The sequence below is a fragment of the Oreochromis aureus genome, linkage group 3 (assembly GCF_013358895.1).
Source record: "Oreochromis aureus strain Israel breed Guangdong linkage group 3, ZZ_aureus, whole genome shotgun sequence".
In the NCBI taxonomy this organism is placed as follows: Eukaryota; Metazoa; Chordata; class Actinopteri; order Cichliformes; family Cichlidae; genus Oreochromis; species Oreochromis aureus.
Window position 1 is genome coordinate 91,939,233 of NC_052944.1, and position 106,051 is coordinate 92,045,283.

Below are 106,051 nucleotides of genomic sequence, written 5' to 3' on the forward strand. Positions count from 1 at the left end.
TCTTCTGCTTACCAGGAGCTAGGGGTGGCGAAACAATCGCACCAATGCTGCTGATTGGCTGAAGAAGAGTAAACCTATCACATGACCAATTTAAGATGACATAGCACCAACATGTTATGCCAACCCAAGTTAACACCCAAGTGTAAAAAGTGTGGACTTCAACCTGTATACCAAATTTGTAATTGTGTTGATAGGCCACGTAAAACCAGAACTACAAATATATGTGATGATTTTTCCTGAATACTATCGTCACATTTACCGAAGGAAGAAAAGGTAGAAACAGTTTTCTAAGGAAAGCACTCGAAAGAATGCTCCGCTTGCGAAAACAAAAAAAAAGACCCGTTTCCTATTGGTGGAAAAATGTACCATGTCGGCCAATCAAAAATGATATGGCAACATTGCATTTGGTTTTTTAGGAGGAGTGTCATGGTCCTGGGTCATTTTGATGCAGCGTTGTTAGTTTTTTTGTGTTTTTGTATTCTGTTATTTATTTATTCTATGTTTCCTAGGTTGTTTAGTTTATGGGATTTCCCCGTGTGCCTCCTTATGTGTCTGCGTTGATATTGTTTGAGTTCTTGCGTCATCTTGTTTCCCAGCCTGTCATGTCTGCCTCTCTCCTTCGTGCTCCTCATGTTCTCTCTCTCCCTCTCCAGTCTGTCTCCGTGTACTACCTGTTTTTTTTTTGATAGTGTCAGTCTGTGTCCGTCATGTTGTGTTTGCTTTTCTCCCATCTCATTATTATCATTATTCTTGTCAGCTGTGTTCCCTGTGTGCTCCTACGTTCCTCGTTAGTTTTCTGTGTATTTATGTCAGAGTCTCCCTCAGTTTCGTGCCACGTTGTCCCTCATACTCGTCTGCGTGTTTCGTTTCATGGTTTCCTGCTTTTTGATTTCTGTTTACCTTTTGCCAGCAGTGAAGCTGAGGGTTTTTGAGTTTAAGTTACCGCCTCCGTAAGTCTGCTTTCTGGGTTAGTTTCCTGCCTCCCTTCACACACTCATGACAAAGACGGGGACGTTTTTCGAGTAACAGCGGCGAGAGAGAGAGAGGGAGAGAGTGGCTTTTGAGATGTAGTTAGTGTGTAGTTAGTGCGTAGTTAGTGTGTAGTTAGTGTGCAGTGTAGTCGATAGTTGTGTTTTGTGTCAGAACAATGAGGGGACTGCTGAATGTCCCAGCTGCAGCCAAAAAGTCACCAAAGGCAGACTGCAGTGTAAACGCTGTGATACACCTCCTGCTGTCAGGTCTGCAGGTATCAGGCTCTCTTTTATCTTAAAGTGGACAAAAACTATTTTTTGGAGTGTAACAAATAAGTTGTGTGACTTCTTACACCTGATTTGTCTTGATCCTGGCTCTCCTGACCCTGTGTTTTGAGTTGTCATACTTTTTTGATAATTTTGTGTTATTTTTGAGTTCTTGTATCCTATGTTATTCTGAACAGTACGGTTTATTAGAGTTCCCCTCGCGCCCCTGTGTCTCCCTCGGTATGTCTGAGTTCCTGTGCCTTGTTTCCCCTTCTTGTGTTTTATTCCATGTTTCCCCAGCCCGTTATGTCTGTGCTCTCCCTGTGCTCTTGTGGTTGCAAATTTTGAAGCCATCCTGATAACCTTCTCCTACCAACAATGTGGAGATCCAACCTTTTTAGATCCAATTAAAATCAAGGCACTCAAAAAGATGCTCTTGGAACAGAGTTTAATACACTGAATCATATGAACAGCAGGAAAAATACATACAGACATTTAGCAAGAAAATTACATAGCAAAAAGCAAGCAAAGAGGGGAAGAAAAGTGCTGGGGTGTCCTCTGGTCCCCTAATATATAGGGACCAGTATCCCCGCCCCCTGCTGCTGGGTAACTTTCAGACCCGTCCTTCAGCCAAACACAGCTGCAGGGGTCAGGCAGCGGCCAAGGTCTTGGTCAAAGGCCATTCAGGACTCTGACTGCCCTTTGCTTTGGCTTATCACAATAGGTCACAACATCACACATTAATCCTAATTATTAAATCTTACATCACAAGTGACACAATCTTATAACTACATCGGTTACATGCTTAACATGCTGATTCTCATATATAAAAACACTTCAGTGTAGGTTCAAAGTCTGTGTGTGTGTGTGTGTGTGTGTGTGTGTGTGTGTGTGTGTGTGTGTGTGTGTGTGTGTGTGATTATATTGTATGATATTTTAATCGTGATGTGTTCAGGATCTCTGTTACAATGTTACTGTTTTTGGTTGTGCTGCATGAAAGACGTTGAGTGTGTATTGGAGGAGGTGAGTTACCAGAGCTGGAGAGTGAGTTATTCAGGAGACTCTCAGCAGCATTAACTGCCCTGTTACTGCAGCACCTTCATAAAACAAGGTGAAGCAAGCGTCTTGTGCTTAAGACTCTACATGAAAGTTACAGTATATATGTTCAGTGCAGATAGATATATAGTGTATATGGTTACAGGTATACGTATCATACAAAAATCCACCACACTCTCTCTCCCCTCCTGTCTGCCTCTCTGTGTCCTTCCTGTGTTACGTTTAAGGTCTGCGTCTCGGGTCAGTATTTTCAGTTCCGTGTCCTCCCTGTCTTCTGTGTAATTGTCCTCAGCTGTGCTCCTCATGTGTTCCCACGTCCCTCATCAACTTCTGTGTGTTTATGTCAGAATCTCCCTCTGTTCCAGGTCACGTTGTTAATGTTGTTTTTCTCCCCTGTGTGCCTCACTGTGGAGTTTTAGGTTATATTTTCCCAGTCTAGTTTAGTTCATCACTAGTTGTATCATTTCCCTGAGTCTACAAATAAAGCTGCTTTTTGATTTCATTCCCGTGTTGCGAGTCCTGCATTTTGGGTCCAGTCTCCTGCCTGCACACAGCCGAATCGTGACATGATTATTCTGTAAATAGTTTGATATGGTTATAAAAAATGTCTTGGCTACATTTTTAGGTAAATACTTGTATATGACTTTGTTGTTTGTAAAACTAGTGCATAGGTTTTTACAATTCACAATTTATATTTGCATTTCAAGTTATGAAAATGATTCGTTAAACATGTTTGTGTTGCAGTAAAAACATAACTTTATGTTTTCAGTCGGCTTTTAGATCAATTGTGTTAATACATTATGTCAAATGTATGTTGTGCTGAAAATAATGATCCCAAACAAAACAAGATAAAAAGCTTTTAAAAGTGCAATATAGAGATTAAAAGTAGCCAAACAGCCATTTCTACCCTGAAGACCTGAGGGTTAAACTTTTTTTTAAGTAACGCAATAGTTACATTTCCTAGTATTTAGTTACTTTATAATATTGTAACTCAGTTACAAAGAAGTAAATTGTGCTTTACAAATAAAGTGTGGAAATAACGTTCCAGCTGACAGTTGCTTCTCTAAAATCACTGCTGATGTTTTTCTATTTTGGCATCGTGTTCTGTGGAAGCAGATTTCTTTTCCGTTGTATTAATCATATATTTATATCACTTTAGTAATATATCACTTTCACATTAATTGCACGCATGTTCATCACAAATGGGCCTTATGCTCTACCACACTTACACACTGGCACAGTGAGGCCATTGGAAGTTCATGGGGGAGACGTTAAACAGATAGTGAGACTCCTGCTTATCAGGGATGTAAATCGTTAGCGTGGCCAAGCAGGAAAACAAGGTCATAATTCTCTGTGAGGGGGAAGGTTTCGAGGATGAGCTGGAGCTGAGGGTGTTGGGTACTGGATTCACGTTCACTAAAACTGCCAATCAGGATGAGTGGTCACAATGTAAGTTTCTGACCAATCACAAACACGGTTAAGTGTATGAAGATGTTAAACACACAGACTGAAAGCAACAGCAAACCAGCAGTGTGTAAGAGCACCGTTAGTTCAATATTAAATGTACTAGCTGGTCCACGTCCTCATTTAGGTTTGACAGCATTGTTAGTAGATAAAGACAGACAGCTTAAACATGGATTGAGCTGTGGTTTGGGGAAGGCCTCAGAGGGGACTGGCAGCAGCTCCCATGTGACAGCCTTCAGGCCTCCAGCTCCCCCAGGAGGTCCTGAGGTGTACTGCAGCCAGACATCAAATAACGTAATCTAGTATTTCCATATTTCACAGGTTCTCAGATAACACTCCTACATTTCATGTAATTTCATTTACCAAGAAAAAGCCTTTTTAGAAAAACATTAAACAGACTTAATTGTTAAAGGTAATGTTTAAAGTCTCACTGATTTACAGTCAATGTGTGCACAAGTTTTTCTTCGTGCTTGAATCTAAATAGAGTCGTTCAATTCACAACAACAGACGCTTCAAGGTAGTTTAAACTGTAAGACCTGTAAAGACAACATGACAGAAACCCCAAATAATCAGATGATCCCACACAAGCGAGCATTTGGTCACAATGGAAAGAAAACATCCACTTTAATAGTATTAAATTAGAATTACAGTATTAAAGTAGTATTATAGTCGCTTCGCTCAGCTGGGTAAACAAAGCAGTGAGGTCAGAGCTCGTCAAGAGAACTGAACAACCATCTGTGCTTTTTATTATCTGTGCTCGAATGTGACGTATTGGGGGAGGTTACCATATTTGCCACCACATGACTCCCATCTGGATACGCCCCTGCCTCCAAAGCTGTAAAAAGCTGCATTTATTAACAGTTACACACTGACAGTGAAACTATTGGAAACACAGACCATGCTAAGCTAATAGCTATGCTAAGCTAGTGAACCTGAGAAGGCTGAATAAATGAATCCTGTTGTTTGCTGATGAGTTAACAGAATGTGTGCTTCCATAAAGCATGTTACTGTGTAAAAGACTGTAAACAAGCTACAAGCAGAGATGTGGAGCAGAACAGCACTGTGTCCTGTGAGAGTGTCTGTTACTCACTGTCTGTTACAAAGGAGGATCATTATGTATTTATTTCATTAGTGGGCTTCTGTCTGTGGTCTCAGTGGTTCCACATGAGGTTTCCATGCTGCACATTTTGAAAACTATGGTTCAGGCTTGTCTGTCAGTCCCAGATTCCCTGTATCTGTAATGTGAACTTTCATCAAAGGCAAACACATTGATCAAAAATCAATACGTGAATAAACCCACAGCTTAAAGATGGCACAGTCAGTATTCAGGACAAGATACCCAGCACCATTAAAGGTGATGAGAGGAAACCTGATATGTCAGCAGCTGTAAATAACATGCAGTGTTAGTCTGTGTGGGCTGGGATGGATTCAAATCCCCGACCAAAGGATCTGCACCTGTTAAAGGTGAGCCATGTTAAAAGGAACTCATGTTTGTGTTGTATGAACACACACATGCTGTGGCACTGAGTGTGCGTTCAATGAGGATCACAGCAGCTTCCTTACCGAAGACCAGGATCAGGAGTGACAGGATCAGGTTCATCCTGCGGCTAAAAAGAAAGAAATAATCTCTTTAAATCTGCTCCTCCAACCAGCCGACAGCCCACAAACAGCAATCACTGCACTGCAGCTGGCTCAGGTTTACTTTCACTTTCACACAGGTCCTGGCTTAACCTTTAGTATAAAAGCTCTTCACTGCAAATGATTCTCAAAGTTAAAGTCAGAAGAGAAACACAAGAGCATGTACTGCCTTCATACTCACATGGTACTACTTTTAGTAACATGTGGTTGAGGCTGGGATTAATGTCCTGCCACAGTTAGAAAAGCCTGGCTGGACTGCATGCCTTTCACTGGGTGTCATATTCCTCTGTCCCATCATCAGTAAAAATAGACACAGTGAAAGATTCAGATCTGAGCTGAGCTCAGATTGTTGCATTCATGCTTCAAGTAAAAGTTTTACACTTGTGCCAAACAGCCCAGCACAGTGTTTGTGTAGCACACGCTGAAAACGCCATATTTACCAAGAATATAGTTACAAACAGTGTTGGGCAAGTTACGTTGAAAAAGTAATTAATTGTAGTTACTAATTACTTCCTCAAAAAAGTAACTGAGTTAGTAACTAAGTTACAATATTCTGAAAGTAACAAATTACTTGTAGAAGTAACTATTGTGTTACTTTAAAACATCTTTAACCCTCTGGGGTCCAGGGTTTAATCGGCTGTTGTTGACTACTTTTGATTTTTTTTACCGCTGCATTTCACCTTTAGAAACTGTTTACCTTGTTTGGTATCATTCTTTTCAGCACAACCTCTTTAGATTTTGTTTCTGTGTCTCTCTTCTGTCCCTTGTGTTACGTCTCGCTCTGTCTTTGATGTTTGTGTATTTCCTGTTTTACTTTGACAATCCCGTGTCCTGTGTTAGTGCATCCTGTTTTGCTTCCTCTCTGTCTTGTCATGTGTGAGTCCCAGCTGTGTGCTGTGCAACTCAACATCACACTAATCTAACAAAACTGTGAGCACTTTAAGCGTTCCAGCTGAACAGCAAACATAAAATCACAGTCTGCTGTTTGAAGGGCGGCAACAGTTGAGAGCGTTGCTGCCTGAATGACAAACACTGAGGTGAAAGAAGATGGCAGTCAGAAAGTAATGGCTGTTGTTTGCAGCCAACGATTTTCTGAGTGTTTTATTAGTAATACTTGGTGTTGTGAACGGTTTCCAGCTCTCTAATAGTTTTTCTTAGAATATTGTTCGATGTCAGTGGAGCTAAAAGCAGAAACATTGTTTGCTACTATTCAACATTCAGGGAACGAGTGAACATTTCCTCAAGGACTCCAACTCTTCTCCCACCTCCTCTCCATTGAAAAAAACATGGTAAACTTGTGATATGCTAACTTTAAGTTGCAGAATTTTACCTTTTTTAAAAAATACTTTTGACTGACAGTTTTATGAGTAATACATGCTTTGAATAATTCTTATATTTGTACAGTAGTACCTAATCACACTGGACAACTCATGTTTGCATGGCAGTGTACGTTGTCCCATAAACCTTGAGACCAACACACTTAAGACCCCCTGGCATGTCTGCTTGCTGGTATAGGACCAGTACAGTAACAGGACCCTGACCAGTTCTTTTATTTAGTTTTTAACTCTGGTTAGCAAACAGCTCGTAGGGGGCTTATTGCAACCTTCTGGCAATAGCAACACAACAACAAGTCTGAAGCCCAGGGTTTAGACATGACCCACACAGAGTAGAGACCAGTCAGGAATCATATTATAATATCCACTCTAGAGCGAACAAAGGCAGGTGTCTACTAACCAAAGAAATCTACAGACGGAGGTTAAGTGTGCATCATTTCTATACAGTCAAAGTCAATAGAAAATGATGTTAAAATGATGATGAAGTGAGTGAACCAGGCCACACAGAAATCTGATCCCAAACACTGATTCAGGTAGATTATAATAAACTGATAATACAGATATATTTCTCCTTCTAATCCACAAATAGAAAGTACTTCATGTGTTGGTCTGTGGGGCATCTCTGATCTCTAGTGTCAAACAAAACCCTCCATTTGAATTTCATTTTGAAGAAGAACACAAAGCTGTAGAGACACAAATCTGCTGAGTCGGCGGGTAATAAGGGAAGATTTTCTCCGTGTGAGCCGACGGGTTTGAACCCACCGTCGGGCCTTTCTGTGAGAAGTCTGCATGTTCTCCCCACGTCTGCGTGGATTATTTGCTGAGTCTAAATGTGCCAATGCTCGTCTGTCTCCATGTGTTAGGCCACCTGTGGATCACTTCCTAGTTAAAGGAAGACTCTTCTTAAATCTCTTGTTGTGAGAAGCAGCCCAGACCCACTGATGCACATGGGCACTCAGTCATGTATCAGAGTGGGTAATAAGGTGGAATAAGACACCAGCAGTAAAACCCTGCATGAACAGACATCTGCTCCAAGGACAGAGACACGTTTTCAACAATGTATTAGCTGTTATTGGTTCATGCATGCAGCTGCAACAGATGTTGTACAATGGTCATGATGGAACTGGAGCTGGACTTGACCCACTCAAGGTAACTGCAGAGAATCACTGGAGGAACTTCTTTCACAAGCTTCTGCATTCAAGCAGATCCATCAAATATACAGGCTCCTTTTTACCAGCATGTTAGAGAATAACTGTGGTCGGCCTGAAAAATAACTCTGAACTCATTATTGATTTAAATGCAGACTCCCATTCTGCTTTTACAACATCTAATTATTGTCCACATGAACTGGACTGAATGTGATTGGTGTGAGTAGTTGGAACTGTGACATCAATGGTGTCTCTGCCTCCTCTCTTAAACACAATTAGTCTCTTTAATTCTGACTGAAACTGAAGTCAAGTAAACACAACTACACATCTTTGTATAGAAAGCTCACACAGTCACTTTCACTTTAGAATGAAAGAGTAAACTGAATGAATGTGTCGGCTTTATAATGTGCATGTTTCTCACAGAGGGACAAAAGCCACACAGGTCAGGTTTCACAGAGATACAGGATGGAGCTGAATCCCAAACTAGTTCAAAGCTCTGACATCAAGTTATGAAGAGCAACATGTTTCCTTGCTCCTCTGTCCCGGAGTGCAGTCTGTACCTCTATCCTGGAGGATCCTTGTGGCCTTTGGGACACACTCAGAATCCAGAATGACTCCACCTGAAATGAAGCTCAAAGGAAAAAAGGCTTTGACTGAGCAGTTCAACTTCCAGTTATGCTGCTCTTTACAATACATTAGAAAAGTTCCCCTTTTTCACTCTTCACACAAACATTTGAAATATGATTTGATAAAACAGCCGTTGGTTTTTCAGACGATGAATTTGTAATTAAAACTATTTAACAGTTTGAAAAGATTTTCATATTTCTAAATGACACAGCTGCTCTTAAAAACTGCATTTCTTCTATTAAAGATTCAGTTTTATTTACACAGCACCAAATCACAACAACGGTCGCCTCAAGCTGCTTTATATTGTAAGGTAGACCTACAATAATACATACATGAGCAGCACTTTGGCAACAGTGGGAAGGAAAACTCCCTTTAACAGGAGTTTGCAAAACTGCAAATCCTTTCATGAGTCTGCAGTTGTTCAGTTTGGATTTAATTCATGATTTGTTTTATAAAATCAAATGTAAAGATGATGCCTGCTAATGGGCGAGGACGTGCTGTCTAGTGCAGCATTACTGTAGCTGCCTACATGCCTGGAAGCTCAGTTTACTGTCTGCCTTTAATCCACAGGAATCAAACGATTCCAGGGAGATGCTGATTTACAGATGAACACAAAGCTGCGTCCAATCTGCTGATGCTGATGTAAAACCACGTCAGGTGGAGTTTCATGTGTGAGTTCAGTGTGTGGGCTGATTATGGTCTGTGGGCTGGCACGGCTTGGATGAGGAGGGAGGACATAGAAGACAATTAGAGAAGAACATGGGGGCGTCACGTTTAGTTCAAATAAACGGTTGAACATTGAGCAGCTGAACAATGAATCATTGATGTCACACATTTGTTACTGTGGTTGGAGCTGTTTGTTGCAGGCTAACAAATATTGCTGTAAATGCACTCGTGTCTTCAGCACTCGCAGAAAGAAGGTGTGCAGATTTAGCCGCAGGCAGCCATGACGTGATGTGCATCAGACAAACTGCAATGACAGCAAATCTTGAACTTCCACTAGAAAAGGTCTCTATAAGCTGCTGGGAGGAGTTTTACCAAATGAACTCAGCAGAATGTCTCATGACTGGAATCTGCTCCAAGGTTAATAAAGATCAACTCTTTGTTTTTGCTGTTTGTGTTTCTGTAAGTGGACGAGCTGTTTGGTTTGACACAGCAGGGCTGAGCAGAAGGATCATCTGTGTGGAAAGAACATCAACACAAATATCTGCAGTTCTAAGGGCTGAAAGAAGAAAAACAATCTTTACAATCACTGACATGAAATGAGTCCATTCAACAACTTTTTGAACTCGCTGTATCAAAGGACCAAGTTGTGATGAAAGGCCAGCAGTGCTGTGCACTACCAAGTAAATCCATGAGCAGTGTTGCTCATATCAATACTAACACTGCTCTGTGTCACTTCTAATGGCAGTATATGTATGTATATGTAGGGGAGAGCAGTGTGTCAGCATTTATGAGATGAACCATCATCAATGTTCTGAACACATTTTAATGACACTAAATCACTGTGATGTTCACATTCTGCAATAATTAGTTAACACAATAAAAACACAGCTTTGAGCTTTTTGGACACCTTGAATATAAATGTGCGTCTCAGTAAAACACAATGTGCTGCAGGCTACAAATAAAATAGGTGTGATAGTCACACCAAAAGCTTCAGACAGTTTTCATTGAGCATCTTTGACCTACTTTGTTTTTCCCCCAAAATATTGATGTAACACAGTCCAGTGTCTGTATAATGAACTTAGAGCATAGAAACAAAGTCTCAGTCCCATCACACTAGTATTGATCCGACACCAATACCAGCGTTGGTATCGATTGGCCACCTTTAAGGTCCAATTCATGCCTTTATTGAACAACTAATTCCTGCCTGTTCAAATGAAGTTCCTGCAGAAAGCTTTGAAAGGAGCAACATTTCAGTCTGTCACACTAACACATGCTGGAGCAGCTGTTCATATTTAACATGCACATATTGTTCACAAGCAAACAAAGCGCTGCAGTTCTCCCTCTCTGTGAAGCAGCACAGTTACATGGAAAAGATAAAGCCTACAGTGGACAAGCTGCTGATCTCAGATCTGTAGGTGATGACAGAGAGCACATGTGGCTGTGCATTTATTAACACTGGGAACTGTGGGAACCAGTAGTATCAGAACAAACTGGAGCAAAGTTCAACATGTTAGAAGTTAGTTTGTGCCCAGTGTGCATGTTTCATGAGTGCTGTGATAACTCTGTGTGTGCGTTTATTGAAATGGCTTTAAGATGCTTTGTTTCACTTTATTGGCAGCAGTGTTGTGACTGCACGAGCTGTGACTGAAAGGATCAGGCTGAAGGTACGAACGCCATCCGTGAGCTTCCTCTGAAGGGCGTCTGGGTGAGGCGTCCGACTGGGAGGAGACCCCGGGGCGGACCCAGGACACGTTGGAGAGATTCTGTCGACTCATCGGGGAACGCCTCAGCGTCCCAGAAGAGCTGGAGGACGTGGAAAGAGGTGTGAGCGTGTGCGCTGAGACCACCGCCCCCAGAGACCGGGACGAGCAGGTGTATGAAGAGGGGCGGGGCTTAGTGAGGCTCTCTGAGTGGATATGATTGGCGTTTTACAGCCACAGCATCCTGAGCAGCCCCGATCTGACATCATCTCTGAAAATCAATCAATAATCAATCAGCGAGTTTGTTTGATTTTCACTGTGAACTTTGTTTCAAAGATGGAGGCCACGCTGCTCTCAGAGGACTGTGTGTGGTTGTGGTAAACGTGTGAGCTGCTGCTGGTTCTTCCTCACATGTTTGACATGTTTCCACCTTTTTCACAGATGTAAACGGCTCCAAAAGGCTCGAGTGGTTCTGGATTTGACAGCACGAGGACTTTATGTCTGCTTCCAAACAGAAATGAATGGTGGCAGCAGGATTTCTGTCTCTACTTGGAGTTTGATTTTGGCTGTTTGCTTTGTGTTATGGTTTCTTTCAGTCCATGTCACAGATCCAGACACTGCACATCCCGCTGACTTCACTGAGCTACATGAGTTTGCTTATTTTACTTTTGTTATAGAACATTTTGCTCAGCTATCATATCTGGCCTCCTCCCTTTGGTCCTTCCATGAGCTGTCAGATATCAGGATTTTTCTATAAAACCAGTTCCTGTAGAAATGACATCATTACTGTGGGAATATTGTCAAATATTCCAGCACGACTGGATTCACAGAGGAACACGAGGAGGAACTTTGTTTGCTGTGAACTCACCAGAACAGGAAACTGATGACATCCATGAGCTGCTGTAATCCTGAGAGCTGATTTCAAAAAGCGTGAAATGTCCCCGACGCTCAGACCTGACGGGTCTGTGGACTGTTTGAAGGAAGCGTGGACTGTGATGTTCTCCTCACTGAAGCAGATTCAAACTCATATGGACACAGAACACAACCATGATGTCAGCGTGACCCAGGTCTCATTGCTGAGTGACATTTCCTACTGTTTAATGGTCAGTGAACACGCCACGGTGATGTTGATGTGGGCGTGGCAGCCACACACTGCAGCTGTGGATTTTCCTCTGTGTGCTGGAACTTTGTTTCAAAGTAGTTATGATGAGTTTATAAAAATGTGTGTGAGTGAAACTGATGAGTGTAATGTGCTGTCAGAGTGAGGAGTCACTTTGAAGCTGTGTCCAGGAGTTATTGTGATCACACAAACTCCTCTGGTGAGTTGGTCTGATGCACATTCATGGTTAGTGCTGCCCTGTTATACCTCAGTAACACAACTGCTGTGATGTTCACTGTCAGCCATCCTGTAACGTATGAGTGAGATTATTAGTAGATTATTAGCTCTCTGCCAGCAGATTAGAGGCTAAGCAGGCCTGAGCACTACAGCTGGCTGTGAGTACAGATGTGTAACAGCTGCATGAACACTAAACATCATCAGATATTTGAAACCAACCGTTTCTGCCACAACAGAAAAATACATTTTCTTTGCTGGATTTGATTTGTTTCTAAATCTCTGTCAGCTCCAGATATCAGTGATCGGTCTCATTGATTACTGATAATCGTCCCACATCAGTCCGTCTTTATTTTTAAGGCTGCTGATATTATGATAAAGAAGCTCAAAGACTTCCTGACACACAGAGGCAGCTGTCACAGCTGTTTGAAAACCTGAGTTTGTGGAAGAACTTTGCAGAAACAAAAACACAGCTCAGTCTTGGATTCAGATTTTGACTTCAAAGCGACACTTTCATCGGGAAGTTGAAATGAGACGTGTTTAATAAACTGGCACATTTCTTTCTCCTGTTTTTACAAAGCTCTCATTTTGGTGACGTCATCAAAGAAAACACACCTTTCACTTCCACCCAGTTCTTTTGGGCTCTGACTATTTCCTGGATCCTTTTCATGGACTTAAAGTGGCCACGTTGTGTAACACGGATCCTTTCAACTCCTTCTGGAGATGATTCCAGGAAAAGATGGAGCTCATTGAAAAGACTCTGAGCACAAACATTAAAATCCTGTGAGAGCGAAGCCTGAACTGATTCTGCTTTTTCCTCATGAATGTTCACAGATAAGAGGAGAGATTCAGAGAGGAACCAACCAATGTGAAAGTGAGAGACAGACGGAGACAGCAAGGAAGGAAAGTGAAAGGTTTCCAGGATCAGACGAGTTCAGGTGGATTCATAAAGAGAGATCAGCAATAAAAGGAATGAAGTGTTTCCTCAGCTGGAGGCAGAACCAGCAGCTGGACTGTTTCCCCGCAGCTGGACTCACAGGTGAGACACCTGCAGCTTTACTGACACCCAGTGGACGCAGCAGGAAACTGCAGCAGCTCAGACAGTAATTCAAGTGTTTATTCAGGGCTGCTGTGGCTCATTAAAAACTCTGAAATTCAAATAAATGAAGGTCTTCAAATGTCTCATATTTCTCTAAAATAATTAAATTGAAGTTTTTTCAGACTGGAAGGAAAAATGAAGCCAAGACGAATTTTTTCAGTCAGTTTTTAAAGTTTGACTCGCTCAGCGTCTCTCCTCTTATCACCGCTGATCAGACACATTTATTTATTTGAAGATGCAGTTAGCGGCTGACACGCTGATGATGCTCAGTAGATCTGATCTTTGTATCTGGATTTATTTGACAGGGACAGTGTTCATGTTCATGGACATCAGGATAAAAACAGAAGATGGAAACCTGCCAGATTTGAGCTAAACTGCTCATTTCCATGTGTAGTCCCTGGGCAGGTCACATGACTCTATCCAACATACAAAGACACACAGACACACAAGAAAAGCCAGAGAAACAAAGACAAATCCAAACAATCCATCATACTGAGTTAAAGTGATCACAGGTCTGCTTTGTTGGAGATGAGCCTTCAAAGTGGAACATGTGGACTGTTCCTTTATTGCTACCACTGAAGGCCACGCCCCTCTGGTCATGTGATCATGTGGTTTGTAGGAGGATCCACCTGTGCTTCCTCTCCTCTCTCCTCCACCTGTTACAGTGAGGGAACGTCCTCCATGATGGAGGAGCTGCTGGAAAGTGCTGAGAGTTTCCTCCAGAGTGAGACCTCTGTCACAGTTCAGAGGATCTACGGCAGCAGAGACCTTCATGGACACTAAAAGTTTCAAACACACAACAACAACATCACACTGACTCCACTCTGACATCACTGATCAATAATCAAAGAACACACAGATCAAACTGATTGATCAGCCATCAGAGGAGTCGGATCAATGGAGCTGCTTCTGTTCCTGATGTCCCCTGTTTGATCCTGGACCTGAACTCTCCCTGCAGAGGAGACACAAGACAGTCAGACACACACACACACACAGATACACACACACACACACACACACACACACAGACAGACAAGCAAACCTTTGACTTTGAGCTGCACTGTTTTCTTCCTTAGCACATTCCGCACGATGCGATAGGGGAAGATCTCTTCGCTGTAGATTTCACAGCTGTATCCTCCGCTGTCTCTCTCTTTGGGGTGTTTCAGGGTCAGACTGAGGTCTCCAGTTTTCAGCAGGTCTTCATTCATCTTCGTTCGGTCTCTGTAAACCTGGTGCTGTTTGTGAGAGCCGTTCTTATACTGGTGGGCAATCATTGATGGTTCAGGCTCAACGCGTACCCACTCCACTCCAGCATCTTCAGGCAGGTTTTGTGTGGTTTTGAAGGGCAGCTGGACAGACTCCGCCCCCTCCTCCACCTCCACCTGACAGACTGAGAGGACAACAAACACAACATGAGCTGTACAAAGTGTGATTGGTGTTGACAGAGCAGCATCATGTGACTCTTGTTCTGCACTAAATGAAGCGATGGAGTGGCGCCTCCTTCAGGCAGAGAAACAGCTCATGGAGAGAAATAATTATTACAGCAAAAACAAGAGTGGAGCTGCAAATAAGGCCGAGAGGAACGCTGCAGAAAACTGTTCATGTGTGAATTCATCACTTCATAGATTTATTTGAGCACTAAAATCAGAGCTGCTTCTATTTCTAATATGACAGCTGTACATTAGAGCTGGAACACTTTTCCACCTCTCAATTTTAAATACATGTAGACATTGAGGGCTAGCAGGAGGGGCTATATGCTTACCTGCTGCTCTGGCAGGTGGCTCCATGCCCTCCTGGGTTTTAAATACACCTTAGAACACACATACATCAACAGTACATATGAGCGGGTGGAGGGAGGTTTGAGTCTTCCTACACCCCGTTCTCTCTGCGGCCTGCTGGAGCAGGGGGCTAGGAGGAGGAGTTGGCCGTCCGACTGGGGTCTGGTGTATGGGGCCTCCTGCTGCTGCGGAGTCGGGCGGTCTGCTTCTCCCCACCGCAGGGAAAAGGGTTACACCACCTGAGTCTGGGTGCAGTTTCCCCCTCCAGGGGCAAGGGTACCTAGACTCGGGGCTTAGAGCACGCTTGGGGAGTGTGATTGTGTGTACAGCGTCTCTATGTCTGTCTCCACGTTGGGTGAGTGTTGAGTAATTGTATATGAGAGCATGAGGGTGGGAATAGATGTTTGTATCTGTGTGTGCCTGTTTGTCTGTGTCTATATGTCAGGTTGGGTATCAGACGCCACCTCTCTGGGGACATCTCAGGCCCTCCAAGGTTTGAGGCCCATCTCCCCACCACTTCCCCTGCCGGTGGCGGACGCCCCTCAGACATCGGTGCGTTGGTGGTTCTCTGTCTCCGGGTGGGCGCCCAGGTACCCACCGGCTCACTCCTTGGCGGCTGCTTATTGGGGCCTGGAGCCTGGGGCTCGCTCGGGCCACTTTGGGGATGGGGTGCCCTCGGCCTCACGGCCCGGGGCTCGGCCACTCAGGCACAGCTGGCTGCCGGCGGAGCTCACGGGCACGCCACTGCAACCCCCTGGCTTCTGCTCCGCGGCTGCTGAGTGACCCCTCATCTGGGACTCTCCTCAGCTCTTTCTGGGATAGTGGCGCAGCTGCCCCTCTGTTGGTCTTCCTTGGTCTCTTGTGTTCTGAGGGCCTCTGGATGTCTGGAGTCTTGATCTCCTCCATACCTGCTTCATGCCCTGGAGGTCGGGGCAGTGGCCCCCCACACCCTCTAGCAGATCATTACATGAAGGAACCTTTTAAAACAAGCGCGTTCATGCTCACAGGTGTACACACGGGTGATCACACACACAAATTACACCCTTTTTGGCTCCTACCTCAAAGCACACTGTGCGCTGTCGATCTCACGTGCTGCACAATAATGTTTAATATTTAGTATTTACTGTAAAAAAAAATAAATAAATAAAAAAAATAAATAAAAAAAATAAAATAATGTTTAACATTTAATATTTACTGCCATATTCCCATATATCATTGTGATGTTGTTTATTCTATTACCCTTGTTTTCTTCTGCTTGTTTTCTTTTTTCTTTCTCAACAGGTGATCCAGGTGATCGATATATGTATTTTTTTTTGTCTGCTTACTCTGTTGGTTTTTGTTTTTTGCCCTTTTTCCCCGTCCCTCTTCTCAGCTGTTTTCCTTTCCCTCTTTCTTTCTCCCCTTTCTTTCCCCCAGTAAAGTCTGTCCCGCATTCAGCAAATGAAAAAAAAAAAAAAAAAAAAAAAAAAAAAAAAAAAGAGCTGGAACACTTTAAATGTGAGCCATAAAAACATGATACTCTACAAGTGCATTCAGCTCTGACACTGTCACATCATGAAGGAGACGTGGAAATCACTTTGTTACACAAATCAAAGTCAAATCAATTCTATTGATAGAATATTGTGTGATCAATAGACTGATCAGTTTCTAATCTGTCATCTATCAGCTGGAAATCCAGCAGTGTCAAACAGACTTGGCAGCAGATTAGGACCAAACACAAACACATTGAGACTTTTTCTTCATCAGCAGTTGCAGGTAAATTGCAGCAACAATGCGACTCAGACAGTTTCTCTATAACTGCAGGGCTTCCTGCGCTGCTGTTAGTCAGATACGGATCAACAGGTTGTGGATAGAAAGCAGATTCCTTCAGCAGAGGATCCATATCACACTTGAAGCATGTCGTCGGGAAACAATCAGTGAAAATGGGACACTTTGAGCCAATTTGAGCCTCAAACTCTGAACATAACCTGCTGCAGACCAGCTGATGTGTTCAGTTACCATGGTGAGGAATTTCACAATAAAGTAGGGGGGTACGCTCTGTCTTTTCCCGGCCCGACGCTCTGGGACATTTTAGACAAGTTTCCTGGCAGAATACGATCCCGTCCGGAGGCCGACACCATCCTTACCCACATGGGCACAAACCGGATTCCAAACAGCGCTCCCACTTCCTCAAACTGGACTTTGTGTGTCTTTGTGAGGCTGTGAAACAAGCCCACAGTAGTGTTTGTATCTCCGGCCCCACTCCCACCTGTGGCCGTGGGGCGTTTGGGCGGCTGCTCGGCCTCCACACCTGGCTCTCCTCTGTGTGTGACTCCCACAGCCTGGGCTTTATTTTGAAGTTAGCATCATTTTAATGGTCTTCTTAGTCTGTTCATTTAAACACACAGTTGCTCCGCCTGACATTTTTGGTTTTAAGATCAAAATATCAAAGAATTTATTTTATTTGAATGAACTGAAAATAGATTCAAACTAAAAGCTTTTACAGAATAAACTCCTACATGACCTCTGACCTTTGACCTGTATCTACAGCACTGACCTCTGACTTTCAGCTCCACTTGTTTCTTCAGCAGGATGTTTCCCTCCCTGCTGTAGACGGTGCAGGTGTAAGTGTAGTTGTCATCATCTGTGGGGTATTTCAGGGTCAGACTGAGGTCTCCAGTTTTCAGCAGGTCTTCATTCATCTTCATTCGGTCTCTGTAAACTTGGTCCTGTTCTTCAGGCTGGTCAGAGCCGTTCTCATACACGTGGACCTTTGTGTCGTATTTGTCGTTCCACTCCACTTTGGCGTCTTCAGGCAGGTGAAGTGTGGTGTTGAAGGGCAGCTGGACAGACTCCACCCCTGAATCCACCTCCACCTGGGGGACTGAGAGGACAACAAAGCACAACATGAGCTTGGATGGAGACATTTGTGTTGACTCTAACAGGCTGAATGCTGCTGCTTCACTGGGAGCTCACTGTTAGATAGAAAGTGGTCAGTGTGAAGAGGAGACGCAGCAGAAAGATGAAGACTGACAGGAAGAAAGCAGTGAACAGACTGTTGGAGCTGCTGTTAGTGGGACAGGACTTTATTCAGTCTCTGAGGACCAGATTTGACTTGATGAAGCAGAGAAACACAGTCTGAGTGTTTCTGTCACACTCACTTCATCACACAGCTCAGTTTGACAACATTTGGAAGAATTTGATAGAAGCCTTCCTTTAGTAAAAGCACCAATAAAACACCATGAAAACACCTCACTACACACAAAACTGCAGTACTGGCAAATTGGACATAAAGTCTGAAAAGTCAAAGTACTTATTGTGCAGAAAAATGTTCCCATCAGTGTCTATGGATCAATATTACTGCTGCACATGTTTAAGGCTGAGCTCATTTCAAATCCTTTCTATTGTGTTGAATCTGCAGTAATGCATCATATTCTATAAAATCATATGTTTGTAGTGGCTGTCCTGTGAGGACCACGTATCTCTAAATAAACAGCTGTTAATGAGCTCACAAACACAGGCCTACAGCTGGATTTGAAAAAGTCCATTCAATAGAAAATCAACAATCACAGCTGGATTCAAAGGCTTGAGCTCTGTGTGACATGGTTACCTGTCAGTATCTACAGGGGATTCAAATATGAAGGAAACATGAAGGTGGTGCATTAGAAAAACTGCTGCTTTCAAGTGCAGAGCAACAAACTATTTGAACTGATCCAACTTTATTAAGACAGACAAAGATTTGTGGAACAGCTGCTGTTTGCTGCTATAGATATAATCCAGCTGATGTGGGAGAACTACATGTGACACTTTGATGCAGCCATGAATCTGACTGATTTCTTTCCATTTTCAAAGGTTGATGCATCAGTTAAAGTCCTTAAAAAGCTCAGAAATAAAGAGAAAGGTTGGTTAAAGCAAAGAGAGGCACTGGCAGCATTTAAGACACTAAACAAGAGAAACAGATCAGAGAACATCAGACTGAATAAGTGGAATAAAGTGAAACAGAGAACTAACGCTCCCTAAGAATGGAGCTGTCAGAGGAAGAGAGCAGCAAACTGAAAGTCTCTGTTAGCTGCAGAGCTCTGAAACTTCACACAGCTTTGGATGATAACATGGAGAAAGGATCTCCAAAAGTTGATTCTGTTCATTTGGACGTAGCGTTTTGTGGGAGAAACGTTTCGTCACTCGTCCAAGTGACTTCTTCAGTGTTAGCTGACTGCAGGTTTCCCCAAATCTTATAAACATGGCCAATGGTCATGAGAATTTGCATAATTAAGACTGACCTCCCAGCCCATTGTTCCTTCAGTGGGCTGGTTTCGGTCATTATGCAAATGTACTGTTTATAAGATTTGGGGAAACCTGCAGTCAGCTGAGACTGAAGAAGTCACTTGGATGAGTGACGAACCGTTTCTCCCACAAAACGCTACGTCCAGATGAACAGATTCAACTTTTGGAGATTTACTTTCCTGGATGATTGAGAATGCATCAAGACGTTTTAACCCACTTTGGCAAGGACTGCCTAAAGCTTGTACGTCAGTATGAGCAAACAGCACGTAAGATGGCGGAAAACAGGAACCACCTGAGATTCAGCCTCAGATGCCAACAAAACAGGATTACTCCTAAAAGTCTGCAAATGAGCTCTTCAGTTAAAGGCTTCCGGGCAACAAAAATCCTCCAGAAGGCACAGCATCAGTTGCTTAATGAACGGGTGAGGCAAACTAATTTTACCATCGACATGCTAAAATCTCAAGAGGAGCGGATCCGATGGAGACTGACTATGCTTTTAGATGAGAATACTCTTAAAAAGGTGTTTGACTTCACTGAGAAGGCTCGTCTAGCACAGCACAAGAAGTCTAAGACCAGGCAACAAAGGAAGTTTGACTTACTTGTTGTACGTCGGAAACCACCGCAAAATACGGAGAGTGTCCTCAGTGACCAGAAGAGACAAGGATGCGACATGGAGGATGTGGACAAGTGGGTGAAGAATTTGTCTGACAGACAGCTCACCCAAACAGAGAAAAACATCCTTGTTAATGGTTGAATTTTGCTGTCACACCGAGACAAATCCCGCTAGTGGAGCTGATCACAGCCACAGAAACAGCAATTTGTAACAACAATATTGCAGAAGTGGAAGCAGAGCAACTACGGACGAAAGTTTCCGCCTGTCTCAGCAATGCAAAGCCCCCAGCATCCAACATCACCATGGAGGAGAGGAAGGCACTCACATCACTTAGTGATGACAACAACATTATCATCCTTCCGGCAGACAAGGGTAGCTGCACAGTATTGCTAAACCAGAAAGACTATCATGAGAAGATTTTGTCACTGCTCAGTGATGAAAATACTTACGAGCCCCTGAAACGAGACCCAGGAAGTGGCTACAGGGAGAGGGTCATAGACTGTCTGAAGCAGTTAGAACAAGACAAGGCTATCGACCGGACCTCATACCACAGGCTGTACCCAGGGGAGTCTACAGCAAGTCTGTATGGTTTACTGAAAATACATAAACAGGGGGCATCTTTAACACCGATTTTCTGCATTATCAACTCGGTCACCTATAACATCTCCAAGTTTCTGGCTTCGATCCTCAACCCGCTGGTGGGCAGCTCTGAACACCACATCCAGAACACCCTGGATTTTGTTGAGAAGGTGAGAGATGTCATTATGGAGGCAGATGAAACCATGATACGACGTTACATCTCTCTTCACTTGCATCCCAGTCACGGAAGCGTTGGAGGTAGTCCGTAAGAGATTACAGGATGACACCAACCTCAGCAACAGGACCACTCTCAGCATCGACCAAGTGTGTTTGCTTTTGGAACTGTGTCTTCATTCCACCTACTTCACATACAAGGGTCAGTTCTACAGGCAGAAACATGGGTGTGCCATGGGCTCCCCAGTTTCACCCATTGTGGCCAATTTGTACATGGAAGAAGTGGAAAAGAGGGCTTTGCTATCCTACCCTGGAACACCACCAAGCCATTGGTTCAGATATGTGGATGACACCTGGGTGAAAATCAAATCTCAGGACGTACTACATTTCACGGATCACATTAACTCGGTGGACCAACACATCAAATTCACCATATGAAAAGTGGCAGGTTAGCCTTCTTAGACTGTGAGATTTCCATCAGTAATGGGGAACATCTAAAAGCTGACGTGTACCGTAAACCTACACATACGGATCAGTATCTAAGGTTTGACTCTCATCATCCACTGGAGCACAAACTGGGTTTCATCAGGACGCTACAACACAGAGCGAACACCATCCCCACTGACACAGCGGCCAGGGAGGCAGAAGAACATCAAGAAGGCCCTGAGTAAATGTGGTTATCCCAGCTGGACTTTTGTCAAAGCGGGAAAGGCACCTAAAGAAAGCTCCAGCCGATCCAGGAGAGAAGGACAACCGCTGCCCAGGCGAAAACCTGTAGTGATCCCATATGTGTCAGGAGTATCGGAGCAATTGAGACGCATTTTTTCTAAACACCGCGTCTCTGTGGCTTTTAAACCCCAAAACACGCTGCGCCAAAAACTGGTCCACCCAAAGGATCGGGTCCCCTGACACAAACAGAGTAACATAGTGTATCCTGTTAAGTGCCAGGAGGATTGCCGAGGATTTATACATCGAGGAAACCAAACAACCTCTGGCGAAGCGGATGGCACAACACAGAAGAGCAACCTCATCAGGCCAGGACTCTGCAGTCTATTTACACCTACAGGCCAGTGGACACTCTTTCAATGATGAGGATGTTCACATCCTGGACAGGGAGGAACGCTGGTTTGAGCGTGGAGTCAAGGAGGCCATTTACGTGAAAAGGGAAAGACCATCTCTGAATCGAGGAGGGGGCCTAAGGGTACATCTTTCGCCATCTTACAATGCTGTGATTGCAGCCATTCCCCAACTCTCTGTGAATGATACTCATGGCCATTGATCAGTGTTCTTTGATCAGTGGGTTTTGGTCAGTGGTTGTTGATCAATGGTCATGGGAATTTGCATAATTACGATTAAGGAACTGACCTCACAGCCCATTGTTCCTTCAGTGGGCTGGTTTCAGTCATTATGCAAATGTACTGTTTATAAGGTTTGGGGAAACCTGCAGTCAGCTGAGACTGAAGAAGTCACTTGGATGAGTGACGAAATGTTTCTCCCACAAAACGCTACGTCCAGATGAACAGATTCAACTTTTGGAGATTTACTTTCCTGGATGATTGAGAATGCATCAAGATGGAGAAAGGATGTGGAGATTTTCACAGTTCTGCTAGAAATCATCTTCTAGTTATTGTGACTCAGATATGACTGATTATAGATGAGGACCAAAGAAGGTTTTTACTGATATTTGAACTGACTTAGCTTAGCCTGTGTTTTAGCCACATGCTAAACAAACACATGTTCAGAAACTAGAAGATGTTACCTTTCAGATGAAGTCTCACACATGAACTTTGCTCCTACAGTTCATCTGCTGAAGCTTTTGCATTTGGCTGGAAATCAAATAAAAACCAAAACAGCCACAAACATCAGACATGCTAACACTGTAACATTATTGGATGGAGCCCACTGAGACTGAACCACCATCATGAGTCTGACCTCTGACCTTTGACCTGTATCTACAGCACTGACCTATGACAGTGAGCAGCACTTCTTTCTTCATCAGGATGTTTCCCTCCCTGCTGTAGGCGGTGCAGGTGTAGGTGGAGTTGTCTCCATCTGTGGGGTGTTTCAGGGTCAGACTGAGGTCTCCAGGTTCCAGTAAGTTTCTCTTCATCTTTGTTCGGTTCTTGTATTTATCGTCCTGTTCTTCAGGCTGGTCAGAGCCGTTCTCATACATGTGGACCTTCCTGTCGTTTGGTATGTTGGCAATCATGTAATTTTCCTTCCACTCCACTTTAGCATCTTTAGGAAGGCAAATTGTGGTTTTGCAGGGCAGCTGGACAGACTCCACCCCTGAATCCACCCCCACCTTATAAACTGAGAGAACAACAAAGCACAACATGATGACATCATTAGCAGCTGTATGGTCACATGACCTCTCTGTCCCCTCCTTGTCTTCTAGTCTCAGTCAGATTGTGTCTCAGTTTGTTCCTGATGTGTTCCTGACTCGTTCTTTGGTAACTAGTCTGCAGCGTCCTGTAAAGTGCTGCAGACATGTTGGATGAAGAGCAGAAGAACAGACAGACTGAGCCTCCACAGTCGGCCATGTCTCACACACATCAGCACAGAAACCATGAAGATCTCATGTGTCTGCTCTGAACATCTGAAGCTCTCCACCACATGACTGAGCACAACTCAAGGAGGAACATTTACTGAAGCTGCTGCAACATTTACTGTCAGCACATGTTTCCATGTCAGCCTGCTGTTTACCACCACAGAAGAAGAACAGCTTGTCCACATGCAGCCTCTGTGTCAGATCAATGCAGTGAAGCACACACACTGTTTAGTAAAGTCATGTTGTGGAGCTGTTTCACTGATCAATGACTGAGTCTGAAGGAGGTTTTCTGACTTCTGGAACAAACCTGGAAGTTTCTCTTCAGCTCTCTGTATCAGCTGTTTGTAACTCTCAACTCTTTCAGCTTCTGGAACAAGTTTGTGTGAGCCGCAGTCAAGGAGACACCAGAGGACACCTGCTAACCATCGGCATTATGGGTAGTGTAGTAGGAGACACTCACCTGACATGAAATAGTGCCGGAAATGAAATAAAAGTCCTCCAGAAACCACAAGAAGAACCAGGAGAACCAGGAGAGCTGCGGCCCAGGATGGAAACCGTTCTGTGGAGAAACACAAAGAACAACATGACCTTTGACCTCTGAATGAATGACTGTAATTAATTTAATGAATAGGCCTTTACTTCAATCATAAAGCTAACACAGTTATTCTGATAGTGTTAAAATAATACTGTTTTATCTGAGTGATGTCAGATATATCCACAGCAGGTGTTTGTGACACGGTTTTTTAAACGGACTCAGGCGCAGACCAGGAGACTTTTGCAAAAACTGATAGCGCGTTTATTTACAGTGGTTTCACCGGCTGAATATATATACAGTGGCTTGCAAAAGTATTCGGCCCCCTTGAACTTTCCCACATTTTGTCACATTACAGCCACAAACATGAATCAATTTTATTGGAATTCCAGGTGAAAGACCAATACAAAGTGGTGTACACGTGAGAAGTGGGACCAAAATCATAAATGATTCCAAACATTTTTTACAAATAAATAACTGAAAAGTGGGGTGTGCGTAATTATTCAGCCCCCTGAGTCAATACTTTGTAGAACCACCTTTTGCTGCAATTACAGCTGCCAGTCTTTTAGGGTATGTCTCTACCAGCTTTGCACATCTACAGACTGAAATCTTTGCCCATTCTTCTTTGCAAAACAGCTCCAGCTCAGTCAGATTAGATGGACAGCGTTTGTGAACAGCAGTTTTCAGATATTGCCACAGATTCTCGATTGGATTCAGATCTGGACTTTGACTGGGCCATTCTAACACATGGATATGTTTTGTTTTAAACCATTCCATTGTTGCCCTGGCTTTATGTTTAGGGTCGTTGTCCTGCTGGAAGGTGAACCTCTGCCCCAGTCTCAAGTCTTTTGCAGACTCCAAGAGGTTTTCTTCCAAGATTGCCCTGTATTTGGCTCCATCCATCTTCCCATCAACTCTGACCAGCTTCCCTGTCCCTGCTGAAGAGAAGCACCCCCAGAGCATGATGCTGCCACCACCATATTTGACAGTGGGGATGGTGTGTTCAGAATGATGTGCAGTGTTAGTTTTCCGCCACACATAGCGTTTTGCATTTTGGCCACAAAGTTCCATTTTGGTCTCATCTGACCAGAGCACCTTCTTCCACATGCTTGCTGTGTCCCCCACATGGCTTGTGGCAAACTGCAAACGGGACTTCGTATGGTTTTCTGTTAACAATGGCTTTCTTCTTGCCACTCTTCCATAAAGGCCAACTTTGTGGAGTGCACGACTAATAGTTGTCCTATGGACAGATTCCCCCACCTGAGCTGTAGATCTCTGCAGCTCGTCCAGAGTCACCATGGGCCTCTTGGCTGCATTTCTGATCAGCACTCTCCTTGTTCGGCCTGTGAGTTTAGGTGGATGGCCTTGTCTTGGTAGGTTTACAGTTGTGCCATACTCCTTCCATTTCTGAATGATGGCTTGAACAGTGCTCCGTGGGATGTTCAAGGCTTGGGAAATCTTTTTGTAGCCTAAGCCTGCTTTAAATTTCTCAATAACTTTATCCCTGACCTGTCTGGTGTCTAAATCCAATCGAGAATCTGTGGCAAGATCTGAAAACTGCTGTTCACAAACGCTGTCCATCTAATCTGACTGAGCTGGAGCTGTTTTGCAAAGAAGAATGGGCAAGAATTTTAGTCTCTAGATGTGCAAAGCTGGTAGAGACATACCCTAAAAGACTGGCAGCTGTAACTGCAGCAAAAGGTGGTTCTACAAAGTATTGACTCAGGGGGCTGAATAATTACGCACACCCAACTTTTCAGTTATTTATTTGTAAAAAATGTTTGGAATCATGTATGATTTTTGTTCCACTTCTCACGTGTACACCACTTTGTATTGGTCTTTCACATGGAATTCCAATAAAATTGATTCATGTTTGTGGCTGTAATGTGACAAAATGTAGAAATGTTCAAGGGGGCCGAATACTTTTGCAAGCCACTGTATATAAAGTGCTCGGGGGAAGGGTCCGGGGCTCCAGGGTACGAGGGAAAGGGGAAGGGTCCGAAAACACACTCTGCTCTCTCAGCAAACAATCCCACTCCTTTTCCTCCAGTCGCTCCTCTCGCTCGCATGTTCGCTCAGGAATACAGGGACGGGTCCAGGGAGTATCTACACATGCACACACAGAAAAATCCGATTAGTTCCAGATCACAACGAAACTCACAGACTTAGACAGATTGTAGATGCACTAACGCGGGTGGCTCAAAGTTCCAGCGACGAGTAGCGTAGGTCTGCCATTTTAAGAAGCCCTTCTGATTGCAGTAAACAGCAACAGGTGTGATGATGAGCACAGGTGCGTGGGCCAGGGACGGAGCCCGCAGTGAGCCCTGCCGCGGCAGGGGAAAGAGGGAGAGGGAGAGAGAACAAAAACAAACACATGTTGCCTAACCCGGAGTCAGCCGGTGAGGCACGGGGACCGTGACAGTTTGTTGCTGACCTTTGACCTGCAGCTGTACATCACTCAGACTCAGTTCACGTCCAAATTCTCTGATGGAGCAGGTGTAGGTGGCGCTGTCAGACAGTTGGAGGTTGGTCAGGGTCAGGCTGAGGTCTCCAGTCTGCAGAGCATCAGTCTTCATGGATGTTCGGCCGCTGTAACGCTGGTTTTGATCTTTCAGTTCGTCTCCTTGAAGCTGACGCTGGTGGACGGTTGGAGGACTGAGGTCGGAGCGACTCCACACCACTGTGGGCTCAAACAGTCTTTCTGTGGGGAACTGACAGGGCAGGATGAACGAGTCCCCCTCATATGACCCCACAGCTGAGGCATGCTGGGAAACTGAGGACACAGACAGAGACTCCATGAGTCACTTTAAGGTAAAGATCAAGTTTAGACACATTTACAGAAACCAGGAGACATAACGACAGAAACATTTTAACAACTCACAGATAAAAAAGGAAGAGGCAGGAAGTCCAGAGTCTAATAATAATAATAATGATCCAACAGCAACAATAAAGCATTGATCACTGTGATCAGAGCTGTTTCTGTGCTGTTTGAAATAAACCTGAGAGATATTTCTAGAAATATTCCTTCTGTTCTTCTGTAGGATTAACTGAGAAGCAGCAGACTTTTCAAAGTTTGTGATAAAAACATGAAGTTTGAACTTGGTCTAAGATGAGCTCAGACAGGATCCAGGAGGATCAAGAAGGTCTTATCACCTGTAATAAAACCTTGGGGTTGTTCTTCTTTCTCCCAGTTCCTCTCAGCTCTTCTGCTTTGTGTTTTCATATCTCTGCTGTGATCACTGAGCCATGGAGGGCATTATATTTCTGTTATATCAGACAGTCAGTGTAATCATATTTAATGATTCCTTTTGTTTTCCTTCTTATTGAAGTGACCTGCTCAGAGCTCACTCTGTTCCCTGTGTGAACGATGTCAGTCTGACTCATCACATGTTGGACTGTTCAGCAAACTCTCGGCTGATGTTTGGTCTTCTGTGAATTCTCATATTTCCATAAAATATGGAATATCCAAAGAAACGAGGAGAAAATTCAGTCTGATCGGACCTTTCAATAAAATCTGTTGCAGAATTGAACCTGAGCCCCTGCAGCAGCCTTTCAGCTGCTCGACCCACTGAGCTAAACTGGGACACAAGCTTCGCATCCTGAGCTGTGTGCATGTTGTCTCTACTTAAAAGCATGAGAAGGTCTGTGATTGGACAACGTTTTTTAAAAACCTGATGCACACATGTTACATGCACTTCTCTCCACGACCACTAGATGTCTCCACACTCTGTGCTGACTCCAATGAATGATCAGAGCTGCTGAGCCTGTTTGCAGACAGAGGAGGAGCTCCTGGTGATCCGTGTGAGACTAAAAAGCTCTGATAACGTCCATCCAGCAGCTGATAACAGGGACATTTGGTGCCATGTGTTACGAAATCAGTTTCGCCCCGGTTCTTTGATTCGTCGAGGGATCCAGAAATGGCACCGGAACTTCAGTAGTTATTTTTACAAAATCTTTATTCATCTTTATTCATCTTCATTTAAGCATGCACTTCTAGAAGGGAAGACGAGGCCGGTGTCCCTCTGAAACAATCTTCACCCCTTTGTTAGTCACAGCCAGCTTTATAGAGGCAACCCCATCATAAATCCCCCCATGGTGTGCTGGAAACTCCGTATGTCTGTGTGTGTATGCACGAGCACGTGAGTGCCTGTGTGTGCACGTACCCGCGTGTCTATGTGAGTGCACGTGAGTGAATGTGCATGTGGATGTGTGAGTGTAACAGTTAAAACACTGTGGGTGTGTGTCTCTTCCTAGGGGCCATAAAAACCATCTCCCTTCCAGACCACTGTTATCAAGTTACATGTTGAGACTCCCACACAGGTATCCTCTGGGGAATTTCCACTCAGCATTAACTCCTCTTTGTCTGACTTTCACAGTTCAACTGGGGAGGGTCTCCTAAGATCTACTCCTAAGTTCATGACACAGTCAGGCCTTTATTTATATCCAGGGCAGTGTCAGTGTCTCTACCATAATTCTACATTCTATCTTAACACATTTCTAAACTCTAAAACAAACTAAACATTCCTACATGTCTAAACTCTAAAATAAGCTAAACATTTCTACACATGTCAGAGCTGCACAGTCAATCATCAGTTTGGCTCTTTAGTTTGAAGAGTTCAAAGCAGCAGCAGAGAATCTAAAGTGTGTCACACAGCACCAAGTTTCCTTTGGTCAAGGGCGTAGATTTGGCATGGACGGAAGGGACATGTCCCCACCAATATCCAGTGATTATTGAATCGCTGGATATTGAATTGTAATTTTAAATGGTTTAAAAGCATGTAGAATAGCATATGTAGGCAAGTATATTTGTCCCCTTTTATCAAGAAGCAAAGACAAAAAGGAAAAAGAAAAGAAACAGGGCAGGGTTCGGTGGTTGAATCATCCGTCCCCACCAATGCCAAAACCATATCTACGCCCTTGCCTTTGGTCACATATGAAATGTGAGTCAGAGCTTCAGCTACACAACAACACACACACAGCAGCTGATTGTAACATGAGCTCATCTGAAAGCCACCAAGAAGAATCCAGTGATTTGAAAGTTGCTGCTTTGGATTGTTAGTTTGATCTGAATCAGAATCCAGTGTTTGATGGAAATCTCCTCCTGCTGCACTTCAACACATTAAAGAGAGAGAGATGATGATGAGAGCAGAGAGAGGAAGGTGTACTTACCGTGCAGGAGGATCACAAACACCACAAACATCTTCATGTTCCTGTCAAACTCAGAGACTCTTTAAAAGCCCTTCAGGACATCAGCTCACAGCAGCTCTCACTTTCCTCTGCTGATCATCTACTGACACTCTCACACTGCTCACACTGTCACAGAGTTCAGCTTCACACTTTGTTAAACCAGATCTGTGGAATGAAGTCCGGCCGGCCACAGATCACTTCTGAGGAAAGAGGAGGACGTTCAGTCTCCTCGTAGTGTAACTGCTCCAGGTTCACAGCGACACACAGAAAGCTCAAAGTCCTGTCACATGACCGTCATTTACAACCAGCCTTTATGAATCAAACACAATAAAACTGAAACACAAACCTTTGGTGCTTCAGTGAGTTTATGTTAGCATGGATGCTACACACTGCACACACACACCAACATAAAGCTTCACTCTGTGTTGTACATGAGTGTTTATGGAATTAATGTGGTGATTTCAGCCTGAGCAAGAACCTTTTTATGACACGTCACAGACTCCTGTGATTTCAGAGTCTTTTTGGAGACACTGAACACACCTTTGACCTCCACAAACAGCTGAACTAGAAACCAAACAGCATCTGACATATATGGATGTGATTAATCTGAGGAGACCATTATTGTTTCAAAGACCAACAGAACTCCACAAAGGCTGAAATGTACACGTGTGTTATTATTTCAGATTCATGCACTGAGCTCTAAATCTGTCATTAAAGTGTTCACATGTAAACCAGGCTGTTTCTATCACTGCACACTTTACTCAGAAACACATGCAGACACGTTCTTCTACAAATAAAAGAAGGAAACAGAAGTGGTGCTTTATGTTTACCTCAGCTCTACAATCAGGAACAACAGAGAAATAAAGATAAATAAAGAGAAAGAGAAATAAAGGACAAAGGATGCCAGCAGGAAGAAGAAATGATTAACTACACATGAAATCAAACACTGAACTCTGGACTTCAGATTAAAAAGATGAAGGTTTTATGACAGTCAGAGAAATCAGACTAAAGTAAAACATTAAACAACTCAAACAGCAACGAATGAACAAGACGAGAAATAACTGAACACGATCCAGACGCACACTGAGGAGGCAGCACCACAATAAACTCACAACACAAACTGAAACGAGTCACAGGAGATAAACCCGAGACAGGAACACAATGAAAAAGTCCAAACAGTGAGGCAGCGATGAAACAGAAACACCATTCAGTAACAATTAACCTCAGAAACACAACAATCAATCTCAGCGACCAGCACAGACACACAACTGTCTCATTCTAGCTTAAAATCAAAGCTGAGTTTGTAAAAGTTTCTGTCTTTGTTCACCAAGAACCAACTTTTATTCATAAAAGTTGCAGAAATGAACAAAACTCATTAAAATACAGAGTTTAACAAATCAGCTGTTCGATGATTCAACTCCAAAGAGGCCACACAGCTGGACACCACCCCTGGAGACACAGGTGGAGTCACAGCAGGTGGAGACTTGTGAGTGAGCAGGCTGAGGTGGTGTTCAGTCTCTAACATGTTGTCATGTTTCCCTTCCTGCTCCTCAGTGATCTGCACTCAGGGCCCCGTGATGACAAACTCAGCTCTGAGTTTTAGGAGCTTTTCTACATTTATGAGAAAGAAAAAAGTGAAATCTCACATTTACAAAAGGATTCAGAGCTTTTGCACTAACACCTGAAACTGAGCTCAGATGCCTCCCGTTTCTCTCGATGCTCGCTGACCTGTTTCTGCGCCCTGATTGGATAAAAGCTGTCATGAGTCATCCTCTGCTGACCTGTCAGAGATCAAAACACACAGCAGTAACTGTAACTAAACGATGGACAAACACCACAGTTCAAGTGTCTGAGCACCACAGCCGCGCTGACCACACTCCTCTGTGCTCGCCTCTAAGGTGGGAGGGACCAAGGAGGAGAGGGAAGGAGGCGAGGATTTACGTAGTGAGGAATAAGGAGGTGGCAGCACACACAACACCTGTGCTAAAGTGTGTTTAATGGAGACCAGGGGGTCTATTACCCTTACCTGTATTTGTATTAATTTGAGTGATTGTTATTTAAAAAACACATTTGAGGTTAGTGATTCTCATCAGGGTCCTTAGGTAGTATTTAAGTGAACTGCTTGTGAAAGGTGCAGAGACAGGAGGACTGGCCATCATACCTGTGTCAGGAAAAAGAACCTGAGTTAGACCTGTTCACATTTTATCTTTGTTCTGTAACCTAAATTATTTGTATATGTATTAAGAGAAGTATGTTAACAGTACTCATCTTTCCTGGTTGCTTCTTTTGCAGGATGTTGGGTTCTTTGCTGTGTTGGTGTGTAAATGTGCGTTCTCTTTAATAAAGTCTCCCAGTTTATGGATACATTTTATTCCAGTCTCATGCCATTTTGTTTGAATCGACACATGACCGCCGGCCAACACTGACAGTGTGGCTCAGCTGGGACCTGCTGTGAGCTCCTCCATCACCTCCATGCTTTCTACTGACTGAATGTGTGGCAGCAGCAGGAAACAGGCCTCCGTCACCTGCAACAACACAGGAAGTGGACACTTCATACTTCACTAGCTGGGCCCACGTCCTCATGTTAGGTTTGACAGTGTTTTAGTAGGTAAAGGTGAATGCTTGGACATGAATTGAGCTGCGGTTTGGGGAAGGCCTCTGAGGGGACTGGCGACAGCTCCTGTGCCTGGCAGATCCCCGTGCACTAAATAGAAGTGAAGAAGTATTGAAAACAAGAAGGGAGGGTGGGGCACGTAAACGAGAATGAACAGCTTGCAGAACTGGGGGAACCTATATAGATGACCACTGGAAGGAGCGTGTTTGGAGGCGTGGTCCAGCTCCTGAAATTACGATACATAATCTCCAAATGTGAGTGAAGCGCAGCAGCTGATGGAGATGAACGTTTCTTCACAGATGTGAAAATGGGAATGAAAACAAAGACAAAGTGCAGTTTAGTGGTGTCGTGGAAATTTTAAATAAACTACAAACACCCGGTGAGCGTCTTTTTGAAGTGGGTTTAATTACATATTACAATGTGGAAAGAAACGCTCTGATAAAACGCCAAAGCGGTCTCTAGAGATGGCCGCCGCCCTGACCTCTTATATACACACACAAAAACATTCCACAACACATCACGTGAGTCTAAACCTTCAGTTCAGCTCATCCTTGAAACTTTCCCTTCAAACAATTACAAGCATGAGACAAACCCCCCACACACACGACGCCTGGATGTCTCAGGCATACTCACAATGGCCTCACTGTGTGTGTGGAAACATAAGACGCAGATGTGAAGCTATCCTAAGTGACAAAGTGATATTGTTAAAATATGTGATCAACACATAGAATAAAGAAATTTGCCACCACAATTCCACCCTTTGTGAATCACCCCAAATCACATTAATTACAGAAATTTCTTCTCCAATTCCTGCACATTATATCAACACCATTGCGCGATTAAAGGGATGTCACAATGTGCATCCTTCTACAGTGTCAGGAAAAAAGAATTCAAACTTTAATTTTCATCCTCACTCTACTATCCTCTCCTCTTCCTCTTCCTCTCTGCCTTTTTGTTAAAAAAATAACAGTAAAAATACAAAAGAAAAACACACAAAAATATTAAACAGCATTAGTTATTCATCTGCTAAAAGAAAGCTTAGTTACCTCAAATTGTTCATTCATGAGAACCTGTTGCTAAGATAAGGAAGCCCTTCAGTGTGAGACATATTTCTCCACTTTATCATAAAATCCATCAAACCATGTTTCCCAGTTCAGTAACTGTTTCTGTAAAAGAACCTTCATCCCTGTATTGTTAGGGAATAAGTCAAACATGCCTCACCAAACATCACACACACTCCTTTGTGCCGTTCTATTTGCCCCATCCAGATGTTTACCATCAAGGACAGTGGATACGACTGAACCTGTGGATAAATTAATAAAACAAACATAAGCTAACTTTGATGTTAGTGCTTCTTAAAGTCTGGGGTAAAACCCAGAAGTAGCCATGTGTTTCCACACCGCCACCATACATCAAACACTTCTGAGCTAAAATTACAACAGAGTGATAGTCCTTGTTTTCTATCACATTTACCTCTGAAAGAACAACTTCATTCTCTCCCAACATGTTGAAAGCCTAGTAAAATCCCTCAGTGAATTAAAATGACCCCCAAATCCTACTTTTAGGGTGTCAAACAATGTATCAAAGTTCAGTACATATGTCAAAGCAACTTACAACTGTTGTCGCTATGTTGACCAGGATAATCAGGATCTAATGCACTTACGCATCAGGCACTGACATGCTAGAAAAGCAGTCTGGCTGCCATACAAAATGTACACTAGTAACCGTTAGTCAGGTAGCTGTGAAACTTGCATACTGTAATTACTTCAGTCACTTTTAATCAGGATCAGGACTCTAAAAGAATTTGTGATGTTCAGAGAGTCATGTAAATGTATCATTACCAATCACCACCTTAAGGTAAAAACACACTAAACCTCTTGGGCAAAACCGGCCTGACTGTTTAGTCGAGTGTTGTCTGTGTTCCATTGCTGATCCCTCTTTGCTGACACAGAGTCTGCTCTGCGGTCACTGAGTTGGAGTTTGGCACGCTCTTGTTGGAGGAGGCCGCTCTTCCACCCCTCACTCTCTCGTTCCAACGCAGCTGTATGATGAGAGGGCAGAGCACGTCGTACACCCTGGTTGTCTTCCTCAGTGTCAAACGCAGTAATCTTTCTAACCCTCTGAGTTATTGCTGTGGCTCTGAAATCTTCTTGTGATGACTAGCAGGACCTCAAATGGCATCAACCTTGACCTTAACCCCTGTCTGGGTTGTCAGCTGTGCCTGGAATGGTTCCTGCTTCCCGCTAGTTCTCTGAAAAAAACTTCTCATCCAGTCTCAGTTGGGAGTTCAGGATACCTCCTTTAATAGAAGGAAAAACTTCTAACCATTTGGAAAGCACATCAACCATCATCAAACCACATTTTACTTCCAGTTCAGCGAACTTTACTTATCAAAAGCCTTATCTGAGCATGGATGAAAATGTTTGATCCCTTTCAGATTTCCTATTTTATGCATGTTTGTCACACTTCAATGTTTCAGATCATCAAACAAATGTAAATATTAGACAAAGAAAACACAAATAAACACAAAATGCTGTTTCTAAATGAAGGTGTTTATTATTAAGGGAGAAATAATCCAAACCTACATGTGTGAAAAAGTGATCGCCCCCTAAACTTAATACCTGGTTGGGCGACTCTTACCAACAACAGCTGCAATCAAGTGTTTGTGATAACTGAGTCTTTTACAGAGGAGGAATTTTGGCCCACTCATCTTTGCAGAATTGGAGGCTTTTCAGGGATAAACCACCTTTTTAAGGTCACCCCACAGCATTTCAGTTGTATTCAGGTCAGGACTCAACGTTCAACTTTTGTCTCATCAGTCAAGATGTTTTGGCAAATGTGAGACGAGCCTTTTTGTTCTTTTTGATCAGCAGTGGTTTTCTTCTTGAATGTTGAATCATGAACTCTGACCTTAACTGAAACATGTGAACTGAACCTGCTGTTCTTTAATGTTGTTCTGGGTCCTTCTGTGACCTCCCGGATGAGTCGTCGCTGCACTCGTGGAGTAATTTTGGTTGGCCGGTCACTCCTGAGAAGCTTCATCACTGTTCCCAGTTTTCTCCATTTGTGGCTAATAGGTCTCACTGTCGGGCGGCACAGTGGTTATCACTGTTGCCTTGCAGCAAGAAGGTCCTGAGTTCAATTCCTCCATCAGGCCAGGGTCTTTCTGTGTGGAGTTGCCTGTTCTTTTTGGGTACTCCAGCTTCCTCCAAACACATCTAGTTAGTGGTTAAAGGTTAATTGGAGTCTTTAAATTGTGTGAATGTGAGTGTGAAAAGAATCCCAACTCCCAAAAGGCAAAGAGTATGGATGGATGGTTCGCTGGTCCCAAAGCCTTAGATATGACTTTGTAACCCTTCCCAAACTGATAGATGTCAGTGACTTTGTTTTTCAGGTGTTTCTTTAGGTCGTGGCTTTCATGTAAAGGTGCTGTGGCAGGCAGGAGTAGGACCCAAATACAGGACTCATGAGACACAGATGGATGACCTATGACAGACAGGAAAGGGAACATTAAGCAAGGAGACAAGAGGGAGTAAAACAAGAAACATGAACACAGGAAGGGCACAGAGAGCAAAACCTAAAGACTAGGAAATACAAATATAACACAGGGAGAAATCAAAGAGAACCAAAACCATGAACAACAACAAATCAAAGAATATAAGTTAAATCAGAATTACACAGACTGGCCCACAGACCCAGGACTGTGACAGCAGCATGATGTGTTGCTTTCTGAGATCTGTTACCTGCTTCAGTTTGTCAGTCAGCTTCTACTGAAGTGAATTGTTGATTCAGCAGGTCTGTCAGTAATCAGGCCGGAGTGTGTTTAGTGAAACTGAACTCAGCTTTCTAAAGAATGTGTTAATCAGTTAATTCATCATTTAACAAGATGGACAGTTACTTTTTTACACAGCACCAGGCTTGGATGACTTTTCTCTCTTAATCAATGAAACCATCTTTTATAAAAATTTGTTTGGTGATGTGAAACATGTAAGAGTGGCAAATGTGCAAAACTCAGGAAATCAGGCAAAGACTTTTACACCACTGTATCATCCATGGACACACTCACCACCTTCTTTATCTTCTGCATCTCTAACCTCCAGTACAACAAACAGACAACACAGCATGGTCATCATCTTCCTGCTGGTCATGAAGCTACAGTGTCAGACTTTGTGGGTTAATGTCTGTGTTGATGGAAACAAAGGAGACACAAAGATGTGCAGCAAGGTAGGAAACACTGGGGATGCTCTGAGCATCACCGTCAGCAGTGGAGGTGGAGACCCTTAGGAGGCTCAGGAGGAGGTCAGTGAGAGCAAAACAGTATTCCAGGAACACTGCAGTATAAGGGACCAGCAGAGGGTGGCTGAGCTGGAGGTTGAGTCAGTGGAGGCAGCACCACCCACTGGACTGTGCTGAACTGTAAAGTGGTGCCTCCATCAGGCTGGGCAGCATCATCTCCATCACACATGATAAGAGCAAAAAGGCTAGAAGGCTGGTTGGATGCAGTGAGGAAGAACCTGGGGAGGTGTGGTGATAATCAGGAGATAGTGGGTCAGATGAAGCTGGAGAGTGTGAACTTCCCAAGTCCCTGAGCCACAGCAGCAAAACATCTACAAGCCATCATTGTTCCAGAGTCTCCTCTCCTCAGTCTCAAGTGTGTATATATTTATTCTTATTATTCTTATTCTTCCTATTTTTATTGTTGTTCTTTTGCTCTGAATGGAACTGGAGCCTCATCGTCTCGTCTCTCTACATACTGAACTGTTGTTACGGCCCTGGGCCGGCTGTGTACTTTTGTTGTGCTCTGTCTTTAAGACTCCACAGGTCCTTCCCGATTGGAGAGCTGGCGGCGGCTGATTGGTTCCTGATCATGTGGCTCTTTTCAAAATCCCTCACCAGCAGTTGTGCCGGGGCAGCCACTGACAGCAGCAGCAGACCTGACCCTGGCTTTCAAAACCTGTAGCATTCGTGTTTGAGATTCTCGTGACTCACCGAGCTTTGTATATAGTGTGTACATTAGTTTTCACTTGTAAACAGCACTGAAACAGAAGGGGTGAGCTGCCTTATTATTTTTTCCTTGTACTGTTTTCTCCTGTTTATTTCAGTTAGGTGTAGCGTTTGTCTGTTGTTTGGTTTTTGTTTCACATAGGGTTTTAGACAACACCTCCTCTCCTGACTTAGCTTGTTTTGTTTGTTATTTTGGCCTTTGTTCACCCAGGAGTTTCATTTTTCAGTGTAGACAAATAAACCACCGTTCACTAAGAAATTAGTTTTTCTGTGTATGGTTTTGGGGACCAGGGCGGGGTCACTTCCTTTTTTTTTTAACTCATATGCTACGTTCCTGTACCCCTAGACAGGGGCGCAACACTGTATATAGCAGAGATGACAATAAAGTTTACGTTCTGTGTGTGAACACGAGAGCTCGAATAGTTGTGAATGAACTCTGATCAAACTTTGTAGGGGTGTAGAGCGGGCTCATGTTAACAATCTATTCAAATCTGGCTCACATCCACCCAAGTCTTCAAGGTCGACTTCATGATTTATTGATGGAAACTGAGAAAAAGCCTCAAACTTAGAAACTAGGATTGGAACAAGTGTGCTGTGGATCATCAACATGTAGAAAGGAGCACATGAAGATTTCACATATCAGCTCACATCTGACCTCTGACCTCACTTTCAAGGTCAACAGATGGATCTGAAGGTCAAAGTGATAATAATGCTCTTTAGAGCCATTTTGGAGCTCTGAGCTCTTTTTCAAGGTCAAATAAGGTCAAACTTCCATCAAATGTCTCATGTTTCAAACTCTGTTTATAATTCTACTGTCTTTGTTTCTAATGGAACATTTACTTTATTAAACAATGAAATAGTGACATGTTCTACATCCACATCAATCACAATCATAGGAAATGTCAAATAAATGTGCTTGTGTTGTGTCCATGATGATGTTAACAAACAAACTGTGACAGAGCCTCAGACGTGATGAAGAAGCTGAATCAGCAGAAAGAGCAGAGCAGGAAGCAGCATCATCCACACAGGTGTGTCTCAGGTGAGTCCTGCTCCCACACTAAACACATCCACATCATATTAGCATGTGCTAACATGTGCTTCTGCTTTATTTCAGTCTGATATGTTTCCAGTCAATATGTCTGCTGTGTGTCTCTCAGCACTTGCACTAAATCTTGCCGTGTGTCTGTGATACTGCGTGATGCTAACAGACTGTAACGTCAGTGAGTCTGTGAGTATCTCTGTCACCTACAGCTTCCCTGTGGAGCTCATTTCAAATGCTCAGCTTTACACTCAGGAACAGGAAATGCTGCGTCTGCAGTTTGTCTCCTTCAAACTAAAGTGTCTCAGACACGTGCAGCACGTGAGCACAAAGATGTTTTTGGTCACGTGGTGGGCACGAGGAGCTCTCAGTGAGTTTGGAGCTGAAACATCTTTGACTCCCAGAGTTCAACTGTGAAAGTGAAACAAGCAAACATGGATATTTAGGAGCCTCAGACGGTGTGATGATGATCATGAACCCAGGAAAGAAACAAAGAGAGAAAAGAACAGATTGGAGATCAGAGCTGAACACACACTTTTTAAAAAGCATGCAGGAGCCGTGAGGACGAGCACGGATTCATTCATTCATATCTGCACTGTAATCTGAACTCTCTCTCCTCTCTTTCTAATCTCATGTCTGAAGGTGAGAAGGACACCGTCTCCCTAACAGAAAAGCTTCTCCACCCACACAGCTGAAGAAGAAGAAGATATTTACAGTGTGTACAATGGCATCACTCTTCCACACACAGACAATCACTTGTTGATGCAGCGTGGTCCAGCTGGGAGTAAGGAGGTAGGAAAGCTGAGCCAGTGTTCCCGCTTTAAAGAAGGCACCTTCAGCCAATCACTGACTCCACCCACAACTCAGCATAGTGACAAATACTCAGTACAGGCTAAACAGCACCACCCTCAGGCCAACATGGAGAAAAACATTCACACTGAAACAAGACAAATGATGATCTGGGCTCCAAACATTCATATCCAACACATGTAAAGCCTTCAAACGTCATCTGCTAATGTTTCTGTTTATTCTATGATTATTTTAAAATGAGCTCACAGCCACCTGTCGTCCTGCTGAGCTCCACCAAGGGGCCACTTTAAGGACCTGTCAGATAATCTTATTAGTCAATCATTATCTTATCATTTTACAATTCTCTTTAAACTTTCAGCAACAGCCGTTTAACTTCAGTGATCCTCAGAATGTCTTTGATATCCAGGAGTTTTACCCACGTCCAGTGAAAAATGACAATCAAATGAAAAAATCCACACTTTTTCTTCTTTGAGTCAGTTCCTGAAGAGGGTCTTATATCTGCCAGACTCCCAGAAACTCAGTGTGTTCAAGAGTGAGCTGACAGTCAGAGTTCCTTCAGTCTCAGCGTGATCCAACCATATTTGTGTGAACAGCATCACAGAGGATTCAGCTGCTTTAAATGGGACAGTGTGAGTAAATAACAGGGACTAGAAAGAGAGAGCAGAGTTCTCCTCAGTAACACCAGGATACCTGACCCCTCTGAGTCTCGCTTCCCGTCTCCATCATTTAGTGACGGCCTTCTCTACCATGTCTGTGCCGAGCGCTTTGGTCAGGGCCAAACCTTGTGTAACCATGGCAACTACAACATGACAGCATCCAGAGAGAAACTTGTGAGCCCACGACTACATTAGATGTTTGCTCTGCTGAATCCAGCCAGCCCCTACCTGGCTTTAGTCATATGGGATAAAACGGTAGGGCCAGAGGTGGAAGTAACAAAGTACAAATACTCTGTTACTGTACTTAAGTAGGATTTACAGGTATCTGTACTTTCTACTCCTTACATGTTCAAACAGGCTGGTTACTTTAGGTTTAACACATTTGAGGGGAGTTATTATTTCATCAGTGCGAGCCTTCAAACATCAAAGTGATTTGAGCCTAAACAGAAACACATGAAAGGAAATCCTGTTCATTTATTAATCACATAAAAAGAGACCAAAGAGTCAAACTGTGAGTCACAGTCAGGGCTTAAAGTGGGCCATGTTTTTATTTGATATGTTTTTGGGACAACACCTGAACGACTGCAGGTAAGTTGTGTTAGCGCTACTTTAGCATCTAGCTAGCCCTGCTGAAGAGGAGCGAGCATAAAGGGAGGAACGTTTTTGAAGTGTCAGCTAAAACTCTGAAAATTATCGCTGATCCTTTTACTCGCTGGCTTTCAAATAAAAGCTGAAATGAAATTTGTGGCGTTTGCAGGATCTAATCAATCACACAGGATCAGGGGATTAGATAGCAGAGCAGCTGATTTTACACCTGAAGATAAAAGATGTGCTCAGATTTAGTGTCAGGAACAGAAAATATTGGAGAAAATCAGTGAGTGAAACGACACGACTGACATGACAGCAGGAAGAAGTGAGGCCTTAAAGACGGAGCTTTCTATCCTTGATGATTGCTGCATCCAACCGTGCAGCAGAATATCAACATTGTGAGGGGAAAAAGTAGTGAGATTTAAAGTACATGTGAGTGACTGGGTGTGATCTTTACAGCTTATCAAGTCCAATATGAGGGACCGCTCTTTAGTGATGTGCGCATGATGTCACATGCAACACCTCTATAGGCACGTGCTCTGTTTATATTAAAACAGTTTAGTCGTAATAAAACCAGTCTATCTCAGGATTTAGTATTGTCTAAAGAAAATACCATTTTTAAATATATTCGGAGTTGAAGTATATCCTTAAATATTTGGTTAGATGTGATGGATAATATGTTATAATGTCCTTTTTAGAGGAAGAGAAGTTATTGAGCTCTTGTGAAGAACAAAAGATAGAATGGAAATTCTTTGTTCTGCACTGTTTGTGTAGATTGGTTTTTTCTTTAACTACTAGAAAGGAGAACAACTGATGGCGAGCCCAGCCGTTCAATTGGATTTTGGAAAATCTCTGAAGAACCGACTTAAACCATTCCTTGTATTTCATTATATTTGGATCCTCAACCTGTCTGCCACAGCACTAACCTTGACAGTATGTTGTTTATGAGTTCTGAGACAATAAAGGTCTCAGTTGTTCAGTTCTAAGACAGCTCCTTTTGTGAGTCCATAAATCAAAAACTCCATCCAAACATACCAACACAAAAAGGAAACACAATTACTTATTATTAATAAGCGAGGCCCCGTTTCTCTGGAATAACGTGACTGCATCTTATAGTTTATATAGTTTAAATATTATGAATATAAATTAACATCTACATCATCATAACGTCGTGTTTTCAGCAGCACAGAAACTCTGCATCAATCAACAGGGCAATCTGCAAAATACTTCATTACAGCCACCACGTTCTCCTTTAAAGGAGAAGTTGCCTCAAAGCGCCTAACACTGCAAGATAAAGACCTTATATGTTTGAAAAACACAAACAGTAAATCCTGAAATCTATGCTCCACCAATCGATCTGAATTTAAAGTATCTCCATCAATCATGTTTCCATCTCTTACACCCAGTTTATGAGTATTGGAGTGCAACATAAAAGGCTAAAACGGTCCTCAAAGCCAGACAGCCAGCTGACATTCCCAGTTAAGTGGACAGCTATAACTGTCATGGACCCTCAGTCCTCCTGAGCAGCCTGCTCCAGGCTTTGTTTTCTCTCTCTGTCTCCGTCCCCTTTCTCTATGTGTTCATGGGCGTGACTCATCATGGGTTCCCACCTCTGGCTGAACACACTTACAATAATCAACCACCTGTTCATGATGATCTCATCAGAAGGCCACTTCTTAAGGTGGTAGCTGAGATTGCCGGATAGTTGAACTACGCTGTTAGTAAAGCTCCAGCTCCTTAGTCATCGGTCTTCCTCTGTGTACAGACCAGACGATTCACTGCGCCCTGCAGTGCTTGGAGAGACTGAGTGAATGAGGAGAGTTTGGATTGTTTGGACGCCCATTGAACACCCAAAGGAAGATCACACAAAGCCCCTGTTTAACAGCTCATTTGGAAATACTGACATCTGCTGGTCATTCAGTGTACAGCAGCCCAGCTGTGATAACACATCTGGGTACATAAGAGTCAATATAAAATCGTATTGATATATCAATAGCAGAATACCCATATGAGGTCCTATATAATATGAATATATACCCACACCTAACTACTCATCTTTTCTGTTGGGATTATGAAAATTGTCCAAAGTGTCTTGGCATTCTGACACATTAAGAGTTCCTGTCACTGGAACTAAGAGACCAAGCCCAATTTCTGATAAACCAAGCCCAGACCTTCTTCTTTTTCCCAAATGCTTATCAGTTCTCCTGCTCACCTTTCCTTAACGAAACGAAAAGAAGTTTTGTAGAAGGTAATTATGGGACTTAGTATTCCATAAGAACTCAAGCAGCTATGGAAGAACAAAGAGAACATGGTGATTGCACAGCAGCAGAAGCAAAGTAATTGTGTCCAAGTCTGTACCTGAACTCTATATCTGTTCACTCAGACATCTTTCAAAGTTTAGAGCTGAGTAGAGTAGATAAAGTTCAAAAAGACATCTATGTATGATGCATGTTGCTAATATCCAAAAAGAAATGTCTTAAACTTGAATTACTACAAACTAAAGAGATAGCAATGAACTCCTAGAGACAAGCATGATCTAAAATAAGACATTATCAACAGCTGATACACGGTCAGCGAACTGTGGAGCTCCTAACTTCTCAGGCCATCTCCCTGAACTCACTGGCCCTTGTAGCCAGATGTGTTACTCTCCCTGCTCCACCGCTCTCTCTGTCTCTCTCCCTGCTGCTGTTTAGGCTTTGCTGAGTGGAAACACACCTGCTCTCAAATTACTGGGTGGTGTCTTCCTCTATATAAAGCTATGCAGGTTTCATTTCAAATTTATTTTTCCTTTGCCTTTCCCCTGACTGTGATATCAGATGCCAGTTAATTTTGAGATAACCGAGGCGGTGTTGATCAGGTTCTGTAACAGTCACAGGTAGGCTGGGTAACCTCTATTTAGCGTCTAGTGTTTGACACCTTTTGGTTCTCTGTGCAGAAATGTCAGTAAACATGAAACACAGCCAACAAACATAGTCCTAAAACCGTGGTTAGCTCCTAGTGTCCGTGCCCCACACACACCTGTGGTGCAGCAGTGGTGTATGAATGCCTGAGGACTGAAGAACAATCAAAGAAATGATTAAAAGCCCCCAATTACTGTGACATTCATGCCCATGATGAGTGGACACACCTGTGACCACAGCTGTATAACACAGTCTGAGGGAAGTTCTCTGTGGAGCTCTTTAAGATATGATGAGGCCTGAAGGCTTTAAACTGTGTCGAGTTTAAAGTTAGAGCTCCGCCATGTTGTAGTGATCACTTCTCCTCCATACCTATATTTGACCTTGTGACCTTTGTCATCAAAGTCAAAGAAACGTAGTTAGAAAAAGACAAGTTTAATGTGTGTGTGTTGTTACAGTGTGTGCCCAGTAATACAGGGTTAGAGGCGCAGGTCTGTTTCACTGAATGTCCACAACTGTTCTAAGCAGTTTAGTCTGCATGGTGACTTTTATTTATTTATTTTAAAAATAAACTGTTTCTGACTTCTCCTGTCCTCGTCTGTGCAGATGAATTGTCAGGGTGCCTCAGTAGTTGATCCAGTGTTTGGAGTTTTTGGTTCTTAGATTTTTGTTATTTCATTGTGTTCTTGGGGTGTCTCATATTTCTCAGTTGAACCTGCTTGTACTTGTAGTTTATTTAGAGAGTCTATTATTTAGTTTTGTATTTTGAGCTCCCCCAGTTATGTTTTGTATTTGTATTGTGTAGTTCTTAGTTTTGTGCCTTCCTGTGTTCTTGTGTCTCGTTGCCTCAGTTATGTTTCATGTCTGTTCTTTCCCGGTCTAGTCTGTGTCGTATCTGTCTGGGTCTGGTCTCTGTGTGCGTTTTCCCATTACTTCCTGTTTTATTTTGATAGTCTCCCGTCGGTGTGCGTCATGTTCTGTTTTGTGTCTCCGTGGTCTCGTCTGTTTAATTATTGTCAGCTGTGTTTCCCTCCTGGTCCCCGTTCCCTCGTTTTCCTCTTGTACTTATAGTCTGTGGTTTCCTCTGCTCGGTGTTGTGATCTCCATCATACCTCGCTGTGTGTTCTGCATGTTTAAACCCCGTCACTATTTCCAGTTTAGTTTGTTTTCTGTTTTTTCTGCTGTCCAGCAATAAATCTAAGTTTAAGTTTACTTTCTTCTCTGTGAGTCTGCATGTTGGGTCCTCCAGTCCTACCTGCCGCTCACAGCACATGACATCAACAGTCCTTCCTTAAAAAAGGATTGTTAATGGCTGTTTAATGACACATGGCCACTTTGTGATCGGCGGTTAGAAATTGGCTGAAGCTGACGTGTCACACAGCACAGACATGTCAGGGTGACACTAAGCTACTTTAGCAGGGCTACGCAGCTCCAGTCTTTCACTATAAAGTCCACATTTTGTTGGTCCTGGTTCCTGGTTAGATTAACGTCTACATTCAAACATCGTTCAGAGAGTTTCTTACCGTTCATGAGGAGCAGGAACAGAAGCAGCATCTTCACCCACCTGTAAAAACTCTGAACACAAAGTCCTTTAAATCTGCTGCTGACCGAACAAAGAAACAAACACTTGTCTCCTTCTCTAAACTGAAAAAGAAAGTTCATGTTTGTTTTTAACATGAAGTCAGCCATGTGACATGAACGTGACCAGTGTGAGAAACACTGTGTAGAGCCCACAGCTTCCTCTCAGTGGAGTTTGTTTTCATGCCACATTAAATGTTTCTCAAAGGCAGAAGAAAGTGTTTGCATGCTGACAGCAAACAGCCCGTCTCACCCAGTGAAACTGGGATTTTAAAGAAGGAACTTTTGGATTTTCACTTGATAACATCAACTTTCAAGTAATTATTAATGTATTTACTGTATTTGATTATAAAATGAATCCAAATTGTTAAACATTATGTGCTGCCCACAAGCTAAAGATATTGATGATGATACTGGAATAAAGCATCAGTACAGTTTGAGTTCTTCTTGTTTGCTTAAACAGTGAAAATGCTGGTTAGGTTTTCATGTGTAAGGCAGTAAAAGTGCTGCTGCTCCATTATTCAATGAAGCTGCAGATCAGTCAGCGTCTTATTTCACATTCTCATCTATAGATGCACAAACATAACATTTTCTGATATTTTGGTTTACAATGTTGCAAAACTCACTTCACAACCACGCATTCTGATTACAAGTACAAAATATTTATGAACACAGTTTGAGCCGATAGATCGAGACTGATTATTTAAGACCTTGTAAGTGAGGAGCAGGATTTTTAATTCAATTCTGGATTTAACAGGAAGCCAATGAAGGGAAGCCAAAACAGGAGAAATATGCTCTCTCTTTCTAGTCCCTGTCAGTACTCTTGCTGCAGCATTTTGAATTAGCTGAAGACTTTTCAGCAAGTTTTTAGGACACCCTGATAATAATGAATTACAGTAGTCCAGCCTGGAAGTAATAAATGCATGAACTAGTTTTTCAGCATCACTCTGAGACAGGATATTTCTAATTTTAGAGATGTTGCACAAATACAAGAAAGCAGTCTTACATATTTGTTTAATATGTGCGTTGAAGGACATGTCTTTGTCAAAAATGACTCCAAGCTTCCTCTGACACACATGAAGATGCAGGAGCTTCATCAGCAGCAGCAGCACTGAGTGGCTCCTCCAACACTTTAATGATCTCTCTCCTCTGTAGAGCGTTTCTCTCTGATTGCTCTCATGGTTTTTCGGAGCTCCTCCACTGAATTGCAGTGTCAAAACTGAGGAAAGTGAAAGGTTTCCAGGATCAGACGAGTTCAGGTGGATTCATAAAGAGAGATCAGCAATAAAAGGATTGAAGTGTTTCCTCAGCTGGAGGCAGAACCAGCAGCTGGACTGTTTCCCCACAGCTGGACTCTCAGGTGAGACACCTGCAGCTTTACTGGCACCCAGTGGACGCAGCAGGAAACTGCAGCAGCTCAGACAGTAATTCAAGTGTTTATTCAGGGCTGCTGTGGATCATTAAAAACGCTGAAATTCAAATAAATTGATGACTCCAAATGTCTCACATCTCACCAAAATCATTAAATGGAAGTTTTTTCAGACTGGAAGGAAAAATGAAGCCAAGAAGAATTTTTTCAGTCAGTTTTTAAAGTTTCACTCGCTCAGCGTCTCTCCTCTTATCACCGCTGATCAGACACATTTATTTATTTGAAGATGCAGTTAGCGGCAGACACGCTGATGATGCTCAGTAGATCTGATCTTTGTATCTGGATTTATTTGACAGGGACAGTGTTCATGTCCATGTACATCAGGATAAAAACAGAAGATGGAAACCTGCCAGATTTGAGCTAAACTGCTCATTTCCATGTGTAGTCCCTGGGCAGGTCACATGACTCTATCCAACACACAAAGACACACAGACACACAAGAAAAGCCAGAGAAACAAAGACAAATCCAAACAATCCATCATACTGAGTTAAAGTGATCACAGGTCTGCTTTGTTGGAGATGAGCCTTCAAAGTGGAACATGTGGACTGTTCCTTTATTACTACCACTGAAGGCCACGCCCCTCTGGTCATGTGATCATATGGTTTGTAGGAACGCTCCTCTTCCTCAGAGGATCCACCTGTGCTTCCTCTCCTCTCTCCTCCACCTGTTACAGTGAGGGAACGTCCTCCATGATGGAGGAGCTGCTGGAAAGTGCTGACAGTTTCCTCCAGAGTGAGACCTCTGTCACAGTTCAGAGGATCTACGGCAGCAGAGACCTTCATGGACACTAAAAGTCTCAAACACACAACAACAACATCACACTGACTCCACTCTGACATCACTGACCAATAATCAAAGAACACACAGATCAAACTGATTGATCAGCCATCAGAGGAGTCGGATCAATGGAGCTGCTTCTGTTCCTGATGTCCCCTGTTTGATCCTGGACCTGAACTCTCCCTGCAGAGGAGACACAAGACAGTCAGACCAGAGACACACAAACACACACACAGAGACACAGAGTCATGCTCAGACAGGTTTGCTGTAGTTTGCTGTACTGTGATGGATTTAAAGTAAAGAACAGTGTGTGACTGCTGCACAGTGGCTGTGGTCTCATGGTCACAGCTTACATCAAATGTAGCAGGAATTCATATGAACTTTAGCTGCTGATGCTGAAATTCATTAATTGAATTCCACCTTCATACCAACTTGATACCATCTAGTAAACAGACACTGTCAGTGTAGAGGATGAAATCAGCCACAACGACTCATGGAACATCTGCTCCCATCTGGTTGAATTCAGTTGTGTAAGTAAGTAAGTAAGTAAACTGGAGTAAGTCTACTGGAGCTCTCAATTTGCATTTTACCAATGTGCTCTTGTCCCTTTGTGTAATAAAAATCAAAGTAATGTCCATATCCATACTTTAGACTCTCCCCTTCTCTGGGACACAAACTGAAATCAGCTGATTGTAATGCAAGTGCAAGAACTGATAAGCAGGATCGACAGGCAAACCAATAATTACAAGGAATTGGACTAATGGGAATGTTCCCTGTAGCTCCCTAGAGCTTCGATCACCTCTGGAGTTTGTAGTCTGAATGAGTTTTCAGTAATTTACAGCAGTAAACAGAAGAGTGTGTCTAAAATAAGCACTGTGGTACAGTTTTTAAAAAGAAAGAGGAGTAGTTTAGCCCACAGGGAGCAGTGTAGAGACAATATAATCTGGAGTCCTGGATCTTGCTAGAGATAGCATTTTTAAGATTGCCACCAGTGGGATTAGTGGGCTAAAAATAGACAGTGGGTCCCAAGAGCCATTGTATATTGTGATGTTCAGCCAGTTTTAATGTAGAATATTTCTTTGAAATGTGTCACAGGGTTTTTGTGATTAGAAGTGCATTTTCAATTCAAAGCTAAGTGATTTTTGTTGAATTTCTTTCTATGTGTGTGCATGCGTGTGTGTGTGTGTGTGTGTGTGTGTGTGTGTGTGTGTGTATGTGACTTCCTAATCACAAAGGGTCATCTCCCCTCACCCTGTTTATGGCTCAACTCCTCTAACGGTCTCACCATACACAAGCATAGGTGAGCCCCTAAAGGGCAAGGAGTGCACATTCCTTACCAGATAAGAAACCAGAATCTTTACCTGGAATGTGCCTGCAGTTTAAGACAAGGTTTACAATTTTAAGTACAACAATGACAACTATTATCAAAATCAACCTAACAGAAACAGTGCAATATACTCTTCTGGCAGATGTAAATAAATGTTAAGCATGTTAAGAAATAAATAAATATATGTTCTTAGTGCTTATTTTCTGATTATATTGTTTTATGTATTTTAATAATAAAGGCTTGTAAAGCAAGGCCATTTTTGACTCACAAACTAAGTGCTCAGCCAGACTGAAAAACAGGAAGTTTTGACCACTCCTGAGTCGGGTTTTCTCTGTTCTATCATGGGGATCAAAGAATAGAGTTTAATAAGCAATATCACAGCGACTTTTTGGGATTTAAACTCAAAGACATTGAAAGGATGGCTGAAGGGCGAAGGACTACAACACTGTTTTGGTCCTCCAGATGGGCGTGTACCAGTAGCTCCGACATCGGGAGGGAGAGTGTTGGAGTCAAATAGTTAAATGTTGTCATTGTGTTTCTTAAATTTGTAAAGTTCAAGCAGTATGATCAAACACAATCCTTTGTCTCTGACCATCTCTCCAGCCACTCTGGTGCTGGGGGAGGCTTTATAGGCACATCCTATCAGATCTGTTTCTTGTGTTGTAAGCTTCCTGCTTTTATGATCCTTTTGGTGAGCAGGAGAACACACACACTCTTGCACAAGCACACGTGCTTACAGGTGCACACGCATACACACACATAGTGCCTTATCTTTTAGAACCATTGGTGGGTTTTACGGTGGGAGGTGCTTGTGTAAACTGTAAGCGTCATGGGAATAATAGGCTGCGAGGAAGGCTGCTCTTTGAAGGAGTTGGTTGGAGACAGGTGAGGAGCGTTCAGCTCCAAGAGCCTGGTTCCGACCAGCCTTCCCTCGCTAGCAAGTAAAAGACCGGTTGAAGATGTTCTGTCTTGTCTTTGTCCTTCAAGAGAATAAGTCTCTAAACTAGCGGGGCCTGTGGAAGCGCAGACTCAACAGAGAGAGACACAGACAGTGGAAACAGGCGGTAACGGTACGAAATTTAGCAGGAGCAGGATTTCTTTTTTTTTTTTTTAAGTCCCATGCAGGTCTCTAATGAAGTCGTTTTCCTGACCTCTCAAAGAACATCAGCATTGTCCAAAATTAAAAATCCAAACAGACAAATTCTGTACAAAATCTGCGGATATCTTTCATTTCATCCTGTTTGATTTTTCGTATACCTGCTACAGTGTAATTTTTCTGATTTTAGAGAAGACAGTCAGTCACACACACACACACAAACCAACCTTTGACTTTGAGAAGCACTGTTTTGTATCTTATTAAATCGTAGTTATCATTCCAGACATAACATCTGTATTCTCCACTGTCTCTCTCTGTGGGGTGTTTCAGGGTCAGACTGAGGTCTCCAGTTTTCAGCAGGTCTTCATTCATCTTCGTTCGGTTTCTGTAAACCTGGTGCTGTTCTTCAGGCTGGTCAGAGCCGTTCTCATACACATGGACCTTGTTGTTTGAACTGTCTCTCCACCTCACTCCAGCATCTTCAGGCAGGTTTTGTGTGGTTTTGAAGGGCAGCTGGACAGACTCCGCCCCCTCCTCCACCTCCACCTGACAGACTGAGAGGACAACAAACACAACATGAGCTGTACAAAGTGTGATTGGTGTTGACAGAGCAGCATCATGTGACTCTTGTTCTGCACTAAATGAAGCGATGGAGTGGCGCCTCCTTCAGGCAGAGAAACAGCTCATGGAGAGAAATAATTATTAGAGCAAAAACAAGAGTGGAGCTGCAAATAAGGCCGAGAGGAACGCTGCAGAAAACTGTTCATGTGTGAATTCATAACTTCATAGATTTATTTGAGCACTAAAATCAGAGCTGCTTCTATTTCTAATATGACAGCTGTACATTAGAGCTGGAACACTTTAAATGTGAGCCATAAAAACATGATACTCTACAAGTGCATTCAGCTCTGACACTGTCACATCATGAAGGAGACGTGGAAATCACTTTGTTACACAAATCAAAGTCAAATCAATTCTATTGATGGAATATTGTGTGATCAATAGACTGATCAGTTTCTAATCTGTCATCTATCAGCTGGAAATCCAGCAGTGTCAAACAGACTTGGCAGCAGATTAGGACCAAACACAAACACATTGAGACTTTTTCTTCATCAGCAGTTGCAGGTAAATTGCAGCAACAATGCGACTCAGACAGTTTCTCTATAACTGCAGGGCTTCCTGCGCTGCTGTTAGTCAGATACCGATCAACAGGTTGTGGATAGAAAGCAGATTCCTTCAGCAGAGGATCCATATCACACTTGAAGCATGTCGTCGGGAAACAATCAGTGAAAATGGGACACTTTGAGCCAATTTGAGCCTCAAACTCTGAACATAACCTGCTGCAGACCAGCTGATGTGTTCAGTTACCATGGTGAGGAATTTCACAATAAAGGAGGCGTACGCTCTGTCTTTTCCCGGCCCGACGCTCTGGGACATTTTAGACAAGTTTCCTGGCAGAATACGATCCCGTCCGGAGGCCGACACCATCCTTATCCACATGGGCACAAACCGGATTCCAACCAGCGCTCCCACTTCCTCAAACTGGACTTTGTGTGTCTTTGTGAGGCTGTGAAACAAGCCCACCCTAGTGTTTGTATCATTTAGGCTTTTATTCTGAAGGATTTTACAACTTCCCCTCAGCTTGATTTGATGTTTTGAACAGAAACATGATGAAATCTGGAGAGGACTGTCTAGTCTGTGAACTCTGACCCCACATATGATTGTTTCAGTCAGCCCAGAGAAAGTGGCTGGGTGGGTGGAGGTTTGGCTTCAAATGCTCCCCTATTAAGGTGGATGAAGGGTGTAGTTTGGAGGTGCTGCTTGTTAAAGTGTGAAACAGCTCCTATCTGTGCAGGTATCTCCGCCCTCCTAAGACTCCATCAGAGTTGGAGCTCTCAGATGTTTCCTGCTCCATGGTTCTTATGTGTGATCACATGATCTGAGCTGCTGATTTTAAGATCCATGTTGATGATCTTACTGACTCATTTGCCACAGAGTTCCTCAGTACAGTAAATTCATTGGTTTCAAACAGCGTGTTGTTGGCCTACATATAACTGTGGGCTTCAGTATGAACTCCAGGCTTTGAGCTGATGTGTTTCTATCTGATCATTGATGGATTCTGTTTGAGATCATTTTCCAAGTGATCAGGCAAAAGAAGCTGTGTCAGTGCGCTGACGCTCTTTTCATGAGGAAACAGGAGAAACATGTTCATCAGTGTTTCCTACCACCACTGGTATTCCTCCTCCCTCACACACACAAACACTCTGAATGATCTGAACCTCCTTTGTACATCCACTTTAGATTCAACTGCACCTTTTAAGATCAGGACTAAATGTGGTGCTCGCTCGCTGCCCTGGATTCACAAAGACATTCACAGTCTGAAAAGACAATGCCGGAGGGCAGAAAGGAGACGGAAGAAGGTGAATCTTCAGCTCCGTCATCAAGAAATGAAAGCATGAACGACTGCTTTCAATGAACAGGTGAACGAGGCGAGGGCCGGCTATTTCTCTCCTTTAATTCATTCTAATAAGCACAGCCCAGAGCTCTTTGGAGCTCAGTGGAGCGTCTTTGACATCCTGCAAGTTTTCATCAGATTACGGCATCGAGTGAGGAACGTCTTCACTTTCTAAACTTTCTGAAGGATCAAATGAATGAGAGGAAATCCAAACCAGCAGCTCCTGATTCTTTTCTTGATGTCCCCGACCCCAGCCACAATATCTGATCTTCTTTTCTGCCAGTCTCTGTGGAGGAGCTTTGAAGGACTGTGGCACAACTGAAAACGCTCATCAAGCTGTGTAGATATGATTCCTCCAAAGTTCCTGAGTGAAGTTTGGGATGTCCCTGCCCTCGGCTGCTTCCAATAATGAACACTTGTCTGTCCTCTGGCTGTGTCCCAGAATACTTAAAGACAGCCTGTGTGCAAGCACTCATCAAAGATCCAGCCTCCATCCTTCTGACTACAACAATTACAGAGCCAGCTCAAAGTTTCCTTTTAGAGCAGAACTTTTGGAGAACACTGTCTGTCTGAAGCTTCTTGAAGCGTTACGTCCATGCTAGAACTCCACTTTGACTCTGACTGTGGATCCTGCTGAAGCTTCTCCAAATAGTGGAGAAATGAAGACCTCCACAAGATCAGCAGACCCAGCTCAACAATGTCTGCAGGTGCTAACAGGTCAATCTTTGAGACGCTGAATGTTCCCAGTTTCCTGCTGTGAAACTAGAAGTGAGACTATTATTGTAACAGCACTACAGCTGGAACTGCTGACAGGGCTGGAGATGAACTGGATTCTGATTTCAGTCACAGTTTTGGCTTTCAGTCGTCATCAAAACACTTTGTTTCATTCATGTTGCTCTGAAGCTTTCCTTTCTTCTCATTGACGTGTTATGAACCAATCACAGCCCTTTCCTTTACAGCGCTCTGCTTTCACCCCTCCCTAAAAGCCCAAATTCACTCTCAGTTTAGTTCAGCTGGAGCCAAGATGACACAGAGAGCCTTTGGTCCATGAGATCTATCTAGGAGACATCAGTAACATCAGGTTTGTGTGAGCCGTCCTGTAGAACGCTTACATACAGCTGCTTCTGTCTCTGATCTCTGAGTATCTCTCAGCTTCAGCTGGGACTCCACCCAGGTGTTGGTTGGTTGTTGGCACAGGTGTAGAGCTGCTGCAGTGACTCACAGCTGCTTTCATCCAGTTTAAATTCAATGGTGACTTTAAGCGTGTTTCATGTATGAAAGCCAATAAAGACAGAATGAGTGGTCAGAGGTGTCATAATGAGATTCATGGTCAGATTTACTAACAGTTCAAAAGCTGCTGTCTGAATTTACTAAAGAGCTGCAGGTCAGTCTGGGACTGAAACACGAGGAGCAAACTGGTGCCATGCTGCAGTCACAAACATGAGCTGATGGCTGATCTACCAGCAACGTGCTGCTTTATATACAAACATGCAGCCAATCATGACTCTGTCAGAGCAGCCAATCAGAGGAAAGCAGCAGATGAGGGAGTGTGAGGCAGAGAGTGATGGAGCAACCAGAATAATCCACAGTAAGCTCAGGTTTCACTGATGAGTTTCTCTGTGGAAACAGTTCAGATCAATGAGAGGAGGCTGAAGGAGGATCAATATGTTTGTGATATCAGGGAGAACTCTGCTGATAGAAGCTGCTGGGACTGTGTGAGGTCCTGAGGACTGAGACTCAGGTGGAGCTCAGGATTGATCAGAGGAGAGCTGCATGATTACAAAGTGAACTGTGAGGATCAGCTGACTGTACATGAACATGATTTAGCATCAGATCTGATCAGTTACACACTCTGATAACATCTCCCCTCTCTGTGCAAATACATGAACACTGCTAGAAGCAACAATCACAACCACATCAGGATCAATCACATTTTGATTGCTTTTTGTGTTCCATTGAGAACAATCTGCAGTAAAGTGTGCGTCACAGACCTGATTTATTTCAACACTTTACTCCAAACTTTGAAAGTGAAACTCCTACAAACACATCTGAAATAATCCAGCCACAGAAACTGTCCACAGCTTTCAGTCTCCACATTTACTGTGAACCTCTGCAGGAAACCCTGACAGCAGCTTTTTAGCTCCAAAGCAGGTTTAGCTCTGGTGCAGAGTGTTAGTGACTCTGCCCGTGGACACAGTTATTTCTGCAGGTGACCTTGTTACAGGTGGATTTGGAGGAGATTCCCTTTCAGAGCACTCAAAGCTTTGTGGCAGGGAGTTTACTGCAGACTGCAGCATGTTTCATACCAAGCATGATGTGAGCCTGATGTGGCTGATAGCTGCTTCTAGCAGTCTTCATGTATGTGGAATGAGAGGGAGATGTTATCAGGACCAGTTGCTGATTGGACGTCTCAAAGCTGTGAGCGCAGTGCTGAAACTTTGGCTCTGTCCTGTAGCTCTTCACTCAGTCCTCACCCTGAGTGTTTAGAGCCCAGCCCCACATATTCCTGCTCCTCAGGAATTCTGGGATTTGGAGGAAACACAGCTAAACTGACCTGAAGCTAACACGGAGGTCAAGGGGAGGAGCCACAATACAAGCTGCATCCAGCCAATGGGTGCACTGTTGAGCCTGAGCCCATGGATGTGCAGAGGGTCACATGTTTAGTCCCATTTGTAGAAATGTGTCCATAATGAAGACAAATGCAGTCACACAGCTCTGCAACAGCACAAATGACTTTGATGGAGTTTGTTTGTGCTGCTCTCAGATCTGTACAACACTGACATGTGTGTCAACATGCTGCAGACTCACAAAGATGTGCCGTGTTAGCTTCATGTGTCCATCTGACACTATATTATAGTGACTTGAAGAAATCCCTGCAGCATCACATGCAGAACAAACAGAGGCCACGTGTGGCACAGTTCCTGTAACGGGATGAATCCGTGGATGTGTCGGGATCTGACGCTGAATCATGTTGCTGTTCTTTTCCACATGGTACAGGTCAGCTGTTCCACACAGATTTCAGCTTTCTAGAAGAGTTAGTCTGGAATAAAGCAGCTCTCCTCTGGACCAATCCTGCCTCCAGCTGAGCCGTCACACACACATTCACACACAGTCCCAGCAGTTTGTAGCACAGCAGTGATCCTTCTATCAGAAACATGCTGCTTCTCCTTCATCCTCCTCTCATTGATCTGAATCAGCTGTTTTCACAGAGAAACGCTGCACAAATCCTTCACTCCACTATTTCTGTCAGCAGATGACTCGCTCTATCATGGCTGCTGCTCCTTTTTCACTCATTTGTGCTTTGAATCAAATCTGTTTCTCATCATCACCATGAACAGGCTGCTCATCAATCAGCACATTAGCTGTAGATCAGCTGCACACTGATGAAGATGCTCAGACAGACGGGCACACAGAGGACTTTATGATCTGTTCTTAAATTCAGTCCAACATGGATCATTTCAGAGTCCAATCATCTCTGGAAACTTGTGCTTACATGGCACACGGTGCGCTGGGCTACTTCAACAAATAGCACTACACCTCTGGTTGTCAGCTTCATCTCTCCATCGCTCTCCCGTGGCTACAGTACAAGTGAGCTGACACATCCATCAGTGGAGACTGTGGGCCAGTAAGGAGCAGCAGCTGCCTGCAACATGGGCTTTACATTGAAAACAGCCACAAGTCTGGGCCTAACCACGCCTTTGGACTTCTTCTTCATTTCCATGAGATTTACATTTCAGGGAGTTCCCCTGGAAAAGAGCCATTTTGAAAGCTGTTTGCTGACTTCATCAATAATCTGCTTCAATCATCCAGATGAGAATCCTGAGAATGGAGCAGCCCTGATAGCAGCTCATAGGATCACAGTGTTTTTCATTCAGCTGATTGATTTCACAGGTTAGGAGGTGAACAATCTAACTGTGCTCCTCCTTCCACCTTTGGACCACTCATTTAGTGACAGCCAGGATTTGACAATCAGCTGTGACACAGGAAAACATGAGGTGGGAAACTCTGGAGAAGATTTGCTTTTCTCTACAGGGAGGCTCACACATCTAATCTGCTCACAATCACTCAACTCACTTCAACAACATGCTGACTCAGTCATTTCTGCACGTTTCCTCATGTTACAGCCCTGACTTCAGTTCAGCTGAGGAGGAGATGAGGAGAGAGAGAGCAGTGGTGGAGGAGGCAGATAAGGAAGAAGAGGAGGAGAAGATCCAAAGAGGAGGCAGGGGAGAGGCTCAGGAACAGTTAGGATCAGAGACTTTGAGCCATCATGGACTCCCACTCCTTCCATCCAGCCCTGTGTGGATCAGCAGCTCCAAAATGTCTGCTCACTCATGTTCTTACTGTCTGTGCTCTTCTTTCATTTCACTCATTATATATGAACGGCTCCTAAATCACACTGGATATGGATTTTCTGTCCATCCACACTAATTCTCTTCATTCTCACCTGATTGTTTGGATGCTCTTTGATAGCACATTGAAAATCCTCACAGTGACTTCTATTGCCACACTGACTGGACAAATACAAAGTTGAAGGCTTCATGTGTTTGGCACCAATAATACTTTGGTAGGTCTGAATTGTGTTTTGAACCATCTCTCAGGACCAAAGTCTTTTGCTTCATTCACAAAGAGCTGAAGGCTTTTTACCTCACAGTTTGTCCTGTGATATTATTGGATGATGGACTATGGAAAACACAAATGTGCACTTCTTAATGGCTCATATGTGCTGTGAAAGAGCTCTTTGTCATCTTGAAGCCTTTTCAATAGTTTTTCTTTGGCTGTTTGTAAAGTTTTCTGTGTGAACTCTCAGGAATCTGGAGCAGTCTAATAGAAGTCTACTGGGGTATAGAGGGAGGAGCTTCTGTCAGACTCTTTCTGATGAGGAACTGAAGCCGCTCTCATGGTCTCATCAAATCCATCAGACTCTGCTGAGAAAAACAGTCATGTGACCTCTCAGAACAAACAGCCTGTTAGTTTCCTGCTGCCTCCATCACTCACTTTCATTCACTCTCAATCACACTAACATGTTAAAGCAGCGCTATAGCTCACCTGGCTGAGCAGGTGGACTGAAGGCGGGGCTTACTACAGGTGCCTGTGTGTCCCTCACTCTCTCCCACTTTCCTGTCTACTCTCTGCACCTATATAATAAAGGCAAAAATGCCTCCAATAGAAATCTTTGCAAACACAAAGTCCCACAGCAGCCCCGTGTTCTCCGGCTAAAATGAGAGTTTTTGTCAGTGGAGTCTGGTGGCTTTAACCACACAAACATTACAGCTGCGCTCAAATATCACAAAGAGCTGTGACAGCAGAGAAACACATGAAAATCCTCCAAATATCAATCTAGAAATAGAAATCTGTCCACTGTGGGACATGTGAGGCTGACATTAATATGTCTTAAAGTGGGAGATGAAGAAATGATTCCAGGGCCCAAATCATTGAGACAAACATCAATCCACACTTCACTTTGTTTCATGTCTCTAAAGTGGGAATATTTCAGTGTGATGAACAAACGGCCTCCAACAAATAAAGCTGATTTTCTTTTCCTGTCTTTTCTCCAGCGGCCTCAGCTTCTTCCTCTTTCCCCTGTCTTCTTCTGCAGACGCTCCTCTGTAGCTTCAAGCTGTTTCTCTTTACAAGGAGAGCTACAAACCTTTGCATCCAGCCACAAACACCCCATGGGCTCCTCTGGATCATCACACTCAGCATTTTCACAATAAAAGCCTCATATTTACGGCTGCTCCACCCTGACATGTGACAACATCCAAGTGACTGGATCAAAGTGTTTGAATGATCTCACCAGCTTTAAAACTATTGATATTTATACATTTACACTGATTTGGACTAAACTAACAAAACTATTGATTTGATCCAAACTCAAATCATGCCAGAGGCTTTATTTTGAAGTTAGGATCATTTTAATGGTCTTCTTAGTCTGTTCATTTAAACACACAGTTGCTCCGCCTGACATTTTTGGCTTTTAGATCAAAACATCAAAGAATTTATTTTATTTGAATGAACTGAAAATAGATTCAAACTAAAAGCTTTTAGAGAATAAACTCCTACATGACCTCTGACCTTTGACCTGTATCTACAGCACTGACCTCTGACTTTCAGCTCCACCTTTCTCTTCAGCAGGATGTTCCCCTCCTTGCTGTAGACGGTGCAGGTGTAGGTGTAGTTGTCTCCATCTGTGGGGTATTTCAGGGTCAGACTGAGGTCTCCAGTTTTCAGCAGGTCTTCATTCATCTTCGTTCGGTCTCTGTAAACCTGGTGCTGTTCTTCAGGCTGGTCAGAGCCGTTCTTATACACGTGGACCTTCCTGTTGTTGTAGTAACTGTCCATCCACTCCACTTTAGCGTCTTGAGGCAGGTCAAGTGTGGTGTTGAAGGGCAGCTGGACAGACTCCACCCCTGAATCCACCTCCACCTGGGGGACTGAGAGGACAACAAAGCACAACATGAGCTTGGATGGAGACATTTGTGTTGACTCTAACAGGCTGAATGCTGCAGCTTCACTGGGAGCTACACATGCTTAGATCTGTTAGATTCTCCACATGAACAAACTTAGTAACTTATAGAGCTACAACATTGCTCATGTGCTAACCCTGATTAGCATCTCCATTTAATTCACTGAGTCTCACTAAAACACTGATGCTCTTTGGGCTTAGCTAGTAAACTACATGCTGCTTTCAAGTGCAGAGCAACAAACTATTTGAACTGATCCAACTTTATTAACACAGACAAAGATTTGTGGATCAGCTGCTGTTTGCTGCTATAGATATAATCCAGCTGATGTGGGAGAACTACATGTGACACTTTGATGCAGCCATGAATCTGACTGATTTCTTTCCATTTTCAAAGGTTGATGCATCAGTTAAAGTCCTTAAAAAGCTCAGAAATAAAGAGAAAGGTTGGTTAAAGCAAAGAGAGGCACTGGCAGCATTTAAGACACTAAACAAGAGAAACAGATCAGAGAACATCAGACTGAATAAGTGGAATAAAGTGAAACAGAGAACTAACGCTCCCTAAGAATGGAGCTGTCAGAGGAAGAGAGCAGCAAACTGAAAGTCTCTGTTAGCTGCAGAGCTCTGAAACTTCACACAGCTTTGGATGATAACATGGAGAAAGGATGTGGAGATTTTCACAGCTCTGCTAGAAATCATCTTCTAGTTATTGTGACTCAGATATGACTGATTATAGATGAGCACCAAAGAAGGTTTTTACTGAGATTTGAACTGACTTAGCTTAGCCTGTGTTTTAGCCACATGCTAAACAAACACATGTTCAGAAACTAGAAGATGTTACCTTTCAGATGAAGTCTCACACATGAACTTTGCTCCTACAGTTCATCTGCTGAAGCTTTTACATTTGGCTGGAAATCAAATAAAAACCAAAACAGCCACAAACATCAGACATGCTAACACTGTAACATTATTGGATGGAGCCCACTGAGACTGAACCACCATCATGAGTCTGACCTCTGACCTTTGACCTGTATCTACAGCACTGACCTCTGACTTTCAGCTCCACCTTTCTCTCCATCAGGACGTTTCCCTCCCTGCTGTAGACGGTGCAGGTGTAGGTGGAGTTGTCTCCATCTGTGGGGTATTTCAGGGTCAGACTGAGGTCTCCAGGTTCCAGGACCTTCCTCTTCATCTTCGTTCGGTCTCTGTAATCCTCATGTTGTTCTTCAGGCTGGTCAGAGCCGTTCTCATACACGTGGACCTTCCTGTTGTTTTTGTCCTTCCACTCCACTTTAGCATCTTTAGGCAGACAAACTGTGGTTTTGCAGATCAGCTGGACAGACTCCACCCCTGAATCCACCCCCACCCAGGGGACTGAGAGGACAACAAAGCACAACATGAGCTGTAGTAACATTTATAATAATCATCTGATGGCCTCCTTACAGTAAACTTATCTCTGTACTGCACCTTAGAGCTGCATTTGAAACACCAGAAAACATGGACAATAATGTAATTATGCTGCTGCTGTGGTTTCTATCATATCCATCTCATAGATTCATGAGGATTCTTCCTCAATTACAAAAGTTAGTCGTGGAGTTCCAAAAGGTTCTGTACTGAGACCAGCTCTATTCACATTATAAATCTTTCTCTTATAAAATATAAGAAAACACTGTAAACATTTTCACTTCTATGCAGATGAAACCCAGCTTTAGTAATCTATGATAAAAGATGACTATTATGAGCATGTCGTAAAGTCAACAACCTTGATAATCTTCAGTTTTTTTAATTCATACACAAGTACACACAGAAACATGGTGACTAATCAATGACTGACACAAAAGGAGGAACATTTACTGAAGCTGCTGCAACATTTACTGTCAGCACCTGTTTCCATGTCAGCCTGCTGTTTACCACCGCATGATCTGATATCCTCGTGTTGGTGTTGTTCCCTCGTCATCATAAATAATGTTGTTCCAGGCTCAACATTGCAAGTGACCAAGCGCCTTCTCCTGACGTCATCCGCGACCTCGAAAAAAACAAATGCCTTCAAAGAATCTACTTCACTTGCGAGAAGAGAAACCGCCTCTGTAAGGACAATATGTATAATGCTTACCATTTATTAAAGAAAAGTATCCTGAAATGCAAAGAATTCAAGTTCCTGGATCGGCGGACAGAAGCGGTTTCTCTTCTCGCAAGTGAAGTAGACTTTTTTAAGGCGGTATTTTTCAAAGACACAAAAGGGGGACGTCACAACAATGTGATTGGTCACTTGCAATGTTGAGCCTGGAACAACATTATTTATGATGACGAGCGAACAACACCAACACGAGGATATCAGATCGTCCGTTTACCACCACAGAAGAACAGCTTGTCCACATGCAGCCTCTGTGTCAGATCAATGCAGTGAAGCACACACACTGTTTAGTAAAGTCATGTTGTGGAGCTGTTTCACTGATCAATGACTGAGTCTGAAGGAGGTTTTCTGACTTCTGGAACAAACCTGGAAGTTTCTCTTCAGCTCTCTGTATCAGCTGTTTGTAACTCTCAACTCTTTCAGCTTCTGGAACAAGTTTGTGTGAGCCGCAGTCAAGGAGCCACCAGAGGACACCTGCTAACCATCGGCATTATGGGTAGTGTAGTAGGAGACACTCACCTGACATGAAATAGTGCCGGAAATGAAATAAAAGACCTCCAGAAACCACAAGAACCACCAGGAGAACCAGGAGAGCTTTGGCCCAGGATGGAAATCGTTCTGTGGAGAAACACAAAGAACAACATGACCTTTGACCTCTGAATGAATGAATTTTTTTTGCTGAATATAGCTCAAGCCATGATACTTTTAGTCAACATATGTTTTCAGCAGTAAAATAATAAAGTTTTATCTGAGTGATAAAACCGAGTGATCCGAGTGTTTGTTGCTGACCTTTGACCTGCAACTGTACGTCTCCCAGTCTCATGTAGCCATATCTAAGGTCTGTGACGGAGCAGGTGTAGGTGGCGCTGTCAGACAGTTGGAGGTTGGTCAGGTTCAGGCTGAGGTCTCCAGTTTCCAGAGCGTCAGTCTTCATGGATGTTCGGCCGCTGTAACGCTGGTTTTGATCTTTCAGTTCGTCTCCTTGAAGCTGACGCTGGTGGACGGTTGGAGGACTGAGGTCGGAGCGACTCCACACCGCTGTGGGGTTTCTCAGACTGAAAGTAACTAACTGACAGGGCAGGATGAACGAGTCCCCCTCATAAAGCTCCACTGCTGAGGCATGCTGGGAAACTGAGGACACACAGACAGACACTCCATGAGTCACTTCGAGGTAAAGATACACCAGGTAGATATTTGTGTTTTTCTTTCCTTTACTTTCTGTACAGTCTCTCACTTCTTAGTTTTATTTTTAGATTCTTTACTTTTCTGTGAATCTGCATGCTCCATGCATGTGTAACAGGTGTATTAAAAAGATCATTTATATTTCACCAAAGATCCATCCTGTGGTGTTATTTTCATTTGTCAGTGTTGTTTATGGACATGCACTTGTATATCTATATTTTCTATATTTACATTTTGGGAGCTTTTATTTTCTTTGTGTGACCTTTGACTTCCCACAGAGTCACTTCCTGTTCCGGTTACAGAGCGATTAAACACAGTTAAAGTAATCAAAGTCATTCAAACATTATTTGTTCCACTTATGCATTTTGTCTCACACTGTTACTATATGCTCACGATGCAGTGCATTTTAATTTGTTATATATGTTTATATGTATATTTCAGTATTTTAGCAGCTTGATTTATAATGAGGTTTGTCGTGATGTCACACCTCAGTCGGGTAGAGCCCCTGCTGGGGAGAGGTGTGCATGCACACATCCGGTCATATGAAGTTGCTGCACTGAATTTGTTTTTATTTGAACAGTTTTGGGAGAATAAACCTGCCTCAGCTGGCAAAGCGAGAGTTGACTCGTCTCATCATTCGCATAACAAAACACAGAGAACACAGCAATCAGAGTGTCAGGACAGACCGCTACACCTGTCACTTTGCTGCTGGAACACTCACCCAGTGAGGGACAATAAAGGACATTTCTATTCTTCTCTTTTTTAAAGTTTTTTTTAACTGCAAAGGTTTAAGAAATATTCAAGTGTTGATTTTAGAAATTACATTTGTTCAAAAAAGCCAAAAAAACAATCATACATATTCAAACTGATTGTTTTTTAAAGCTTCTTAAAGATGTCCTGTTGTGTCATGTAAACAACATGTATTCAGGTTTGTACCTGAGCTCCGTGTGTGGGAAAACCCTGAATCACTGAGCTCATCATGAGTACATGAGTATTATAATATCAGTGCAGCCACGGGTGACATAACCAGGTCCTGCTGTTATAAGTTATTTCCTCACTGTGAGAATATAACTGAGTGAATTGATAGAAAGTTATTTAATTACAGCAGGAAAACAAAAACATTTGTAAGTTTTCAATCACTCATGTCCTTCACAGTGGTTTGGTCCTCCATCATTGAGCATTAAAATTGTTAAACCGTTTTTCTTTGTTTTTTTATTGATCAAAATGATTTTTTGATTTCCCATCAGCCCCTTCCACCTGACAGGTGCACAGCTAAAACCAGCTAACAGTACTCAGGCTCCGCCCCCTGAACCACAACAGCCTCTACGCAGCACACAGTGATCCTGTTGCAGCCCAGAGACACAATCTGCCCACCTATGATTCAGTTACAGCTCTGACAGGTGTTCAGTGCTCACACTGAGTCCAAACTGAACTATGACCACCAGGGTTTTAATAGTTTTGCAATTTTCATTAGTTTTTATTTTTATTTCGTTTTGACTTCAGATTTTCAATTTTATATTAGTTTTAATTAGTTTTTACCAATTGTTTGCTAGTTTAGTTTAGTTTTTATTTTTTTGAAAATCCTTAGTTTCAGTTTAGTTTTGATTAGTTTCAGTTATAGTTTTAGTTGTGTTTGCAATAAAGTGTAACAAAATCCCAGTTTCATCATATCAGTCATTCTCTTCTGCTTATCCTTGGTATGTTGCTATTCCAGCTACCATACCCTGCACCCTGGACAGGTCGCCTGTCTGTCGCAGGGCTAACACGCAGAGACAGACAACTCACATTGCCACCTATGGGTTCTTTAAATAAATAAATAAAGGCAGATGAACAACCATTGATACCAGGCAACTATAAAATGTATATCTTGGCCCCAGTGAGACTATTTACTCTTGCAGCACCGGGTGTTAAGGCAATTGACTCACACAGTTATGTAGATATCCCAGTCCTGTTGTCTCGGGATGCATCACGCTGCCTTGCCTGGGGTTAGCTTCTGTTTCTGGGGATGAGGGTTGGGCGTGCTCAGCTTACCTTCTCCAGGTAAGCTAGGTTAGCCTTCTTGTGGGAGCTTTTCAAGTGCACTTTAAGGTTTGTGGGATTTTTTTCCCTTTAGAAATGTCCCTCATAATTTGTCTCTTTCCACTACAAGACACTTGCTTTATCCAAAACACAGTCATACTCAAAGTAATCCCAAATTGGACTCTAGCGCTTTCTCCAGACTTTTCCTGACATGATTCTGCGCGTGGACGGAGCAGCGACACAGACGACTCGACTAACGTACTGCCACCTGCTGGCATAATGAGACACAGCAAGAAAAAAACCTGGAAACTAAACTTCTTTTTCACCCTTGACTATTGTATGATACGCACATATCAACGAAAACTAAACACATTTTTGCTATAAATTCAGTTAATTTTAGTTAGTTTTGTGAACACTCAATACAGTTTTAGTTAGTTTTCCTTTTTTTGTTTTTATTTTTATTTCCGTTAACGAAAATGTTTTTTTCACTTCTAGTTTTCGTTATTTCGTTAGTTTTTCGTTAACGATAATAACCTTGATGACCACAGTTTCCTGAAGTCTGTGATCCAGTCCAAAGAGGCACAGACCTACTGCTGGAGTCCTACAGCTCATCTGAAAGCCACCAAGAAGAATCCAGTGATTTGAAAGTTGCTGCTTTGGATTGTTAGTTTGATCGAATCAGAATCCAGTGTTTGATGGAAATCTCCTCCTGCTGCACTTCAACACATTAAAGAGAGAGAGATGATGATGAGAGCAGAGAGAGGAAGGTGTACTTACCGTGCAGGAGGATCACAAACACCACAAACATCTTCATGTTCCTGTCAAACTCAGAGACTCTATAAAAGCCCTTCAGGACATCAGCTCACAGCAGCTCTCACTTTCCTCTGCTGATCATCTACTGACACTCTCACACTGCTCACACTGTCACAGAGTTCAGCTTCACACTTTGTTAAAGCACATCTGTGGAATGAAGTCCGGCCGGCCACAGATCACTTCTGAGGAAAGAGGAGGACGTCGGCTTTCCTCCTAGTTTCACGCCCGAGCGCTCCGGTTGGAGGCGGCTGCTGCGGCCTCACCCTGACACGCACAAAGCTCCACCTTCAGTCCTGACACTGAAACATCCACTGTAGCTACAATGATGCAGATGTGACCCTCAGCAGCTGGATTTCCTCTCCATAGATGTGTTTCCATGCAGATCATGGACATAAAGCAGCTCCAGGATGAAGAGTGTGAAAGAACTTCTTCCACTACAGTATTCATTACAGCACTGTGGCACTCCACACACCCTCACACTGTCTCAATCCCTGTTTCCAGTTTGACTGAGAGAAGGCCTGAAGCTCAGCCAATCACAGGACAGCAAGTGATCAGCTGACACAGTGATTTGAAGCTGTCAGGGTGAGGCTGCTTCATGCCGGTGTGAAACTATGAGGAAGCTGAACGCCTCCTCTTTCCTCAGAAGTGATCTGTGGCAGTCTGCCATCATGTTTGGCTGCACATACTAAGGCTACGTCCACACGTACTTTGGAAAACTGAGATTTTCTGTTTTTGTTTTTAAAGAAAATCTCGCCAAAAACGCAGTCAAACACTGTCAAGAACATGTCAAATCCACGCTGTGTAGAAATGTTGGCCAATCAGAAGCCTAGAAGCCTGGGAGGGAAAGAGTAAGCAGGTTTTATACAAACCTGAAGTACTGCTGAAAAGTTTTTGTGTTTTTGAGTGGCTTCATCATTTCAAATGTTAATAACCAAAAACAGTATTCTGGCTGCAGTAGACTACAGATAGTCAGATTAACAGAAACAGTATTTTGTGTATATCCACCATCATAGAAATTAATCTCATGTAAACAATAATGTGGCGCACAGCGTCACGTCAAAAAAGGCGCACTCCTTTGACGTTGCGTGACTAAATCTCTGTTTTTCTCGTCAACACGTAAAAGCAAATACTGAGTTTTAAAAATCTCAATTCTCAGTGATCGAAAACGCCGTTTACGTGTGGACGAAAGGTTCAAACGCATCGAAAAATCTGCGTTTTCAAAAATACCCGTGTACGTGTGGACGCAGCCTAAATGTGAGCTCACTGAAAGCTGACAGAGTCTCAAAACTACACGTGCACAGGTGTGTATCAGGTGACTCATGGAGGTGTATTTAATGTTAAGTTTGGATGAACATGTTTGTAAATCTTAGTTTGTGTCTGTTAAACACATCATACACAGCTGTAACCCTCAGGAGGCAAAACTCATTCAGGTCAATACTGTAATGTTACATTATTAGTGTTTATTGATTACATAGATTCATAGTAACTGATGACAATTCTAACAGCTAATTAATCATAATGTGAGGAATAAAAACTTCTCCTCCTCTCCAGAGTTGGGCAGTAAGTACTTAAGTACAATTTTAAGGTATCTGTACTTTACCTGAGTAGTTTTTTTTCTAACTACTTTTTACTCCCTACAATTTTAAACACATATCTGAACTTTCTACTTCTTACATGTGTTGTGATTTTCCCAAGTGCATCATTACTGCTTTTGCTATAATGGTCATATTTTATTAGAAATTTATTAGGATTTTTTATTTTGAGATATTACAATCAGAACAGAAAAGAAAAAGAATAAAGAAAAAAACACAGGATCTGCTCCAAACCTGCTTAAAAAACAAACAAACAAACAAAAAACAATCAAACACACACATATAACAAAACCAGACAACAAAGAAACCGCAGCCATGGTGCTGAAGTCACAGGGGGCCGGCTGTGGCAGACCAGACCGCGCCACAGGCCCAGAGATCCGAGACCCAAGGGCCCCCTCACCCCCAAGCAGGGGCCTGATGGAGCCAGGGGACCAGGCCCCGCCAAGCAGCCATTAGCTAGAACACCCAAGCACCAAGAACCACCAACTCACCAGAGGATGGGGGTACCAGCCACAGACAGAGAGTGGTGGGGGGAAAATAGTGTCTATTTTGATCGTTTATTAGAGAGGACGGTAAGTGACGGGAGGACGGTAAGTGACGGACAAGGTAAGGGACTCATGTTGTAACTGACGTCAGACGCCGGAGATTTTGGCGGAAAATTAAAGCGAATGGTAGTTTAGATTTGAACAAATTCCTTTAAGCTTCAATCTTACCAAATACATTTATCAATTGTCTTACAACTAACGTTATTTGTCTAAATAATCTCCAACACCCTGGAGAACAACGGGGAGAGTTTAGAGGCTCTCCAAGATTATATTGATCAGTGCTTTCAGGATCTAGTGATGAAGAAGGCCCAGTGTGCAGCTTCCCCGGCTAAATCTGAGACGCCGTCGTCGAAAAGACTTCGCCCGCAGATTCCCCCGGCACAACATCGCCAGCCGGCAAAGATATTGCCGACATATTGGAGTCAATCGACAAGCGATTGTCCACTTTCGACGCAAGGCTGTCCTTGGTGGAGCTTCTTCACCGGGAATTTAAATGCTTACGAGAATCACTGGAGTTCAGGCAGCAGCAGGTGGAAACGCTCGCTGCTGAAAATGCCACGCTAAGGGAGTCGGTGAAATGTCTCACAGACAATGTTACTGAGCTAAATAGAGAAAATAAAAAAATAAAAGAAACAGTTATTGATCTACAAGCTCGTAGCATGCGTGATAATCTGGTATTTTCTGGTATTCCAGAAGCCGCTGGAGAGGACGCGGAGACCACGGTAAAAAGCTTTATCAAAACCCACCTAAAGCTGCCGGAGGACACGGTGAAGAACATCGTCTTTGATAGGGTGCATCGCCTCGGCCCTATTCGGGCTGCAGCCGGGAGACCACGTCCTATCGTGGCCAAATTCGGCCACTTCAAACAAAAGGAACATGTGAAAAGCCGCGGCAGGGAATTAAAAGGAACGGACTTCAGCGTGAACGACCAGTTCCCCAAAGAGATCCTGGAACGACGCAGGGTCCTCTTCCCAATCCGACGCGGCTTCATCCAGAAGGGCTCCCGCGCTGTCATCGCTGTGGACCGGCTGTACGTGGACGGACAGCTCCACCGCGACCCCGCCACCACTCCGTGGCTGTATTAACTTCACACCAGATAAGAATCCGCTACACCCTTTCCCCATCCACTCACACTAACTTGCATTAACATCTGTCTAACTTAGTAGTATTAAATCGCATCTTAAGTGTGATATCATAGCAGAATTAACACCGTCACTCTCCGTCAGTGGTTTAATTGGAATGTTTCCGTTTTTTTTCTTTTTTTCTTTTTTTTTCCCTCTCGTTTTTTCCTCTCTCTTTTCCCCCTCTTGTTTTTATGCTGCTCACCCTTGTCCTTGGTTTCTTTCTTTCTTTATTTATTTCACTGCTTCGATCACCTGCTTCCACACTCATCCACAAACAACATCCTTTATTTCGACACATACACAGCACGATCACGCACAGTCATGCGCGCAACGGCAGCACATTTACATCAGTCAGACAGCGCACACAGTCGTATAGGATACACACACTTAAGCCAAGCGTACTCATATCAGTAAATATGCAAACACATAGTCAGACTCAGGGAGCATCTCGCCACATATCTCTTCTCTCTCTCCGTCTCTTTATTTATGAACAAGTGATGCACTCTCTCCACCTGTCTAAGCGACACACACAGCATACACCCCTAGTTATACAAACACATCTATGGGTGCACTAAGATTCGTCTCATGGAATGTAAATGGAGCTGGCTCCAGAGAAAAGAGGTTAAAAATATTTAACCAACTCAAAAAACTACAGGCAGATGTTGTCCTTTTACAAGAGACCCACAGACCTCTTAGAGGTTCGAATGAACTTAAAACACCTGAATTTCCTAATGTGTTCTCAGCTTGTTATAACTCTAGACAAAGGGGAGTAGCGATTTTAATCCATAAAAAAATTAATTTCACAGTACTCGATACAGTTATAGATCCAGAGGGCAGATTCTTAATCATTAAACTATCTATACTGGATAAAAAGCTATGTATTGTAAGTGTATATGGTCCAAATGTTGATGATCCCTCATTCTTTCACGGTTTTTTCAGTGCACTCTCTGAGCACTTAGATGGCACACTTGTTCTTGGAGGCGACCTCAACCTTGGACTAAATGAAGAAATGGATAGGCTCAATACAGCAGGAAATCAGCGTAATTGGCAGTCCACAAATATAATCAAACAGTATATGAGCGACTTTGGTCTTTGCGATGCATGGCGCCCCTTCACCCCACCAGTAAGGAATATACTTTCTTCTCACATGTTCATCGCCTCCTACTCTCGTCTGGATTATTTTTTGGTCAGCAGCTCACTGCTGAGTGACATTTCAGACACTGAGATTCACCCTATAACTGTCAGCGATCATGCTCCTGTATCTTTAACACTAATGCAGAAGAATAATACCACACTAAGTAAAAACTGGAGATTTAATACATCACTGCTTAAAGATGAAGACTTTATTAAATATTTTAAAAAAGAGTGGACTTCATATTTAGACTTTAATGACACTCCCGGAACATCAGCTTCTGTTTTATGGGAAGCAGGAAAGCTGTGATGAGAGGTAAAATAATTTCTTTCTCATCACATAAAAGAAAAAGAAAACAAAAATATTCAGGAATTAGAAAAACCATCAAATCACTAGAAGAAGCCTACGCGTCCCACCAAGATCAGGAAACATTGAACAAAATACGCAAAACAAAACTAGAATTAAATGAGATAATTGATAAAAAAACCAAATTCTTAGTACAAAGACTACGCTTACAAAATTATGAACATGGTAATAAATCCGGTCAATTTCTATCAAACCAGCTAAAAATAAATAAAGAAAAAACAACTGTATGTGCTGTTCAAGATTCATCTGGGAACACAGTATATGACCGAAACAAATAAACAACATCTTCAGGGATTTCTATAAATCGTTGTATTCACCACAAATAAACCCATCTAAAAAGGAAATTGATCAGTTTTAGACAACATAACTCTCCCAAAATTATCAGACTCTCAAGCAATTGCACTGGATTCGCCACTGACATTAGGTGAACTCCAGGAAGCCCTGATAAGTATGCCCAATAATAAGGCTCCAGGTCCAGACGGCTTTCCTGCAGAATTCTACAAAAGAATTCTGGACGATTCTAGCACCAGTTTTTTACAGAACGTTGTTGGAAATCAAAGAAAAGGGCAGACTTCCATCAAATATGAATTCTGCAAACATTAATCTCCTGCTAAAACCAGGCAAAGACCCTGTATATCCCTCAAGCTATCGTCCAATATCCCTTATAAATGTAGACCTCAAAATTATCTGCAAAGCTCTCTCGAAGAGACTAGAGAAAATAACCCCCTCTTAATTCATCCTGACCAAACTGGTTTCATAAAAGGTAGGCACTCATCAACAAATACACGTAGATTACTTAATTTGATAGACTACTCATACAGTAAAAACATTGAAACTACAATATTTTCTTTAGATGCAGAAAAGCGTTTGACAGAGTTAACTGGAAATTTCTATTTACAACTTTAAACAAATTTGGTGTTGGATCTTCTTTCATCAGCTGGTTAAAAATATTATATAATTCCCCAACAGCTTGTGTCAGAACAAATGACCAGACATCCTCCAGCTTCTGTCTCCTGAGGGGCACCAGGCAGGATGCCCACTCTCCCTTCACTGTTTGCAATTTTATCGAACCACTAGCAGCAGCAATTAGACAGAATTCAGTAATTAAGGGCATAAAATGCAAGAACATGGAACATAAAATCAGCCTTTATGCGGATGATGTGTTACTCTTTCTCCAAAATTCACAAACCAATATCTCTGGGGTGATTGAACTGATAAACTCTTTTGCAAGAATATCAGATTACTCAATTAACTGGTCAAAATCTACAGTCCTTCCGATTAATTGCTCCTTCCATAATTCCTCTTCTACTCCACTGCAATCGGGAAATATAAAATATTTAGGTATTAATGTTTCTCCCAAGCTTGCAGATCTAACTAAATTAAACCATATCCCACTTTTAAAGAAAGTAGAAGGTGATCTGGCTAGGTGGAAATGTCTACCCATATCACTCATGGGAAGGGTTGCCGCTATAAAAATGATGGTATTACCAAAAATAAATTATTTATTCTCAATGATCCCAACTAAACCGCCGCAAGATTGGTTCAGATCTCTAGATTCATATATGTCCAAATTCCTTTGGAAAAATAAGCCCCCACGTATAAGCTTAAAAACACTACAAAAGACCAAGGATAAAGGAGGATTAGAACTACCTAACTTTCAGCACTACTTCTTAGCCAACAGGCTTCAGTTTATCTCAGGATGGCAAAACATACCCTCTTAGATGAACCTTGGCTAGATGTAGAACAAGCACTTTGCAATAATCTAGAGATTTCAAATCTACCATTTATTAGCTCAAACATCCAACGACATGAATGCTTCAAAAGCATCAACATCAACTCTTCTCTGACAGCATGGTGGGAGTTTCTGAAGTTGACAGAGTCTTCATTAATCCCATGCAAACGTACACCTATCTGGAACAACCCTGACATATTACAAAACAATAATATGATAAACTTTTCAGATTGGAGTAGTAAAGGAATCAAATATTTAGAACATATACTAGAAGGAACAGAATTTATTTCATTTGACAGACTAGTTACACAATATGGGATCAACAAGAAAAGATTTTTAGAATATCAGCAAATTAAATCCATAGTAAAAAAAGAGATTTAAACCAGGTCAAGATGAACTACAAACACCACCAAGTGTGGTTCAATTTCTGACTCTTAAAACCCCAAATTACTGTCCAAAATATACAGAATGCTTTCTAAAATAGATGAATCAATATCACTTCCTATTGCAAAATGGGAAGCGGATTTATCAGTTAACTTAGACCAAAACTTCTGGTCTCAGATTTGCTCAAAAACCTTTCATCTAATTAGAAATCCCAGTCTTCAATTAATTCAATACAAAATACTACATAGAGTGCACTATACAGGTCATCGGATGTTCAAGATGGGCTTTACGTCTACCAACAACTGCTCACACTGCCAAACCAATTCACGGACAATTATATCCACGCTCTTTGGTTCTGTCCACCAGTTCAGAAGTTTTGGCGCGAGATATGTGAAGACTTATCAAAGTGTCTGAAATGTAACATTCCAACTTCGCCTTTAGTGTGTTTGTTGGGCAGCTTAGATAATGTCACTACGGAAAAGAATATAGCCCATATGGTTTTCACTGCACTATGCATAGCCAAGAAAACAGTCCTCATGAACTGGAAAAATAAAAATAATCTTAATTTTAACCAATATAGAAATTATCTATTAGATCACATTAGTCTTGATACAGCCTCTGCCACCACATCAGATCAATTGCTCTGGGCTCCTTTGATCAGCTCCATCACCTAGTGGGGTGGGGGTCATAGTTTGGTCCCACCTTCACTGTTGTGATAGGTGTGGGGGTAGGGACAGGCTTAGGGCATCGGGGGGTTCCCCAGGAGCATCTTCCTTGGGGGGCTCAACCCGGGGTAGCGGTCATGGCCAATTAAGGGCTCTGTTGGCTCTTGGGTGACGCTTTCCTCATGGCTGCGTGTGGCGGGGCTAGGGAGGTCTGTGCTGACGGACGTGGGTTACTGACCTGGTAGCCTGGCTGCCCCTGGGTGGGTCCGGGATGGGCGTGAGGTTCTGGGGGCGCCGCCTCTGGGCTGGGGCCCTGGCCGGGCCTCAGGGGCCTGGGTCCTGGTTGGTGTGTTGCCGGGGTTGTGGGCGGGTGGGTGTATGGGGGCCCAGCCCTGGCGCAGGGTGCCGCCGGTGCATCGAGCCACCTGGGGGGCTCTTCAACTGGTGGGGAGGTTGTCACATCTTGCAGGAGCTTTCCTCTCTTGGGAATTCTCTCTGCAGGAGGGGAGATACAGGAGAGGTGGAGGAAGATCTCAGCCTGGGCGTCTATTGTCTTGTGTAGTCTGGAAGATGAGTGGATGATGGGGTGGGTGTAGTTTTCTCTGTGGTGGGGTCGGGTGGACTGTCCCGGGCTCTGTGGGGCTGGGCGGCGTTGCTGCACTGGGCCCCGGTCCGGATGGGCCTGGGCCCCCCTTTCCTGGCGGGTTGCAGAGTATGGGGTGCCTACTGGGGTCAGCGGGGAGCTGGCCCCAGGAGGGGTCACTGCCCTCCTTCCTTCCCTCCCCATCTCCAGCTGCCTCCCTCTTCTCGCTCCACCACAGTCACCCACACATGCAGGGCCTTGGGGTAGGGGTGTGTCACCAGGGTGCAGGGAGGCATCCCCCTCTGTCCCCTTCTGGCTGCCTCTGCCTCAATTTTATCCCACAACTTAGACATTCACATTACTCACACTCTCATTACACATACATATAGGATCTTGGGGTGGGCACGCTACACGGATTCCAATCACCATCAGGGTGTACACCTCACCCCTGGCGTGTTGCCCACCTCTCAATTTTAAATACACGTAGACATTGAGGGCTAGCAGGAGGGGCTATGCGCCTACCTGCTGCTCTGGCAGGTAGCTCCATGCCCTCCTGGGTTTTAAATGCACCTTAGAACACACATACATCAACACTACATATGAGCGGGTGGAGGGAGGTTTGGAGTCTTCACACACCCCGTTCTCTGCGGCCTGCTGGAGCGGGGGGCTAGGAGGAGGAGTTGGCTGTCCGACTGGGGTCTGGAATGTGGGGCCTCCCTGCTGCTGCGGAGTCGGGCGGTCTGCTTCTCCCCACCGCAGGGAAAAGGGTAACACCACCTGGGTCTGGGTGCAGTTTCCCCTCCAGGGGCAAGGGTAACCGGACCCGGTTCTTAGAGTACGCTTGGGAGAGTGATTGTGTGTACAGTGTCTCTCTATGTCTGTCTCCGCGTTGGTTGAGTGTGGAATAATTGCCTATGAGAGCATGAGGGTGGGAATGGATGTTTGTATTTGTGTGTGCCTGTATGTCTGTGTCTATATGTCAGGTTGGGTATCAGACGCCACCTCTCTGGGGACATCTCAGGCCCTCCAAGGTTTGAGGCCTATCTCCCCCACCACTTCCCCTGCCAGTGGTGGACGCCCTCAGACATCGGTGCGTTGGTGGTTCTCTGTGTCCGGGGTGGGCGCCCAGGTACACACCGCTCACTCCTTGGCGGCTGCTTATCGGGGCCTGGAGCCTGGGGCTCGCTCGGGCCACTTCGGAGGCGGGTGCCCTCGGCCTCTCGGCCGGGGCTCGGTCACTCAGGCACAGCTGGCTGCCGGCGGAGCTCACGGGCACGCCACTGCAATCCCCGGCTTCTGCTCGCGGCTGCTGAATGACCCCTCATCTGGGACTCTCCTCAGCTCTTTCTGGGATAGTGACGCTGCTGCCCCTCTGTTGGTCTTCCTTGGTCTCTTGTGTTCTGAGGGCCTCTGGATGTCTGGAGTTTTGATCTCCTCCATACCTGCTTCATGCCCTGGAGGACGGGGCAGTGGCCCCCACACCCTCTAGCAGATCATTACATGAAGGAACCTTTTAAAAACAAGCGCGTCCATGCTCACAGGTGTACACACAGGTGATCACACACAAACTACACCCTTTTGGCTCTTACCTCAAAGCACACTGTGCGCTGTCGATCTTACGTGCTGCACAATAATGTCTAACATTTAGTATTTACTGTCATATTCCCATAGATCATTGTGATGTTGTTTATTACTCTCGTTTTCTTCTGCTTGCTTTCTTTTCTTTCTCAACAGGTGAACCAGATGATCAATATATGTATTTTTTGTCTGCTTATTTTGTTGGTTTTGGTTTTTTGCCCTTTTTCCCCGTCCCTCTTCCCCGCTGTTTTTCTTTCCTCTTTCTTTCTCCCTTTCTTTCCCCAGTTAAGTCTGTCCCGTATTCAGCAAGTGAAAATAAAATAAACAATAAAGGTGAATCAAATGGACCATTACGGCAAGGCTGGGATGGTCAATTTGGTAAAAATAAATCCGTTGGGCATCTTTCTTCGCCTTTAGACAATAATTCTGATGGCAAAAGAACCAAACGGGACAGGTTAAAAAAAAAAAGAAAAAAAAAGAAAAAAAAAAAGAAAAAAAAGAAAAAGAGATTTCCATCATGAATTCATTGTGGAAACTGAGCACAAGTTAAAAGACCAAACACAACTAAATGACATGTGTTTATCATACAAATATAAAAGGGTGTTATAATAATATGTGGCTTACACGCCTGTTAAAACCTGCCTGGTGACAGATGACACTGACAGTAATCTGTGCTTTGATTCAACCTGAGAGCTGCTGATGATTGAACTGCAGATTTAATGCAGGAATATTTCCTGTTTGAACTCTTCAGGGACCCGTGTATTTCCTGAGCAAACACTCTTCTCCTCATGCTGCTGCTGTGCTGTCAGCTTTAAAATGCAACAATAAATATTTCTATTGATTTGCACAGAAAGCTTTTAAAAAGCAACAGAACAATAAAAGCAGCAGCAGCTCTGACTGTGTTAATACCAACTTCAATATGTCAAAGTCAGGTTTCTGTTTAAAACAGATCACTGAATATTTGAGTTACAAATACACAGATTTAACTACATTAACTTAACTGTGGTATAAAAACTGGATTTATTGACTGCTGTGTAGCAAACATAGAGCTCAGTTTAAGAAACAGAGTAGAAAGGTCTGTATAAGAATGAAGCTGCTGATGCAGGACTGTACACATGTTCCTGTTTAGAGGCAAAGTCGCCCTCTACAATGTAGCAACAGGAAATAGAAATATAGTTTTATTTTCCTGCTTTTTCTTCTGGTTCAAGCTGAATACAATTAGAATAAAAAGTTAGACTAAAGTTTGTACTCACATATACTGATATGATTTTATCATTATGTTAATACAGCACAAGGTTCAGTTACCTGTTCTTAGTGTTCTTACTTTGGCAGATTCATTAACATGATACTGATTATAATCTGGCTGTAATCTCCTGCAATGACTACAATCAGCGGGATGAGGAATAAAGGACTTTTCTATGGTTTCCTTTAACTGTTGCTAGCTTGTCATATTTATGCCTCACTATTAGCAACTTGTAAGACGTGCTATTTAGCCAATTGTGGGTCTGCAGTGGCCCCTTGTGGACATTGTGAGATATTGCTTGTGTTGAGTAGATGATGTGTTGTGATTGTTTTCCTAGTTATCTGTGACTCTACTAATTATAAAATTATTTCTGTTTCCAGAAAACCATGTTTATAGTCACACGTGCTGTTTACTATAAAACAAGAAGTTCAAGTTTGGCTGCACCGAATTCAGATTAAGCCTCACAAACATTTTCATGTGAACAATTCTTTTGTGGGACTTAATTAAAGACAAATAACAAACTCGTGGACTGCTGCAGTCTTTCTGACAGAAGTCTTAGACCAGACTTGTGTCCCCAGTATAAATATATTTTACAAACATCCTTCAAAGAGCTACTTTTTACTTTATTATTTTAAGTACATTTCAGAGACTGTACTTTTTTACTTTTACTTGAGTAAAGAAGTTGAATCAGTACTTCTACTTTTACTGGAGTATTTTTAATAGTAGTATTTGTAGTTGTACTTAAGTACTGAATGTCTGTACTTTGCCAGCTCTCCTCATGTCCTGATGTGTTCACCTGTCCAAGCTGCACAGGTGAGTCTGACTCTGTGAGCTCAGCAGGATTCAGCCTGAAGCCTCTGCAGTGAGACAGCACCCTGACCCTCACACTCAGCTTTTTATTCTGCTTCTTATTACACTTAATGGTCTGTGTTTGATATGTGACTCACTTATATATTTCTTATTGTTTTAATCCACAGCTCAGACTGTTCTTTTAAATTAAACCAATTGTTTCCTCCTCTTGCTGTCAGTGTGGTTACTGAACATGAACTCTGACCTCTGAGTGAGAGCAGCACAGACTGAATACCAGGATAACAACCTGACAGACTGTTTTGTTTGGTTTTTAAATGTATTATTATTATTAGGGCTGTCAGCATTAATGCGTTAAAATGGGCTAATTTGCATCTGCATTAACTCATTAACATGAATTAGCCCATGTTAACGCACTACCCACTCGGAAAGACCAAAGCAGACCCCTGGATGGGGCTCAGCCAGCAGGGGGGCTTCTGCACAAGCTTTAGACAAACTGCCCAAAATGCATTGACAGAGACATCTCAGGGATTTTGAGTCAGTCTGCGCTCAGATGGCTTAATTGTTAATTGTGTTAGTCATGATGATGGCATTAACGCCTTAATGGGGCTTAAATGCGTTAACGCCGATTAACACTGACAGCCCTGATTATTATATTCTTTTTTTAAATTTTGAGTTATTACTATCAGAACAGAAAAGACTTTCCGCAGAAAAGAAAAAGAAAGAAAGAAATTGGTGAGAAAGTTTACAGAAGGAGAGGGAGAGAAAGAAACACTGAGGATCTGCTCCAAATCTGCTTATAAGACACACTGAGCAGCACACAGGACTACATGATATGTTTAGAGGCAGCAGCCAACCAAGATAGTGTGTCTGTGAGTACGTGTGTGTGCACCTGTGAGTGTGAGCTTGTGTTCACAAGGTTTTATCATGTAACTGTCTAATAGAGGGTATGTGGAGCCATAGCCCCGTCCCCCCAGGAGATGAAGCAGGCATGGAGGAGATGCAGGCCCCAGACATCTAGATGCCCCCAGAGTACGAGAGCCCAAAGAGGCTCACCGCAGGGGCAATCGTACTACCTACTCAGAAAAGACCAAAGCAGACCCCTGGACGGGAGTCAGCCAGCAGATACAGTGCAGAAGCCCCAGGGGGCCCCGGCAATGAGCCTGCAGGCTCCACCGGCAGCTGGCTATGGCAGAGCAGACCACGCACCAGGCCCAGAGTCCTGAGACTCAAGGGCCCCTACAGAGCCAAGGGGGCCCGACAGAGTAAAGGGGACAAAGTCAAGGAGCCTGGGTGTTTAATTCAAGAAGTTAAACACCCAGAATCCTGATCTCCATGGATGGAAAACAGAGAAATTTAATCAAGTGGAAGATCTTTCAGACTCATTGATCCAGCTCATTTTGTATTTCTTTTGGAAAAGCAGACAAACACAAAAACATTATTATATTGTGAAAAATATTGACAGCCACCAGTGCTCCCCTCAGCCTCCCAGTAGATGCACCTGTGGTATAAATGTCAAAATCCTGCATCACCGTTAATCAGGTGCACCTGTGCTGTGTTTAGTGCGGAGAAACGGAGCTCAGACCGGAAACAGCGCAGACACGAGGCTACTTTAGCATGGTTAGCTAGCTAGCTGTATTTCCAACACTGTGTGAATTTCCATGGCGTCAGAGGCGCGAGCTGCGCCTGAGTGTAACACTTCCGGTCACAGAGGACTGTCTGCGGAGCTGCTGCAGGTTAAACAGAGACTTTCTTACCGTTCATGAGGAGCAGGAACACCACCAGCGTCTTCATCCTCCTTTAAAAACAACTCAAACCGACACAAAGTCCCGTTAAATCCTCTGCTGACCCAACGAACCCACACCTGGACACACCTGCAGCTCCCAAACACGCCCACGCACAAAGTTTACTTTCTGTTTAACAGGAAGTCTCCGTGTGTCGCAGATATCAGATAATAAAAAGTGTGTGAAGTAGATTTGAAATAAAACGTATAAATGTGGCACATGAACACAAACAGCTGGATCATTGTGGTCTGACAGGCCTGTTAAAGAAAGTCTGAGGCTCAGTGATGTTTGTGGGAATAGTTCATGGAGCTGTGGATCACCTTCATGCAGGAAGTGAACTTTGTTATGGTGAAATTATAAAAGTGTTTACATTTAAAATGTGTTTTATAAAAATAAAACATTACTATAATTATTATCATTTAAAGCTTCAGCCTTTATAGTGATGAGAGAGTTAAGCTGAACACATCCTGTTAAAATCTGATTCATGAGGCAGTAATAAGATCTGCCACAGATTAATAACATTATGTGAGTTATGGAATAGCCTCAATAAATTAAGAGTAATATCATCAATTTTCATTAACTTTCACTTAAATCATAGTTTTCAGTAATACGAGATCAAACATAACCTAATATAAATGTGATTTATGATATAAATGCTCATGTACTGATGAGAAAAGAAGTCAAATTTGACATTTTCACATTTCTTTTTAATTGTCTGTGTTGAATCCTTCAAACTTTACTCTGCTAAACATTTAAGTAGTAACAATGTGAGATGTTGGCATCAGTGGGAATCTGTTTTGGGATTTTTTTTATTTACTTTTACTGTTTAATCAGTAAAAACACAATAAAAACTATGAAATTGTAGTCATGCTTTTTATGAGAGTGATGTGATTTGTGGTAGATCCTCTGTTTGTGTATCAGAGCCTATGAGCAGTCATTGAACCAGCAGCACACATGCTTCATTCCAGCTTAAATGGGAAGATAAGATAATAAGATAAGATAACCTTTATTAGTTCCACGCATGGGAAATTTGTTTTGTTACAGCAGTGGACAGTGCAAAGTTGCATAGAAAAATTAGAGAAAAAACACTGAAATAATATGTCCATAAGATACTGTACACAATAGAATAGAATAAAATAAAAATAAAATACTATATACAATCGAATAAAATAGAATACAAATGCTATATACAATATGAGTATAATACAACGATGCCAGAGAGAGAGAGTATGGCACTTAGTCTTATTGCACATGTGTGGATGTGTGTGTTTGATCAGTTAAAGTCTTTGTTGTGGAGTCTGACAGCAGTGGGGAGGAAAGACCTGTGAAATCTCTCCGTCCCACACCGTGGGTGCCGCATCCACTGAAGGAGCTGCTCAGTGCTGTCACAGTCTCATGCATGGGGTGGGAGATGTTGTCCAACAGGGATGACAGCTTAGCCACCATTCTCCTGTCACTCACCACCTCCACTGGGTCCAGAGGGCATCCTAGAACAGAGCTGGCCCTGCAGATCAGCCTGTTCAGTCTCTTCCTGTCCCCAGCAGAGATGTTGCCGCCCCAGCAGACCACACCTTTAAAGATGGCTGAGGCCACCACAGAGTCATAGAAGGTCTTCAGGAGTGGACCCTTTACTTCAAAAGACCTGAGTCTCTGCAGCAGGTACAGCTCTGCCCTTTCCTGTAGAGGGCGTCTGAATTATGAGTCCAGTCCAGTTTATTGTTCAGATGAACACCAAGGTACCTGTAGCTGTCCACAGCCTCAATGTCAGATTTCAGTGTCAGAAGTCAGATTTCCAGCTGGGAAAACCAGAGAAGCTCCACCAGCCTGGACTTCAAGATGGTGACAGCGTAGTAAAACCTTAAAGAAGGATCTTTGTTGGTTCTTGGAAGATGTTTCTGCTCTCATGTGATACCTGGAGAGTCTCAGGTATGTTACTCCTAGAGGGGCTGTCACCTTGGAGGTGGTGCTGAGGGTTATTGACCAACTACTGATCATGTGACTCATCACATAACCAACATGTGAAACATGGCGTGGGTCATTACCATCACAGGTGTGACTTGCCTCAGCCTATCATGTGACCTGCTGAGGTCACCTGATTGTGAGTGGGTGTTGAAGCGTCTGGAAAGGATCTCAGACTGCATTATAGATGGCAGACAGTTGGTGTTGTAAGCCCCGCCCTCTGTTCAAAGATGGATGCTCACAGTGGACATAGATGCTTCTTTCACTCCTCTTTCAAACCATCTGTCTTCTCTGTCCACAATGTGAACATTGGCATCCTCGGAAGAGTGACCTTTGACCTTTAGATGCAGATGGACAGCTGAGTCTTGTCCCGTGGAGGTGGCTCTTCTATGTTGTGTGTTTATGACGTGGCTGTTTGGTCTCTCCTGTAATGTTTGCATGCCTCAAATATTAATGATGACACCTTCAGTGTTTATCAGTTCCATTCTTTAATTCTCAGGCTTGCAGCAGCAACACAGTCTGCAGCGCTAACTTGTTCCTCTAACGTTTTTCGTTCTCTGTTTTTTTAACTACTCCTTCCGCCTTACATTCGACCTTTCAAAATAAAATATCTGTAAACATCACAATCACCTCCCTTTTTTTTTTCTTAAACAAACTTAGGTACTCAGTGAGGTGAATTATTAATCTGAACCTATGACAAACAAGCCTGATAAAATTACTGAACCTTCTTATTACTTAAGTTTCTCCACACCTAAACATCAATTGAACAGAACTGCATTTGTGCAGATCTCTGACTAAACACTATAAACATTCAGCACTAGAATACAGGTGTTAGATTCAAGCACATCAAACATGTTCACACAGCGTAGCCTTTGTGGAGATCAGGGAAATATTTTACTGCTACTATTCATAACCATCATCATTACTATTGCATTAATCATTATTTCATCAAAGCCTTTATTATAGCTGTTGGCATTACGTTAAAACTTGTATTACAGGTGCAGTCATAATCATTTTCTACACACCTTGCATTTTGTGCTTATTAAAGAGTTGAAGCTCAGTCGGTTAGTTGAAGGTCATAAGCTTTGTTTGGCGCGATGTCCAGACAATCTATTGTGTAAGTGACTTAGAGCTATGGAGGGACGGCCTACACGCTTACAAAACACATATACCATGTTATTCATTATTATCTTTTTATTCGTTTATATCCTTTTTATTAAGCTTTGAGTAGTGGCATTTGATTAAAACATTTATTCAATATATTACATATATAGTTTCAATTAGGTTATTACACATATGAGAGTTGGCTTCTGTCTGGTAAGAGGTTATAAGTTTAGTTGGCGAGGTGAGACAGAGTGCATTGAGGTCGAGACACACGGGTTGCCTACACACACGCACACACATAGTATATAGACTCATTTTTAGGTAAGAGTTCAGACAGATTTTGCAAGCTTGCAACTGCATTTTGTGCCTACATAAGTGATAGTTTGTTGTAGGACGTGCGTCTCATGTTCCAGAGATAAGCGAGAGTAAGACATCTACAGGAAGCACCTGGCGTGGAGACAGGGAAAATGTTCTTTTTAAATGTGTCAAAAGTTGTCAACAGAACAGTTGTGGTTTTGTAACTCATGCATGTAATGTATCTGCTTTGACGCAAGAGGGGGCGTCCAACCCTGATGTTATAAAAACAACTGCTTGTGTATTTTTGGGCGGAGATCGATGCTGATTGTATGCAGTGTTCATCTCCCCACGCGTGTGTTCAATTAAAATCATTGTTTGACCAACCTCTTCTGGACCATCGTTGTTTTGTTCTCATCCTCAATATTCTGAACACGTGACACCTTCAACTGGTCACTCAGATGTTCAAGTCTTAGATCTGATGTAATCACACAGATGCATGGGTACGCGTCTGTTAGATCTGACTGGGTATCTGGGCTTGTCTGTTCAGGCGGGGTCGACATGCAGTCCAGGTGGGGCGTTTTCAAGTCCATGTCATGTTTTCTTGAAGAATGATGCATCCCTGACAATCGAGTGTCCATCTCTTGTAGCTGTAATTTCAGAACCCTTAACCTCGGTCACTTTGTAGGTTTTACATTGTATGGTGTGGATAATTTGTTGCGCTTGGGTTGGTGATACAGTACTGTGTCACCCAGACTTAGTGAGTGTGGTTTAGCGTGACGGGTTTCATCTGCAATCACCTTCATCTTGATCTTGGCACCGTCATCCTTTGCTCTCACTTCAGCATCTGAACACTTCCGTGGAGTGGTGTTAAAGAAGGGGAGTTTGGTGTATAGCTGGCGTTGAAACAATATTTCAGCTGGTGAGCTCGCCGTTGTGCTATGAGTTGTGCTAGTTAGTCTGCAAACTGTGAGAAAGCCTCACTGTTAAAAGGAGGACCATTATCAGTTTTTACTGTCCTTAGGATTCCAAACATGGAGAACACTTTGTCAATGACTGGGATAACAGAAGATGCTGATGTTGAGCGTACACTTTCAACGACTGGATAGCGAGAATACTCGTCTGTGATGACGAGCAGATATTCCCCCGTAGGAAGCTGTCCATAAAAATCTGCACTGACACTGTGCCAGGGTGTTTCGGGTCATGGTGACATCTGCAGAGGGTCAGTGTGTGGCAGGTGTGCTAGCTTGGCATGGCAGACAGTTTTGAACTGCAGATTCTGCTGTCTGATTGATCTCTGGGAACCAAACTTTGGTACGTAGCAGCGCTTTGGTCTTCACGATACCCTGGTGCCCTTCGGGTGCCAGTTGTATTGCTCTTTCTTGTAGGACAGTTGGAATAATTATCCTTGTGCCTCTGAGTATGAAGTCAGATGAGTCAGCTACTGTTAGTTCACTTTGAAAATGTTTGGATGATTTCAAAATGTCAGCATGCTGGGATTTATCTGTTAGATGCCCCGTGTTGTTTCTGATGTGACTGATGACTTCCTGCAGAACCTGGTCTTTCAGAGTCTCTGCTTTTATCTCTTGAAGTGTCATGGCTTTTGGGGTGGAGTGAGAAGAGAAGAAATTGACATACTCTTCTGCAACCTTACATGTACGAGCACTTTCATTCTCCTGTGTTGGCACTGGATGACGTGACATAAAGTCGGCTGCATTATCAGCACCTTTTCTGTATTCCACTCTGAAGTTATATGGCTGAAGTCTCAGTCCCATCTCTCTATTCTGGCAGGTGGTTTCGATCTTGGCTTATTCCAGTTGATTTCGAGTGCCTTGTGATCGGTCACCAGTGTGAATGAATGTCCATAAACATGCAAATGGAAATGTTCGCAACTCCACACGATGGCGAGTGCTTCTTTCTCAGTTTGCAACTATCTCCCTGCCACATCACTCAGTGCTCTGCTTGCATATGCAATAATGTGCTTCATCCCTTTTTCGTCTTCATCACGTTTTTCGTTCTCTTTTTTTTTTTTTACTACTCCTTCTGCCTTACATTTGACCTTTCAAAATAAAATATCTGTAAACATCACATCTCCAATGTAGAGGTCTGATCATTCCTCGCTGCACTGTACAGCATACACTACATTGTTAAGTTTGTGTTCTGGAGTTTTGTCTTTGGGATGAACCAGTTTGTGTCTGAGTGTGTTGCTGGGTGTGAAGTACACTGGGATGTCATGCTTGGAGAAGACTCTCCTGAGTTTCTCTGATAAACCTGCTACATAAGGGATGATGGTGTTGTTCTGTCTGTTGCTCCCTTCTCTGCTTGCTGTCTCAGACTCCTTCCTTTGTGTCTTCACTAGTTTCATAAAGGCCCAGTTTGGATAACCACATGTTTTAATGTTCCCTTTCTTTCTCTTCCACCTTAGAGGGAACGTTCCCTGTTGCCTTCAAGCCGTTATGACTGAAAACCTGCACAGACTTAGTAAAACTGGAAAACTTGTCATCTGTAGAGTAAATCATTTAAAAGTGCCACCTTTTCACTGATTCTTTTATTTACAGACTATTTTAAAGGTAGCATTCTGGACGGCGGTGCAGTGGTTAGCACCGTTGTCTCACAGCAAGGTCTTGAGTTCAATTCCACCATCAGGCCAGAGATGTTCTGTGTGGAGTTTTCGTGTTTTTCCAGTGTTTATGTGGGTTTAAAGCTTCAGACTCTAACATGCGGCCATCACCTCAGAATAAACAGCACACTTACCCATCAGTAAACACAGTGATATTCCAACCCATTTATCAGAGGGTGGCATCTAACAATTTTTTGAAAAACGACAACAAAAGTTAAAATGTATAAATATTTTTTGTATAATTTTTCAGTTAACATTATAAAAACTTCCACTTACTCGTCATCTAAAGACAGTAAGGAGACTTCTTAATTTGATCATCCTTTTTTGTTTTTACTTTCTATGTGTAAACATGAGGGGAGGAGTTTATGTTGATGGAAAAATACCTTCAGTCTTCTCTTCAAAGTCCTTCAGCAGAGAGGACATTCTTGTTTCCTCTGATGTGAGTTTCAGAATGATTCTGGCTTCCCATCTTCATAAAAACGATCCGTCTTTCCTGCTGTGAGCTTGACAAACTCCAAGTCCAGCTTACATAGAGGAGAAAAAAGTATTAACGTTTAAAATAAAGCATAAAATCCATTAAATGAGAAATAAAGCTGATTGATTTTACATTCTGTCCACTCGGTAGCTGCATGGCTACAATCACACCTGACAGGATCACCTGGAAAGAAGGCTAAAACATTTCTGTTACCCACTTCCACATCAAAGTTGTGTACACAGTGAAACACTTCAATTTATTTGGAGTAGTATTTACATACAAGTCCATGATTCTCTCATTTTAACTCTGATTTGGCTCCAATCAGACCCTGAGAAACATATTAGTTTTTTAGCTGATGTTCAACTTTCTGAGAGCCATTTTTCTTATTTTCTCTGTCTGCTGTTTGTTCTGTGTGTTCACATGTCTGCAGTTAGACTGTTTAAACGGGCCTATCAGAGCCTGTTGCCGGGCAGATTATTGATCCTGGAGCTGCAGCTGTGGAACAGTCACAGCAAAAGATGTTTGGTGTGATGGGCGCACCTGCAGACACACAACTATGAAGTGAGTGACCCCCGTGCAGCAACACTTTGATGCAGTATGAGTTGTGTTAGTTTCACACACACTGCACACACAAATATATTGACTCACACTTCTTGTTCATATATCTCACTCATTCATTTGGACTTTGGTGAAATCCATTAGTTCTATTTGGAGCACATTTAGTGAGCTTTTGTACAACACAGTTAAATTCTGTCTTTGTCACATTTCTTTGTTTTCCTGCTGCTGAAGGCTCCATGTGACTGCTGAGGGCTGCTGGTAGTTCTATACAGGAAGTGCTGATTGGACCAAACCAAGCACAGCCCTCTCATTGGGGCCAATGTTTGTGTTGTTGTTAGATGATTGTTGGTATTTGTGTTGCCCTCATGTCTCACACTCACTCACGCCCCAAAACATGAATGTGATATAAGCGTGCGCTGAAAGCTGAATACAAACATATAGAAGGTCACAGCAGTGTGGAGAATATGAAAATGAGCTCAGACACAGTCAAAGATTCTTTTCTATGGATGTTTTTCAGGAGACGTTTGGTCCCTGCAGGAGTTTGAGGCTCAGACCTGAACAGTTCACCTCCTACCTGACGGACAGCGTGGGCTTCAGCTCACACACACCTGTACAGGTACACAGCACACAGCCTTAAAGACGGAGCTAACAGATCATCACTGGGATGAAGTGTGTGCTGACGTTCCTGACCAGGCACACAGTGTATTTGAAATCCATCCTTAGAATCACATCATAAACTCTGTCCTGTTAGGAAATGTTGCTTAAAGATGAGGAGAAAGAAAAGCTGTGGATGACTAAAGGTCTGCAGAGGACACGCAGGAAGAAAAATCCACTTTAGAAGCAGTTTTTACTGCAGAGAAGCAGAGACAGTGAAGGCAGCAGGATCCCTCCTTCATCAATGTTCACAAATATCAGAGAAATGATCTGTGAAACAATCTGATCTGTTTATTGATCAATAGAAATGATTGGATGAACAGCAGTGTGGTTGGAGGAGAAACAGAACTACGACTGATGCGGTGATGGAGACGGTTGGAGGAATAAGAGAAGCCGTTGAAAATGATGAGTGTTGTTGTTTTTCTATTGATCTACAGAAGCTTTGATCCCATCGATCACAGTCAGTTATTGACCACAGTGGAGAAGTGTGGGATCAGCTGTGTGGAAAACAGACAACAATGTGAGCAGATTAACGACACTGTGTCAGGATTTAGAGAGGTCACATGTGCTAGCCCGGGACCTCTGATTGGTCCACAGCTTTTTCTACGTTATATTCATGATGTTTGTGATGTTGCTGGTTTGTTCACATGTGTTATTTCTGCAGATGATCCAAACTGATTTAGTTGTGTGATAAATTTACAGGATGTGTTGTTGCTCTTGCAGGAAGCTGGAAGTCCTTAAAATGTGCTCTGATGTTGATAAACTGTCCCTTAATATGAAGAAAACCACATTTATGATTTTTATACATCAAAAAGAAACTGAAGGAAAAAAAGTGAAACATTCAAACTGAAAGTTTATTTATTTCAGCTGCTGTGATTGATCACAGGTTATCATGGAAACATCAAAGTAGTTATTGAGTGAGTATAAAACAGAGGACGTATTAAACTATAAGGCCTGCAGATCATTTACTGCTCACTTCTACTTCCTCACATGTGTGACTGTGTGGAGCTGTGGGGACTTTAAAACTACAAAAAGATCAATACAGGTTATTAACAAGGCCGGGTTCTCTGATCACAGTGATCCTCTGTTTCTAAAGTCCCACATGGTCACATTTATGATGTGGTTTCTTTTCAAATCATGCATATAAAGTTTAAAGTCTGTCTGTCTCCAGACTGTGTCCACAGTGTTTCAGTGCAGCAGAGTAAATCTGATTCACTGACAGCTTTTTGTCCTTCACTGAATAAAAAGCTCCAACAGAGATGAAATGAAGACGTGTTTCTATTGTTGCTTCATGATGGAATAAAGCTGACAGCAATATAAAAATGGGACTTTTGGTTGTCAGTGATATTTGTGAGGCTCACATGTGTGAATGTTATTGTTGTTTGGAGGCTCGGGCAGCTTTAATGAGAAGAATGGAGGCCGGGCATATATCAGCACTGCTGCTGCCTGAGCCTGTTCACTCCCTGCTTGGTGTCCACACTGTGGACTTTATATGTGCTGTTTATACTGTCTGTGTCAGAGCTGATGGCTCAATACACACAAATTTACCACATAATGTGAGCACACACTCTGTGTGTGGCACATTTCCAACAGTGCTGTTTGTGTGTCTGTGGAACAAAGTTTAGACAAAGGTTCGTTTATACATGAGGCTCCACCTGTGGCTCAGCAGGTGGTGCAGATCGTCTACTGGCTCTTCCACTGGCATGTTGACGTCACAGATAGTAGAATGAGGGGACCCAAATGCGGAGCTTTTGGGGAACAGACACCAATCTGTCACCAATCTTTGCATTTTATTATTATCTCATGACACTTGTTTAATCAGCTGCCATCTCTCTTGTGGACTTGTTAATGTCTACAGTCTCAGATCAACACAGCCCTCCTGCACTATCAGCAGCAGGAGCAGCAGCAACTCCTCAACAGCAACATTGTACCCATCAAGTAAAACATAGGCTACATTTGCTTTGCATTGTCCCCACCTGATGACAGCGATATAGTATGATGGGATTCCATATTAGATTTTTGATGAATGTGAGTTGTTATTCAGCCTGGTTCTATGTGCCCATTTTTAACTTTGAACACCAGCTCCTTGAAACATCTCTTTACGGCCCTGAGACAAAACAACCACAGTCACAGGGGCGCGGTTTAGAAATTGTCAGGGTCCTGGGACTGGGTGGCCCAGGACCCCTGGGCAGTCATGGACCTATTATATTATTATGTATTTTTGGTGTTGCTCCCCCTTCTCTATGTTTGTGCATATGTGTCTGTGTGTGTGTATGTGTCTCTGTGGGCGCCTTCAGGCCAGGTGGGTGTGGCCCTGCTGGCGGACTGGCCACACCCAAAGCCACACACCTGCTGCTGATCAGGCCTCGTCGGGGGAGCTACTTAAGAGAGTCTTGGAGCTCCCACCGATGTGGGATCATTGTGTGAGACTTCCTGTCAGTTCTCCAGCTGATCTGTTTGTGAGTGTGAGCTCACCCGGTGTAATTGAGGGTGCTAACTACTGCCTCTATTTTCCCAGGAGGATTACTGGACGAGAGGGCAGCAGGCACTATACACGGGCACGAGGGAGCGGACACACGGAGCACAAACACTGGGAGAAGACACGGAATGGAAGTCGGGGACACACGGGGATTTATTGTTGTTATTTCCATCACTGTAAATAAACGCACTGTTTATACACAGAGCACCGCGCCTGGGTCCTCCTCATTCCCTACCCCCCACGGTCCGCCATGCCGAACTGTGACAGAAATCGCCGTGTGTTTGTAATGTTTTAATGCAGAAGTGAATGGATAATGTTGTGCCCCTCGGACCCTCCAGCGGAGACGAACAAAGGCTGGTGCGGTTCTCTGGAACCCCCAGCGGGAACAGATGGCTGGACGGGCCCCTTGGTCCCTCCAGCAGGAACAGGCAGCTGGGCAGATGAGTGAACAGGTGAAAATATAATTGGCCGAAAAACACTAACCTTTGCTTGATCCATAAGCTCTGCAACGCCAAGTCCCAGTTCTTTAGCCAACTTAGTTATGGCAGGTGGCACTCTGTTGCCAGTTCTATTTGCCAGCTGAGGCACGGAAAAAGTCATAAGTTGAGAATTTGCCAGAGAAACAAAAGGAGTCCTAGACATAACAGCAGCCACAGGAGCTGGCCGGAACACTAAACAGTTACTTTCTCCTAAAACTGGGGTGTGCTCAGTCGTTCTCGAGTGGCAGTGGTGTGAACGCTGTTTACTCCGGGAAGGGGGAGCAGGTGAACCGGGCGGGGAAGCCTCCAGCTGACCAGGCTGCAAATCCTCCGGCTCACCACACAGGAGCAGTTCTCCAGAACCTCCAGCAGAAACACTGTCCTGCTGTGGCGAACGCAGCTGCTTTCCAGTGAGCTCCGTCTGCTGCTGCTGCATTGGTGTGGAGAGAGATATAGCCAGCTCGCTGGCTCTGACGTGCTCCCTCCACGCGGCTATGGTGTGGCTCAGATATGTGTCCATGGAGAACTGATGAAGCCGGGGGTTGGTTGTAATCAGGGGCGATTTTAGCCCATTTTGGGGGGTGCTTTAGCCAGGCAGCCAGTTTCATAATGGATATGAGGAAGTTTTTTCCAAAAAAGGAGCCACATTCAGGTAAAAGTGTAAAATCAAATGATCCGTCAATCAAAAATAATGTTGGGTCAGTGTTTCAATATTTATATCTTTAATTAGATGTTCATGTGGTTTGGTTATTTGCCTTTTGGTTGAAAGTAGACTGACAGAGGACTTTTTGTTAGTGATCTTAATGGTATTTTTTCATATTAATGTCATTTTTCATCTAATTGAATACAATCTATTTGTGTATGATTGTCAGTCCAAAGAGGGAGAGAGGAAAGAGGGGAACGTGAGGAGAAAGTACAAGGTCAGGAAGAACCAGATAAGAAAACAGACAGGGAACAGTGACAGGCAAAACAGAAACTGTTAAACTGACAAAGAGAAAAAACCTGATTTTACTCATACAGTCTGGAAGTTGTGTCCTCCCTATATTAAAGCTGCTATACAGAATCTGCAAAACAAACTGGGTTGAAACATTTTTGACCCTCTTTAACAACATTCCAACATAACATTATCATTGATTGGGGAGATTAAAATTAATGATATATTTTTTTTATTCAGCCACAACTCTACTAAAACCTCAGCCAGTAATAGGTAGGCCAACTTTTGGACCATCCAGTTGTCTGTATGACTGCCGCAGTACAGTATCAGAAAGAGCCAAACAGCGCCCTGGTGGAGTGAGGAGCTGTAAAGAGAAGCAGATGCTCTGTTTATATTCTAAAAGTGTTTTAAGATAGCTTGTTTCAAAGATTCTGTACTGCAGCTTAAAATGTTTTCCAAAAGCACACATACACTTATCAGTGTTTCTAAAACTTTTTACAGTGTGTACCACCTGAGAAAAATGTCAAGCTCTCCCAAGTACCAAGTACCACTATGAAAGCATGAAACTCATAAATACAAAATTAGTATTATTAAATTAGTAAAATTAGTATCTGCAGTAAAGATTTTTATTTGTAATAATTTATTCTGTTTTGGGAGTTTTTTTTATGTATCTGTATTATATTATACATACACATTAAAAGTGCATCTCTGTCCAAATGCACTCAGTTTACTTCTTACTCACTATGAGCATCATTCATCATTTTCCCCCAGTAATTAAGGTTAGGATATGTATTTTTTTTTTATTTCAATCCATTCTTCTTTTGCAGCATTTAAATAACCTTTATCAGATTTGATGGTTTTGTTACAGACTTTTCAATAAAAGTGTTTTGTTTTTCTTTCACAAATGTGGGGATTAAATTGTGTTAAAATGTACAAAACAGTGATGTCATGTTTGAGACGAGGACCCAGGCACAGAGAGACTTGTTGAATTTAAGAATCTTATGATTTAATAAAGAAATTTGCAGACTTGCACAGAGATGGTAAAATTATGATGACTGATAACGGAGATGAAGACAACAGACGATGAGGACAGGGAGGAACAGGGGTTTAAATGCACCAAGGAGACAGTCAGAGGGAACTCGGGACAACTGGAGACATTTAAGGATGCAGGGATGCAGGTGTGCAGGCAGGAATGGTAGTAAAAGGACCCAAAGTGCAGACAGTCTTAGACAAAAGGTGAACTTAAACTCAGATTTATTGCTAGATGGGAAACCAAAAACTAGCAAAACTGGAATTACAAATAATAAACTGAAGACAACAATAACCTGAACTGGCAAACGGACAGAAAACACAGAAGAAATTAGAGTAGATCGCGACAAGGACACAGAGAAACACAGGGCTTAAATTCACAGAGGGAGCAATCAGGGAATGGGTAACAGGAGGAAAACACAGCTGGGGTAAATCAGGCCTAATGAGACAATGGGAAGCGAAACCAGATACATTAACATCAGACAAGGACCTTCAAAATAAAACAGGAAGCATGACACAGACTGAACTAAAGACACAGATTCACATGCACGCACAGCAACAGAGGGAACAGAGACGTGGAACCAGGGCAGACACAGACACTGACTGGACACGGGGATATAATAGACAGGGGAGACAGCAACTCTAACAAAGAAACCACAGACTAGAAATGATAAATAATATAATAAACTCAAAACCCTGGGTCAACGACCTAACAGCGGACTTGGTTCTGTGGTAGGTCTTAAAGGGTTAAGCCAATCAAAGGTGGACTTGCTGCTGTGTTTGGATCATTGTCCTGCTGCAGAGCCCAAGTGGTCTTCAGCTTGATGTCATGAACTGATGGCCGGACGTTCTCCTTCAGGATGTTTTGGTAGACGGCAGAATTCATGGTTCTGTTTACCACAGCAAGTCTTTGAGGTCCTGAGGCACCAAAACAGCCCCAGACCATCACTCTACCACCACCAAGTGTTACTGCTGGTCTGATGTTCCTTTTCTAAAATGCTGTTACTTTTACACCAGATGTAACGGGACACACACCGTCCACAAAGTTCAGCTTTTGTCTCGTCAGTCAAGATGTTTTTGGCAAATGTGAGACGAGCCTTTTTGTTCTTTTCTTTTTTTCTTTAATGTTCTTCTGGTTTTTTTGTGACCTCCTGATGAGTCGTCAAAGAATCAAAGAATATAAGTTAAACCAGAATTACACAGACTGGCCCACAGACCCAGGACTGTGACAGCAGCATGATGTGTTGCTTTCTGAGATCTGTTAGTCTGCTTCAGTTTGTCAGTCAGCTTCTGTTTAAGTGATTTCTTGATTCAGCAGGTCTGTCAGTAATCAGGCCGGAGTGTGTTTAGTGAAACTAAACTCAGCTTTCTAAAGAATGTGTTAATCAGTTAATTCATGATTTAACAAGATGGACAATTACGTTTTTACACAGCACCAGGCTTGGATGACTTTTCTCTCTTAATCAATGAAACCGTCATTTATTTATTTGACACCACTGTATCATCCATGGACACACTCAGCACCTTCTTTATCTTCTGCATCTCTAACCTCCAGTACAACAAACAGACAACACAGCATGGTCATCATCTTCCTGCTGGTCATGAAGCTACAGTGTCAGACTTTGTGGGTTAATGTCTGTGTTGATGGAAACAAAGGAGACACAAAGATGTGCGGCGAGGTAGGAAACACTGGGAATGCTCTGAGCATCCTGTAACTGTTCCTCTTTATTTAGTCATGAATTAACTGTAATTAAACACATTTTTAGAAAGTTCAGTTTGGTCTCAGCAGTGCAGGTGGAGACCTTTAGGAGGCCGAGGAGGAGGTCAGAAGGAGCAGAGCAGTATTCCAGCATCACTGCAGTATAAGGGACCAGCAGAGGGGGGCTGAGCTGGAGGTTGAGGGCAGTGGAGGAAGCACCATCCACTGGGCTCCACTGAACTGGAAAGTGTTGCTTTTAGTAGGAAAGCTGGGAAATGGAGTCCTGGTCAGATGAAGCTGGAGAGTGAGAACTTACCAAGTCCCTGAGCCACAGCAGCAAAACATCTACAAGCCATCATTGTTCCAGAGTCTCCTCATGAATCCTCCACAAAGCTGCTTCTGTGGAGTCTGAGCAAAAGTCTTTGAACACATTGAATCTGCTGATCCATGACTGGTCAGAGCATCCTGTAATGACAGAGCAGGGACTGGACCTAAAGGTTAGATTAAGGTCAACATTATAAACTAATCTTTTATTGGTTTGTATACAGAAGTCCAAAGAATACAAAAGTCCAGAGAAACCAGGAGCACATGAGGGAGGATCACAAGGAAGTGGGAACAACAGCTTTGACAGAGAACAAAGGAAACAACAGGGATTTACACTATTTGATATAATATTAACAGAAACAGGCTCTTTGTAAAAAAGTTCACCTGGATTTGAACATAGTTTCATACGTCGGGAATATCAGGCTGAAGTTTTCTGTATTTAAGCGTTAACATGTATGAAACCAGTCTGATGATTTTTAAAGAAAGTGTCTCGTGTAGAGCTGCAACGATTCATCGAGTAATTCCAATAATTGGATTATAAAATTCTTTGCTTCCATGTTTCACAGACCTCCAATAGAAACGTGTTTATGAGCAGCGTGTGAATAAAAGTCTGAGCACATTAAGCCCACACAGCCTCCAGTGTTAAACACAAACACTGATAACAGCAGCAGTGATGATGATGTCACAGTTTAACGTGGAGGCGGAGTCTGTTTGCACAGAGAGGCGGAGTCTGTTTACACACTAAAATAATGGATAGCTGCAGGCCTGGTCTCGTGTGTGAGAAGCTGTAAATCAAATATCTTCTACCTGCAAAATTCCTTCAGTTTTATTTCTACAGCAGCAAATGACAACAACAGTCACCTCCAGGAGTTTCTACTGTAAAGTAAAGACTCGACAATAACAGAGAGAAACTCCAACAATCAGACGACCCCCCTATGAGAACGGTGACGGTGGGATCATCCTCATGTTCTTACAGCGTGGTTACAGCGTGGCTATGAAATCTCCACCATGTTAAAGAGTTTTTGGACCCTCGATGGGAAACTGCCCGCTCAGGCCCAGCAGTTTGCTTCAATGACCTGGAGAAGAACGCAGGAAATCCTCCAAGGTTTCAAACATGTTTCAGTCCTGGAAATGTGCAATACTACCTGCTGCATTATGAGCTTCAGTAATGAGCACAGCAGTGGACTCAGTGAGTGTTTCCATCACATCCAGGCCCAGAAGACTTGGAGGAAATGAAGATTTTGTTTTTCCACTTATTTCCTGTCATATTCTGCACTTCTTACTTCTTTCAGCTGCCCATGAAATAATGAAACTTTCTGCAAGAAAGACAATAAAGATCAGTTTGATTGTCAACATGAAGTTTGTTTTTTATTTGACAGCATCAGCTGTTGCATCAAGTAAGGAGTCAAAGGCAGCAAAGAGCTGTTTGTGTGTTTTTGGAGTGGATCACTGCGGCTTTATTCACGTGTCCTCTCTACAGAAGCTCACTGGCTGTTGGGAGGACCCGGACATTTCCCTCTGGGTTGTTTGGCTCTGTTGGAACTTTGAGGAAGAATAAATCTTATAAAAGCTGATCTCTAATAATTCTCTCTGTAATGTTCAGTATATGTGTGCGTGCTGTGATTGGTGTTTTCCCTGTGAGTGTTTGATGTGACACCTGGAGCTTTAGCTCACCTTGAAAACAGAGGTTATGTTTTTGGTAGCATGTGTGTGCGTGTCGTTCTGTGTGTGAACAGCTCGAATAGTTGTGAATGAACTCTGATCAAACTTTGTAGGGGTGTAGAGCGGGCTCATGTTAACAATCTATTCAAATCTGGCTCACATCCACCCAAGTCTTCAAGGTCGTTGTAATGTAGTAAAGGGACCTCTGGCTAATACGTCGGGTTCGTGTCGGGCTTGTAGCCGAAAACTAGCTTTACTTTGTTGTCTGGGTCAACTTTGCTGGTGAGAGACAGAGAGAGGCGTTGAAAGGCTTCTTCAACAGAACTTATTGTTTCAGAGGAAAACACAAACACAGTGTACAGTTGAGTCTTAATAGCTTACTTACAGCTGGGCTCGTCAGACACTCTTCTTGGCTTCAGTGGTTATTATTATATTTACATGAATATCACCTGTTTAAACGGTAACTGTAACAGAATACAGTTACTCATATTTTGTATTTTAAATAAGTAACTCGGTACATGTATTCAGTTACTCCCCAACACTGTGAGCTCCACAGCTGCACTGACCGCACTCCTCTCTCCTCCTCTGCTCGCCTCTCAGGTGGGCCAAGGAGGCGAGGAATGAGGAGGGGGCGTGTCCTTTCAGCACAAACACCACCTGTGCAGCTGGGACCTGCTGTGAGCTCCTCCATCACCTCCATGTTTTCTACTGCACTGAATCTGCGGCAGCGGCAGGAAACAAGCCTCCGTCACCTGCAGCCACACAGGAAGTGGACACTTCATATATGTAAGTGAAGTGTAGCAGCTTCCTCTTTCCTGGCCTTGTCTCCTTATCTCCTTTCCGAATCTCCCTCAACCCTCTCAGCTCTCTGCTTTCTGACGACCATCTGTGGCCCTGAACCTAAACCAAGCTGAAGGACTTTCACTCTCTTCTGTCATCATCAGAGGGATCAAACTCTCACCTGGCCTCTGCGTCCCTCTGCCCTTTCACTGTCTCCCTTTTACTTTCTGATTAAATACCAAACGTGTCCTGCTATCACAGGGCTGCCCGACACTCACGCCGATGCTTTGGGCGTCTGTTCCTCAGGACATCATGCTGGCCTCTGGACCTGGTCGGGATCTTCCAGACCCTTCTTCAGTTTCTCACCCTTCTCTGTGCTCATGCTTGCTATGCCTTACCTGTGCCATGCATCACCTTTAACGCTCATGTTCTTTTCCCTGTAGACCAGAACTCTGCTGTGGTGACATCACTTTCCTTCTTTGGGGTCCTGCTCTAATCCTGTCACAGCTGGGTTCAGTTCTGCTGAGACGGGTCATCGGAGTCTAACCACCAAACATCTGTCTATATTCTGCTCATCAATAACTCATCTTCATTCTTTCTATTGATCTGTCCTTAGTGAAACGACTCCACCCTGATGACTCCACCTGTGGCTCAGCAGGTAGAGCAGGTTGTCTGCTGACTCCTCCCACTGGCATGTCAGTCTCGTACCAGAAGAAGCTTTGAAAACACAAATTAAAACATGTTGAGCAACAAGTGTCACAGCTTTTTGAATTTATCAACTTCTTTAAAACATTTGGGCAACCGTCGAGCTTTAAGTTGCATTTAGTCGACACAAAGTTCCCACATTGACAAACACGAGGTCGATGACCCCCTATGAGCAAACACTTAACTTAATCATTCAGACTTTAAGTTAGTTTAACTGGTTTACTTCTCTTCATAATGTTTAATGAATCTTAATGTTTCTGTCTGAGCTCCAGTTGGCACAGCTCTCTCTTCTTCTATTCAAAATATGAGCTCAGATTGTTCCAGTCACTGTTCTTCTCTCACAGTGAGTTAACCTGACATAGTGTTACAGTGTGGACGCCCCACAAACTAAATACACACACACACACACACACACACACACACACACACACACACACACACACACACACACACACACACACACACGTGATGGCAGTGAACATTTCTGAATCCCGACCATAAGACAACAAACAATAAAGTAAACACAGTGATGACATCAGCAGGTCCACACAGACTGACGTGTCCTGTACATGTTCCATATTTGATACTGATCCCTGATGTTTAATGACTCACGTGACGCTCTGACAGGAACAAAGAATGTAGAAAAACCTTTAATGAAACCTGAGAAACAGTGAATCCACTGATGACTGACACAGAGTGGGTGAGTTCAGTATGAGATGAGTCCGGCAGTACTGAGGGTCCACAGATGGGAGAGGCTGTCCTTTAAGGAGGTTTGACATGTGACAAATGTGTCTTTATGGTTTATACTAAAGAACAAACTGCACTAACTCATGATCAGCTTCAGTCCGACACTAAGAGTCTGTTACTGGAGCTCTTTGGTTCTCAGCACGTTTCTCCCAGTCCAACAAACCTTTGTGGACGGCCTTAAATGCATCCCTGTAGCAGGGCGAGGGCGCCCTCTGCTGGTGGACATCAGTGCTCACATAAAGACATTCAGCAGCTTCAGCAGCATCAGTGAAGACTTATTTAAATGTGTGACATCACACAGGACACAACCTGGAACACTGCTGCTGCATTCAGAGACCGTGGGAAACACAGGACTTTCTTTTAAAAGTCATGTTTCACAACACTGTATTTTAGATATGCTGAAAGTCCAAATTCCAAACAAGCTCATATAAAATACAAACACTAGAGCAGGACGCTGAGAAAAGTTATTATAACTCATAAAAGGTATGAAAATACAACTCAGGCAAGAAGGGCCACTTTGTCACTTTCTAGTCTTTAGATTTGGTTTCTGTGCCTTTCTTCTGCCCCTTGTGTTACGTCTAGCGCTCATCTTTAATATTGTGTATTTCCTGTTTTACTTTGACAATCCCGTGTCCTCTGTTAGTGCATCCTGTTTTGCTTCCTCTCTGTCTTGTCATGTGTGATTAGTCCCAGCTGTGAGCTGTGCAACTCAACATTACACTGGACAAATCTGCCAAATGTTCTAGACCCATGTGTCTGGGACATAACTAAAGCTGGGTTTACATCTTTGTGTCCCTTCATGTACCTGTTAGATGAGACAAAGAAAAATGACAGTTCAGCACCACAAACCTGTGGAGATGGATCGTCCTGCAGTCCTTTAATAAGACAGCAGAGTGTAACCTCTGTGCTGCTGAATGGCAGCTTGAAACGTTAGCTTGAATAAGAAGAACAAATGTGAATTTGTTTACTTCAAAAAGCCCTTTTTCTGTTATGATTTCTGTCTTTTCCTGGCAGGGAAGAAGTTAAGGACAAACAAAAAGCAGAAGCTTGAAAAAGCTTCACCTCCTTTAGAAGCTCTTCTACATATTTTTCTACATATGATGACAGCAGCTCTGAGAAGCCTTGTATGGGACCAGTACAGCAACAGGACCCTGACCAGTTCTTTTAATTTAGTTTGTGTGTGCCACATTCAAAGATAAGACATGTTTCACACTTTAGTTTGTTGACAGCTTATTAAACAGTACGAGTCACTGTGCCAGTGTCATTATGAGCCTCAACATAGAGCACTATCAAACATCGCTGATTAGAGGAAAGTTTGATCTCGTCTGTTCACCAACAGCTATTTTCTAAATAACGGTAACATTGTGATAAACAGGAAGAGGCACCGATTGGCTAATAATCCTAATTATTACTGTTCTTTTGGTCTGTTTGCAGAAACATGGCAGACATGTTGCTGCCCTTGAGAGAACATCATTGGAGTGAAACACAGAAGACAACAAAGATATTTGTAATGTGAGAAACTGCAAGGACATGAGCCAAAATCCAATAAAGGGAGCATCACTCCCCGAGGTCTTTAATGTCTTCTCACATTTATGGAAATGTCCAAGTTTTGCAGTCGTGCCTAAAAGTCTACAAAAGTGTAAAAGTGCCGTGAGCGGTCAGACATGAAACTCTGATGTTTGTCACTGGAGGAGGAAGTTTCCATGATTTTGATTTAAAGACTTACAAAGATCAAAGAAGTGCTTCCTGTAAATCACAGCTGAACCTTTATGAGCCTGTAAGCTCTGCCAGTCAATTCACAACGTTGAAGCTTTTCCAGCTCTTTAACATGGCTGTGGGGAGCTCTGCCCCAAGTCTGAAGCCCAGGGTTTAGACATGACCCACACAGAGTAGAGACCAGTCAGGAATCATATTATAATATCCACTCTAGAGCGAACAAAGGCAGGTGTCTACTAACCAAAGAAATCTACAGACGGAGGTTAAGTGTGCATCATTTCTATACAGTCAAAGTCAATAGAAAATGATGTTAAAATGATGATGAAGTGAGTGAACCAGGCCACACAGAAATCTGATCCCAAACACTGATTCAGGTAGATTATAATAAACTGATAATACAGATATATTTCTCCTTCTAATCCACAAATAGAAAGTACTTCATGTGTTGGTCTGTGGGGCATCTCTGATCTCTAGTGTCAAACAAAAGCCTCCATTTGAATTTCATTTTGAAGAAGAACACAAAGGTGTAGAGACACAAATCTGCTGAGTCGGCGGGTAATAAGAGAAGATTTTCTCCGTGTGAGCCGACGGGTTTGAACCCACCGTCCGGGCCTTTCTGTGAGAAGTCTGCATGTTCTCCCCACGCTTATGTGGATTATTTGTTGAGTCTAAATGTGCCAATGCTCGTCTGTCTCCATGTGTTAGGCCACCTGTGGATCACTTCCTAGTTAAAGGAAGACTCTTCTTAAATCTCTTGTTGTGAGAAGCAGCCCAGACCCACTGATGCACATGGGCACTCAGTCATGTATCAGAGTGGGTAATAAGGTGGAATAAGAAACCAGCAGTAAAACCCTGCATGAACAGACATCTGCTCCAAGGACAGAGACACGTTTTCAACAATGTATTAGCTCTTATTGGTTTATGCATGCAGCTGCAACAGATGTTGTACAATGGTCATGATGGAACTGGAGCTGGACTGGACCCACTCAAGGTAACTGCAGAGAATCACTGGAGGAACTTCTTTCACAAACTTCTGCATTCAAGCAGATCCATCAAATATACAGGCTCCTTTTACCAGCATGTTATAGAATAACTGTGGTCGGCCTGAAAAATAACTCTGAACTCATTATTGATTTAAATGCAGACTCCCATTCTGCTTTTACAACATCTAATTATTGTCCACATGAACTGGACTGAATGTGATTGGTGTGAGTAGTTGGAACTGTGACATCAATGGTGTCTCTGCCTCCTCTCTTAAACACAATTAGTCTCTTTAATTCTGACTGAAACTGAAGTAAACACAACTACACATCTTTGTATAGAAAGCTCACACAGTCACTTTCACTTTAGAATGAAAGAGTAAACTGAATGAATGTGTCGGCTTTATAATGTGCATGTTTCTCACAGAGGGGACAAAAGCCACACAGGTCAGGTTTCACAGAGATACAGGATGGAGCTGAATCCCAAACTAGTTCAAAGCTCTGACATCAAGTTATGAAGAGCAACATGTTTCCTTGCTCCTCTGTCCCGGAGTGCAGTCTGTACCTCTATCCTGGAGGATCCTTGTGGCCTTTGGGACACACTCAGAATCCAGAATGACTCCACCTGAAATGAAGCTCAAAGGGAAAAAGAGTTGACTGAGCAGCTCAACTTCCAGTTATGCTGCTCTTTACAATACATTAGAAAAGTTCCCCCTTTTTTCACTCTTCACACAAACATTTGAAATATGATTTGATAAAAACAGCCGTTGGTTTTTCAGACGATGAATTTGTAATTAAAACTATTTAACAGTTTGAAAAGATTTTCATATTTCTAAATGACACAGCTGCTCTTAAAAACTGCATTTCTTCTATTAAAAATTCAGTTTTATTTACACAGGCACCAAATCACAACAACGGTCGCCTCAAGGTGCTTTATATTGTAAGGCAGACCTACAATAATACATACATGAGCAGCACTTTGGCAACAGTGGGAAGGAAAAACTCCCTTTAACAGGAGTTTGCAAAACTGCAAATCCTTTCATGAGTCTGCAGTTGTTCAGTTTGGATTTAACTCATGATTTGTTTTATAAAATCAAATGTAAAGATGATGCCTGCTAATGGGCGAGGACGTGCTGTCTAGTGCAGCATTACTGTAGCTGCCTACATGCCTGGAAGCTCAGTTTACTGTCTGCCTTTAATCCACAGGAATCAAACGATTCCAGGGAGATGCTGATTTACAGATGAACACAAAGCTGCGTCCAATCTGCTGATGCTGATGTAAAACCACGTCAGGTGGAGTTTCATGTGTGAGTTCAGTGTGTGGGCTGATTATGGTCTGTGGGCTGGCACGGCTTGGATGAGGAGGGAGGACATAGAAGACAATTAGAGAAGAACATGGGGAGCGTCACGCTTAGTTCAAATAAACGGTTGAACATTGAGCAGCTGAACAATGAATCATTGATGTCACACATTTGTTACTGTGGTTGGAGCTGTTTGTTGCAGGCTAACAAATATTGCTGTAAATGCACTCGTGTCTTCAGCACTCGCAGAAAGAAGGTGTGCAGATTTAGCCGCAGGCAGCCATGACGTGATGTGCATCAGACAAACTGCAATGACAGCAAATCTTGAACTTCCACTAGAAAAGGTCTCTATAAGCTGCTGGGAGGAGTTTTACCAAATGAACTCAGCAGAATGTCTCATGACTGGAATCTGCTCCAAGGTTAATAAAGATCAACTCTTTGTTTTTGCTGTTTGTGTTTCTGTAAGTGGACGAGCTGTTTGGTTTGACACAGCAGGGCTGAGCAGAAGGATCATCTGTGTGGAAAGAACATCAACACAAATATCTGCAGTTCTAAGGGCTGAAAGAAGAAAAACAATCTTTACAATCACTGACATGAAATGAGTCCATTCAACAACTTTTGAACTCGCTGTATCAAAGGACCAAGTTGTGATGAAAGGCCAGCAGTGCTGTGCACTACCAAGTAAATCCATGAGCAGTGTTGCTCATATCAATACTAACACTGCTCTGTGTCACTTCTAATGGCAGTATATGTATGTATATGTAGGGGAGAGCAGTGTGTCAGCATTTATGAGATGAACCATCATCAATGTTCTGAACACATTTTAATGACACTAAATCACTGTGATGTTCACATTCTGCAATAATTAGTTAACACAATAAAAACACAGCTTTGAGCTTTTTGGACACCTTGAATATAAATGTGCGTCTCAGTAAAACACAATGTGCTGCAGGCTACAAATAAAATAGGTGTGATAGTCACACCAAAAGCTTCAGACAGTTTTCATTGTGCATGTTTGACCTACTTTGTTTTTCCCCAAAATATTGATGTAACACAGTCCAGTGTCTGTATAATGAACTTAGAGCATAGAAACAAAGTCTCAGTCCCATCACACTAGTATTGATCCGACACCAATACCAGCGTTGGTATCGATTGGCCACCTTTAAGGTCCAATTCATGCCTTTATTGAACAACTAATTCCTGCCTGTTCAAATGAAGTTCCTGCAGAAAGCTTTAAAAGGAGCAACATTTCAGTCTGTCACACTAACACATGCTGGAGCAGCTGTTCATATTTAACATGCACATATTGTTCACAAGCAAACAAAGCGCTGCAGTTCTCCCTCTCTGTGAAGCAGCACAGTTACATGGAAAAGATAAAGCCTACAGTGGACAAGCTGCTGATCTCAGATCTGTAGGTGATGACAGAGAGCACATGTGGCTGTGCATTTATTAACACTGGGAACTGTGGGAACCAGTAGAAGAAGAAGGCTGCTTGATGAAATTAAGGTAAGTGTGGAAACTTCTTCACACTGAGCATTTAAAGCCTGCTGGCTGCTCATGTTGTGAGTGTGTGTGTCCTCACTCATCAGGAGTGTGTGAAGCTTTCATGTGCATCCATCTGTTCCTGCATCAGTGTGTGTGTCCTCTATGAAAAGCTTGAGAGCTCCTCAGACCGTGCACACACACACATGAAGACCAGGCTGTGTCACAAAGTTTACACGTTTGATCCGACTGTGTGAAGAACACAACATGTGAAGCTTCAGCTTCTCTCTGTGTTTAAACACACTCACAGCAGCCATGTGACTACCAAGCTTCAGCCAATCAGAACAAACTGGAGCAAAGTTCAACATGTTAGAAGTTAGTTTGTGCCCAGTGTGCATGTTTCATGAGTGCTGTGATCACTCTGTGTGTGCGTTTATTGAAATGGCTTTAAGATGCTTTGTGTCACTTTATTGGCAGCAGTGTTGTGACTGCACGAGCTGTGACTGAAAGGATCAGGCTGAAGGTACGAACGCCATCCGGGAGCTTCCTCTGAAGGGCGTCTGGGTGAGGCGTCCGACTGGGAGGAGACCCCGGGGCGGACCCAGGACACGCTGGAGAGATTCAGTCTGTCGACTCATCGGGGAACGCCTCAGCGTCCCAGAAGAGCTGGAGGACGTGGAAAGAGGTGTGAGCGTGTGCGCTGAGACCGCCGCCCCCGTGAGCCCGACCGGGACCAGCAGGTGTATGAAGTGGGCGGGGCTTAGTGAGGCTCTCTGAGTGGATATGATTGGCGTTTTACAGCCACAGCACCCTGAGCAGCCCCGATCTGACATCATCTCTGAAAATCAATCAATAATCAATCAGTTTGTTTGATTTTCACTGTGAACTTTGTTTCAAAGATGGAGGCCACGCTGCTCTCAGAGGACTGTGTGTGGTTGTGGTAAACGTGTGAGCTGCTGCTGCTTCTTCCTCACATGTTTGACATGTTTCCACCTTTTTCACAGATGTAAACGGCTCCAAAAGGCTCGAGTGGTTCTGGATTTGACAGCACGAGGACTTTATGTCTGCTTCCAAACAGAAATGAATGGTGGCAGCAGGATTTCTGTCTCTACTTGGAGTTTGATTTTGGCTGTTTGCTTTGTGTTATGGTTTCTTTCAGTCCATGTCACAGATCCAGACACTGCACATCCCGCTGACTTCACTGAGCTACATGAGTTTGCTTATTTTACTTTTGTTATAGAACATTTTTGCTAAGCTATCATATCTGGCCTCCTCCCTTTGGTCCTTCCCATGAGCTGTCAGATATCAGGATTTTTCTATAAAACCAATTCCTGTAGAAATGACATCATTACTGTGGGAATATTGTCAAATATTGCAGCACGACTGGATTCACAGAGGAACACGAGGAGGAACTTTGTTTGCTGTGAACTCACCAGAACAGGAAACTGATGACATCCATGAGCTGCTGTAATCCTGAGAGCTGATTTCAAAAAGCGTGAAATGTCCCCGACGCTCAGACCTGACGGGTCTGTGGACTGTTTGAAGGAAGCGTGGACTGTGATGTTCTCCTCACTGAAGCAGATTCAAACTCATATGGACACAGAACACAACCATGATGTCAGCGTGACCCAGGTCTCATTGCTGAGAGACATTTCCTACTGTTTAACCCGTTTGTGCCCAGATTTTTTTCAGAGTTGTAAGGCATATCATTTTATCAGTTGAGTCCCTCTGAATCATGTTATGTATTTATTTTTTCCATTTTGTACTTTTTTTTTGAAGAAAATAGCATTTTTATGACTGGCAACAATTGTTGCCAGTAGTCACACAGCTTGTCACTAGGTCAAATGTCACCTAATAATAATAATAGAGAAGTAATAATAATAATATAATAAGAACAAAATAATAATATAGTCATAATAAATAATAACAAAAGGTGGAGCCTCAGGTTCCCCTGTATAAAATTCAAAACATCAAACAATTTGAACTGATTTCTTTATTCTCAATTTTTATACTCAAAACTCAACAAACATTTTTTTCTTAGAACCTCTAAAACATATATACATATATAACATATTTCTTCCCATACATTCCATCATCTTTCATGCATGTTCTACTCAGTGTGGTACTTCTTGAAGCACTCCACATGTAGTGGCACATCACACTTTCCACACGCAAATGATGTGCGTCCGCGCAGTTCTTGCATCGCTTGTACCTGCTACCAGTGTTGCAGGGCCAGTGGTTCAAATTATCAAACCTGGTGGCATCAGTTATCGCCACCGCCATTGAAGATCTTCTGCCCTGCCTACTTGGCTTTGTTCCATGGCGCAGGAGGAGGGTCTGGGCTACCAGCCTCTGGAAGGAGAGGAGATCCTTCTCCCGCTTTTCCAGGACCTAAATGAATGACAAAACAAGCATGATAGATGCATGAATGTGCATCGTTTCATCCTTTCTACAACGTCATGCCCCATATGTAGAATGTTCTGTAAAAGCAATATCACACTTGAGTTTGTGATGTTGGTCTGGATATCATCACTGTTGCTCTTGTCGACCGAAGAGCACTAGCGATGACCTCGAGTCAAACATCACCAACTCGATTGTGATATCACTAAATAACATACAGCCTTGTGTACCTGTAATAGCACCAGCTGTTCACCATGGCACTGTTCAGGGCCCAGCTGAAGCATGGCCACCACCACTTCTTGGACCGGATGTTGACTCTGTAGCGGCTGACAAACTGGTCATGCAGGTCCACTCCTCCCATGTGTGTGTTGTAGTCCTGGATACACTTGGGCTGTCTGACCTTGTCCATAGTCCGCTTCTGTTTATTCCATCTCTTCGCCTCAGTTTCGTGAACTCCCTCTCCATGTTCGACACCACGGTGACCACGCTGTTGTCATTCCACCTTACAATCAGCTTCTCTGCCTCAACCAGATACTCAGCATCTCCTCTGGGTGTCTTCTTGAAGGTCTGGGGTGCTGTGAAGGGAACGTTATGGAGCTGAGTTTGTCGCATCGTGCCACAGCTGCCATAGCCTCTCAGGGTCATCTCATCCACCAGGGACAGGGTTGTGAAGAGGTTGTCGTGGTAAAACTTGACTCCAGGTGGCACTTCAGCTTTCTCTGCCAGGCCAAGAACCACACTTGGACCCTGACCAAGTCCAGTTTCCACCAGATGTGTGTGGCTTCCTACATATGGCTCCATCTGATGGACAAACCCGGAGGAGGATGCTAAGCTCCATATTTTATACCCAAAACGAATAGGCTTCCTCTAATAAACTGTTTGCACCCATGCCTTCCAAAATACTCAATCATCATCTCATCTACTGCCACATGTTCTGCTATCGGGATTGCGTTGTTGATGTCATTTAGATGCTTAAAATGTGAATTTATTTAGCTAGGAATTATTCTAAAAGGACTAAAATGAGCCATTGTACATCATTCTACAATTTTAAAATAAGTAAATTAGGAGCAATCCTGCAGACAGTGTTTTCCTTTAGTTAGCGACATGCTATGTGCCCACTGGCAACTTTTGTTGCCACTCACAGAAATAAGCCCATGAACAAAAAATATTTATCCTAGGTACAATTTTTTTTTTGGGAGGGTTACTCTAGAGACTTGAATGATTAAATAATTATAAATATGTTTGGGGAAAGTCATAAGAAATTTATGAAAATTACCTCTTTCCAGGATGATTTGCATCCGCCATGTCTTCAGCCAGAAAGAGCGGGAAGCAGATGATGTCATGCGATAGGAAGCACTTGGAAACGATTTTTTAAAAATCAAAACCTTTGTCTAAGTTGTCTACTAGCATATAAGTGGAAAAAGTTGCATTAGTACCTTTGAGATTTTTTATTGTGAGTCGAAAATGACAGTGATAAACTTTGGCAACAATTGTTGCCAGTGGGGCAAAACGGGTTAATGGTCAGTGAACACGCCACGGTGATGTTGATGTGGGCGTGGCAGCCACACACTGCAGCTGTGGATTTTCCTCTGTGTGCTGGAACTTTGCTTCAAAGTAGTTATGATGAGTTTATAAAAATGTGTGTGAGTGAAACTGATGAGTGTAATGTGCTGTCAGAGTGAGGAGTCACTTTGAAGCTGTGTCCAGGAGTTATTGTGATCACACAAACTCCTCTGGTGAGTTGGTCTGATGCACATTCATGGTTAGTGCTGCCCTGTTATACCTCAGTAACACAACTGCTGTGATGTTCACTGTCAGCCATCCTGTAAGGTATGAGTGAGATTATTAGTAGATTATTAGCTCTCTGCCAGCAGATTAGAGGCTAAGCAGGCCTGAGCACTACAGCTGGCTGTGAGTACAGATGTGTAACAGCTGTATGAACTTAAACATCATCAGATATTTGAAACCAACGGTTTCTGCCACAACAGAAAAATACATTTTCTTTGCTGGATTTGATTTGTTTCTAAATTTATGTCAGCTCCAGATATCAGTGATCGGTCTCATTGATTACTGATAATCGTCCACATCAGTGCGTCTTTATTTTTAAGGCTGCTGATATTATGATAAAGAAGCTCAAAGACTTCCTGACACACAGAGGCAGCTGTCACAGCTGTTTGAAAACCTGAGTTTGTGGAAGAACTTTGCAGAAACAAAAACACAGCTCAGTCTTGGATTCAGATTTTGACTTCAAAGCGACACTTTCATCAGGAAGT

At 43.1% G+C, this 106,051-nt stretch overlaps 1 protein-coding gene across 1 annotated transcript; it reads right to left on the minus strand.

Moving 5' to 3' along the window:
• Window positions 1-10,824: 10,824 nt before the first annotated feature.
• LOC120434657 lies at window positions 10,825-64,319 on the minus strand. Its single transcript, XM_039602882.1, has 7 exons — window positions 63,827-64,319; window positions 26,228-26,566; window positions 23,722-23,820; window positions 22,676-23,023; window positions 17,669-17,944; window positions 17,208-17,407; window positions 10,825-10,974 (listed from the first exon to the last, which is right to left on the minus strand). The coding sequence occupies exons 1-7, from the start codon at window positions 63,861-63,863 to the stop codon at window positions 10,825-10,827; spliced, it is 1,449 nt and encodes a 482-aa protein (XP_039458816.1). The 5' UTR covers window positions 63,864-64,319.
• Between the last annotated feature and the right edge of the window lie 41,732 nt (window positions 64,320-106,051).

Bases quoted from the DNA above. Each gene is read 5' to 3' on its own strand.
- LOC120434657 (XM_039602882.1), bottom strand. From the start codon at position 63,863: ATGAAGATGTTTGTGGTGTTTGTGATCCTCCTGCACG. The intron at 17,945-22,675 runs GTCAGTGCTGTA...TTGTCCTCTCAG, and splicing joins AGTGCTGCTCACTGTCATAG to TCCCCCAGGTGGAGGTGGAT. The intron at 17,408-17,668 runs GCAGGGAGGGAA...TTCAAAATAAAG, and splicing joins TTACACCTGCACCGTCTACA to CCCAGGCTGTGGGAGTCACA.